Consider the following 144,179-nt stretch of genomic DNA (forward strand, 5'->3'; position numbering starts at 1 on the left):
GTAAATGTTTTGCTCATATTCAGAAAGAAAACAGACCAGGAAAGCTAGCTCAAAGAGGTTTGGAATGTAAACTGTTGGGATATGATACACAAACAAAAGGCTATCGTTTGTGGTCTCCATATCACAAAAGTGTAATTGTGAGCAGAGATGTAGTTTTTCATGAACAAATGCAGGAAACAAAACAGTATGTAAGTTTGCCTGTAGAACAGAAAGCTGTAGAAACAGAAGAAATTCCTGAACAATCTCAGCAAGAGAGGGAGGGGGAAGAAACTGTGGAGGAGGAAACTATGCCTGTAACTATGCCAAGACGATCAGAAAGGGAACGCAAAGCTCCAATTCGTTATTCAGATGAATACCAAAGCAAACAGGTTTCTCATAGAGCTTTACTAATAGCCTATGAACCTACTTCATTTGAGGAAATTCAGGAAATGGAACCTACAGAAGCTCAGGGCTGGCATGAAGCAATGTCAGAGGAAATCAGAGCAATGGAAAAAATGAAACGTGGGAGCTAGTACCTTTACCTGAAGGTCGTAAAGCCATTACCTGTAAATGGGTATTCAAAGTAAAACAAAATGAGGAAGGACAGGTGGAACGTTCAATGGTAAAACAAAAAGAGATCCTTTAAAGCTAGGTCTCAGATTGTAACACAATTTAAACAACATGCGCAAGAGGAGGACTGTTAAGTATATGAAAAGAAATACTTGCTTAGTCATTAAAATTGTGTGTGTATGGCTATCTCAGGGTTAAACAGAGAAAGTCTATCTGTGGGCAATTACCTTGAGATAGAGGCTGTTCTGGGAACCTTGCCAAGATTCTAAGTTAGCCTCATCACAGCTGTATGTAATGTAGATAAGAATTGTGTAGATCTGTATATAGTTTCTCACTTGTGTAAAATGGAACTGATCACTGCTCTCTGATCACTGCTCTCTGTGTATGCCTCAGTGTGCTGATCTGAACTGATCTGAATTGGACTGCACAGAAGCCTGAAGGAAATAAACCAGCTCTGCTGTGTAAGACCTGCGTGATGTGTGTTTGTTTCTGAGCACAAACAGAGTTCCAGAAGGAGAAAAGTTCTGGCAATAACCCAACAAAAATAGCATTTGCCTTTCTTGCAGCCATATTGCACTGTTGGCTCATATTCAGCTTGCAATCTACAACAATTCCAATATCCTTCTCGTTTGTAGTATTGCTGAGCCAAGTATCCCCCATCTTGTAACTGTGCATTTGGCTTCTATTTCCTAAATGTAGAATTTGGCATTTATCCCTATTAAATTTCATTCTGTTGTTTTCAGCCCAGCAGTCCAGCCTATCAAGATCACTTTGAAGTTTGTTTCTGTCTTCCAGAGTATTAGCTATCCCACCCAATTTTGTGTCATCTGCAAATTTGATCAGCGTTCCCTGCACCTCCTCATCCAAATCATTAATAAAAATGTTGAAGAGAACAGATAATGATCTGTGTAAGGCTGCCAGTTTACCTTGCTGTAAACCCCATTGACCATAGTGGGATTTACTTCACACTAAAACGCATACCTAGTTTGAAAAATTATTTGCAACCTGATGCTAAGCACATTTACTAGGAAGCAAGTCCCACTATATTAATTAGAACTTACTCCCAAATAAGTGTGCATAAGAGAATCATTGTCAGCCTCTAAACATTCTGCAGACTACTACAAATTGTCTCACTGCACAATCCTAACCATGGTTACCCAGAAAAAAAAGTCCCATAAAATTCAAGTGGGACATATTCCCTAGTAGAAACATTAGATTTCTAGCCTCTGCAGTATTAAGTACACATAAATACAGATGCTTGTACCACCCTGTGAAACTTGTATTTAACTCCCAATTCAACTTCTTGACTATAAGATGATATTGGATAATAACTCACTATTTTTTCAGCTGCAACTCCCCCTCCCCCCACCCCCCATGGAATAAAATTGGTGATCAACCTTGTAGAGTTGTTCAAGGAATGAAAAAGATAAGCATTACAAGATCTGTCACACAGTAATCTTTAGCTTGGTTTTAATTGTAATAATAATAATAATAATAATAATAATAATAATAATAATAATAATAATAATATAGCTTACTCCCACAAAATCAAGCTGCACTTTATCTTAGACAGCTGCTTTCCTGGCTATTTTCCTGTTTTTGATGTTGTTGTTGTTGTTCTCATGCCTTTCTTTTCTCATAATGTTGTTGTTGTTCTTTTTATTTGTACTAGCTTTTTTGTTTGCTTTCTGCTATATTTTGGTGTATGTTTTGTAGCGTTTGCTTCTTCCTTCCTTTAATTTTTATTTTACTCGTGGGATATTGGGCAGACAATAAACATAACATCCTAAATGTGTAGTGTGGGGAATGCTAAGAATTTTCAAAAGAACTTCAAACATGAGTGTGTTGATTTGATTCACCATTTCATGAACAATGTGGGGGCCCACTATTGCTTGTGACTGAGGTACAGTGACCTCTAGTGGTAGTGAGCATGTGAACACTATAGGGAAACCAACCACTATAAGTTTAAGCCCTAAATCCCTAAATTTTAGGGAGTTTCTACAGTCTGCCACCTGCAGCATTTGAATGATATTTCTACCACAAGATCTTTTTCTGTTAGAATAATATGATGTCCTATAGGCATGTAAAATATGAGTGGGAGGAGTCTTTTTCTTTTCTTTTTTGCAGGGAATAATTTTATTATTGGGTGTTTTCTAAAAATCAGACTAGATGCATACTCCCACTCAAGCGACAGGGGCAGCTAACTTTCAAAAACCTAAAACAAAATAAGACTAAATTAAAGACTGACAAAACAGTGAGGCACCACTGAGGTAGCCTTGGAGCTGTTTATCACTTTTAAATAAAACTAAAAGTTTAATAAGATGGTGCAGACATGCAGAGCAAAGTCCTGTTGTTCATCTATAATTGTGTTATGAAAAGTAACAACCAGTATGACCCTTGCACAACCCCATTTTGCACAGCAAATCACAAAATGCCTATCTGGAGGAAGTATGATATTTGACAGATACAAAATATTATGGTTGGAGGACTCTGAAAATGTGCAATACCCATAATAGAAGTACTACCCTGAGGAAAAATATGCAGATTGTATTCAACACTTTGAACCAAATGTGTTTTTACTGTGCCAAAAAAAAAAGTGATTGCACATAAAAACACATTACCAAACCATTTCCACTGCATGCTGCAATTAGCTCCAACAGAGTCAATTTGCAGGCTTTTAAAATTGTGTGTTTAAAATAAATTAAGGGTCTGCTAAGGAACACATTTTCTCTCCCCACCCCCTCCATATTTCTACACTACTGGAAGTACAAACATATAAAATGTGTGTTTCCTCTATTTAGGGTTTGCCCATTACCAAACTGTACATTCCTGTGACCATTTGGAACAATGAATATGTATTAATAATGAACTAGGAGGCAGAATCCATATTCCATTGCAAGCAGCTATGCATTAACTACTAGGAGGTTTTGCAAACAGGACATGTCTCCTTTTATTTTTCAAATCTTTTCACCATGGAGAGCACATTATAGTAGTCTAAATGAGAGATAATCACTGTGACTGGATCCACCTCCCTCAGGAAGGGGCACACTCAAAGTTGTCACACCAGCTGAAGATGGGCAAAAGCACTCTGGCCACAGCAGCCACGTGGCCTTCCAGAAGGAATGCTGGATCCAAGAACACCTCGCAAGCTGTGAACCTGGACCTTCAAAGGGAGTGCAATCCTATCTAGAAGTGTGTACTGCCAATCAAAGATTGGCTTGTCTACTGACCATCAGAGCCAAGCCTCGTTTTGTTTGAACTGGATTTCAATTTTTTCACTCACATCAAGTCCCTCACTGCACCTAAACAACAGTTCAGGACTTCCTCATCTTCCTTGGCATCAGTTGAAAAGGAGAGATAGAGCTGGGTATCATCAACATACTGATTAGACCCAGGCACAAAACACCAGATGACTTCCCCGAATGATTTCATGTTGTTGTTAAATAACTATAAGGGGCAATATAGAGCCCCGAGGAATCCTAAAAACCAACAGCCCCAAGGATGAACAATAGTTCCACCTCCTGGGAACTATTCAGCACCACCTTCTGGGAACATTGAACCCAATAGAGCAGGAACCACTGCAAAAAAAGTGCTCCCAAGTCAAATGTCCTAGAAGGATACCATAGAACACCACTGAAGCCCTATTCAGGTGTTTCCAAAAAAGGTTGAAATTAATTCACGAGAAGACAGAATACTCCAGCCCTGCTCCTCTCCCTCCTTGAGTTTGTCACCCTCCAGGGATCTCTCTCAACGTGATTAAGAATTCTGGTTTTCCAGGCTTTTCCAGTGGGGTCAGAGCAATCTGTCTCCTTTTGAATGCCTGAATTGCGAGGGCTAGAGAGTTCCAGCAGAACCTGCAGGGATGTATTCCATATGTCCAGTTCTTGGGTTGCGTAGGGTTGTCTTTCCTGCTGTTTTTACCCCTTCTATAAGTAAACAAACTGTGCATAAAGGAAATTTTGGGAAATACATGCAAGTTATTGTTGTGTTGCCATGTTCTAAAGGAACCTGTATCTTTAACAGCTGCATGGCAGCCAGAAATTCAATAGTTGCAGTTTTCCCATCAGTGCATCCATGCTATGCCGTTTTTAACAGCAAAGTGTCACTAAAGATTAGAGCAGTTATGATATCATTGGAATGCCAATGATATTATAACATTATAGTCAAATTTAGTCTGTGTGTAAATTATTGATGTCAGTCTAGCCTAATTTAGTTCAAGATTCTTCGGTTCTCTGCCAACAAAACCTTGGATGTAAATTAAGTGAAAAGACGCAATAAAAATGGTACTTTTCAAATCCCCTTGCAATAAAATCTAACTCAATAATGTTTCCTCAAATACAGGTCATATAGATTCTGAATGGTATTTTTAGGATTATTTACCTATATAACACTAGAGGGCACTGGTGCCCAGTGGGTCTGGTGCAGTGCAGGGGAGAGTCACTACAGGTGGAACAGTCTCTGGAACCCCCAGCAACCCATACTACAGAAAGGGGAAACTGAGGCACATGAACGCTAAGGTCTAGGAAACCACAGAGCCTCCAGGAATCCAGGACCAACAGGAGTCCAGTGCTGTGCTTGATTTGATTTGATTTATTACATTTATATACATACAGCCCCATAGCCGAAGCTCTCTGGGCAGTTTACAAAAAGCAACAAGGGCAGGCATTTGTTTGGAGCCAGGCAGGGGAGAGATACAGCGGTGGAGGTCACTGAGGGTGGTCAGTGCTTCCCCATCCCCCATCTTCTAGCAGTGCAACTGAATTTTACCCTTAAAAGATTTTGAAATCAAGATCACTTACAACATAATGAAAAGGAGAAACAGGATTTACTCCTGTTATTGGTAATATGGATCCTTTACATAGATAAAAGAGGAAATGTGACATGCCAAAAATGTCTATCACTTGGATGGTGTCCTTGCTTTTCTTTACTTTTTAAAGTTTAGGACAAAGTACAAGTCTGGGAACATGTCACAGGGGCTTCTCCAACAATTGAAGCCAAGCATATAGAAGCTAGGGAGCAAACAGAGTGGCCAGGGGCATGTTTGTGCCTACTTTAACAGACAGGGCCACAGCATTCCTTTGTTGCTGCTGTCAGGTTGTCTGTCTGTCTTGTATGCTTGCTTGCATGTGTTGCCTATTGGGAGATTTCAACCAGCAACTTACTGAGTGTGTTTGTTGCTGCTTTAACAGACAGAACAACAACCACACACACATATTTGGTGTGGTGCCCCCCTTCTATGGAATTCCCTGTCTCTGGATTTTGCTTTTAAAAATCTATTTTAAGGTGTTTTATTCTGGTTTTATTGTATTTTATCTTGTACACCGCTCCAAAATTTTGAATGGGGAACGGTATATAAATATTGTAAATAAATTATAAATAAATAAAATACTTATGGTTACTGCCTAGTTCTGTGCATTTGTTGTGTTGAGTCTAACAACATGACACACACTTCCTGCTCAACCTAGGTAGATCAGCTCTTTCCATGTTCCACACTGTGAGTGGGTGTTATCAACAGCAGTTGCTAATTGCTGGACACTGGCAGTTTTCAGGAATGTTGTTGACATGTCTGTCCTTTTGCTGCTATTTTATTTTATTTTCTGTTTCAGTGTGTCCCTCCCCTCCTTTCCTGGCCTGAGCACACATTGGATGCGGTGACCATTCTGTTGGCATAGTGGTGGCATATTTCTAGTCCTGGCATAATGTGAGTATAGGATTGCTCTACCTGGCTGCAATTCCATGCACACTTACAGTATGTGGGAGCAAGCCCCATCGAAAACAGAAGGGATGTTGGAGATATCCACAAGATGAATTTTGTGAACCGCCCAGAGAGCTTCGGCTATTGGACAGCATAAAAATGTAATAAATAAATAAACTAAATAAATAAATAATAAATTTCTACGAATCCAACTTGTGGATTCTGCAGTGGACCACCTTTCCCCGAGTGGCAGAGTTTCCATGGACTTGCAGACTGGGTTTTTTTTGTTTTTGTTTTTTCCTTTTTGAGGAAATTTGTGCAAATCTGATACCATCAATGAGTGGATGATGGAACGAAAGATACCTGACAATACACAAAGCACAGATGGAACAGATTTAACTAAATCTGTACATCCCTAAAATCACAGAATAGTAGAGTTGCAAGGGGCGTATAAGGCCATTGAGTTCAATGCAGGAATCCACCCTAAAGCATACATGACAGATGGTTGTCCAGCTGCCTCTAGTGTGGGAGAGCCCACGACCAACCTAGGTAACTGGTTCAATTGCCGTACTGCTCTAACAGTCAGGTAGTTTTTTCTGATGTCTAGCCGGAATCTGACTTCCTGTAACTTGAGCCCATTATTTTGTGTCCTGCATTCTGGGATGATCAAAAAGAGATCCTGGCCTTCCTCTGTGTGACAACCTTTAAAGTACTTGAAGAGTGCTATCATGTCTCCCCTCAGTCTTCTCTTCTCCAGGCTAAAGATGCCCAGCCTGTTTAGACAGTGAGACATTTACTTATGAGTGAATATGCATAGCATTGCAATGTAGTATACCAATTTAAGTTCATACTCTGAGTAATTTATACACTTAGATATTGAAAGGAGTTAAGGATGCCAGACTTTGCTAACCTGGTATCCTCCAGATGTTTGGGACTACAATGCCCATCAGCCCCAACTGGCATAGATAATAGTCAGGGATGATTGTAGTCATAGTCCAAAATGTCTAGAGAGCACCAGGTTGGGGAAGGCCATCCTATGCCCAACAGCAGTATGACAAGCAGAAATCCACAAGCAGGTGAAGCTTTTCCAGTCATTGTATCTACATGCTGCTAAACGCTTATCCTCCTTGTGTAGCTTCTTGTCACACTGCTGTTACAGGGAGAGGAACCTTGACGCCCATCCCCAGTTGGCAATCCTGTATGCTTGAATAGTACATAGTGAAAAAAAGATGAGCCTAAGCTTATGCATTAAAAGGGATGTTCTGAAGAAACTTTGCTATTAAAAACAAAACAAAAGGATGTGTAATAAATTTCCTCTTTTCAGCAGTCTTCCTTCCTCCCTCCTCCTCTGCTGCCTTTTATGCCTGCTGTATCTTTGCCCAGTTGCACACATGAATAATTCATCTGCACTCTTGCTTTAGAGTTCAGACACCCATTCAGTTCAGCTACTGTTTCAGACTTCAGACACAGGGCTATCTAAAATTAATCAAAAGGTCTGTTTTGTGAGTACACACCTATTGTTCGCCTCTATTGTTGAGGACAGGGGTGCACTGTCATGCCATCCTCTCATGTCTCTCAGATAGTGTGACAAACTCCATGTCCCCAACCACACCATTCTTCATCATGTCCCTGACTGGGAACATGTCCAGAGCTGCTCGGACATGGCCAGGCATCTATGGGTCCCCAAAGCTGCATTACTGCTCATCCAAGGCTGGCTCTCCCCGTTCATGACTCATCATCGCTTTACAAGGAATATGCACAAATCATGGGGAGGATGCATGATCAGGCCTCATGATTGGTCAGCTTGAATTTCCAGTTCCTCTCAGAGTCTTCCCTACCCACTAGAAATACTAAGAATCAAGGCTAAACTCTTCCACACTTCAGAATCCCAGACGGGCCTCTTCCCTCCCCTGCCTGTGTGCTGCTTTGATGAGTTATTGTTAGGATTTAGGTCCCTGCTGTGGTACAGCTAAGTAATCTTAAACCCTGGACTTCATGATCTTATGGTGACCTCCTTCAAAAACTAACTAACTACATTTCCAAACATAATGACTTTGAGTGGAAACCCAGGGTACCTACAAAAAACCATAGTATCTTTTCTTCTACAATGTGTTATTATGGAATGGTACTTACTTCCACAAATCACACATTTAAGAAGGAGGAGGAGGAGGAGGAGGAGGAGGAACTAAAAAGGTTAATATGAGCCTGATCCCATGTATGTATGTATACAATGGATTATAACTAGGGTTGCAGCTCCTTAAATAAATCTTAATCAATTAATCATATGAGTTTTAAGCAATTAATCTATTGATTAAATTTGTATATAGGTAAAAACAATATTTCTGTAGCAAGCACATTTGGGGGGAGGGGCGTGATGCACAGATGAGCAACATCCAAAATATGTCATCCTCTAAGAACATTATGAGAGAAAAGAAGGAAACGCATCTTGTAAGATTTCATTTTCCATCTCTAGTTTTTATAAGCACTTGTATTTATATATATTAATATGGAGCATGGATTTTTGAAATTTTTACATATGCTTACATTATGAAATCTTTCCTTGCATGATATATATTAAAACGTGAAACAATTTCTTTAGCAATCAATATCTCGAGTTCCACTCAGCCAATTTACTTTTTAAAAAAAAAAAAAAAATTAAAGCCTTTATCATGCAGATTTGGTGAAAAATACTGAAAATCACTTTTGGGGCTAATTTCATCAAAATAATTGTAAAAATATGTTTTTCTATTAAGTATAATTCCAAAACTCTGGGTCATAGCGATTTCTTTTTTACTATTATTATTTTGAAAAAGTTTTCAAAATGGAACTACTTCCTCATTTACTATACCAGTCTATCTTTAACAGTTTAAATACAAATTTAATAGGAAGTTGTGAAATGTCAAGTTCTGGTAAAACAGCTGATTAGTGAAGTTACTAAATCGTAAGTTACACACATGTGGTTGAAAAAAAATTCACAATGGGTACAGATAATTAAGAATAATCATTTTTTAAAAATGCTACCTTATTAATTGGGGGTCATCTTTTCTCATAGATTGTTTTTTAAGGACAGCATCTGCGGGGACATAGGATTTTTTAGTTTCCTACTCCAAGCTCAAAGACAATGTTCCAAGCTTGGAGCCTGAGCTGCATCTTGAGCCTCCAAACCCCCACATTTGCACTCCTTTGCATCATCCACATGTGAAGAAGCGCAAGTGTGGCGGTTCACAGGCGAGGAGGAACACCTCCTCACATCCCCATTTTGCTTTGTTTTTGTTTGCTTTGGAGGAGGTGTGGGCACCCCATGCCAGCACCTTCTGTCATCCCTCTTTGTTTCTTTTTAAAAACTTTGGGGGAGGGGCTTCTCCCTGTGCTGAAGAAGGGCAGCGGCTATTCAGCTTGCTGGCCCTCCCCCTCCCCACAGTCTGGCAACCAATCAGGGTTCGCCATCAGCTCAGACACACCTCAGAAGCAGCTCCGAAGCAAGGTGACAGATGGCAAATGTGAGTCTGCACCTTGCTGAAAGGAAAAAATCTGGGTGAGTAACCGACTTCTTTGAAAGCAGAGTTTCGGGGGTTTGTCCCTGGATGGCTTTGCAATGGCAGCTGTGTCATATAGATGACCTGCCGCCAATGCAGATCCACCCCGGGGGCAAACCTCTTGTCAAGATGTACCCCAGGAAATCATAGAATCATAGAATAGCAGAGTTGGAAGGGGCCTACAAGGCCATCGAGTCCAACCCCCTGCTCAATGCAGGAATCCACCCTAAAGCATCCCTGACAGATGGTTGTCCAGCTGCCTCTTGAATGCCTCTAGTGTGGGAGAGCCCACAACCTCCCTAGGTAGCTGATTCCACCGTCGCACTGCTCTAACAGTCAGGAAGTTTTTCCTGATGTCCAGCTGGAATCTGGCTTCCTTTAACTTGAGCCCGTTATTCCATGTCCTGCACTCTGGGAGGATCGAGAAGAGATCCTGGCTCTGTGTGACAACCTTTTAAGTATTTGAAGAGTGCTATCATGTCTCCCCTCAATCTTCTCTTCTCCAGGCTAAACATGCCCAGTTCTTTCAGTCTCTCTTCATAGGGCTTTGTTTCTAGACCTCTGATCATCCTGGTTGCCCTCTTCTGAACACGCTCCAGCTTGTCTGCGTCCTTCTTGAATTGTGGAGTATACTCTCCACAATTCAATACTTTCCCCTCCCCCTCCGCCTCGCAGCCAGCATGGAGAGAACTACGGCTGCCTCTCCCTCTCTCTGCTCTCATAAAACCAAGCACAGAGATCATGGAAAAAGGGGCGTTCCCAGGGTGGAGGGGAGGAGACAGCAGAGCCTGCTTTAGATAGCTTTCAATGTGATGCGCAGCCTCCCCACTCCCACCCCAAAGCTCCTCATATAGACTCCAGATCGAGCATCTAGCGACAACTGCACAGTGGATGGAGCCCGGAAGAGAGGATCCCCTCTATCCTCCGTCCGCTCTGCATTGGATACTCATATGTCCCCGGGTTGCGCCCTAAAACTCCTATGGGTTGCGCCCTAAAACTGATAAAACATTGCAGCCCTAATTTCAATCTTAATACTTATTACACTGCTCTCACACTGATGTCTACATGGGATTTATTCCCTGTAAAGTCTGTATAAGATTTCAGTCTTAAGGAGGTGGTACTGCATATTAAAGAGCAAGAGCCAGTTAGAGTTTTGAACTACCAGGGTAGATCTACACTACAGTATAACAGTATTGAAGTGAACTGCTAACTGTTGGGACACATTACATTTTCCATATTCCACTTTCATAGTGTTATTTCCTGCTTTTTATTCCACGTTATCCAAAATACTGCAACTAATGTCATTGTGTGTCCTATGAAGTATAAAATGCACAAGAGGGATCTAGCGTTACCATGATGGGATCATAATGATTTGACAGAAGGTGTAGTTCTGGCCTTAGTCTTACTTAGAGTAGAATCATCAAGTCCCCAAATCTGTATTTCTAGTTATAATAAATTATCTGTTTTACCAGAAATAATACAACAGCAATTAATAACATTTGTTTGGGAAAGGTCGATAATTCAGTGGTAGAGCACATGTTTGGAAGCAAAATAGGCCATCCTGTGGATGAAAAAAGAAATCTAAAGATGGGCAGGTGATATAAGACCAGCAATTAAGTTTGTAGTTGAGGGCAGTTGAAGAATTAGCATGCAGAGTTTGACTTTTTTCTACTGGTTAACTAATAGAAGGCAGCCTGCACAAAACCTGTGATTAGGGAACAAAATGTTCTAGTTAGAGGGCATTCGTTCAAGGCATGTTTGAAACCTGGGATCTCCAGTCACTGTTTTCTAAAACAGAGGTGGGGGTGCCAGGTTAAACCAAATAACCACAAGATCCCTTCCAACTCTCAGCCTATGTGAGGGAAATGTGGGACAAAGCACAGAGTATACATGCAGGAAGAACTTGGAAGTTGCCATTCAGGTCCATTTTTCTTTAGTACGGACTATTGCCTGGAAGGGTTTTATAATGTGGTTCCTGTGGGCGTTTTGTGGCTTATTGCATCGGGGTCCCTTGAAGTAATGCCGGACGACTGGAGGAGGGCTAACGTTGTCCCTATCTTCAAAAAGGGCAAAAAGGAGGAACCTGGGAACTACAGACCAGTCAGCCTGACATCCATCCCTGGGAAAATTCTGGAGCAGATTATAAAGAAGTCAATCTGTAAACACCTTGAAATCAATGCAGTGATCACTAGAAGCCAACATGGATTTGTCAGGAACAAATCCTGTCAGACTAATTTGATCTCATTTTTTGATAGGATAACCTCCCTTGTGGACTGTGGGAATGCTGTGGATGTCATATATCTTGACTTCAGCAAAGCTTTTGACAAAGTACCACATGACATTCTGATTAACAAACTAGCTAAAAGTGGGCTAGATGGAACAACTATTAGGTGGATCCACAGTTGGCTACAGAATCGGACTCAAAGAGTACTTATCAATGGAACCTTCTCAAACTGGGGAGAGGCAACGAGTGGGGTGCCGCAGGGCTCAGTCCTGGGCCCAGTGCTTTTCAACATTTTTATTAATGATTTGGACGAGGAGGTGCAGGGAACGCTGATCAAATTTGCAGATGACACCAAATTGGGTGGGATAGCTAATACCCTGGAAGACAGAAACAAACTTCAAAGTGATCTTGATAGGCTGGAGTGCTGGGCTGAAAACAACAGAATGAAATTTAATAGGGATAAATGCCAAGTTCTACATTTAGGGAATAGAAACCAAATGCACAGTTACAAGATGGGGGACACTTGGCTCAGCAATACTACAAATGAGAAAGATCTTGGAATTGTTGTAGATCACAAGCTGAATATGAGCCAACAGTGCGATATGGCTGCAAGAAAGGCAAATGCTATTTTGGGCTGCATTAATAGAAGTATAGCTTCCAAATCACGTGAGGTACTGGTTCCTCTCTATTCGGCCCTGGTTAGGCCTCATCTAGAGTATTGCGTCCAGTTCTGGGCTCCACAATTCAAGAAGGACGCAGACAAGCTGGAGCGTGTTCAGAAGAGGGCAACGAGGATGATCAGAGGTCTAGAAACAAAGCCCTATGAAGAGAGACTGAAAGAACTGGGCATGTTTAGCCTGGAGAAGAGAAGATTGAGGGGAGACATGATAGCACTCTTCAAATACTTAAAAGGTTGTCACACAGAGGAGGGCCAGGATCTCTTCTCGATTCTCCCAGAGTGCAGGACACGGAATAACGGGCTCAAGTTAAAGGAAGCCAGATTCCGGCTGGACATCAGGAAAAACTTCCTGACTGTTAGAGCAGTGCGACAGTGGAATCAGCTACCTAGGGAGGTTGTGGGCTCTCCCACACTAGAGGCCTTCAAGAGGCAGCTGGACAACCATCTGTCAGGGATGCTTTAGGGTGGATTCCTGCATTGAGCAGGGGGTTGGACTCGATGGCCTTGTAGGCCCCTTCCAACTCTGCTATTCTATGATTCTATGATTCTATGAATGTGTGACTGCAGAATTTGGTTGAGTTGGCTCACTTGGAAGCTGCTGTTCCTACCTGTTTTGAGCAATATGGACTACGGCCTGGAACAAGTATTGGAATGTGGTTTCCATGGTCATTTTGGAGCTTACTATATAGAAATCTGTGACTTTTGAGTTTGGTTGAGTTGGCTCATTTGGAAGTTGCTGTTCCGGGCCAGGTATCAGAAAACGTATCAGTTATCAGAAAATGTTTTCTGTGGACGTTTTGTGACTTGGAGTTATGTGTGACTGGTGAGTTCAGTTGATTTCACTCATTTGGAAATAGTTATTCTGGCTATTCCGTTCTGTTCTGGATGTGTTCTGGAGTCATGGGGTTAAAAATAATGTAATATTGCAAGGGTTTTAGTCCTAAAATATTGTTCTGAAGTGTTTGTAACACATGCCACTATTTTTGGCATAATAATAATAGGGTTGTTCCTAGCTGTTCCACTCGATTCCGGCTTTTATACTGTCCCTGTAAATACTGAGCTAAATGGACCCCTGGGATATTATCCAATGTTAGTCCTACACAGAGTAGATCCAATGAAATAAATCGGGATTAAGTTAGTCATGGCTCACACAAGTTCCAATGGGTCCACTCTACGTAGGAGTAGCGTTGGGTACGACCCACACGGTATAACATCCTAAGCTCAAGCATACCAAGGAACCAAGTTTTCAAACCTGGAGCGTTGAGCTCTTACGCTACATGCTTGCATGGGAGTAAATTCCACACTGAGCAGAGCGGGACTCGCTCCCAAGAAGACATGCCCACGCTTTTTCAGCGATGCGGCTGTGCCGGAGCTTGTGCTGTGAGTCCCAGACGTGCACGGGGCACGAGGAAAACGTGCTAGAGGGTTCTTTTTCAGTCCTCGGGAACCTGGTGGCGGCCGGGAGGCGTGCTTTTTTTGCCTTGTGCTCGCAGGTACCTCGGAACTCGGGCGGCTGTTCTTTTCCTTCGCCTCAAGGGGCGTCTTGCAGCGCGTCGACTGAAGCCCCTGAAGCGACAAGAGAAACTGAAAAGGGAACTCGCGGGCCTCCCTTTCCTCCCCAGCGTTTCCAGGGGCTACTGGAGGAGGGACCAGACGGGGCGGGGCTCTTGCCTTTTCGTTTAGTGGCAACTGGAGCCGCCCAGTCCTGAGATACAGAGAGACTCGTCTTGGCTGACGGAACCGCGGCGGTTTCCTTTTTGCCCGAGGGGAAGAAGACGGCGATGGCCTTCACGCGAAGCTCCCTCCTGAGCCTCGCCGCCTTTCTTTGGCTCTTTTTGCTACTGCGGGGCGGTAAGTAATGCGTCACGAAGTTGAGGGGAAGTTGTTCGAGCGGAGCCCCCTCGGTCAATCTTGGGGGGCGCGTGCGCAACTGGCTGCCTCCATCAACCATGGTGGGGAGAAAGAGACGCAAGAGGTGCTGGCTGGTTTCTCCTAGGAGCGGCTGAGTCATAAGCGGCGGAGAGCCTGAAAGTGGCCGGGTCAACATTTTCTGGATACATACAGCTAGCCCGGGTTGGGGGAGAGGGGAGATTGCAGAGACTCTGCGGTGTTCCGTGATAAGAGGCACGGGGTTGTTAGGGCGGCCAAGGAATCCTGAGGGTCTAACCTCGGAGGGGGAATCGTGGGAGCCCCTTGAAGGGCGAACAACAAAGGAGGCTTTCGGCACCTGAAAGAACTTTACGCATTAATTTGGGCGTCAGCTTTCGGGGACTTGGCAACTTGGAGGTGTTGGCGTTCTCGGGTGTCGCGACTTGTTCACGAGGGACCCGGAGACGCAGTGAGCGCTCAGCTGGGACCAGAGAATGTTTCTGGATGTTTTACTAAGGGGCGGGCTCTGTTTGTTTGGTCTTTGCTAAGGCCCTGGCCTCGGACTTGGATGGGGAAAGGGCTGGAAAACTCCCACGTTTTTTCCTCCAAGGCCTCGTGTGAACGATTCTCAAAAGTCACTGCTGTTACTGGCCTAATCAAAATTTCCTTCTTTGAGATGTGTGCGTAAGGAGAAGTGGTCAGCGGGCATTTTGACTGAATGTTTTAAAAGCCACATCCACTACATTTCAGACTGCCTGCCTCTCTGCCCCCCAGAGTCTCAGAAATGGATTTTGATGAGTCCAAGCGGCAGTAACATGACTCACCGGTGGGCTAGTAAACACATTGCAATTTCTGTCTTTTATTTGCCTCATTCTTCCTATCTCTCAATTGTTTCCTGGTAGTGCGTTTTTATTTCTACAGCCATAAAAATCCCGGATGCTTTCTTAGCTAAATATCTTGTAATTTGAAGCTGATGCCTAATTGGAAATATTTTTCTGGTGTGTAGCTGGATTCTAACAATTGGAATCCACCCCCACCCCACCTCAATGTGGCGTATAAATAATAATAATATAATAATATATTTATTTGTTACCTGCCTCTCACTCTGGATCGAGGCGGGGTACAACACTAATAAAAACACCATTAAATACATACAACTAATTCAAACGTTTCTATATATTAATTTATTAACATATATAATACTACCTTATTTGCCAAAAAGCCATCAAAATTTAAAACAATAAAACCTAAACACAATAAAAATGAGAACTTTCAAAAAAGTAAAACATTAAAACAGCTGCATAATGTAAAAGGCTAAATTAAAAATATGTATCTTCACACCCTTTCTAAAAGCCAAGAGAGTGTGGGTGAATCATTCTTAAGAGAGCACATTCAACAGTTTGAGAGCAACACAAGAAAGCCCTTTCACTTGTGCCCTACAAATTGACCTCTATGGGCAATAATATCCTGAAGAGGGCCTGTCCTGATGGTCTTAATAACTGGGCAGGTTCATAGCGAGATGGGCGGTCTTGTCCAAAAGCAGCCAAAGTGAGGCTAGGATGATTCCCAAAAGGCTTACTAAAAAAAGTGGTCATGAATAAGAAGTTGAAGTTATTTGACCAAGAGTTGCTTCAAACACCATAACATTCCTATAGCTGCTATAGTAGTAATATGTATGTAAGTATTAGGATTGGGCAACTTGTAGGCCTGCTTGTGTTGGTCTATAGCTCTACCCAGCACAGTCAATGGTGAGGATGATGGAAATTATATAAGAACATAAGTGCCATGCTGGATCAGACTAGATCAGATCTAGTCCAGCACTCTGTTCACACAGTGGCCAACCAGCCATCGGCCAGGGATGAACAAGCAGGACATGGTGCAACAGCACCCTCCCACCCATGTTCCCCAGAAACTGGTGCATGCAGGCTTACTGCCTTGAATACTGGAGATAGCACACAACCATCAGGGCTAGTAGCCATTGATAGCCTTTGCCTCCAGGAATTTATCCAACCCCCCTTTTAAAGCCATCCAAATTGGTGGCCATCACTACATCTTGTGGTAGTGAGTTCCATAAGTAAACTCTGCACTGTGTGAAGAAGTACTTTTATTTGTCTCAGATCTCCCACCAATCAGCTTCATAGGATGACCCAGGGTTCTAGTATTTTGAGGGAAGGAGAAAAATGTCTCCCTGTCCACATTCTCCATATCATGCATAATTTTGTACACCTCTATCATGTCTCCCCTTAGCCTCCTTATTTCCAAGCTAAACAAACCCAGTTGATGTAACCTTCCCTCATAGGGAAGATGGTCCAGCTCCTTAATCATTTTAGTTGCCCTTTTCTGCACTTTTTCCAGCTCTATAATATCCTTTTTTAGGCATGGTGACCAGAACTGTACACATTATTCTAAGTGTGGTCGCATCATAGATTTGTATAAGGCAGTATGATACTAGCTGTTTTGTTCTCAATTTCATTTCTTATAATGTCTAACATGGAGTTTGCCTTCTTTACAGTGGCCGCACACTGGGTGGACATTTTCGAGCTGTCCACCACAATCCCAAGATCTGTTTCTTGTTCGGTCACCGCCAGCTCAGATCCCATTAGGTTATACTTGAAGTTGGGTTTTTTTGCCCCAATGTGCATCACCTTACACTTGCTTACATTGAACCGCATCTGCTATTTGGTTGCCAACTCTCGCAGCTTGGAGAGATCTCTTTAGAGCTCTTCACAATCCCTTTGTGTTTTAACAACCTTAAATAATTTGGCAAACTTGGCCACTTCACTGCTCACTCCTAATTCCAGATCATTTATGAACAAGTTGAAAAGAATTGGTCCCAATACCGATCCCTGTGGGACCCCACTATTTACTTCCCTCTATCGGGAGAATTGACCATTTATTCATACTCTCTGCTTTCTGTTCTTTAACCAGTTACTCATAGAATCATAGAATAGCAGAGCTGGAAGGGGCCTACAAGGCCATCGAGTCCAACCCCCTGCTCAATGCAGGAATCCACCCTAAAGCATCCCTGACAGATGGTTGTCCAGCTGCCTCTTGAAGGCCTCTAGTGTGGGAGAGGCCACAACCTCACCAGGCAACTGATTCCATTGTCGTACTGCTCTAACAGTCAGGAAGTTTTTCCTGATGTCCAGCTGGCTTCCTGTAACTTGAGCCCGTTATTCCATGTCCTGCACTCTGGGAGGATCGAGAAGAGATCCTGGCCCTCCTCTGTGTGACAACCTTTTAAGTATTTGAAGAGTGCTATCATGTCTCCCCTCAATCTTCTCTTCTCCAGGTTAAACATGCCCAGTTCTTTCAGTCTCTTTTCATAGGGCTTTGTTTCCAGACCCCTGATCATCCTGGTTGCCCTCTGAACATGCTCCAGCTTGTCTGCAACCTTCTTGAATTGTGGAGCCCAGAACTGGACGCAATACTCTAGATGAGGCCTAACCAGGGCCGAATAGAGAGGAACCAGTACCTCACGTGATTTGGAAGCTATACTTCTATTAATGCAGCCCAAAATAGCATTTGCCTTTCTTGCAGCCATATCGCACTGTTGGCTCATATTCAGCTTGCGATCTACAACAATTCCAAGATCCTTCTTGTTTGTAGTATTGCTGAGCCAAGTATCCCCCATCTTGTAACTGTGCCTTTGGTTTCTATTTCCTAAATGTAGAACTTGGCATTTATCCCTATTAAATTTCATCATGTTGTTTTCAGCCCAGCACTCCAGCCTATCAAGATCACTTTGAAGTTTGTTTCTGTCTTCCAGGGTATTAGCTATCCCACCCAATTTGGTGTCATCTGCAAATTTGATAAGCGTTCCCTGCACCTCCTCATCCAAATCATTAATAAAAATGTTGAAAAGCACTGGGCCCAGGACTGAGCCCTGCGGTACCCCACTCGTTGCCTCTCCCCAGTTTGAGAAGGTTCCATTGATAAGTACTCTTTGAGTCCGATTCTGTAGCCAACTGTGAATCCACCTAATAGTTGTTCCATCTAGCCCACTTTTAGCTAGTTTGTTAATCAGAATGTCATGTGGTACTTTGTCAAAAGCTTTGCTGAAGTCAAGATATATGACATCCACAGCATTCCCACAGTCCACAAGGGAGATTACCCGATCAAAAAATGAGATCAAATTAGTCTGACAGGACTTGTTCCTGACAAATCCATGTTGGCTTCTAGTGATCACTGCATTGATTTCAAGGTGTTTACAGATTGACTTCTTTATAATCTGTAAATTATAAAATTTACTGATCCATAAGAGGATCTCTCCTCTTATTCCATGACTACTAAGTTTATTTAGGAAACTTTGGTGGGGGACTTTATCAAAAACCTTTTGGAAGTCCGAGTAAACAATGTCCATCGGATCACTCCTGTCTACATGTTTGTTGACTCTCTCAAAGAATTCTAGTAGATTAGTGAGACAGGACTTGCTTTTGCGGAAGCCATGTTGATTCTTCTTCAGCAGGACCTGCCCTTCTATATGCTTACTGATTTTGTCTTTAATAATGCTTTCAACCAATTTACCTGGAACAGATGTCAAGCTAAACAGCCTGTAATTGCCTGGATCCCCCCTGGATCCCTTTTTAAAAATTGGTTTACATTGGCCATCTTCCAGTCCTCTGGTACAGAGGCTGAGCTTAGGGACATGTTACATATTTTTGTGAGAACTCAAATATGTTACATATTTGAGTTCTATGGTCGTATTTGGGGCAGGATGGACTTAAGGCTACCTATGTGGTAGCCTTAAGTCTACCTATGGTGGAGTAAGTCCCATTGAACTCAGTGGAGTTTACTTTTGAGTAAGCATGTCTTGGACTGCTCTGTAAATAATACAGAAAGTCAAGAGAGAGTACATTCGCTTACCTTTTAAAAAAGTTTTAGACTGTTATTTCATTGAGTCTTTTCATGGAGTGTGGAGGTACATTTGCTTAACTATTTCATCACACTGATGTCTGTAAATAAATGTTCCTACAGCAATATACTCAACTCTAGGCGGTTTGAAATAGCACATTGACTCCAGTTGGGGAACTCCATCTACTAAATAAAAGAAAGAAGTTATAAGGAAGGAAGTGATCTTTTTAACAAACCAAACTGAGGCCTTTTAAAGTGTGTGTGGTGGAACATTCAGAATAAAGACCTGTGTTTCTCTGTTGTCATTGTCCATAACAGAAATACCCAAGTGGTTTGTCATTTCAAATTAAATGCTTGTTTCTTCCTGTGAAACATTTATTATAGCAACTTCCCATTATCCTAACCTACAGGGAGCAGGGGCATATTTCACTCCCATCCCCTGTGGCTCCGTTTAATGATAAAAGTACCTCCTGCAGCTCACCCTAGTGAGCACGTACTTAACAAACACAAATGCATTGGGTTTGGCCCTGAGACACACGGATCCCAGGCAGGTGCAAAGACTGCAGATTGAACTAACATTGTTAATTATGGTTGCTTTGTTAGTTTCCTTTACAGGGTTTCATTCTACTACAGTCTGAACAGCAGAACGTCTTGGAAAAGACTTTACTTCACTTTTGATGTCATACAAAATGCATGTCTTTGATTTTAAAATAAAAAGGGAATTTTTTTAAAAAAGAACACGAAAATTCAGAATAGTGTAAAGGAATCAGAGACCTTGTGAGCAGAACTTGGATCACAAGGTGCTGCCACTGCCACTGCCACAAGCGCAAGGGGAGGGTGCTGATTCCTCCTTCCCCTTGCAGCCACCTACACTCCTCAAAATGTTCTCTGGAGGATTGGGAGGCCCTCTGCAACAACATGGGAAGTGGTGTCAGAGGGTTGCAGGGGAAATGGGAATGAGTGAATATTGGCATTACCACCACCACCCTGAACAGGAGCCTCCACTGAATCGGACCTTACTGTTAACTTAAGAAGGTCTTCCATTAGTGGAATAGCAAATTTGGAACCAAGCCAAAGAGTTTTAAGTGTCATATCCTGCCTGCCCATCTGCTTCCCATAGTAGCACTGAGGAAGAACTCTGGTCAGGAAAAATGGCATGGGGAGGTTTAACTCCTTCTCCTAACACCACTGTTCCAATCCTAATTGGAGCTGTGCAGCTGCTTTTAAGATTATATATAAAATCAACAAGTCATGAGACTTGATCACGGTCATTTGCATCATGTTTGTTTTGGCCCTGACTGATGGCACCATCACCTTAGGAAATGCATCACTGACATTTATAGTGGCAGGGGAAAAAATAGTCAAGAGTTGTGTCACAAGTACTTTTTCTTTAGGGCAGTGTATAAGTGTTCTAAATATTAAATTAGGAGCTGCTGCTCTAATTGATAATCAAAGGCAAGAGGAGAAAGTAGTGAGCAGACAATATAAGAAAGAACAGAATTCAATATATTATGATAGCTGCCAGTCTGAAAAGAGGTATAACAGCCATTTTGAATATTTACTGTAACTGGATGTAGAGATAGCAGTACTTTTCTAACTGATTCTCTCCGTAAGATGGAGTCCATAGTGGGACAATGCTGGAGCGAATGGAACGGAAGCCCCTTAAAGCCTCCAGAGGAGACAATCCTGTAAAATACTCGACCCCTGGCAGCCCATTCCTCCACATACGATCCTGCATGGATTTCAGTACAGGCTCGCAAATACTATTTTTAAAAAGATTTTTCCCTCATCTACTCATTCCAAATATATACTATTTCTGGAAAGATGTAATTATGTAATTAGGCAGCAATCAAACCATTTTGTGTGCTTCCAGGATGAGAAAACATGCAAAAGGACAGATGCTTTACTGAGTTGTAGTGAATTCTCTCTTGGGAATGCTCAGAGTTCATACTCTAACATATGGTATGATAACTTGCTGATTTTTCTTTTTTCAGGTTTCTGTGAGGACTGCAAAATATTCAAAGATTCGGATGAATATTTATATTTGGGAAAACCTTGTCCAAAGGTCTGCTGTGGGTCCTGCAGTAGCCAGTATTGTTGCTCCAACTCATTAATAAGCGTTAACGAAAATTATGAACATATATGTATTTTGCAAGCAGTAGAAAGGTATGTTTGGAGAGGAATACCAGGTGGCCTGCTGTGACAATTTTGGCTAATTACCCTGCAGAAAAAAATGTTCACGTGTACCCTGACAATTAAAACTAAATGCAGCAATGTCTTTTGTTTTATAGCTTTTCATGTTGCCAAAAGAAAATTTAATCTTTAAATCAGGACATAAAAAAAACTATGCAGGATCAGACTAAAGACCTAACTAGTTCAGCGTTCACCCCGTTCAGACAACATGCTAAACCATGCTGCTTAACCACAAAATGGTTAATGGAATGCATTAACCGTTTTGTGATTAAGCAGCATCGTTTAGTGTGTTGTCTGAATGGGGCCATTCTGTTCCCACAGTGACCAACCAGGTGTCTATAGGAAACCCACAAGGCATGACTGTATTAATACTCTGCTGTTCTCTAGCAATTAGTTGTCAGAGGCATACTGCCTCTTATGCTGTAGGTAATATATAGGCATTGTGATTAGTGGCCATCAATAGCGGCCTCCTCCATTAATCTGACTAATCCCCTCTAATGGCACCCGTTGGTGGATGTCACTACCTCTTATGGAAGTGAATTCCATAGTTTAACTATGCGCTGTGTGAAGAAGTATTTACTTTTATCTGTCCTGAATCTCCCACCATTTAAGGAGACAAGCCTCTCCCTATCGGCTTTCTTTACACTATGCATAATTTTATACACCTCTATTATGTCCCCCCCTTACTCATCTTATTTCTAAGCTCAGAAGACCCAAATGTTTTAACCATTCCTCTCAGCTCCAGCCCCTTGATCCTTTCTGTGGAAATCAGCTCAAGCTGCAGTGACACAAAACAAGGTTAGATAACTGTAATGCATTCTACATGAGGCTGCCTTTGAAGAGTCAGAAACTTCAGTTGGACCAGAATGCAGCAGCTAGGCTGCTCATGAAAACATGGCTCTATTGATGACTCTGTTCGTATGATGCTAAGCCATGGTGGTTAAGTATTTTGAGCTAAACATTATGGCTTAGCATGTCATGTGAATATTGCTAACCATAGTAGCTACATAACCACGGTTTAAACATGTTCACTAACCTTTTGCTGCAAAAGGGTTAGCAGCCTACCCATGGTTTAGCGTGTTCCTTGAACAGGCCCAACATATTATGCCCATTTTAGAACATCTGAACTGACTACCAATAAGTTTTCTGATACAATTCAAGTGGTTATAACCACCTATAAAGCCCTAAATGGCTTGAGTCCAGCATACCTGAAGGGCCACTTCCTCCTATATCATTTTGCCCACCCTAAGATCTGACAGAGAGCCCTTCTCTGTGTCCCAATGTAGGTGGATACTAGGTTTGCTGGGGCACCTGAACAGGCCTTTTTTGTGACTGAAATTCTCTCCCTTGGGGAGTGTGCTTGCCCCCTCCCTCTTTACCTTCTACCAGAGGGCTAAGACAATTTTGTTCAGGCAGACTGTGTATTAGTCTTGGTATTTAAAGCTGACTGTTTTAATTTTATGCATTCTGTTTTTCTACAAATGTATTTTAAATTTTAATTATTAACTTACTGTTTTCATAAAGTGTTATTAGCTGCCTTGAACTCTACCTTATTTAGCGAAAAGGCAGGATACAAATTATTCTAATAATAAACAAACATATTACAGCTAAACTAGATTCCCTGGTAATAAATTTATCAGCTATGCAATATTCTGGTTCATGGCCATTCATGGAGAAGGGAACTGTGCAGCTAAGTGTGAACAAAATGGTGGACTAGATAGACCCTTGAGCTGATCTAGTAGGACTCTGCTTCTGTTCTTAAGCATGTGATACACAACTTATTGTGGCATTTTGGAATACTTGCGCATCAATAAAAACATAACAAGTACCATGCTGGATCAGACCAAGGGTCCATCTAGTCCAGCAGTCTGTTCACAGTGGCCAACCAGTCATCGGCCAGAGACCAACAAGCAGGACATGATGCAACAGCACCCTCCTACCCATGTTCCCCAGAAACTGGTGCACACAGGCTTACTGCCTCGAATACTGGAGATAGCGCACAACCATCAGGGCTGGTAGCCATTGATAGCCTTTGCCTCCAGGAATTTATCTAACCCCCTTTTAAAGCCATCCAAATTGGTGGCCATCACTACATCTTGCGGTAGTGAGTTCCATAATTTAACTCTGCGCTGTGTGAAGAAGTACTTCCTTTTATTTGTCCTGGATCTCCCACCAATCAGCTTCATGGAACGACCCAGGGTTCTAGTATTTTGAGAGGAGAAAAATGTCTCCCTATCCACATTCTCCATACCATGCATAATTTTGTACACCTCTATCATATTTTAGGAACATGTGGAAAAACTGAAAATAGGAAAAACTCATTAAATATTGGGGTGGGGGAGAAAGCTAAATTCAGTGATCTCTTGTTTTTATGTTTTCGTTTAGGAATAAAGTTTAGTTTATATAGGGTGCTTTGGCATATAAAACTGCATCCAAAACAAACAATTGCTTGGAGCTTAAGATGAGTGAATGGAAGTGTTTCCTTCTTCCTCCAGAAATCCTGTGTGCTCTCCTCACATTGTTCAGCAAGGTCCCCAGACCTTGCTGGACAATGGGGCTTTTGGAGTGGAAGGAGAAAATACAAAACCTTTTGCTGCCAAGAACCTTCTTCCATCGATTTACCTTAAGATCCAAGCCAATATTGTCCATTTGTTACAGAAAACTTAATTTGCTCTGTAGTAGTCTTATCCCAAGAGTTCTCAGCATCTGGTGCAAGATGCCAGAATTTAACACAGCCCAAGTAACCTTTTTGTACAACACAATTGTGTGAAGTTATGTAGGTGTTAGACATCTCTGGCATAAAATTGATCCTTACTTGCACCAGTGCTGGGGATTAATCCCTGTGCAAAGGAATGTATTGCCCACTTATGTTGGCAGTAGCCCTCTATTACCTAATCTTATGTTGTTGGCCAATAAGATCTGGCCATTTCACAAGTTTTCATTATGTTCCTAGTTTCTTTTCCATGTTTTAAGACTAGTTCAGTTTACCCTTGCTTAGTAGAGAGTGGCATTATTCTCTCACACGTGAATAAAATTGGAAGTACTATAGAGGCAGCTTATACAATGGAACAGAATATATTGCTTTGGCTAGAAAGATAGAGGACAACTTCAGACATGAAATGATTGCCTACCAATCTCAGGAAAGTTTAATCTTGTTTTTCCTTACTACAGCACATATCCATCTACCCTGGGAGAACCAATGAAGTTCAAATCAGACTTCGATGACTGGCCTTCTCCTGGACCCAGGTAAATAAATGGGTTTTTGTACACCCACTTAATTATACATGTCACATATCCTTACAAGAAAATCCTTTTTTCTTATCATATACTACATGTAAAAGCACTGCTTTGTGGTATATGTGAAAAGCAATGTTCAGAGGGTGAAAATTATTAGGGCAGCGCACCACTTGGCTCTGATCCTAATCCTGAGCCAAAGTGGGGTGATTCGGACTGAACTAGTATGAATCCATGTCAGACTTGGATTGGTCTGGATCGGCCTGAAGCAGGTCTGGATTGATCTGAAGTGCTTCAGGGTTTGTTGTTGTTTATTCGTTCAGTCGCTTCTGACTCTTCGTGGCTTCATGGACCAGCCCACACCAGGGCTTTCTGTCGGCTGTTGCCACCCCTAGCTCCCCCAAGGTCAAGTCTGTCACCTCCAGAATATCATCCATCCATCATGCCCTTGGTCAGCCCCTCTTCCTTTTGCCTTCCACTTTCCCAATTCAGATGATCTTCTCATGCCTGGGATTTACAGGATCCATCTTCTCATGCCTGGCAGCAGTCTGCTTCTCCATGACAGCTGCCATTTCTACTGAAATGAGGCTTTGTCTCATCATAGATCCATGCCGCACACAACAGCATTTTTCCCTCCAGAAAGTCCCGGGCACGAGCACAATTGGGGGGTGGGGGAGGAAACAGGTCACTGAGCCAGGTTTTGGCAGTAAGAGTGGCAGGATTAGGTTATAGCACTTGCGACATTTATCGGCCTTGTGCCCTGCTGATCAAGATTTGAATCCAAAGTGATTCAGATCTGGAGCAGGTTTGATCAGGCCTGATTCGGGCTGAGGTGGATTCAGACTGATCTGCCATCCCCAGATCAGTCTCCGAAACGGGCTGGGAGTTCCATTTACAGCCCTACAAATTATGGTATTTTGTTTATACTTTTAGTTGCAGGTAGCAGTCTTTTGACCACATTGTGAAATAATCTCTTTAAATACATGTGAATATTATGCTGGCAAAAATCGGTGGCCATGAGCTCTCAGCTTTATGACACGCCCATAATTTTGCAAATAGGACTTCAGTCACTTGGTATTTTTTTTCACCTAGATCATAGTCTTCTCTGCACAGGTGGAGAAAACCTTTTTCAGTCCAAGGGCAGAATTCCAATCTGGAAAAAGCCTCAGGGGCCACATTTTATTTACAACATTTGTAAACCACGCCACATCTGAAACAGTTTCCGGAGTGGTGAACGTAAGACATAAAAGGTAAAAAGAATTAAAACATCTGTGGGTAGGATCAAAGGCAGAGCGGGTTGGGCCAGAATGCTATTCTTACTGATTTTAAACCTACTCAGAAAAAGCAAGACAAGCATCTGCATGTCTGCTCAGACTTTAACAGGACTGAATCATTCAGCAGCATTTTTTCAAATACCGTCCCAAATACCAAGCCTCTGCATGTCTACTGAGAAGTAAGCATGGGCATGAGCAGAAGTAAGCAGGGCAAACCTCTGCAGAGGTAAGTGGCCAAGCCTCAGAAGTAAGCACGACTGAATCACATAGCAGCTTCCCCCCCAACCCCAGATCTCACCCCATTTCCCCAGCAGGAAAAGGTTCTCCTCTCATATCAGCAGCTGATCAGGAATAAGAACTTTTTCCTGCGGAGCACTGAAAAAAGCTCTCTTTCTCATTGCTCAGCAGAGGAAAGCTCTTCTCTCCAACCAGCTGCTGTTCAGAGATAAGTGCTTAGAAGCTGATGGAGAGGATAAGGAACCCCTCAGCTGTATGTGATCTGTGGGCCAGAGGTTCCTTGTGCCTGCTTCTCCAGATATTTTGTTGACTATGGGCTCATCTACACCAAGCAGATATTCCATTATGAAAGTGGTATATAAAAGGCAGGAGCCACACGACTGCTTTATAGTGGTATTGAAGTGCACTGACAATTGTTAGGGCCCCTTGACACATACCATATACCACTTTCATACCACTTTCATAGTATTATATCCTGCTTGGTGTAGATGTGTCATGGGCCCCAACAGATGTCAGTGCACTTAAGTACCACTATAAAGCAGTAGTGTAGCTCCTGCAGTGCACTTCAATATCACCGAAAAGCAGTAGTGTAGCTCCTGCCTTTTACATATCACTTTCATACCGCTTTCATAGTGGAATATCCTGCTTGGTGTAGATGAGCCCTATGATGACTGCTGCTTACTATCTATATTTTTATACTGAGGGTGAAGAAAGAGTTACAGTCCTCGAATCATTTTTAAAACTATTAATATTACATGTCGGTAAATGCACTTTTTACAAACCATAATTTTGCAGCTTGTCAGTTTATTTTCATGTTTGATCAGAAATCGACAGATGAATTGAAGAGCAAAAAAATGACAGACTTAGAAATGGCTTGTAACTCAGTCTTCCTTCCTAGCTTTCCATATTGGAAAGGCCCTTGAAGTGGGGGCATTTTCAAACAAGGTATTCTGAGATGGCACTACTCGGGGAGAACACTCGCATAATATTAGAACCCGGGGTCATCCCATGAAGCTGAATGATGGTAGATTCAGGACAGATAAAGGAAGTTCTTCTTCACCCAGTGCATATGGAATTCGCTATCAGATGTAGTGATGGCCACCAATTTGGATGGCTTTCAAGGGGGATTAGAGAAATGCATGGAGGATAATTATATTGTTGTCACTTAATGTCTGTGTATATATGAGTAATAACCAACATGGATCTAAGAGTGGGGTTTGGGCCCGTCACAGACTCTCAGCCCAACCCACCTCACAGGGTTGTTGTTGTGAGGATAAAATGGAGAGGAGGAGGAGAATTATGTATGCCGCCTTGGGTTCCTTAGAGGAAAAAAGGTGGGATATAAATGCAAAAATAAATAAAATAGGGGCTTTAACCAGAGGTGAGCTGCTCACATAGAATTATGCACTCTGCTCTTACTAAATGGGGAATATAGACCCCTTTAATGAAGAGGCTAACACAAACTCATTCAGAGTCTTAAAGCCATTATTTTTATTGATATTTGCTTGCAAAACCATATGTATGCACTTTCATTACAGAGGAGAAAATTGGATTGATTAGTTTTACTACGTCCTGGCACATGGGGCAATATTACCAGTTCTAATAAGGCTAACTAGAAAAAATAGATGCAAACAAAGATTGGAGAAATTATTGTTTACCAAATAAAGAAGTGAAGGTGGGGCTATGGAAATGACAGAGCAGAGGCTTAAAAGAAAGTCCAAGTGGCAGTGAAAATTGTGAGCTGTGGGAGTGGGCATTGATAGATTTAGGAGGAAAATAAAAGAGATGGGAGTAGGAGGAAGGGGAAACCCAAAGGACTTTACTTCCTGGTTGGTTCTCAATAATTCAAAAAATGCTATGGGCACAGATCACCCTCAGGTTTCTCATCTTGTTCTAAATTCAAAAATGGGGCAATAGCCTCACGCTAGCCAGGACATGTTGACAACTGGCTATACCACATTGTCAACAGACATCCAAAAAAAGATGTTTGGATGAACAGTGATGGGGTAACTGAACAGAGGTTAAACTATTATTAGGAATCCAGGAGCTGCCACAGTTTTGGTTAAAAACAGATCTGGATGGAGAACCTGACCAATGGGGCTCCTCCTTCGAGTTCCCACTCAGTTTCAGAAATTGCACATTTAACTCAACATCTATACTTTTTGGTAGATGCTTCCCAGTCTCTGTGCTTCCTGTGGGAACATTTCCACCTGTTAATTTAGAACTCATAACGCATGTGTGGGTCAGAGTCCCCTACAAGGCACTAAAATGGTAGGATGGAGCTAGCAAGTTGTGCTGTATTATGTATGGAACCTGTCTCTGGTCTTAATAGTTGTTTTACAAGGGGGTAAAGCTTCTTCTTTCTGGATATATGAGACAAACAGACCTATCTGGGGCAAATTAAGGAGGAAAGTGGGGTATTCTGGCCCTGAAAACAAGGGGTAGATGTCAGGGTAGAGCATAGAATCATAGAACAGTAGAGTTTGAAGGTATCTATAAGGCCATCAAGTCCAACCCCCTGCTCAATGCAGGAATCCACCTTAAAGCATCCCTGACAGATGGCTGCCCAGATGCATCTTGAAGGCATCTAGTGTGAGAGAGCCCACAACCTCCCTAGGTAATTGGTTCCATTGTCATACTGTTCTAACAGTCAGGAAGTTTTTCGTGATGTCCAGCTGGCTTCCTGAAATTTGAGCACATTATTCCATGTCCTGCACTCTGAGATGACCAAGAAGAAATCACATACTAAATTAATTGGATTATTTTTAGTGCTGAGACAGACCAACATGTGAGATGCTCAGCCGAAAAATAAAACTAAGCTGCTCAAACTCCAAGGCAGTTACATGGTTAAAACAAAGAGCTTGATTGCTCAGAGGCTTGAAGCAAAGCAAAGGGAACAGTAGTTTGGTTATGGGGAATGAACAGAAGGTTCAGGGAGGTTCTTGGCCCCTTTGCTATATTCAAAACAAAAGGTATCAAGTCTTCTCATGACTGAACTGTCTGAGAAATGGGGACACTTCAGAATTAGATGTTCTCTTTGCCTGGGCTTTTGACTAGCCAATTCTGTGTGTGCTTTGCAGTATTTCCCTCTCTGTTAACATGTGTTTCTCAAGTACCAGGGTTCAATAATCTGAATTGCTCCACTCACCAAGGTAAGAGGGGAACCAGGCTCTGGCAAGTAAGATGAGCCTGATAGTCCTCCTTAACTGAAGCTAAAGAGGAGAAGAAATAAATCTTACCCCATCCAAGCCCAAAATATCATCTGAAGCTGGGGATTTGCCTGTTACAAGCCTATGCCTCCTGTCTCCAGCTCAGAGCTGGAAGGAAGAGGCAGGAGTGCATTGGCTTACCTCTGCACCTGGTGGTCACTTGGACTTCATTAGCAAGCCTCTGCACTCTCTAGCTCTGGTCTGTTGGAGGACAGGGGGTTGTTTTCTGCACTCCCCCTCCCCATCTCCAACCTTAGAGCTTGGCACTGATTTCCCCCTGGCCTCATATTCTTTTTCAGAGATGTAGGCAAGGAGGGCAGTCCTAGCCACAACCAAATTTTGGCTGTCTAGGAAAGCTGGCCAGAATGTGTTGACTTCTGTTGAGCAAGCTTGCTTTCTAAATGTTTACCAAACTCTTCTGCAAAAATAGCCACCTGATCTGTGCAGGGCGGGTCTAGCTTCATTTCTGGGAGAAGATCTCAGTTTGCATGCTTTCTTCCATGTGTGCATCTTCAGTAGGCTGCTTGTCCAACTTGTCCTCCTGTGCCAAAGATCTTGGAAACTCATGTGACTTGGAAGAAGAAAGTATAGTTAGTTCAAGAGCCAAATGGAAACTTTCAATGGTTGCTTGAATTGTTATTGAGTACATGGTGAAATATAGCTTCGAGGCCCCTGTACCATAAAATCTGCACTCTGTTTCTAAATATGTGACACTTTTTCACATGTTGTCACTTATTTGATATTTAAAGGTACACTGCTAACAACCTAGGGCCAGCGTACACCAGTGTTTTTATCCTGGAATTGTAAGGTCTGCCTCATATGTGTGGTGGACAATGCATATCCTATCCCATTAGGTTGCTGCTATTTCTCTCCCAGTGCTCAATTTTTTTCCAAACTACTTCTATGACAACTTTTGGGGGTGATTGCTGTTTTCATACACTACCAATCATTTGTTTTTTGCTGTAGTGGTATTATAACTCTCACCGGTAGGAGTGGTTTTAAAGCTGTAAACACCTCTTTTGCAATATCCCCCTTCTCTTCCCCCCTCCACATTTTTATCCTCCTCCTTTCCTTCTTTCTATAGTTGCATGGATTTTGGTTGGATTTGCAGGCAAGAAATCCATATGTGGATTGTTTTTTGAAGATCTTTTTAACTGCCCTCCTACAGAGCTGCATGGCTGTGAATAACCACAGGAAAAACGCAACCTCAAAGAGTAGCATGACCTCTCCACCTTCTTCCCCCACCCGCATCTTTCTCCTCACCTTTCCTTGCGTGGACTTCGATGGGACATATGGACAAGAAAACCCTATTGTTGTTTTAAGGTTATACAGAGGCTTTTTTAAAAACCTGCATTCCTTCACAACTGTGAAGGTGTGCATGCTACTCTTGAAATATAAATCCATACAGTTAATTTCCTAAATAAAACACCCCTTTTCAGATAGCAAATTTGGACCACAAACCATCAACTGTGCCAGACTAGCTTCAGTCAGTTATGTGGGTTTTCCAGAATATTTTCTACTGCTCTACATCTATGGAGAGTTGCATTAGCACATTTGTTTGACTTACTTTTTTAGTCTTGTTTACTAATGTCATGTAATGTCATCTGAAAAGATTTCCCGGTAGCCAAAAATAGTTGAACTGAAAAATGTGATTAGGGAAGAAAAATTCAATAAAGCATACTTGGTGGAGGTTCAGTGTATTTGTTCTAACAATTTCAAAGCTTTCCTTAGAACTTATAACAGGAATTTCTGAAAGTACTTGAAAACATGAGAACTCAATTATATATATTTATTTACAGTAGATAGTATCTTGTCCTGCCCTTGTGATTTGGGGAAATGTAGTCATAAGGTCTTGGAAATTAAATTTAGGTTGCTAGTTAGGAAGATGAAATCCAGGGCCATCAAAGTGGCTTTCTCTGAAATACTACACCAGTTCCATGTGCAGGGCCAGCTAGACAGGTGAAGCTGAGGAATCTCAATGTGTGGATGAAAAGCTAGTACAGGGAGAAGGGGTTCAGATTTGTTTGGGGAACATTTTGGGACAGGCATTTTGGGATGAGTTCCACTTGAACCAAAATGGAACCAGACTGCTGCGACTTAACATAAAAAAGGTGACAGAGCAGCTTTTAAAATAAACCCTGGAGGAAAGCCAATAGAAGCTGAGAAGCATCCAGTTCAGTTAAATCATCCCAAATGAAAATGTTTTCTATTGCCAAAATGTAGAAGGAGAGAAAAGAAGCCATGAGTATGTGGTAGAACATCATACCCAATCAGAGGCCTCTAAGTGCTATAGCAAAAGATTCACATGCAAGAGACATCTGGGGAGGGATGCTGGATATAGGTGTTTCTCTGCAAATGCTAGCAGCCTCCAAGCCAAAATGGGAGAGTTGGAGTGCTTGGTTTTAAAGGAGAACCTAGATAAAGTGAGCATTACAGAAACCTGATGCAACAGAGAAAACTAGTAGGATACAGTCACCTCTGGATATAAGTATTACAGGAAGAACATGGAAAACTACTGAGGGAAATGTTTTTGTACATTAAAGAGGGCATAGTGTCAAGCAAACTAGAACATCTAAAGGTGGTAGACTCTTCCACAGAAGCACTGTGGGTGACAATACTGGGCTCCAAAACTAACTTAGTGCTAGGTATGTGCTATCACAGCTCAGATCAGAATGCTCAGGGTGACTTTGAGATGGAAAACAAAATCAGGGAGGCCTCCAAACAAGGAAGCGTTATAATAGTGGGTGACTTCAATTTTTCCGCATTGATTGGATAAAGACATGTTTCAGTAATGACAAGAAGTTAAATTTCTTGATGCCGTAAATGACTGTGAACTGGTGAAAAGGAAATTGAAAGGGGAAGTCAAGAGGGTTACTTCCCTTCAAGATACTTGGAGGGTAGTCAAAGCCACAATAACACAAGCTCAGTTAAAATGTACATCACAGATTAGGAAAGATAGCATCTAGTCCAAGAGATCACTGGCATGGTTAATTAGTAGTGTCAAGAGAGCTATTAAAGAAAAGAAGGCTTCCTTCAGAAAATGGAAGCCTTTCCCATGTGAGGAAAGCAAAGGTAGCACAAGTTTGCACAAAGGTGATGCAAACAAGCAATAAGAGATGCAAAAAAAGCATTTTGAAGAGCATATCACTATCAATACTGTGGCCAACAATAAAGAATTCTTTAAATATATCAGAAGCAGAAAACAAACTAGAGAGGCAGTTGGACCATTGGATGACAATGGAATTAAAGGAGTATTGATACTGACCAATAGGGATGACCACGTCATACTTGAGTTCTTGATTTTAAAGGAAGCAAAAGATGAGTGTTGCCACACGCGTTCTCTGGATTTCAGGAAAGCCGGTTTTAATAAACTCAGAACTATGATAAGTAAGGTCCCATAGCAAGTGACCCTAATGAGAAAAGGAGTCCATGATGGGTGGGAGTTTTTAAAAAGGGAAATTTAAAGGCACAAGTACAAACAATTCCAACTAGGAAAAAAGATAGAAGACAACAGAAGAAACAAATGTGGCTCCACAAAAAGCTTAGAGATGACCTGAAAACAAAAAAAAGGCACATATAGAAAGTGGAAGGAAGGCCAGGCTACAAAAGAAAAGTACAGGCATGTAGTACAGAAGTGCAAAAATGGCATCAGGAAGGCTAAAGCTGAGAATGAGCTGAGGCTAGCAAGGAATGCTAAAAGCAACAAAAGAGCTTTCTTCGGGTATGTGCATAGTAAAAGACAGAGGAAAGAAATGGTGGTTCAACTGCTTAATGAGGATGGCAAATTGATAACAGATGACAAAGAAAAGCCAAAGTGCTCAATTCGTACTTTGGCTCAGTCCTCTCCCAAAAGTGGGTCTATGACCCCCCTGGAAAAAGTGAACTATAAGTGGAAGAGAAGGATTGCAGTTTGAGATTGATAAACAAATGGCCAAGGAACACCTACTTTCTTTGAATGACTTCAAATCTCCAGGGCCTGATGAACTGCATCCTAGAGTAATAAAGGAGCTGGCAGAAGATAACTCAGAATCAGAGTTCGTGGTAAACAGCTAGTTGACCACTGTGTCAGCAGAGTACTGGACTAGATGGATCGTTGGTCTGATCCAGCATAGCTCTCCTTATGTAGCAGAACCCACCACCACTGCAACAGGAAGGTAGCGCCCCTGTTAAAATGGTCATTATGGGAGCGTATTCCGTCCTGAAAATGAGGGGTGTTTTTTCGCTAATTTTCCAGTTGCCTTAGGAAGGGTTAGGTTTCCGTTTTGGCAGTGGTGGCACATGGGCAACATTGAATACTACTCATATTTTAAATTTTAAGACAGGAAAACTTAAGGCACTGAAAGCTGTCAAAATACAAATTTTAGCATTCTTGAAGAGCTGTACATCCTAATCATAGTCTTTTTGGGGGTGGAGAAGTTAATTACAATGGTGATGTTTACACTTGACTAGTATTCTATCAATTTGTATTGCCCAATGTAATTTGTATTGTGTTGATTATGTTTGTTTCATAAAATTAAATTAACTCATTTTGAAAAGTGGGAAAAACTCCCCCCTCCCTCATCATTGGCTTCCAATGTAAATGAAACATATATGGACATTTCAATTAGTATGATTGTTGAAAGACTAGAGGAATATAAATGGTCAGATCAACTAGGAAGAAACTGAACTTCTCTGATCTCATTTTCTGTGGGAAAATACCATTTTTGGTTTTTAGCATGGTTGCATCCAGACAGGCCTGGGGTATAAACAATTATCATTCTTGGAGTTGCAACTACTCTTGTATTATCAGAAGTAGTGGTATTTGGTTGATGATGAAAACAACCATAATAAGCAAGAAAAGGTAACTACATGCTTGTAAGAATTTGTACTTTATGAGAAGATAAATACATCCCTGCTGGATCAGGCCAAAGCTCGGTCTAGTACATCATGCTGATTACTACAGTGGCCAACTAGATCAGATGGTTAAAGGTGCAATCCTATGCAGAAAAGTGCTACAATTTCCAACATTCCCCAGCCAGCATGGCTGGCTGGGGTATGCTGGGAGTTGTAGGACTCCCCCCCCCCCATGTAAACACAGATAGGATTGCACATTAAATACCTCAGTTGTAAGGATGCCATATAGGTAATGAAACATTACTGCTGCTATCTTATACACACACTTAGAGTAAATCTTACTGAACTCAGTGGGACTTGCTTTGGAGCAGACATACCTAGGATTGCATTGTTAAAAGAAAAAGCACTCTAAATGATCCCTTTGGGAGGTTTTGCTGCTTCCTTCCTTCCAAGAGGATCTGTTTTATAGCTGCATCACAATATTTTACATATAATGGTGTTAAATTATATTGCTATATTTGGAATGGTTCTATTTTCTGTTGTGTGCGATAAGTTAAAGCTAGTGGGCAGTTTACGAAGGGTCAGGAAATGTTTTTGCTTTGGATTCCTCTGTAGTTCAGCAGTGGTCTGTTCCTTTAAGAAGGGTTTTTAAGATTTGAACACTGTGGGTGTGACCAATGCTATGCTTTCCTGTTGATGTCACTGCAAACATAACCACACGCATAAGATGTTACACAATTAGCACATCTCCAGGATGCAGTAACTTTCGTTTCTCAGAGAGAATGATCAAAGAGAAGGACAGAACTGAAAAGATATAATTCTAAAGAAAATTTGGGTTAAAAGGCTGTGCTGGGAATAAAAATGAGGTAAGCTTTACTTGTTCTGTTTGCAGGCGAATTTTCTCTCATGTTATAAACTGTGAACATTGGGGATTTCCTACATAGCTTTAGATTACGAAGTTACAATGTATACAGTTCAGGTCTTTTTTAATTAAGGTTTAGCCAAATACAGAACTCCCTCAGATATATAAAAAAGCAAACAATTTCATCAGGCGTGAATAATAATTAACAAAGGAGAAGCTATTAAATCTGTATAATGTTTACTCTTATTCATTGGAAATGCAAGGCAAACACAATAGCTAAAGAGGACAGAACAATAAATCACCACTTAGCAACTTATTTTCCCTCAAAACTTCTATCTGAAATTATTTTTTATTGAAGCTTTTTACTGAAGCTCATAAACTGAAACAGGGAGGGGGGATTTTTATAACCTTCAAGTTGGAACTTGTGACTGAAATGGTACTCAGCTTTATTGTTTAGAGATAACTTTTGAACTGCATTTTATTTTTACTTCTATTACACTGAAACATTTTGAATGCAAAACTATTTAGTTGAGAGTAAATATAAATAGGGAGCAATGTTTACATCAAAGACAGTGTGTTGTTTTTCTTGTTACATGCTTATCTGCAATTAAAAAAATGAATAAATACGGACAGCACATTCCTAAAACAAATTAGTATTAGTATTGGGATTGCAGTGGATAATTGTGAATGCCTTGCCTGCAAGTCCTTACCTTTGGTGGGGGTGGGTGGGTGTTAATTAAAAATGTGCACCACATTTAGAAAGCAAGAGTTCTTTTATTAAGTAATAATGCATTGTGTTTTGTTTTTTATTTACATCAATACAACAAACACAACCATAATGACCAAAAGCAAACAAAAAGGCTGCTAGAGAGTGGAAGGATTGAGCATTCATAGATTTTGCTCCCTTAAAATTTCTGGGTTGTCATAAAGAAATATCTTTACATTCAGCAAGATATAAAGTTTAGCACTGATTTGTCAAATGTGTTGGTACTGTACTTGACAGTATGTAGTTTTTTGTCCTTTGCTGGATTGTTGAACTGCTGGACTATGGGAAATTCAGGACAGATAAAATGCAGTACTTCACACAGCACGTAGTTAAACAATGAAAATCACTTCTGCAAAAACTAGTGATGGCCACCAACTTGGCTAAAGTGGATTAGATGAATTCCTTATCATGGTTACTAGTCATTATGGCTTCCCATAGGCATATGGTTGATCACTGGGAGTAGAATACTAGACTAGATAGACCTTTATTTGATCCACCACAGCTGTTCTTATGTTCTTATGCTATGTTTCCAGGTAAGGAATCTTGTGTCCGGGCCATTCCTTCTCCTCCACATAAGCACCTTATACTTGGTATGGTTAACGAGGAGCTGAGCCATGGGGGATGGGAACTCACTGATTCTTCCCAGATGCCTCATATTTACCAGACCAGCTCTCAGGTGCTGGAAAGGATCATGTGCAGGCCAGTGAGGTCAACTGCATGGTGGGGTGGGTAGGTAGGAGACAGATCAGTGTATGCGCACTATGCATATGAAGATCTTCTGTGAGAGATGCAAGAACTGGACCACATTGAAGTAATTCCTGGCAAGTGAGCTGTGTTGTGTCCTGTAACTGGAAACACCCTCAGTAGCTGCTCCCAGTTATGAAACTTGCTATAACATAAATACTTACAGAATATTTTGTAATTGTTTCAATTGTTTTAAACTACACTAGGCCAGTTTAGAAATAGAATTGAAGCATAACTAGGCTACATAAAGAGTTAATGGCTCAACTGGCCCATAACTTATGGAAAGCTAATCAAAGCCTAAACAGTATATTTTTGTAAAACAAACCTAACTGTGCTTATTAAGACCCATTGATTTCTGTGCAGCTTCCAGGCAAGTGTGTTTAGGATTACAGCCAAACTCATACATGAGTTTGAGTTTTTAATGTACAAAGTCCCAAGTTCAAATGACTCTGCTAATCAAAGGGAATGTTAAATGCTTGAATATAATTGGGAGTTGTTGCACCAAAAAGCCACTTGGAAGATCCTCTGATTCTTCTGTGATTAGTAAGTTAAAAGCCTGGTGCAAAATAAACATAGCTAGCTTCATTTTCAGAGCAGTGGTGATCCTCATTCTTTTAAGGCTAAAGAATGAGGCAGAGTAGAATCATACATAAAACTTTAGGCCCATTATATTCTGAGCACTAATAGTAATTTTGAAGCATATCTCCTGATGGCAAGTAGATTACCTTTTAGTCTGGCCCTTCTTACCTTTCTTTCAGGGCTCTTTAAAATGTACAGTCAGACACAAAATGTTTGGTTCTACAAGATTTGTGCAGTTTAAGTCATCCGGAAGTTGTAATATGTTAGCTGATGTAAAAAGTAACAATTCTGTGAAAAGTAAAGCTAGTATTCTAGGTTCCTCTCTAACCCAAGACCTTCAGCAAGCTTTCCTATTTCCTTTCCCCCTGCCAAAATAGTACCCACAGACTCCACTGCTGTTCTGTACAAGGTGTATGCCATTGTTTCAAAGATGGAGGAAATCATTCTAGAGCATTGGACCCTTTTGCTGACATGTGAAGTTGTCTGTATCTTAAGAAGGGCCATGGGATGCCAGAAAATACCAAGGGTGCCCTTATTAGGACAAAATTACATGAAACGCTTGTGTCTGAAATATCACTACAGCACAGTAGGCAGTCTGATCCCCAGTGAAAAAAGCTTCCTTGAAGCTATTTAAATGATTGCCACTGGAGCTAACAAGTCAACTCTCAAAGGTGAAATGATTGAACCTCAAGAGTAGAGAAATCTATCTAGATTAATCATTATAATAGGTCAAGCTCATGTTGACATCAAAGGGAAGTCTGAAATATCAGTTCTTTCAAACTCTCTGTTTAGAGGGAAACATGCTCCGGTCAAAAGTCAGCTCTGCCCTAAACTCTACCCCCACCCTTCCCATTGCTCTTCTCCTTCTCAGTCACATAGCCCCTCCGACCAACAGAGCAGCTTATTCAGGCTATCTCGATAGACATACCAAAAGCTCCCAGAGACATGCTACTATCATATAAAGCTATATTGTGCTTCTCAAGATAAGAGAAGGATGTGCTGCCTTTAGGAAGAAAAGCTTTTCACTTTTGGTCCCAAGTGCTTGACTTCTCTAGTCCGATTACTTATGCTGAAAGAGAAAAATTAAATAAAAGGATTATAACTTCTTTAAGAGTTTGCTTTAGTTGTACCAGGATTTGTTGTCACCCATATAGTAAAGAAGTGTGTGACCTGAGGCCTGTAGGCCCATTTGTGCATCTGTTTTTTTGTCTGATTTCCCCCCGATGTGAAACTGGACAGGTTTCTACATTATGCACTATGTATGTGAATTACAACCATACACCACTGTGCAGCTCTAAACTTCCTTTTTAAAAAGCTCTACTTTTGTCATTGGCTGACCTAGTCATTTGCAGAGTTCTGCTTTACAGGCAGAACAAGTATTCTAATTTCAGTGGCAAACGTTTCTCCTATGGCTGTATTTTTAAACTTCCTGGACTTTCTTACTAATAAGAGTTATTACTTCATTTAGCCACGTAACAGCACTGTTGCTTAGATTTGGTTTCTTTGTGTGCTTGAGAGTCTAGTCAAGGTGCAGTGTTCAATCCAATAGCCAGTGTTGCTTTTAAGGCATTTGTAAGGATTTGTGTTTTGCTTTCATCATTAGTCTACATTTGATGCACTCTGAAGAAAGAGACAATTGTCAGGATACTATTGCAGGACAAAGAGGCAAACAAGATGGGTCTCATTCAGATAAAACCTGGTCAGCTTTAATAAAAATGGATTGGATTCAGGTTTGTCCTTCTGTGAATTGGGGCTCTTCAGTTTGTGGAGGGAACTGGGATGAAGTGAAAGCTACCCACTGGGGGAAGGTTGTGGGGTGGTAATTTCCCCTAATTCGTTCTTTCCCATGCAACCCCATGTTCCACAGGGTCCCCCAATCCTCTGGAGCCGATATGGGGAGGGGAGCATAGGAAGCTGCAGTGGAATGGGTGGGGGGGGGGTTAATAAAAATTGCCTCCCTTTCCTTTCTGCCTGTGGGAGCATTCACCTGTGGAGGAAGGCAGTGAATAGTGTTGTATTTTTCTAGCATCAGTTATATCCTGTTTTGGAGTATATGAGTCAGTTTTCTGGTTACATATTAAAATTACAGTTAGGCCTGCAGGAAACAATGGACTCGGGAACATTTATAGCAAATAATTTTAATTAGTGTGTTCTTGAGCAAGGTACATACACGTTCCATGTTGTTCAATTCATCTTGAAAGTAAAACTACATCTGTCTCCTGACAAAATCTAATTAGTTTTAAATCATTTACATCTCTATAAATTTGCATATGATAAGACAGGGGAGGGAGGAAGGGGAGTCACACTTTTTTAGATGGTACCAGTCTATGTTGCAGCAGATGCCATCCCAGAGGTGTTGCCTCCTGGGTGAGAGTGAAAGCGGAGTGCCTCTTCTAAAATGGTGCTTGTCATGTACAGTTGTTCTTGTTTTCGTCTTCAGTTGTTGAAAAAAAATATAAAAATTTTTTGCCTGTTTAATCTTAAAATGCCTTTTTAGTCAATCAAAATGTATTCAGTAAATTAAATCTAATTTAATTAAGTCTAATTAAAACACAGTTCAGAATTTTTTATTTCCTTTTAAAAAAACAAAAACAAAAATGTTACTCAATATATTTATACCACTTTTGATCTAAAGGATGCTCTAAGCAGCTTAAAACAGGAGTGGGCAGACTTCAGGCTTGTGGGATCTACTTTGTTTTTATCTACTAGCCAGAGCCTGATACAAAAGAAATTCACATAGAATTAAATAATTCTGAGCCCCTTTCCACACAAAAATACATTTCTGGTTGCCACAAATTTTATGGCAGGATAGGAACAATTTTATTCTTGCCATTGGTAAACTAGAAGTCAGAAATTCTTGTACATATATTCCAAATAACCACCAGAGATTTACCAATTGTTCCACCCTACACCTAGTTTACAGCATATTGTAAAATTCAATATGAAGTTAACTTGTCTTTTGGTGGTGGGACAGCTAAGAGAGAGGCAAAGATAACATGACGTTAAAACCTTTTCTCAGCCTTCTGATATTCTGCTGCTGCTGTCCTTAAATATCCCTTCTCCAGGGATATGTGTGGCTAGGCAGCACTAGGGGAGAGATTTAATGAAAGGAGTAGCCCAAGGGCAGGTTTCACACTTCAAAGCCTGAGGATCAGGTTGCTAAGTGCAATCTGATCCCCTTTCCCCAATTTGGCAGGTGTCAGTGTGTGGAAATTACACACTGACAGGTTGGGGAAATGGGACCAGATCTTACCTTTAGTACAGTTATCCTCAAGTTCTGTAGTGTGGAACCTACCCTTGGGGGTTCCCATCTTCCATGCCACCCCTCCCTTGAGTCTTCCCCAAGTGGTTTTAAGGGTGATGTAGGGTCCACCTCATTTTCAAAGTTCCTATTTGTAGTAAAGGAAAAGCTTTGAAAATGGGCTGGAACCTAGATCGCCCTTAAAATGGCTTTGGAGAGACTTGGGGAGGAGTGGAATAGAAGTAGGGACCCATCCCCCAAGGGTAAATCCCACACTTTACAGCGGTTCTCAACCTGTGGGTCGGGACCCCTTTGGGGGTCGAATGACCCTTTCACAGGGGTCGCCTAAGACCATCGGAAAACACATATTTCCGATGGTCTTAGGAAACTGTATTGACTGAACTATGTCATGTATCATCTTTTGTATTATTAAAGCTATTGTTATGTATTATTTTCATTAGCAAACCATCCCATGACAATGGATCGTGTAGAGAAGAACGAAAATAATTTTATGGTTGGGGGTTACCACAACATGAGGAACTGTGTTAAAGGGTCGCGGCATTAGGAAGGTTGAGAACCACTGGGCTAGAGTTTAAGGATAACTTTGCTAAAGGGCCAATCTGATCCCTTTCCCTGACCTGTCAAATGTTAAAGCCTGTCCAACTATTGTATATTTAACCCCTTCTTGCCAAACTGACCCCCCCCCCCAAAAAAATACAAGAACATTTGCACACACTCCTGGGGCAAAAAAACCCCAACCAGCCCCATTTTATGCAAATGTTGGGATGTAAAAGATGAAGGGAAAAAAGGCTTGGTCAAATGAGTGACAGCTCTCCAAAGTGCCACTTGGGTACCAGTAGACAGGCGAGATTGCATGGCAAGAGCAGCAGGGGGTTCTGCTCTCTTGCTAATGCCAGCATTAGCTCAATACCCAATGTCCACAACCTACGATTAGTTGACAGTTTCAGATGATACACCAACTTATCATGGGTATAATAACCCCTAAAACAAACCATGGATTGTTAGGCTGGCTTGTTGCCCATGCATAAGCTAGCCTGTGGGAATCAGTGTGGGTTCACCTGACACAACAATCCATCATGGCTTGTCATTCACAGTGGGTTGCTGTGTTGTGTGATACAGTCAGTAGGGCTGTTCATACATCATGCTAGCCCATGATGGGTGACTAGCTACACAGGGTGGGTTGTTCATCATGTCATCCCACTTCCCTCTCCCTCACCCACATACCAGGGGACCTGGTGGCATCTTGTCTGTCACCACATTCCCCTTTCTGGTTTCAATCACAGTCTTGATCACAATTGGAGCCCTTTAAAAAAATCCTGGCCAGATTTGGGGCACAAATGAGGCTTGCGGGGAAAGTGCCCATGTTCAAATTAGATGGGAGGATAATCCAACCCCCAAGCATGGACCCTTAGGCTGACAGAACCCATAGTGGGATGTTGGATTCTCCTGCCTCATCTGATTTTTGGCACGTGGGGCTTTAAATCTGTAGGATTGCCCTGGGCTTTAAAGTGCCCCATGTTATTCTATGCTAAGGAAGGGGTGATGGAGGGGGACTGGAAGGTCATGTGGGAGAACCCCTGAGGGGGCTTCCCTACTGAGACACAACCAGCAAATCCCCAGGTAAGTGGGTGATCTTAACCCTTTTTTCCCACACCCCATGGGGATGGTGGTGGTAGAAGGATTAAAATCACCCACTTTTATGTGGGCTTCCCAGCAATGCCATGATGAGGAGACCCCATTGGGGGGTCCCCCCACATCATGCCCCAGTCCCACCCACAATACCCCTCTTCCTTCCCATAAAGCGAGATGGTCATCCCTGGTTTGGGGAAAAAGATTGCTTTCACGGCTTTGCTTTTGACAACCCCTCTTTTTTTCTTTTTTGACTGCTTTCACAAGCAAAGCCAGGAGAGCAATCTTCACAGGGAAGGGCAAAAGTGCCCAGCTTGTGTGGAAGATGTGGAATAAGGTGTGTACACTCCCTCCACCATATCCCTCCCCTCCCTGTGCCGGCTGTCCAGTTTCATTTTTTATAATTTCTTCATGTCAGATTGCACATTTCTGTAATTGCACACAAGGGAAAGGCAAGACCCTTTTCTATCAAAAGCAACAGGAAGTGAGCATGCAAAATTCTACAGTGTGCACAAAATGTATGTATAGGAACTCCCACCCACAAGGCAAACACTAGTTTCAGAAGAGAGATTTCTTTCATTGTGTCTAGTAAGCTGGGGATGAGCGAAAGAGAACAGTGGGAGCTAATGAGTGCTAGGAAGGGCATTGAGGAGGGGGCAGGGAGAGCAAGAAGAACACCAGGGACGGAGGGAGTTAGTTGTGAGCAACCTGAGAGAGAAAGGGTTGGGGGGGAATTTTGGAAGAATTCTGAAAAAGAGTGTGTGTGATTTAGTGTCTGCTTGCAGTGAGGAAGAGAAGGGAGGGACATGCATGCATTTATGTATGCAGTTAGGCATGATGGATCCATGGTGTGTGTGGGTGTGAGAGAGAGTGCATCTGTGAATGGTGATCAAAGAGAGACAAACAGATAAGGAGGGAATGAGTTGGATGGGCAAAGGAGAGAGTGGGGGAGAAAAAGAATTTGCCTTCTGTGAAATAGGTTTCTGTTGGCACTGAAAACTTTGGGTTCAGAGGAATTTAGATGGGCTCAGACCCCATCTCTGCCTCATACTCTGTCTCCTTGTGGCCATATTGTGGTGGTGCTTAAGTCATGTTTTCAAATTGTCACAGGTGCCCACAAGCCCAAAAAGGTTGCCTAATCCTGCTTTAAAGTGTGGCTACCAGATCTGGATGTATTGCCAGCATCCATTTGAAACCATGTGAAGAAAGATCTGGTCAATTTTCTGCCCCACATCACTGCTGAGTAATCATGCTGTTGAATTTGACTCTTTGTATAATCATGGATCTAATTTTCGTGAAACACTTATTTATTGCATTCAAAGAATGGAACATTCAATAAGTTCAAGCTGTGTGTGGGTGTTTTTTCCCCAAACCTTGATCTGAGCTTGAGAGTCAGCCAGTATTGAAGCTGTCAGATGGCTCACAGCCATCTCAAGGATTTACTAGCTTTCTTTCATGAGTCATTTTTTGGTTTGTTTTCAGTTCAGAGAACTAAAGTGCTTTCAGTTGTATTGCCTCACTATACAGTGGAAATACAATAATTGCAAATGAACACTAGGTGCCAGGTGGACCTCTTGGGGGGACGGGGTGGTATTTCATAACTGGGGGTCTATTACTGAAAAGGCACTGCTCCATGTAGCCACTCATCATACCTCAGCATGTGAGGGCACTCAGAGCAAGACCTCTTTTTGATGATCTCGGGGCATTTTATGGCCTTAAAAACCTAACATTCAAATCTCTGTTTTCTCCTTTAGTGGGTCTATTATAGCAATTGGAGTATCTATTTTCATCCTGTTTATAGTGACCATCATTGTCTGCTTCACCTGCTCATGTTGTTGTCTGTATAAAGCCTGCCGGAGGGAACCACGACGTAAGTATTGTCTGTAGTTTACTTTTTCCTAGTAAAAAGATGAGTACTATTATCAAATGAGAAGGAAGAAGAAATCCTTCATGGCCAAGAAACTTTTTATAATACTTTTTTACAGCACTGTCCAGCATAATGTGCAATTCTGGGATGTATATGTAGGATAATTTACAGATCAGATTATAGGAAGATGAGTCTAATGTTTAAGAATTGTTAGGTAGTGGAGCAAACAGTGAAATGTCATTAGGAAATATTTCTTTTAAAAAAAAAAGAAGGTAGCAGAACTTTGAAGCAGAGAAATCACTTCAGAGCAGAGAAATTTGCCATGTGATGTTCTAAAGCATTTTCCAGTAAATAAAGTGTACATTATGGTGGCAAATAGTGGATTAGGAGGATCTAGACAGAATGAGGTGGTCGGTTATTTATCTTTTATTTTTATTATTGTTTTTATTGATGTGTTTAATGGTTTAATTATAATTTTATTGTTTTTTCAGTATTTTATTGTTAGCTACCTTGAACACAATTTTTAATAGAAAGGCAGGATTATAAATAAATAAAAGAAGAAAGGAAATTTAGCCTGCTCAATATGTTTAATACCTCAGTGGCACAAAAGAACAGTATTTAAGCGTCATCCTCTCAAAATGTTTTAAATTAAATACATCTATATAACTAATATTATATAGTTATAATATTATACTGTCAGATAAGTACAGGAATGCAACCTTAGTCTTTTGTGCTGCAGTTGTATTGGGAATGGTGATTTTTATTGTAGATAAATTTGAAGGTGACTAAATGAGTAGTAAACCATTACTTTCATATATCAGAGTCCAGGGCTATTCCCACTGGCATCAGTAGCAATACCTAAGATTTGAAAAGTAAAAATAAAAGTTGGAAGCGTAGCAAAACTGCACGTCGTTCTTCCGCATTTTAGCAATGCTAAGATCTTGTGTGAGGAGGTGAACTTCTTTGCTCCCCATCTCAGGCATGTAGTGGGGATAACTCTAAAATAAACTTGCTGCCAATTGAGTTGCACAACACAAATCAAGTGAGAGAATACTTTGTGAAAGAAGGTGCAAAGGACTGTTTGCAAAGGTAACATCCTTCATATATTGACTTGCCTACTCGGCTCTCTTCTCGTGCTTTACAGCTATTGTGACCACAACTACAGCCACTACTGTGGTACAGGTGCCGTATCCTCAGCAGCCTGGAGTCCCAGTCAGTTATCCTGCTGGAGCATACCAAGGGTATCATCCTGTACCTGTGCAGCCACAGCCTGGAATGCCAGCAGCCCCGTACCCAACACAGTATCCTCCACCTTACCCTGCACCTCCTGCAGCACCACCAGCTTACCATGAAACAATGGCAGGTAAGCAGAGTCCAGCTGTCTTGAAGGGAAAATTTCAAACCATTCTTTTTCTTACTGTAAATAGCTTAAAAACAAAAGGAAAACATGCTTGACAGTTATTTACCTATGCAATCTTTCCTGGCACTCACCATAGTTTCTCCCTTGGAAATATGTTCAGAGAAAAATAAAAGAGATTATTCAGGTTTGGTGTCTTAATTAGGGAGTTTTTCTATGAAGTTTAACCATAGATTGAGAAGGGTAGATGCTTTATTAAACTTTCCCATTGGTGTAATTGGACAGCTTTCATGAATGGACAGCTTCATGGCACACTTACCCTGTGTCTGTGACTTCTGTGTAGGAAACACTATTAGAAATTGTTAATATATTTTCCTTCTTTTTTATTATTATTATTATTATTATTATTTATTTATTTATTTATATAGCACCATCAATGTACATGGTGCTGTACAGAGTAAAACAGTAAATCGCAAGACCCTGCCGCATAGGCTTACATTCTAATAAAATCATAGTAAAGCAATAAGGAGGGGAAGAGAATGTAAACCGGCACTGGGTAGGGTAAACAGGCACAGGGTAGGGTAAAACTAACAGTGTAAAGTCCAAACAACATCAAGTTTTAAAAGCTTTAGGAAAAAGCTTCTCCTTAGCTGTTTGTTGTTTGTGCCAAGTGCCATTTCAATAAAGTTGTCATCACTAAAGTCTCCCTTCTGTACTCCCAACATTTCTAGACATGAAATCAGTGATGTTGCCCTACACTAGGCTTATTAATATTTAAGATCCGTAGTCCTCAGATGAATTTTATATAATCCTTGTGGTGTGCGATTGACTGCATAGTTAGACTGAATTGCTTGTTTTTCCTCCTAAACCTTCTCCTCATCTCTCATTCTCTCTTACTGTCAATGATGTTACACTTACTCCAGTCAAGGAAGCTCGTAGTCTTGGCTTTATATTTGATTCCTCGCTCTCCTTTATTCCTCATATTGAGGCAGTAGCTAAATCCTGTCGTTTTTTCCTGTATAATATTGCCAGGATTCGATCATTTTTGTCTGTCTCTTCTGCCAAGACTCTTGTTCATGCATTGGTTATTTCTCGGTTGGACTACTGCAACCTTCTTCTCACTGGCCTTCCTTCTTCTCACATCAGTTCATTGGTTTCTGTTCATCACTCTGCTGCTAAGATCATCTTCTTGGCTCGCCGCTCTGACCATGTAACTCCACTTCTGAAATCTCTTCATTGGCTTCCAATTCACTTCAGAATCCAATATAAACTTCTCCTGTTGACCTACAAAGCTTTTCACGGTCTAGCTCCTTCCTATCTCTCCTCTCTCATCTCACACTATTGCCCCACTCGTGCTCTTCGCTCCTCTGATGCCATGTTTCTCGCCTGCCCAAGGGTCTCTACTTCCCTTGCTCGGCTTCGTCCATTTTCTTCGGCTGCCCCTTATGCCTGGAACGCTCTTCCAGAACATTTGAGAACTACGAGTTCAACCACAGCTTTTAAAGCTCAGCTAAAAACTTTTCTTTTTCCTAAAGCTTTTAAAACTTGATTTTGTTCTGACTTTATACTGTTAGTTTTACCCTACCCAGTGCCTGTTTACCCTACCCTGTGCCTGTTTGCTTTCTCTTCCCCTCCTTATTGTTCTATTATGGTTTTATTAGAATGTAAGCCTATGCGGCAGGGTCTCGCTATTTATTGTTTTACTCTGTACAGCACCATGTACATTGATGGTGCTATATAAATAAATAAATAAATAATAATAATAATAATAATAATAATAATAATAATAATAGCTGGGATTCTATCCTCCATTGGGTGGACAGTTATCTGAGGCACTCGACTTCCATAAAAGGGATTTTAAATTACTACATTTCTTTTCGAAGCGTAATGTTATCTCAACCTAAGTGGTGGTATAGGATTCTAGTTAAAGCCCGCACTTCCAACTCTGCCTGTTTTTGCCTGTTGCACTAGTAATGACTTGTCAGCCTAGCAGGTGGGCTGGCATAGTGCAATACTGGGACAAGAGTGATGCTAGCCCATCACCAAGCTGATGGGTGTTTGGGCTGAGTTGCAGGGTGATTAAGGTTCAGTCCCAACCCCCACCTTACAGGCATATCAGGAATACAGTTGCACTGTGAGCAGCATGCCATATGGATACTAGGCTTTGGACTACCCTTAAAATTATATACACATAGAATACTTTCCCAGAGAAATTGTTTATACTCTTGCTACTGTCTTTTGAATCTTTTCTGTTAAGATACTCGATTCAGAGTGTGTATTGCAGCTCTTGAAGAAGGAATATTCAGTTTAATTCATTTTGAGATAAAGCCTTAAATAATGGGCTGCTTACAATCTAATTTGAAGATCTTGCCTATCAAGTGGGAAATGTTCTCTGAACTTATAAATACATATATTATCCGGGAGTTAATGGAGATCCTTAGAAACTTGCAAGACAGAACATTATCAGATACGTCCAGGACAAAACGTTATGTATTTAAAATGTTTGTTCTTGTTTTACAGCCGGTGCTGGAGCTCCTGCAATTCAGCCACCTTATAATCCAGCATATATGGATCCCCCAAAGCCTTCATATTAAATGGACTGACTGCTGTGTGTCTATGCAGAAACCTCTTCAAACTGAACCTGTTTTGATGTGTACATTCTTAAAATAGTTCTATGATACATTGTGGGTGGGGAGTTGCGGGGGATGGACCTGAACACAATGAGGTTTTTTTGTTTTTTGTTTTTTGGAAGAAGAAAAAATCAGGTAGCACAAGAAAAGCGGATCCTACGTGGATTTGTTTTCTTATATCTCAAGCAAATAAAATGATTGAAAGTTCTAAAAAAGAAAAAAGATGTAAAGGCAAGAAATATGTAGAGTGGAAATCATTGATACTTTATACAACATTGTGAGGTGTAGGAGAAGCGAGAGGCTGTGATGAGACATACAATAAGCATCTCCTGCCGTAACTTAGCCAGTAATTATAAGTGTTTAGAAACCAAGAGGTATACTTCAATAAAACTGTCAGAAAGTGAGGTGTGTCTTAAGGGAAATAATCTTAGAATGCTGTTCGGTCTTTAGCAAGAAATAGTGTAAGTTATCTCTGTATCTGTCCATTGTGAGCAGCCACATCGTTATTCGCTTCACTGTAATCTTTTCCAATTTTAATTTCCGTCATGGGCATACACAGTGTACCAAAGGCAGAGCACTTCAGCTGCCACTGCATGAGAGCTGTTCAATGAGATCATTAATAACCCAAACAACAGAGGCCGGCAACAAACTGTTACAGTGTATTGAATACTTTTAGTAGAAGAGTGAGATATAAGTCATGGTCGTCATTATATTCTCATGTCCAAATTAGGGGTATTCCTGTTCAAGGTGCCAGCCAGCTAGCCATGTCCTCTTCCAGGACGGTATAAGATTTAAGGAACTCAAGCAAGCAGTTCACTGCTCCAAACCAAAGTTAACATTCCATGAGTACTGAGTATGCTCAGTGGGGGTTTTGTAGGCTTGCTCCCTTAAGGACTTTTCTTTTAAGGTTTTATCGTTTTACTTCTGCAAACTTTGGGATTCTGTTAAACGTAATGATATCTCCCTCTTGTTTCTCACCAGCTCTGATTTGTCTACAATCTTGTCAGCACTCACCATCCGAGTTTGCTGTTATAAGGAGTTATTTGATCTTGCAATGACAATGCTGTACAATGTCTGGCTTTTTTCTGCCATTTGAGAATAATCCATTTTTATTTTTATTTTTTGTCTGAAAAGTATTTGCTCAATCCTTTCTTTCCTATTGGCTTGGATCTTGGAGCAAGTAAGCACAACAGATAGTTGGAATATTGTCCTTGAATATATATTTAAAATCCACTTACTGTTCTGTAATTTAATACTAAGTGGAAAAAGTTGAAGTGGAAGAGGTCCCCCCCCCCATTTAAGTGTTCCAATACAAAAACTTAAAAATAATCTCTCTGTGTTAAATGAGCATTATATTCTTGTATTCAAAACCATAATTTGGAATTTTGGCTGATTGAAAAATAGAAGAATAAAACTTGCCTCATGCAATTAAGGAAATTGATTACAGTGCTTGTGGGAGAACATTTTATTCATATATACAGTTTAGTGACCACTGTTACAGAATTGGTTACAGAAGCGCTTTTAGCACTGTAAACTGTATATGCCCCCCCCCCAAATATTCCTTGATGTATAAATTGGGACTTCAAAAGCAAACTGGAAACTGTACATGCATTGGAAATTATTGCTGTCTGGTGAAACACTTTGAAAACATCTGGTTTAAAATGGTTGAGATGTACCATTCTGTTACCTCTCTGTGTGCTGCATCATCTTAATTTTAAACAGTTTTAACAGTGCAGTCCTATATATGACTTCTCAGAAGTAAGTCATATTGAGTTCATTGGGGCTTACTCCCAGGTAAGTGTGTGTAAGACATTGTATCTTAAAAAGAGTAATAGCAGTTCATTTTCAACTCTTGACATCACACGTTATAGATGTCCATGTCTGACTGTGTTTGTCCTTTTATACGTCTCAATATTATTTCACAAAAATCTTAGCCATCATCTGTATTTAAAATACAGCATTTAGGGAATATCATTACCTGAGGAAATCTAGTGTTGTCCTCTTCATTTCTAATATTAATACGCACAGTCTCCTAAATTGTATTTAGGATGCACAAAGTAAGGCAGGAAAAGTATGCTGAACAAAAACCTTACACTAAAACACATTATTTCAGGAATATATTAGGTGTGAACAAAAAAAGAGAGATTGAACTAAAGAATAATAGGTATCCGTCATATGTGGCACAAATAATTACGTCATAGTGCTAGTCCAACGTGAGGATTTATTTCATTTATTAAATTCCTATACCTCCCCATAGCTGATGTTCTCTGGGCGGTTCACAAAAATTAAAAGCCATTAGAATACATTACACAAGTACAAAAAAAAGCATTTGCATAAAAACATAGACAACACACAGAGAGACAACATATATCTAAAAAAATGATATTTTAAACAATCAGCCTAAGACAGTCCAAGATGTAATTAAAATTCATTATATGCTGCCAAACACCTGGGAGAAGAGGGCAGTTTTTACCGGGCATCAAAAAGATGGTAGTTTTGCCTCCAGGCAGGCCTCATCTGGGAGATCATTCCATAATTGGGAGGCACCACCGAGAAAGCCCTCTCTATTGTTGCCGCCCTCTGAGCCTCCCCTGGACAAGGCACCTGGAGAAGAACCTTGGGTGCTGAGCATAGTGTACAGGTTGGTTCATGCCAGGAGAGGCACTTCATCAGGTATTGTGGTCCTGAGCCATATACAAAGGGTTTACAAATTCAGTACTGTAGTTCGAGTACCAGGAACATCACAAACCACTATCAGGTTTTTTTTTATATGAAAGAAAACCATGCAAAGAAGGCAACTGGTCTATTTTTGGACCTGTACTTTTTCATAGCAGATTGTTTCTATGTAGTTACAAGATTGTAGGGTTTTTTATATATATATATGAGTAAGCAATTCTTTCAGAAAAGTTACTGTAACCTTCGTGCCTTCTTAAGAGTTGTTATTTCTCTTGCATTTTCCAACTCACGAAGTTACTTGTATAATGGATAAGGCTGCAATCCACACTTACCTGAGAACTTAGTGGAGATTACTTCTAAGTAGATGTGTTTAGGATTGTACTGTAATGCTTTTCATGTAGGCATAGACCTCTCTGTCTTCATAAAGATGCTGTACTACATCTTAATTTATGATACACATTTTACTAATGTTTCTGATCATTATTAGTATGAAATACATTTCCCTCACACTCAGTTTTATTATGAATGGGAAAACAACCCATGACAGATGTGATATTTCTTTTGGACATAGAAAAGGGTTGGTTTGTTGGTAGATTTCCATGTGTTATTTCAAGCTTGTCTTTTTTTCTCTTAATGTATAGGTAGAAATCAAACTGCTAGGAAAGTTTCCCCCTGCCTTCTTCATGAAAGGCATATTTCAGCCAGTCTTGGATTGTGCCAACGCCCTGTGCATATTTCCATATAAAGTTACTGCTTCTCATCTACTTTCAGCATTATGCCATGGCTCTCAGACTATAGTTGGTATCTTTAAAGCTTGTCTGCTTACTTTATCCCCAGTACTAGGCAGAGGGGTTTTATTATTTATGATTGCGCCTATTAAGAGTATACATCATAAGTAATTCCAAATTTCATTGTGACCCATGAAACCCCAGTTCATATAGTCATATGATTTTATGTTGACATGACATTAATATACAATAAGAACATAATTTGTCTGACAGTATTTGCTTATGTATAGAAAGTATTTCTTTGTTGGTAAGCCTGCTGTAACACTCAAGTACTGTTGAAATAAATAGCACTTGTGTGTTAGGATATAGAGGAAGGATTCTAGCCAATGAGAGATTTTTAATGTGTGTGGTATATATGTCAATTTCATTACTACTTTTTTTTACTGAAGAAGAAAGGAAATAGAATGTAAGCTTTAAATTGTAAATTTTCTGTATTTACTTTTGTATTGTGAACTTTGAAAGTGCCTTTTTCAGACTTTTCTAACTGCATTCATATAGTCAGTGTGCTATATCAATGTACCATGCAATTTTTGTTGATATTCTGTGTTTGGTTTTTAATCCTGCTTTGTATGTTGTTGTTCATAGTAAACAAGACACATTCAAAAGTATTGACATGTTTTTAGCTCTTTGTAATAAAACATCCTGTTCAACATGAACCCTCATTTTACATCAACAATTGAGCTATGCAAAAATTAGAGGGGTATTCACATTCCTGTATACAAAAGACAGTGGTTCTGACCCAAAGAAAGTCCCACTTAAGAAAGTTAACTGACCTGAAGAATATGCCTAGAATGGCGTTGGAGAGAGAGAGAGAATTTCCCAGGTGCCTGAACAAAATGTTTATTCTGCCCAACACATTTCAAGATAGAAGATGCATTTCAACATGCTTTCTGATATAAATAAATAATAATAATAAAAAAAACCGAGGAAAGAAACTTCTTCCAAAACATGTTATTCAGAACAAGACATTTCATTCGGGCACCTGAGAAATGCTGTTCTGTTTTGTTATATATTAGTATCATCTCTTGCTGTTTTTTTTTAAATGTTAAAAACAGACACAAAAAGATCCTTCTGGAAGGCTCTGCTTCCTTCCTTTCCAAATAATCTATTTATAGCTGCCTCACAATACTTTGGATGCAATTATGTTACGTTATATGGCTCTTCAGAATGGTTCTGTTTTCATGCAAACAGAGGTTGTGCAGAACTGGCTAAAGCTATTGGCAGATTAGGATTGCTCAGGGAATGACTTTTTGCTTTGCATGTGCCTTGGATTTCACTGGTTTAGAGTGGAAGAACAATGCTCTGTACCTTAAGGTGCACCTTGAATGCAGTGGGTGTCGCCAAAGAAGCCTGCTTTGAAATGAAAGGACAGAATTGAAAAGAGAATTTTAGAAAGAGTTTGGGTTAAATGTCTTTGCTGGGGGGGGGAAGCATCATCACATAGGGGTAAACCATGTTTCCTTACCGTCGCTTCTCTGCCCGTGCTGCTGTCCCTCATTACTTCCTATTTTGAAAGAGGAAGCAAACAATGTGCATATGGGCCATTTTGATTGCACTGCTGCTTCTGCACCTGGTAGGAGATAGTGGCAAGTTCCGTCTCAAAAATAATTTTGATTTACCGGGGTCTTTTGTTGTTGTTGTTGTTGTTGCGTGAAGATGGCTAGAAGGGCTGGGAGGCATACAGGACGCAGATGATGCCATGAAAAGGACCCGTGAAATAGAGCCCAATAACAATTTAGTTTCCTGGTCTTAAAATCTCTTTGCCCAATGCTGGGCCTCAAGGCGGCCTTACAAAGTTTAAAATATACATGGGGGGAGGGGGGAAACAAAACCATAAACATTTAAAATACACAACAAAATTATAAGACAATAACATAGATGGCGGGCCAGATTATTCTCCAAAGGCCTGCTTGAACAAAAAAGTTTTAGCCTGCTTCTGAAAGCCCATCAAGGGAGCCAGCCTAGCTTCCCCGGGAAGAGAGTTCCAGAGCACCGGAGCAGCCACCGAGAAGGCGCTCTCCCATGTTCCCACCAAACGTGCCTGTGAAGAAGGTGGGACTGAAAGAAGGGCTTCTCCAGAAGATCTCAAAGCACGGGCAGGCTCATAAGGGAGAATACGTTCTTTCAAATAACCTGGACTCGAACCATATAGGGCTAGTATCCACATGGAGCTCCTCCATTGTAATACTGCCATACACCAGAGAAACCCAAAATGCAACAATGTTGGAACCTCCAAACTATGTCCTTAGTAAGGAAACTTCTGCCCAGGCCAGTCTCTGTACACAATTTATTTCTGCATAAAGTGTCTGAAGAAAACCTGAACTGGTGGGGTAGGAAGAATGGGAACCTACAAGCTCTTACAAGATGCTTTGTGTTCACCAGATCCCAGATGCTGGAAAAGATCATGAGTGAGCCAGTCAAGGCAGTTTACAATATATCATAGAATTCAATAACAAAACTGTCAACTTGTCTCTTGCTAATGGGGCAGCTGAGGTAATGTGATAAAGCCTCTCTCTGCTGTTGCTACTGCCGTTCTCCTTAGGGGAAATATTCCTTCTCCAGGAAGTGCGTAATCAGGCAGTAACAGATTAAACAATCTACAAGTCATAAATATGACATAAGATTATTTAACAAACTGGAGTATTCCATAGATGCATCTCTCTCTCTCTCTCTCTCTCTCTTTCTTTTGTGAACCGCCCAGAGAGCTTCGGCTATTGGGCAGTATAAAAATGTAATAAATAAATAATAAATAAATAAATGAATCTCGCTCTCTCATGACTTAATATGGTCTAACTCCCAGAAATAGATTAGTAAAGTGCCTTTTCCACACAGGAGTGTTAACTATATCATGTAACAGACTCATTATGGAAAACTATTAACAAGTGCCATAAGCACTTTTCCCCACAGTCCTGCTTAAACCTATCAGTCAGAACCCCATAGCTCCTTCCCCTAATTCATAACTAGGAAACTCAGAATCACTGATGCAATATAGTCAAAGCTACAAAACAAATATGTGCAAAAATAAATGTTTAACAGGAGTTGTCCACTGTGGCCCAGTTTGTGACTGCTCTACGCCCCTGGCATAGAGCAGGAGTGTCGTATCTCTTTCAGTCTGAGGGCCGAATTCAATTTCAGAGAAATCTCCAGGGGGGCACATGCCAGTGGTAGGAGGGGCTGAAAGAAAAAGGGGTGGGGCCAAATACCAGCATGCTTTAAGATAAAAGGCCTTACTGTCCATAGAGACAGTAAGGCCTTGGGAGAATTAGGGTGATGATGTGTGAATCACCAAAAGAGAAAATGTATCACCAAAAAATAATACAAAAGAGGGTATTCCTGTAGGCAGAGATGAGGGGAGAGCAGGGCCATCCCACCATCCCTGCTAAAAAACACACCAAACTTTTCCTCTTCCCTCCCTATTCCTTTTTCCTTGTGTGTCATGGTGTGGTTTGTTGTTGTTTTTTACATTGTAAGCCTGTCAGCAGAGGACTGTCTTGTTCAATTCATTATACTGTAAACTACTCTGAGAGCCTTTTTGCTGAGGAGCAGCATAAAAATACTTCAATAAAGAAAAGAGGACATATCTGCAAATAATTATAATTTAAATAGAAATATAGTACATCTGACTGTAGTGTGTTAGACTATGTGACCAGGTGTCCTGTGTGTCGTGCTCAGTCTGCTGTCCAGATGCTGTTGCTGGGCAGCTCCAAGGCCCAGCTCTGCCTTCTGATGTTTCTTTCTCTTTAAACTGGACTTAGATTAGACAACCCTTCAAGTAGAAGGACACCTTCAAAATGGAGGACTGTCCTCTGACAGCCCTTCAAAAGAGGATACATGGCCACCATTTCTGGCAAATAGCACTCAGAGAAATTGACACATCCCAGTAAATGGGTCAGAGGCATTACTAAACTATTTTATTGAAATTAGCTGTCCATTTCTGTCATATGCAAACAAGGGGGATAGACATTTCAAGCTACCAGCGACCCAGGAGTCATTTTGGAGTGATGTGCTCTCTTAGATGTTTCTGTGTGGATAAGGGAGGGGAGGTGTTGATGTACTTTAAATGAGCAAAGCTTAATTTATTGAGAACAAACCTAAGTCTAGAAATGACACACCGTACCCTTTTGCTGTGTTTGTTACACTTCGTTTATTTATTTATAATGTTTAAGTCACCTTTAAGGATAGAACCCTTAACTTTCCACCATATTTTACCTGGGTCCTCATACTCTCTTATGTTTTATAGCTGTTGTAACCATAATTACAGCGAGTACTGACACATGTGCCATTTCCTTGGGAGCCTGGGATACCATCAGATTACCGGGCAGGAATACATCAAGGATATGATTCCCTGCCAATGCAACTGTATCCTGGAATGTGGGTAGCGCTCCACCCAGTACGATAAGATATTTAATTCCCTCTAGTATCTTTTCTCGTGAAGTTTCTGCTGCTTCACAAATGCCATTGTACTCTGATTCCTTATACCTCTTACATATTTTTATTGTTACATTTTATATTCTACCTTTCTACATTTGTATGCAGCATGGCTTATAAAAACAAAACAACAATCACAACAGACCCATAGCCAGACAAAAAGTTCTGAGGGAGGGAGGCTGCCAAAAAAAGTAGGGGGGGGCAGTTCATGTAGTCTGCAAGCCTTTAAAAGTCAAAATTGTAAACAGTGTTTTAATTATTTGTAAAAAGAAAATTTTAAAAATGGGGGGGGCAGAGAAAATTTAGGGGGTGAGCAGGCCTCCTCTTGCCTCCCCCACTACAGTCCCAAATCACAACTCTTAAAATACCATTAGAACAAAAATATACAACATAGCTAAAACCAGACAAACCAAATGTTTTAAAATGAGGGTTGATATAGGAAAACAGAAACATGACTTTGCAACTCTGACTTGCTATGTAAAAAATCCAATGTATAATCTAAGAATATTCAGGACTTCTGAACGCAATCCATGTGATTATTAGTAACCCAAGGGAAAAAAGCAACATATTTTTAATTTCATCGGGCATGTCAGAAGAACTATTGTTGGGTGGGCTGGACTCAATACCTGCTGGTTCAACCTCAACAGGAAAGAGTGAGCAACTTGTTGCTACCCTTCGCCGTGGCTGCCTCTGTAAGTAACTAGGATGTACTGGTTGAATGTTCTCAGGTGTTCTGGAAAAGGAAGTATAACTCTCTGTTTCCTTGTACATGGCCTTCATGGTATTAAAAGGCCTTGCATTTGAATCCATCCAGCACAGAAGTTCTCTGGCACGTTGCTGAAAGATGCTTATTAGTGTAATGACATCTTCTTCTGCACTGTGACTGTTCAGAGGATATACTTTATAGAATTTAAAATATAAGTCACGAAGGCCGTATTTTTTCTTGCTGCCAAATGGGTTAGGTTGATAAATAAACTGGTGAAGCTGGTTGTTCTCATTGTCCAGAGCTTTCATGGCTTTAATAGTATCCGCGCAATAGATTTCATCAAGGGCTGGAAAACCTAATGTATCCAGTTCAGCTTTCAGTAGAGGAAAATCGTAACTACAGCCGTTGTGTGCTACCAAACAGATTGGTGGGTGCTGCCGATTGAAAAAAGCCGTAATCATGTGCAAAACATGTATGTTAAAGCTTTGCTTCTTGTTCCTATCAAACACTTCATTAGTCAATCCTGTAATGGAACTTGCTATTGGGGTGAATGGCTTGTCTGGATTAACACAGACACAGAGCTTATCTACTAAACGAGGGAAAAGAGGAACTGGTTTAGGAAAAGATTGGCTGAATTGAGGATTCTCTAACGCATGTCGAGTCACAGCAAACAGGCAGACTTCTGCGATTTTAGGTCGTGAGGGCGGTAAACCTGTTGCTTCAAGATCCATAAAAACAAATGTCTCAATTGGTCTGGGGGGAGGCTCAGCGGCATACATTTTGAGGCCTAAGGGAAAGTACACAAAAATTAAAGAAAGACACAGGATTGACAATGCAATAGATAGGCCTTATCACATTTCATTTCCATGTTTACTCCTTATTTCAATCAAAATAGGTTCTCAAAATGGCAAAAATCTTTAAAAAAAGCACAAACTTATGTCAACTTTAAATTGGTTTATAGGTAGCACTAAGAAATACGAAAACTATCATTTTTGGCAAATTGATATGTTTTCCCTAGCATTTTCACAGTGCATGTAGCCAAGCAACAAAAACAAAGCCTTGTGGTGGTACTTTCAATATTTAACACATTGCCAGATACTTCGGTACTTTAAAATATCACACAGAAACAGGGCAAGCTGACTCAGAAATAGTTTACATGTTAACTATGGGCTGTGGAGCCTTTGCCTTTCTTGCAGCCATATCGCACCGTTGTCTCATATTCAGCTTGCGATCTACAACAATTTCAAGATCCTTCTCGTTTGTAGTATTGCTGAGCCAAGAATCCCCCATCCTTTAACTGTGCATTTGGTTTCTATTTCCTAAATGTAGAACTTGGCATTTATCCCTATTAAATTTCATTCTGTTGTTTTCAGCCCAGCACTCCAGCCTATCAAGATCACGTTGAAGTTTGTTTCTGTCTTCCAGGGTATTAGCTATCCCACCCAATTTTGTGTCATCTGCAAATTTGATCAGCGTTGCCTGCACCTCCTCGTCCAAATCATTAATAAAAATGTTGAAGAGCACTGGGCCCAGGACTGAGCCCTGTGGTACCCCACTCGTTGCCTCTCTCCAGTTTGAGAAGGTTCCATTGATAAGTACTCTTTGAGTCCAATTCTGTAGCCAACTGTGAATCCACCTAATAGTTGTTCCATCTAGCCCACTTTTAGCTAGTTTGTTAATCAGAATATCATGGGGCACTTTGTCAAAAGCTTTGCTGAAGTCAAGATATATGACGTCCACAGCATTCCCACAGTCCACAAGGGAGGTTACCCGTTCAGAAAATGAGATCAAATTAGTCTGACAGGATTCGTTCCTGACAAATCCATGTTGGCTTCTAGTAATCACTGTATTGATTTCAAGGTGTTTACAGATTGACTTCTTTATAATCTGCTCCAGAATTTTCCCAGGGATGGATGTCAGACTGACTGGTCTGTAGTTCCCAGGTTCCTCCTTTTTGCCCTTTTTGAAGATAGGGACGTTAGCCCTCCTCCAGTCATCTGGCACCTCACCCGTCTTCCATGATTTTGCAAAGATAATAGACAGTTCTGATCTGCCCCTCACCCAGCAGCCTGATGGATTGAGAGGAAGAGGGGGAGGGAGAAGGGGTGGTCCTGCCCACTTTGGTCCTACCCACCATCAGCATCTGGGCCTGAGGAAGTGCAGCCTTTGACAGAAAAAGTTTCCTTACCCCTGTGCTACACAGCAGAAAGGAAAGAAATGTAATGACTGACAGCACACTCCTATGCATGTCTACTCTGAAGTAAGTCCCTTTGACTTCAATGGGGCTCCTCTCAGGTAAGTGAGTATCTGGATTTTAGCTTGAAGGCTGCTGTTTTCTTATGTAATGGAGAAAAGAACCATGTACATCTCTCTTCCAAGAGCTAATGGAGCAGAAATCTTTTTGAAGGGCTGCCTGTCTCCACATGAACTCTTGCCCGGATCCAGCCATGCTGGATCAGACCAAGAGTTAATCTAGTCCAGCATTCTGTTCACACAATGACCAAACAGCTGTCGACCAGGGACCCACAAGTAGGACATGAGTGCAACAGCACCCTCCCACCCATGTACCTCAGCAACTGGTGTACATAGACATAATGCCTCTGATACTGTAGGTAGCACATAGGCATCAGGACTAGTATCAAAGTAAAGGTGCATAGTAACCCCCCAAAGGCCAGACAAGTTATTTTGGAAAGTATCACAAGCATCTCTCCCCATTCCCTGGCACTAAAAATAAAGTCACAAATAAGATAACTGTTTGCAGCTCTTTCATAGCACCCATAATCCGCTGCCTGAGTGCTGCTACAATGGCTGGGTCATTACATCCTCTGATGGGATGGCTTCATAGAAAGGCACTGCCCACAGTGTAACAATATGAAGGGACTACTGGGTTCATCCTAAATAGGTTGTGCTTCCTAAGGGGAACCAAAAAGTAGTTAATGGCCACACCCACTGCTGGCTTGGGGAGAGAGAGGCCTGAGAGCTCTGTAGAAAAGCCTTTGTTTAAACAAACCTCTTGTTTATAGAGCAGAGTGTCTGATTCTATAAGGCGCAATCCACCAACTTTGAAACACACAGGGCCCAGGACAAGTATGCCTAAACGTGACTTTTGTCATCCCAGTCCCACCATGGGTAGGCAGGGCTTTACCGCACCGATATAGAGGTCTACGGCAGAGGTGGGCAACTTATGCACCTTCGTATTTGCTGTTTCGCCTACAAATCTCATCAGCCCTAGCCGGGACAGCCAATGGTGAGGAACCTTGGGAATCGTAAGCCGAAGCAGCTGGAGGGCCACCAATGCCAAGCTCTGAGCTACAGGCTTATCTTCTTTTTCCCATTAAACCCCCCTCGCTTTCCTCAAACCCAACGACGAGTTTTGGTCTTGACGCGCGCGAGAAGTTTGCATTATCCCACCCACAATGATAAAGAGTATCTCGGCAGCCGGGCAACCAAAGGGAGGGACCGAGGGAGGAGGCCCTAGAGCCGAACCGAAGAGGCGCCGGCCTTTCCCAAGCTCCTCCCCATCGACTGCAACGCGCCCGCCTCCTTCGCTGCGTGTCGGGGCGCTCACTTGAGCAGCCAAGGACAAGCCCGGGCGGGTTCGTCAGCCCGTCTGTCGCCGGTCGAGGCGAAGGTGGCTGCCGGTGGCGGCCCTCCCTAGCAACGAGCTGCTCCGAAATGGGCAGTGTAAGGCGAGCTGTTGCGGGAGGTGGAAGCGCATTCCGCCTTCTCCTCCTCGCATTGACATCAAGGAGGGAAATGTCCTGGCGGCAGAGTCTGTCGTACCTTTCATTCACCCACCTTTTCCTTTGAATTCAAGAACAGCGGCGAGACCGTGCGCTTCCGTCGCTTGCAAGCATTCGGCTCCTGCCTTTTAGGATACTTACTGGAGCAAAATGATGAATTGCAGAGTGCAGCTTTCCAGAGGAAGTTTCTCTTCTGTCCAGCGTTTGAAAGCGACCCGAGTTCCGTATGAAATCGGAAACGAAGTTCCGCCCCTGCTTCACCTCATTTCATGGGCGGTATGGGAGGTTGGCTAACTTGGAGCCCAGCTCTTCTGAGCTGCTCCAATTGCCATCATTGATTGCAGAACTGTTTATGGGTAAGATTTAAAACAAGACCATTTTTTTCTGGAAACTCCATCGACTCATAACTGCAGGCAGCATCTCATTTTTACCAACAGTATTATTTATAAGCTGCATGTGTCCAGGCAGAATCCAGTATGGTGTGTAAAAAATCATGTTGTTTCAGCTGGTGTGTGTGTATACACACACACCCCAATACCTTTCACTAAGCTGGCCTCTTGAAGTACAAGCTTTCGAGTTACATAGAAATCTACAAGTGGAAGGCAGCTGGGTAGTGTTCAACTTCACTGCAAATAAAGTTGATGGAAAATAAAAACTAAAAATTGTATCCACATAACTAATCAGACATGCACACAATATATAATTGTAGAACTAGCCCAAACTATAAAAAGAAACCACCCTCAAACAAGGGAATATTTCTTTCTTTGCCAATTCTTAGGGAACATGTTTTTTCATACATGAAACTAGCGTAGGATATAGGAAAGACACAAGATAGGTTTAATTGGGATGTATAATATGTAATCTACACTGCCCTTACATTTACATGACATAAAAAAGCAAAGACTGCTGTGTTCATCTATGGGGGGGAAATCCAACACCCAGATATAGGCACTATTATTTGGCCCAATCAAAACTTCCACCAAAATATGCAAGCTTTCAAGTTCTCCAGAACTCTTCATCAAGCTAAGATGGTACAAAACATAAAGGGTGGAGAAACAGAAAACTTGGCCTTTCCAAAAATTTGAGTTATACCATGTGAGTTTTATTTGTCGTCCCCATCTGCTTTTTGGTAGAAGTATCAAACCTGGTAGGAAATGTGCTAGGAAATGGAGGTAATTCAATTAAGAATTCACTGAACTCTTATTTTCCCAGCTTGTTGAAGACTTGTTGTTGCAATCTAGACACGTCACCTTTCTTGCAACAGCAATCTGCTAAAATTAAGCATTTTTGGCCCACAGATTTCATAGAAAGAAAAAGCATATATATGTAGATATTTCTCTGTATCAGCCTTCCCCAACCTGGCACCCTCCAGATGTTTTGGACTAGAACTCCCATCAGCCCAAGCTAGGAAGGCCCATTGTCATGAATGATGGGAGGTGCACTCCAAAACATCCAGAGGGCACCACAGTGGGAACAGCTCTGTACTGAAGCCATGAGTTATGTGCTCATATCTGGCTGTAGCATACTTCTGTTTAGGCGCTCTCAAGTTTTAGAACTATTGCTGGGGAAATTAGAAGTAACACAGACACCACGACAGCAAAACAAGCGCCTCTTAGTTACAAAGTTATAATCCTGTAAAATGGGTTTTGCAAGCAAAATATTTTAAACACCAATAAAATTGACTTCAGGACAAGAAACTTACACATAGCTGTAATTAAAATACAGATGTAAGATCCTGTTTACCCCTAGACAATTCTTACATGAAATGCCTTGCTGGTCCTTCAATGCTGATCAAAAACAATATAGGTTCGATCTTGAAACATTATACATTTAACAAGAAAATGTGTGTGTGTGTGTGTGTGTGTCTAAAAAAAGGCAGAAATCTGAGTAAAGAGGTTTGTAGGAAGGAGGTTCAGGCATGTTGGGGCATAGTACTTCTAGCAAAATGGTGTATGCATTAAGAGGCATAAGGTGGATTACTGCAAAACCAAGATGCAACTTTCCATTTCTGGAGAGAGGCATAGTAACTAAGTCACTGGAGAGGAATGAGCAGCAGCAGTTTTTAAACATGAGAATGTCACTTATAAAACTGAACTCCACTCTCTCAGCTATTGCTTTTAAAATAGCAGCTTCCAATAAAGGCACATAGAGGGGGAGGCATCAATGTTAAGACCAAAAAGCCTTGTGCTGTGCACAGACTCCCTCACAAGCTTCCCTGGCAAGGCTCCAAAGATTCATAAAATACAGGTTACCATGGCTGAAGAAAATGCTCCATGGAATCGAGATCATATCGACTCAACTGATGTGACCTCTTTCTTGCTAACAGACCTCTTATCTGTCACACCTTTTTACTGCCGAAATAGTTTACAGAGAAAATTATGGGACAAAATCCAGTATTACATGAACAGACTTCAGTTCATGCAAGAGGAGCTTCTCTTCCCCTCCCCCCTCAACCCTTTGGGACATATTTAGGGAACATAAAAGGGGGCTGCATGTGGAGGGAAAAATTGCAGCGTCTGTTCCCTGGACTCAATATCACCACTGGATACAATCCATTATGGCAAGTTTTCATTTCATCCCACTTTTGGAAAACATTACTTGTTTCATTTTTACAGCTGAGATCCCACCTCCGCCACTACAATATCTGATGCATAAAAGACCAAGTCTCACGCAAAATCGAAATCACCATGCTAAAATTAAAAAGGAATTGTCACCTCCCAAAAATGGCAGGCAGAACAACACAGGGAAGTAAGTTGTACCTGAAACCAGTTGCTTCAGCCTCAGATTCATGAGTTGTTACTTTCATAAAATACAACATTCTGCAAGACTGTTGTGGCTACTAGCCCTGATGGTTGTGTGCTATCTCCAGTATTCGAGGCAGTCCTGCTTTGTTGTTCCCTGGGTCGGCCGCTGGTCAGCTGATGTGAACAGAATGCTGGACTAGATGGACCCTTGGTCTGATCCAGCATGGCTCTTCTTATGTTCTTATGTCCGGGTACGTGAATCTTCCATGTGGCATAAGATCTCTAGTCTCTTCTTAAAGTAGTTCTAAACATGAAACACCCTCAGGGCCCTCTATTGCCTTTTTGTACATACATTAACAGCACAATCTTACACTTGTCTACTCAGGAGTAAGTTCCAGTGACTTCAATGGGACTTACTCCCAGTTACACCATGAAATTAATCATATTTCTCAAACAAAAATATTCTTCTGAAAATGGGTCAGTAAATTAAGTATCTAGAACAACTTTGTTCTTAAAAAAAACAGTCTTGATCTCTATTAAATCATTAAAACATTATAAATGTGCAAAAATATCAAGTTAAACAAGTTCCCACAATATTTAGTAATCTAATGAGAGTAAGATTCCAGATACTGTGCAAAGTGGTCCTTCACAAAATTATGGAAACAATGATTTTTGGATATTATTTTTAATACCACATTCTTCAGATAGCAGTGTTTTATTATCCTACATTAGGCTGGAAATTTATTCAGTAAAATAGTAAAAAACCAACCAATATACTGCTTCCACTGTGATCATTTCTGGACAATTTCATATTTTAAATGGTAAACTTAAAAAATGGCATTTCATTAAATTTGAAAATTAGCCTTTTCTGGAAAGTAAATAGATATATTATTGAGCCAAAATTAGCTGCATTCCATTTCCTGATCATCAACTTCTGGCTCCAAAGGATACAGTTCATCCAATGCAAGTTCTGAAATAGAGTACATACCTTTTGTGAGTGCAAGACATTTTGAGGAAATAACACATTTATTCAAAATGATTTTAACATGGACAATCTAGAGTCAAAGCCCTGTTTATCTATGAAACCCACTAAGTGGTGTTTGAAAATTTACTTTACTTTATAGGGAGACTGTGATAATGTAAAACTTTGTATGCTAAAAAGTGCTCTGGAAATGGTAATATTCAAAAATACATTTTATAAATAAGAAGCAGCATGCCCCATTGACTGAGTAACATCACTTTATTTAGGCACTTAAAAAATAAACATTGATTTTTAGCTATAAGTTCTCTGTCTCCAAGTTCTCTATCTTAACATCTAATATAGAAGCAAGAAAAACCTCAAAACTTCCTAACGGACTGCACCGAAGAGCTGTTCTAAGGCAGCAGCAGATAAGAAAGTTTGTAGCTCAACAGTAGATTATATGCTTTGCATGCAAAAGATCCCGGATTCAATCCCCAACACCTCCAGGTAGGACTGGGAGAAAATCCTGTCCAAAAACCTGGACACCTGCTGCCAGTTAGTGGACAGTATTAAGCTACATAGCCCAACGGTCTGACTTGGCATAAAACAACTTGCTGTGTTTATAATCCAGTGTTACATACAATCCATGCCCAACAAGACTCTATGGAGGGGGGGGAGGCACCTTTGTCAGCCGCAATGAAATTGGATGGAAACATTTCCTTGCAAGTAGACCCAACTCTGCACCGCTCACTAGGAACACTATTGGTATTGACAAGCCATGGCAAAGGGCATACATAGCTCACAAAGCCATCAGACTGGACTGCTGATTTAGGTAGGATTCTCTCACCACCAGCTATTTGAAAAAGAAAGCCCCGTGGGTTTTTTAAAATTACCATAGGACTAGGGCTTTTTTTAAGCTGCTACTGTGCCAGTGAAGAAAATAACAAGAAGGCAGTCTGTGCTCATTTAGGGAGAATTTAGAGGGAAAGCCCTAGCCCAGAAGCTTGCTTTGCAGTGGGCGAGTTGGACCAATGCTCTGAAAGCAGCTTCATACGCTCATCTATATAAGGCTATGAACTAGTAAAGTGGAATATAAAAATACCATAAAACATGGTCAAGATGTGTCAAACAATACAGCTGCGAATTGCAGAGGCAGTACTAGTACAGTACCTAGCAGACCGTGCATCTTGCTTGTACAGATCCTGCGTATTCTTATCTTTCTATCCTATTACTGCAGGAATGGAAAACGGCAGCACAATGTGTAGCGTGGTATTTAAACCATGGCATTATGATTCCAAGACACTAGCAAGGAAGGTAAATCCCCATTTTTGAGTGCAGGGTAGATCAGCATGAAACTAACAGAAAGGAAATGTACAATGATCAGTACTGAACTCAGTGAATATAAAGCTGGCAGGGTTAAAGCTGCAAGTTCATGCACGTTTAACTTGGGAGTAAGTCCCACTGAATTCAGTACTCAGATGTACTCCTGAGCAAACATATGACTGAGTTGCAAGTTACTTTCATGGTATCAATATTCTCTGAGAAACACACATTCCATGCAAGCAGCCTCACCTTCACAGGCTTTCAGATTTTGAACTTTTCTGAGGATTGCTCTGACCCCAGGCATGACATGATCATATTGATGAAGCACTTCCAGGCAATGTTCATGAAAGAGCTTGTCCTTTTGAGACAGACTGTGCAAGAGCAAAACACCGTCCCGTAAGAACTGAACAACTTGCTTTCCGTGCACCTCAAACAGGTTTCCTTCTACCTTTCTGACTGTCAGCCATTGCCTATGCAACATTATAATAAGAGCCTTCACCACCTGCAGAAGAAAAACATAATGCAATTCTCACACATATTGGAGGGGTTGACTTTTTCACTACTGTCATCTTGTAAAGGGTAGTGTTACAATACAGAAAATTAAAATTCTTATTAGAAGAAGGAATATTAAAGATATCACATGGTATAGTAGGAAAGTGTTCCTTGATAGTAAGGTTACACTGATAATGCATTATGGATGTATTAATTTTTCAGCTTTAATATTTTTAAAGCATTTGCTATGGTTCTAATTATGCATAATTAGGATCTTACCAACTTAGGGAGCAATCCCATGTCCCCTAGATAGTGTCTGGGGGGACACAGGATTTTTCAGATTTCTGGCTCTGACCTCAGAGACAGGGCTCTGAACTGGGAGCCAGGAAATTGCACCCCCCCCCTTCACCCTCCCAGCCAGGGCAGAGTGAACCGTGGCAACTGCCTCTCCATGTTCATAAAACTGAGCGCAGAGAGGGTAGAAAGGGGGGTCCCCGGGGGTGGGGAGGGGAGGAGAGCACAGAAACCGCTTTAGAAAATTTCCTATGCAACACGTGGCCTCTCCCCTCCCACTCTGAAGCTCCCCAGGTAGACACTCAAAATCAAGCGTCTAGCAACGACAGCAGGGCGGACATGGCACCGAGGAGAGGATCCCTTCTGTCCCCTATGCACCTTGCACTAGGTACTAATAAGTCCCTGAGTTTGGGGGACGATGAGTAAAACAGGATTGTGCCCTAAAGCACAAGGATCCTTTATTTTAGTGGCTTACCTCAGAGTTGCACTGGCAATCCGTTCCAACAAGTGAAACAGAGAGGTTACAACACTGCACACACTTGGTAAGGAAGCGAACAGTCTAAGATAAAACAGAAGACAGAAGATGTGGCATGTGGCAAGAAACAAAGCAAAACAAACAACACACACAAAAAACACCCTTAAAATGTCCCTAAAACTTGAAAATAAGACTTCAATCCTATGCATTTTTACCTGAAAGAAATCCATAATGAATACAGTAGGGCTTCCTTCTAAGTGAGTGACATGATTTGCAAGACACAGCAGTTTAAATAACCCACAATGAGGCACAGTGCATGATAGGAGTGTGGGGCCGTCGTTTTGAATATGCAACATTGCACCATGTCATGCGTATCCAGCCACCATGTTAAACAACCCTCGCACAACCTTTGATTAATTGAATAACCACAATGGCTGGGTTCTCACAACATAGTGCAACCCCCAATAGCCCCAATCAAAGGTTGCATATTCAAAAAGGCGGCCACACACAGCCAGCACGCACCGCAGCCCATTGCAGGTAAAATAACCCACAATGGTCCAGCCATGTCATGCAAAGCGAGCACAGGATCAGGCTTCAAATTCAATCTGAACGCACCCATACAAGAACAGTTAAATGATACTTCAACAGCTGTATTTGAATATACATGCTTTATTCCAGCAAAGTACACACAGCCAAGGCTGTATGATTGTACTGTTTAAAAAAGTGACAAACAGCTAAAATCCTGCCATGAGGTACAGTTCATATGGGGAGATGCTGGTTTATGTCAGAAATGATGATACTGATATGGACTATTTCTCAATACGGTTTTTAAAATATTTTAAGACTGAATTTTTGTAATATGAATAAGGGAAGGAAATACTTGATTGTTTAGCTTCTAATTCAACAGGAAGCACTACAAATTCCAAACTCTTACTTTAAACTCTCTCTCTCTCTCTCTCTCTCTCTCTCTCTCTCTCTCTCTCTCTCTCTCTCTCACACACACACACACACACACACACACCCCTACCTCTTGTTCCAACTGCAGCCAAAGCATCTCAGAAGCTGATTTATCTGGTCGTGACGTGATATACATATACAGTGCCAAGAGGAGGCAGGTTTCTATAAAAAGAATTATATAAAGCATTTCAGTGTTATCAATTACTAATGTTATTGCAATGCCCTAAAAACCACAACAGTTACTTTGAACAGTGCCCTTCATTGCTTCCCTGGGCACTTTATACAAACTCTTAAATAGCAAAGCCACATTTAGAATCCACTTCGAAAGGGCCTTCTAAAAAGGGACAAACAGGAAGAGAAGGGGAACAAAAATAATAACCCCAGAACACCAAGAGGGAACCCCCTAAAACAAACTTGAAATACTATTTCAGGTGGTGATCTCACATTGCCTACTTCATTTGGCTGATCTCTATTTGACTGTCCCTGCTCTTCTGCTTCTCACTACCTCACAGAAGAAATTGAGGACAGATGAGAAGTTGGACTGTGCCAGTAAATACATGGCACAAAGGTGACAGTTCACATAGCTCTCTCATGCTGAGGGGAGTAAGGTTATCACCTCAGCATTGCTGACTTCCATATTTTGTTTCTCTGCCAGGGAGACAGAGAGGAAGAGAGGTCAGCCAGTCCTCCTGAACTTACATGCTTCCTGACTTGGCAACATGGTAGAGTGCTCTGTTAACAGGAACTTGGGGCTGCCATCTCAGGAAAAAACTGAGATTGCAGTACACCTGTTATAAAACTGACTGATCCTCTTTAAAGAGTTCAAGGGAAAATAGAAAGTAGAACACAAAATGTGCCACGCTGGATTAGATGAAAGTCCTATCTTGTCCTGCGTTTTTCTCACACAATGGCCAACCAGCTGCATCTGGGAAGCCCCCAAATAGGAAATGAATGCAATAACACCTTCCCACCTGTGTTCCCAGTAACTGGTATACACAGACATACTGGTGTACACATCACCTCCTTCATACCAAAGGTAGCATATAATCATCATGACTAGCCAGCCATTGATAGCCTTATCCTCCATGAATTTGCCCAATCCCCTTTTAAAGTCACCCAAGTTGGTGGCCATCACAATATCTTGTGGTGGTGAATTCCATAGTTTAACTGTTGCACTGTGTGAAGAAGTACATCTGTCCTGTATCAGCTTCATGGGATGAGGCCAGGTTCTACCATTATGAGAAAGGGAGAAAACTTTTCCTTATCCACTTCCTTCACACCATGCAGTTTTGTTCACTTCTATCATGTCTTCCCTTAAGCAGTCCCAAACGTTGTAACCTCTCCTCGTTTGGAAGTTGCCCCAGCCCCTTGATCATTTTGGCTGCCCTTTTGTGCATCTCACTGTTGGTGCACAAATTTACATGCCTGGGTGTAACGGCACTTGCTTCCTTGTTAACAGGTTTAAGATGCTGTGATTGTTATTTTAATATTGTATTGGTTTTATATGCTCTTTTAACTAATTCTATGTATTATATTGTGTTTGGTGTTGTTCCCCACCTCGATCCAGAGGGAGAGGCAGGTAATTAATAAATAAAATTATTATTATTATTATTATTATTGCGAGAGCCATTGTGCAAAACCCAGGCACACATGCACAACTAGCAATACTGTTTCTAACATTCTTTTGAATTTACTTAAAAGGCTACCTTACTTGAGACCCTAAAAAGTTAATAGATGGCAAAAGATTTGAAAGTAAATTTCAATACTGCAGAAGTCTCAAGACAGGTAATGTCATTTCTCAGGTTGAAAACTTAAAACAAAAATCTTTTTTTAAAAGTACCTGATTAGCTTGCATATTCACTCTAGTCTTATTCATTCAATGTTTTGCAAGAGCAGTAATACTGTGAAGGATGTTATCTTTCTCACCTGAACACGAACAAAATAGAGCAGACAGTTCCTTACACTCAGCAAGTAAAGTTAACAGCCTAACAGTCAGGTGGACAGCGAACAAGGGAGCTTCAGAAGATATGCAGCGGAGCAGGGTCTGTGCTTGGCCGTTCAACAAGAGCTGAAAGCTTTTCAGAAAAATAAAAGAAATTACAATAAAGACAATGATTTTTGCAAGCAGTTCGCTGTTATGGAGTGTTCACAGTAATTGTGCAGAGCGATCTTATGCACGTTTACTCAGCAGAAAATCCTGTTGTTTAACAAAGCCCACTCCCTTAGAAGCGTAACCTTCCTTTCCCAACAAATACATGAGTCCTATTAAGAATTTGAATAGGTGAAATTCATAATAGTATAGAAATTGCTTAGATGCCTACATTTTCCTTTTGTAAGTTGCATTTGCATGCAGGTGTCACACATGTGCAGAATGGCTTTGTACATCCAATAGAATTTTAGGATGCTTTTAACAGTGTATGCTGTGTTTTTAATCAGTATTTTATGTATTTTATGATTGCTGTTGTTCCCCGTCTCGATCCAATCGGAGAGGTGGGTAAGAAATAAATTATTATTATTATTATAAGGCTTGAAATATGTTCACTGGACAATAATGTGGGGAAAGAAGCCATCGTGGCTTCATTTCCCTGTCCCGTGCATGCTGCCCATCAGACCGCCACTTCCCTAATTACCCATGACATGGTGTGGGTTAGCATGTTATTGGAACTCAGCAAGGTGTACGACAGGGGTGGCTCCCAAACCACCCCACAACCCATGGATTGTTGCAGGAGTTGTGGGGTGGTTTAGAAGCCACCGCCACCCTGCCGGGTTCGGACAACACGCTAACCTGTGTTGCATCATGGGTAATTAGTGGCCATTTCCATTCATAACCATTCTTTTCCCTCGTGATCATCCAAATGCAGCTATAGTTGCCATTTCCTTCTATAATTCCCATGTATTTCAGTAAGGATTGTATGCCTCACCTCCAATTCTTTGTGGCTGCAATTGCTTAACCAAACTAACACGGGGTGCAATCCCATGCATGTGTAGATAGAAAAAAATCCTACAATTCTGAGCATGCCCCAAGCAGCCATGGTTCCCCCCCCACACACACAATTCTAATAGTGCATAGGATTGCATCCTTAGCTTTTCTATCGCTAGAGAGGCTCATAATGCTTAGAATGCGGAGTGGAACTGGTGTCATCCTAACCAGGGTAACCATGATGAGTGTGAATCTTAAGTTCAGAACCAGAGGGAAGCAGTTATTTGAAAATAAAAGTTGTGGCATTATATTCAAACTGTATTTTACCTTATTAATAAATCAACCGTTGACCTTTCAGCTAATTTCACCAAAACTCTGAGGCACTGATTCATGATGCCATGTCTTTGGCACCCAGCTGCTGTAGCACATGAAGCCAAGAGCTGCAGCAGGTTTTTAAACAAAGGATGTTGGGATGGCTCAGCATGGGCAACATCAGCTTCTGGCTTGAGCCCCTGAAGATTGTTTCTACCTGGCTTATTGCAAATAACAGTCTTGTCTTTCTCCAGAATTCCTGTACCTCCCAAACCACAACATCGTTTCATATTAAAGGAGAGTAGTGTACAAATAACTTCCCAGCTATAAAACACCAAGTAATGAAGAATGCCCAAAGACACGAGTGCAAACTCTTCCAGGGTAGATAAAAAATCATCTACACTTGATGCTGTACTTGAGGAAGTTCTGGAAGAACAAGCAGATGGGTTTCCAGAAGAAGCGTTCCCAGTCTTCATCATTAATAGGAGGGCTTGGTGGTATGCGGCAATGTGATGTTCCAGGAGAGGAAGAAGGTGAACCGCCCCAGGAATTCTGTAGCGTTTAGGGTGGGATATTCCCTCCCTGCTTTCTTCTGAGCTTTCCTCTAGCGAACCTTCATCCACAGCAATCAAATTCAATCCAGTAAGGGCAAGTTTTTGAGCCACTCTCAACGAAGCCTCTTCTTCTTGAGTGCTTGCAATTCTGTCGCTGAAGCTTCCTGTAGATCCCCTAGATAAACAAGAGCAGGAAATCAGTACTGTGTGCATGACATCATGCATGTGCTTTGAAACTCTAAACACCCACTATTCTTCACATAAATGGTTTCAAAGAGAATCTGATTTCAACAACACATCACCTTCAGAGAGCTTCAGCTATTGGGGAGTATAAAAATGTAATAAATAAAAATAAATAAACCTATCACTGTTGTCAAGACCTGCAAAGCCCTTTAGCAAGGTTGATCTGGCTTATTTTAATGTAATGTTTCCCCTAGTGCAGATGTTGTCTCAGTTTGTCTTAACAGGCATCTGGTTGGCTAGTCTGGGAAGCAAGATGCTGGACCAGGTAGGCCTGTGATCTATCCAGCAGGGCCCCTCTTATATTTTTATGACAGATTGTGTGAGAAAAGGTGTATTTAAATGGTAAAACAGGCTACAATCCTGTGCCCAAATGACTGGCTGGGGAGCTTTAGGATTTGGTATAAGTCCATCTGTACCCCCTAGATCTTGGGGATATGCTACTGCTTACAATTTCAATGGCCTGGTTCAGACAACACGCTAAACTATGCTGCTTAACCACAAAATGGTTAACAGAATGCATTGACCTTAATGCATTCCATTAACCATTTTGTGGTTAAGCAGCATGGTTTAGCGTGTTGTCTGAACCAGGCCAACGTCACAATAATGTCAGAGATGTGTAATGTTATACCAGTGAATGGTGACTGCCAGTGGAGATGCCAAAAATGAGGGAAGTGTGTCAGGGAAGGAACAAGCTTAATCCAAATCCTAAATTCTTTCCAAACTTGCTCCTGGCTGAAATTGCATCAGCAGAAGAGGTGATGCAGGTTCGAACACTCCTACTGAACTCACTGGAGATTGGAGAGAGATATGCAAATTCAGTCTCTAGCCTATTAGTTTTAATTTACATATCTTCTCTATATCAGTTTTAATTTGCATACCTGCTCTATATCAGATGCTAAATTACAGTGAATACTCATGCCATACTCAACAAACAGCTATCCTCAACTATAGAAAAAGTAATGTCAGATCTTAAAAACGTTTTGATTCATGGATTCAAATTAAGGATTGAAACCTAATTATTCTAGTTCTCATTTGAAAATGTGTTAGAAACAATTTCCCAATTCATCTCTAGTAATAGTTTAGAAATGTTTATTTTATTTTTAAATTGTCATGAATGGGCTGGATCCAAAGTGGTGTTTCTAACAGAAACAGTTCCATCAGAAGAACTGGAATGGGGAGATTTATCTTGTCTCTGCCTGCTACTCCCCCCATGTGCCCTCAAAACCCAACTGCCCAGATTCTGGGGCAGTTTGGAGAGCGGCAGGGAGGAGGAGAAAGTCCTGTTGCCGTAGTGGAATTCTCCTAGCAGTGTTGGATCTAAGCCAAAATGCATTTCATCATCTTTCCATCAATTAGGTACTCAGCCACCTGAGTTCGCTCTCTGTTTGGAAGTGAAACTGAGCCACCTAAAAATAAGGGGGTGATTTCTACATGCACAGCAGACTCCCTAGGTACGCAGAAGTTTGTAAACTGAAACAAAATCCTCAGCATGGCCTGGGAAGCATTTGTGAGGTCCCAGAACTTACAGTCCATAGGTGGCACTTGAGCCTGGTTGAGGGTGGGGGTCTCAAGGAACAAAAAGTCGGGAAAACTCTGTGAGTCTACCAGTTAAGTATATGGTTGGGAGCAGTTAGAACATGGAATATTTGTCAGTTAAGGGGGGGGGGAGAAGAAAAGGGCAGGCAGGGAGAGAAGGAAATGAGCTACTTAAGTCACTAACAGCTTGTAGCGAGTATCCTAGAGGGAGGATTAGATGCCTCTGGTAGGGAAAGGGAGTGTGCTATGAGGTAAAAAAAAACAAACCACCCTGCATTATACAGGGATGTTGCAAGAAAAGAATGCCCAACCTGCAACTAAAGTACTATGAAATGCTCAGGTTCCAGGCTGGAGGTCCTCTAGCTCTATATAGCACTAGATCAAACTCCTCTTCCCTCAACTGTCACCTTCAGCAGCCATTTCAGCAGGCTCTAACAGCGGGAGATGAGGGAACTCAGGGCCATTCTACCAGCCCTGCTGAAAGGCTGCGTACCTCCTTTCTCTTCCCTCTCCATCTTTTTTTACCTCGTGTATCAAATCTTTTCAGATCGTAAGCCTGCGGCCAGGGATCTCATTTTATTAATTGAAGGTCAGCTGCTCCAGGAGGCATTTTGGCTAAAACCATCTAAATAACTTGATAAATAAAAGAAATAAATATAAAACAGGAAAGGAAAGCTGGGGAGGTAGATAACAAAGTGTCCTTTCCATTTTCTACCTTTCTGAAACACCAAATTTGAATTCAGCTCTCAATCTAAAAGAGGTTGCCCACTCCTGTCTTAGGGGTGAGGATAAGCTGCAACATTTCATTGCAGATCCCACTTGCGTCTTTTCATGCCAACTGTGGAGGATACCAGCAGTTTTGAACAGAACGTTATTGCATGCTTTTGCAAAGGGGCCAGGTTATAAATGAAAACAGCTGTATTTCCTCAGTAAATGTTTTTAGCATTACTTATTGGTTAAAACATACATATTGAAAGAACTAGATTGCATGACAGGGCCAGGCCGAGCTTCAACCTTACTGCTAAGAAGATAGCAGAGTCCTAGCGATGATCCTGGAACAATAGGCTGTTTCATCAGTGCATTTATCAAAATGGAACCTGCAACAATATATAAAACCAGCGTTCATGATACACACTGCCGTAGGAGAAATAGGTGACAGAAAAAGAAAACCCACAGCATTAACATCTCCTATTATTCCATGACACAAAACAAGGAAGGAGAAAAGTAAATCTTAGATATATACATACAGATGCAAGTACACATCCTGACACACACATCCTTGGGCATCTACTTGACGTGGAAAGAGAATAAAACCCAACATTTTTCACTACACTTGAAAGGCAGTTTGCTGTGACTATCAAAACTGGCATTTCGTGAGCATAGATGCATTATTGCTTTGGCCTAAATTCCATGTTAGGAAGGAAAGGAACCTCTCGTGCAAAGCACTTGAGTCATTGCTGACTCCTAGAGGGACACCTGCTTTCGCTGACATTTTCTTGGCAGACTTTGTAGCGGGGTGGTTTGCCATTGCCTTCCCCAGTCGCAGTAACCTTTCCCCCAGCTAGCTGGGTACTCATTTTACCGATCCCGGAAGGATGGGAAGTACATTCCATGTTAAAGCAAACTATATTGTCATTTTGACTTAATATTTCTGTAAGGACAAGAGAGGCACCTTAAAATTGATGCCATTTAGGCCAGTTAACAGAGCCCCACATTCAGAATCAGATTAACTCATTCAAAATATTTATTTTTTAATTTCTAGTTAAATCTGTTAAAAATGAGCGTTTCGTCAGGAACCATAATTGACATGTTATTCATAACACTGCTTTGGCTAATAATTTTATTTGTTGCTTAGCATTACTGCAATTTGCTCATTTAGATATAGTAAAACATTACAAAGTACTCTGCTTGCTTTGACTGAGGACTCAAGGGATTTTGGAAGTGGATGGTGTTCTGGGAGATAGAACCTAGAAGGAAACCAAAGTGCCTCTTATAGAGTCTCCACCTCTCACATAATTGCGATAATATTTTAGGGTTCCTATGAACTTGGGTGAGCAAAAGCTAGTAGATAGGTAAGGATTTGCAATTGTTTAACAATAGCAATAGCAAATGAAACCTCCCTCCCAAAATCTACTGCAAAAATTAAAAAAGCTTAGGGTAACCAGGAGTGGATTTTTGCGTAGAAGGACTGTGCACTCTGTTCAGTTTTGATACTTGAAACAAATTCCAAGGCTCAGAATTCAATGGAATTCTAGTAAAAAAAGCAAAATAGGCTGATGTGACAACAAAATAGCTCCCTGTGACAACTCAATCAAGTGAGGCTGTGCAGGTCCTGGACTCAGTAATGGGCTGGATGAGGGCCAATAAACTTAAACTAAATCCTGGCAAGACAGAAGCCCTGTGGGTGAGTGGTTACCAAGTCCAGGAAATAGGCTCATTGCCTGTTCAGGATGGGGTTGCACTCCTTCTGAAAGATCAGGTTCGTAGTTTGGGGGTAGTCTTAGATCCATCTCTGTCGCTGGAGGCTCAAGTGGCCACGGCGGCTCAGAGTGCCTTTTACCAGCTTTGGATGGTTCACCAGCTATAGCCTCTCCTGTACAGGGATAGCTTGGCCACGGTGGTACAGGCACTGGTAACCTCAAGATTGGATTACTGCAATGCGCTCTATGTGGGGCTGCCCTTAAAGCTGCTCCAGAAGCTGGAGCTAGTGCAGAATGCTGCAGCTCAGCTGTTGTCCGGAACTGCCCCTTTCCCTGCTTTGCTGAGACAACTGCACTGGCTTCCTATTGCTACCAGGCCAGGTTTAAGGTTCTTGTATTAGTGTACAAAGCCCTAAACAACTTGGGACCAGGATACCTGAGAGAGCGCCTTCTCCCCTACCAACATTGAGGTCATCCGAGGGCATGCTCCTGATGGTTCCACATAGACCCATCCTCTGATTGGAGTCCACCAGGGGAAGAGCCTTCAGCGTGGTAGCCTCCCTCCTATGGAATTCCTTGCCTCTAGAGGTCAGGCAGGCGCCACCTTTGTATTCCTTTCGGCGCCTCCTGAAAACATTGTTGTTCCAGGAAGCCTTCCCTTGATGACCAGCCATGGTTCATTTTGCATTTTGCTTTTTAAAAAATCTATTTTAATGTGTTTTTGTTTTATCTTGGACACCACTCCGAAATTTTGAATGGAGAGCGGTATATAAATATTGTAAATAAGTAAATAAAATAAAAATAGATCCCACAGGTCTGAAGTGAGCTCACCCCTGCTCTAGGAAACACACCTTATGTTTCTAATGTAAATTCCAATCCTAATCCTAATAAATTAATGCAATTATAGGATTTCTTAGTTGGAGTTACCTTGTTTTTGAGCACAGACATAACTCGTTTCTTGCTTCACAGGCTCAATTTCAAGGTCAGGCATCTTACTGTCTGGAAAGAAAGCTTTGTAGTAATCCATGCAGCAATATTAAATTTTCTTTTGGCTTTTAGCCCTATCTAGAGTGCCTTGCATCAGGAGACAGTAGCTCTATTGCTGACATTCAGGTTTCGTGCTTCGACTTAACTCTATCAGAGATGCTAACATTTAAACGTTTAAAATATGTCTTCCTACATTAGAAAATTACTAGCAACACTTGTATTTTCTCTGCAGCCTAGTTGTAGATAATGAACTGTATTCACATAGGTTATTCAAAGCCAGCATAAATTGAGTACATAAGTGCAAGGGGATACCATTTTAGAAACTGGACGTGGCTTAGATTTGAACCTGGATCAGGGTTGGATTTTAACCTGGATCCAGATTCTAACATGGTACACAATCTTACTCTTGATGGCTTCAAATAACTTAGCTACATAAATACATAGTTGAAATCCAAGAACCACTGGGGACTGAATGGTACAGTTATCAAGTTTCTGTTACTGTGATTTTAATAGCAGTTTGGTTTGCAGATATTTATCTTATTTATTTAAAATATTTTATACTGCCTTTGAAGGCAAAGCCTCCTTAAAACAGTTTGCAAGATAAAATTTTAAAACAATAAAATATTAAATACAACTAACCAAAGCAGTAGCATAAACATTTAGAACAGCATCAGTAAAACCTCTAATTTATAAAACAGAGATGGGTATTCATTCATTTATAAAACAGACAGGAACATCCAAGTCTTCAAGACCCATTTAGAACCAGTCAGGGAGGGAGACACACACACATTCCATGGTAAGGTATTCAAGAAGAATGGGGCAACCACAAAAAAGACCCTCTCACTTGTTCCTGCCATCTAACAGCTCTTGCTGGTGGGCATGTGAGCAAGGCCTGTGGCTGAGCTTAGGACCCAGGCAGGATCATACAGGTGCAGATGGTCCTTTAAATAAACTGGTCCCAAACTGTTTAGGACTTTAAAGGTGAACACCAGCTATTTAAATGGGGCACAGAAATGCACTGGCAACCAGTGCATCTGTTGCAGAAATCAGTGTTATATGTTCTTATTGCATACCATTTACACCACCCCCTTCATACAACCAGGTTTGAGTTATACACACCAAGTTGGCACATTCTTCTTACATTAGGTGACGGACTGCCATCGCCTTTCCATTGGCTGACCTGGAGTTCACCAATGGCATTTTAAAGCACAAGCGGACTGCAGTTAAACCATCTGAGCTAGCAATACTGGAAGATGGGCTGGAAGTAGAGAAGGGAGCACAAGTGTCCCTCCACTTGATATCTCCATCTCCCATCACATTAGAACATGATCATACTTACCTCCATGTTGGGAAAAACGTCACCTGTTTATTTCAGCAGCCCAAGCTGCTGTCAAAAAGCCCAAGAGAAGACCAGGCCAGGTCTTTTAATGGCCAACTCTCAATGTAATTGAATGGGTGGACTTGGACAAGTTATGCCAGAGAAACAGTGTCCTCCCGTGCAGAATTATTGAGCAGAATAGGAGCCAGGGGCCCAATGGGAAGTAGACCACACTATGCCAAATTCCAAATTAAGTCAAGCAGCCTTTCAGTTCCTGTTTATAATTTTATTCTGCCTAAAACCATCCCTAAAAGTTATAAAACATGACATCCATTAATTACAGAGTTTTAGATTATGAAGCCACAATACAGTACGGAGCAAACCGATATTCTGTAGAGTCGCAGTATAGAAATATAATGTGATATCCATAAGGTAGAAGAGAACATTTGCAGAACATTTAATAATGTTTAACTGGTGTAATATGGAGGAAAGTGAGATTCTTGTGCAGTACCAGCACAAAGAACATAGTCCCTGCAACGACTGGGATGTCTGTCTCAGTAGCTCAGAATCTCAGCTCCCAACTAGGATGAAAACCACATTTTCAGCAAAAGTACATACGGGCAATCTTAGCTTTAGAAAATGGCCCTGTTCAGAAGACACCTTAAGCCATGGCTTTAACCATGGTGGTTAAGCCACAAAGTCAGGTCGTGTTCAGAAGACACCTTAAACTACAGTTTTAACCACAGTGAATAAGACTTTTGCTTTATTCACCATAGTTAAAGCCATGGTTTAAGGTGTCTTCTGAATGGGGCCAATGTATAACTGCTTTGTACAGTGAATTGATAGAGATGCTCAAAAGCTTGTTCGTTTCTTTCACTGAACCACATTCTACAAGACTTACAAGATGGTTGCTCAAAATTGCCTGTGTGTAGATAGAAGGCTGTGATGTGGCAACGCCATTTATCATTTACAGAAGTCACAATGAAAAGGCCGCGTTGAGGTTTTGAGGATGAATAGAGAAAGATTGCAATGAAGTTTTCATACAATGCTCAATTCCTACATATATTTTCTTGGAAGTAATTTTAATTGCTTTTAATTCAAGAAGGTATATATTTAATCAGCATTATGATCTAAAATCCATAAGAATTTTAATGGGGTTGATCCATTAAAAGTTTAATGGGTTTAATCAAGTGTTACTGTCAGAGTTTGGGGGGTACCTTGGCAAGCTGCCAGCTGTGTAAACATGGTCCCTGCCATAGTTGCGGCTGCCCCATGTATTCCCCCCCCCCCAAAATACAACGCATCAGATATTCTAGTTCCGGTATGTTTTTTCTGGTGGTAGCGTGGGTTTTTAAAATTCATAATGCACCGTAACTGGAGCTTACAGTGTATTGCATTTCAGGAAAATAAAGAGGCAGCTGCAGCCAAATGGACCAGAGTGAGGTGGGTTAGGTAGCACTGGGTCTCCTGTGAAGGTCAGCAGAGGCACAGGGCCCAGCATTTGCCCAACCATGCCACATGGTGGTGCCAGGACAGCCTACCGCGTCCATCCTATAGAACCTGCATGAGATCCCAATCATACAAACTCCAGAAAGATTTGTGCTTGCCCAAGTGAGCCACCTGTACGTCATCACTGCAAGACATACAAAGGTCAAATATAATTAACCAAAAAATGCACTTACCCTTATTAACCCAAGGAGCTTGGATGTGGAAATGTGTTTTGGAGCAGGATGCTTTAGGTGATATTTCAGAGCCAAAAGAATCTGTTGTGGGATAACTTTTTTTTTCATTCTGAGTACATCCTTCAACTTTTACAATGCTAGGAGGACTCTTCTTTGGACTAAACAATTAAATAAATTGTTTGAATTAACTGCATAGAAATATTTCACTTTGAAAATAATTAATAGTTTACGCCACAAAAATATTTTACAGTCAAATGATTTTGGTGGACTATAACTCCAACTGAATGAGCTTAAATTGTAAGCTTAGAGGATCATATGACAGAATAAGTGGAAGTGGACTACAATACATATTAGTTCATCCTCCAATTATATGAGTAGTAAGCTGGGAAATTCAAACGCTAGTCATTAAGAAGATTTTGCAAATTAGAAGCAATCTTCTATGAAGCATTATGCTGTCTGTTCAGCAATTCTGTCTGCACTAGAGTTTGCAGAAGGAAACAGTACTGTAAATAATTATATACAGCTATAAAAAGGATAGATGCTCACATTCTTGGGTGACCTAACTGCCTGAAAAACACTAGACCTGTACATGCTAACTGATTTGCTCTTCTAACTTTATACCTGGCATATGAAACTGAAGGAGTACTTTATACCTGGTATATGAAACTGAAGGAATAGCAGGTTTTATTCTTTCACAGCTCAAAAGTTTCGTTCTCAGCTCATTCATTTCAGCATCCCTGAACTGTAGCTCAGACTGCAGTGACTGTAACTGAAAAAATACACTGTTTGATATTAATAACTCAATGAAATACAAAAACGTTAAATTACCCAACATTATAAGAGAACAAATTTATACTTATTTACTTGATTTTACTGCTCATATTGTTCTCATGTTTTCCTACTAGTTACACCCAAATCTGTTCGCTAACAGATTATGGTTCCACCAGCCAAACAAAAAATGGTCAGATACTTGCATGTTATGCTGCTTTGAGAAAGCAAATGTATAATACAGTGGACCACCAGTACACTCCAGCAAATATAATACAGATAGAAGAGACATTAAAAAACAAAAACTCTTTAGCAGCATATTTAGCTGAGAGAAAAACAACAAGAGTTCAGAAACAGAGTTTGAAAAGCAATGATCTTACTGGGGGATCTGTAAATTATTAATTCCAACTGGGAAATTCTGAGTGCTTGTTTAACAGTTGAATACTAAAACTTTCTTGGTGAGAACCTGTGTGCTTGGGAGAAGAAAATGTGCCATCAACTGTGCTAATGAGACTGACATTGCAAGTGCTTGGCACTAGCATCACAAGCAGGAATCACACAGCAGATTTCTACATTTGGAATTATTATTACTTCTTCAGTTGTGTGTGATGAAGTGTAGGTTAAATGAAGTGTACTTTTTTCCTTTCTTTTTAAGAAGTTGCTTTTATATAAACATACAAACAGTTAAAGGAACAGAGAGAGAAAAGAACATAAAACAAACAATTAGGAAGAATTTTCAGTTGATATCTGACAAGTAACACTGAATTAATTCCTTAACTCAGAAATGAAAAAGAAGTGGGAGAAGGAAAAATATTATCTCTGAACTTTCATCTTTTCAACATATGGCTAAAGCCCAAAGGAAAAAGAGGTAGATCAAAAGGAAGTGATAAAACAAAGGACATTTAAATCCTTAAGGTTTTGAAGCCGATTTTATTTTCATTTATTAAATAGTACCTTTCTGGAGAATTCCTTTTCTTTTTCACTTAAAATTTGAGCTTTCTCCTTTTCCAATAACATGTATGTTTTTTGCTGTTCCTCCATAGCGGATTTCATCTGCTGCATTGAAGCCCGTAGAATTTTGATTTCTCCATTTTTAATGAGGATTTCATCCTGTTTTTCCTTCAGCTGCAAATTTACAACATAATTCAAGCATAAGAAAAAGAGTTTTGCAGGATTTTTTTTTTGCATGTCCCTCACAGCAATCCCATTAATACTACTGTTAGCCTGCAATCCTAACAGTAAATCTCATTTAATTCAATGGGGCTTACTTCTGAGTAGACATATATAGGGTTATACTGTTAAGAACATGAGAAGAGGCCTACTTAGTCCAGCATTCTGCTCCTGCAATGGCCACAGGACACCCACAAGCAAGCAATGAAACGATAGTACCATCCTGCCCATGTTTCTGCAGAACTGGTATTAGAAGGCAAGTTGCCACTATGCATATAGCCACCATGATTAGTAGCCATTGATAGCTCTATTTTCCATGGATTTGTCTAAACTTTAAAAATGGGCACTGAGAAGCTCAGTCATAATGGCTTGTACACACATAGTTTGTTGGGATCACCTTAGTACCTTGCCTCATGTAATATATCTCTTTTTCTGGGAAAGACTGCATGAGCATGGGATCCGTGGCACCCAGGATTAAAAGAATCCTAATCGTAGCATGTTAAACTACCCACCTTTATGAGAATGGAAGTTCATGACCTGTATTTCCTCTAGCTTAGTAGTGTGAAAGGAGCAGCTGTTCTGCAGTATGCAAAACATGGGAACTCAAAAATAAGTGCAAATGCAGCCAAGCACTGCACACTCTTGAGTTCAGAGGATGTGCAAGAGCATAACATTCTGCTGAAAGTTTGAAAGGCGAGAAAGTGATCTGAGAAGGGGGAAAGAGAAGAAGCTATGGGCATCTCAAATTCTAGAGAAGAGAATGAGGAAGAGAACCCACAAGAGGTGACAGAAAAAGAGCAAATGCAGACAGAGTTTTCAGAAACGAAACTGCGGTGGGTGGCAGGTGGCATGAAGATGCTTAAGCCTTCCCCTACTTGTTTTTCTCCAGCAATCCTCTCCCTCAAGTCAAGTGGGGGAGAGGGTGCATCAAGTGGGGGAAAGTGTGTGTATGCATGCTGTTTCACCCTTGCGCTTAGCAGCAGAGAAGTGATGGCCAGGTTTCTTAGACTGGTGTTTGTTGTCAATCAAACACTTTGGCTTTCAGACCTACACCTCAATCCTATCCACACATCCTTCCAAGAAAGTCCCACTAATTTCAATTAAGGATTCTCTGACGTCATGAGATCCGATCCATTTGTATTCAGCATGGTTTTCTGCATTGTTTCTGACAAGGCACGGAGTGTCCATTATTTTTTGGTTCAAGTCAAGTAGTTTTACCACATCACTGTTACTAACCCATTGCCTACCCTCCAAAGCCAGATTAATACATTTTTGTGAACTAGTACAGATGACCAGCACATTGCTGAAGTCACTCTGCCCTCACCCTGACAAAGTCAGCCACCTACCATCTATCTTTACTGATTTCATACAACATACACAAATAGTACAACTATTTTAAGTATTAGAATAGGTTTTTCCCACTTGTAGAGGCATTTTTCCAGGAGAATTAAGTCTTAGGTCAAGAACTTCACCACTGACGCATGCCAAAGGTACAGCTGCATTTAAGTTCAACAACTCCTTCAAAAAATCAAGAACAAACCTTTGTCTTAGCTTCATCATATTGTGATTGAAGTGTTTCAAGTTTAAATTTGTCTTTAGATGGGGTTTCTTCTGTGCTATTTCCTGTTGACAGAAAGAAACTTGTGAAATGTGATGAATGCTTTTGTTAACTAAGAGTACATATTAACAACCCATCCCTATAAAGACATGCATGCAAAAGAATTGACACAGGCTTGGTGTACATGCATAGGCAGGCACTTCAGTGCTCCAGGCCAATACCAGAACAGGAGGCCCATGTGCACGTCTCATACTTCCATCTAGATCCTCCTCTCCTCCCATGCAAGTTCCTTGAACTCAGACCCAATGCGCTGAAACACATTCCTGCAAAGTAGAAGGTGGTGGTGGAGAGAACAGGACCCTGCTCAGCCCTCTGCCAATTTATACACAAGGGTTGCACGTCGCAACAAGCCACCCTAGAACAGACAATGGGTTATGCAAGGGTTGTTTAAATCTCCCACAACATGGCTACCTATGTTCACAGTCACAATGAGCCATGGCAACCACTGGCCAGGACTTGTATATTCAAAATGGCAGCTGGCAGTCACTGCAGCACCACAAAGGTTAATTATTGTGACGTGCTAACTGGCCCAGTATCTAAGAATACTGCACATTCCAAACCAAGACACAAAGAACACTTAATTTTCCTGCCATTAGAAAAGTTTAAAAGTCTTTAATGCAGAAGAATCAATTTCAAAGAAGTAATTAACTATAACTATTTGCACTCTTTCAATACAAACCTTAAACGATGCTGTCTGAAAGCAATACTCTATAGCTGCATGCATTTATGTCTCACTGGTTTTAGTGCAACTTAAGTGTGTGCAACTGAGTCAAGGACTGCAACCTAATTTTCTACAAACAGCAACAGCTGGGGCTTGCCTGCATCATGTTGCAGCTTCCGAGGCATCCCAAGTGTCTTGGAAGTCCAGCACAGCAGCAGAAGTGATCCCTCTCCAGGTTTTTGAGGGTCCTTGGGCAAGACACCCTCAACGGGCCCCTTCCCTCAGGGAATCTCCCTTCTCTCTGCCATTGTCACCAGCTGCTGCTATTGCTCCTCATCCTCTTTCTCATCATTGCTACCTCTGGCTTTCTGGACAAGCAGAGAGCCTGTAAGCAAGTAGGCAGTGGCACCTAATGGTCCTCCTTCTTACCACTTCTATTGTCTGGGAAAGAGCAAAAAGCAATGAAGTAAGCAGGTTGAAATGTGAAGGGAAGTAGTAACTCCAGGTGTTTCTTGTGAGTGGGCCACTGCTGCGGTGTGGGCCCACAGCAAGAGCCCCTGCCCCTCCTGCATGTACACCACACCTGGAAGAGTGAAGCTCATCCCTGTCGTGTAGTGCTCCTGAGGTTTCATGAGGGAGAGTTTCACGAGACAGAGGACAAGGACAAAGACAAGACCCAACCCCTTCAAGATATTTTGCCCTACAACTCCCATCATTTCTCACCAATGGCTATACTGGCTAGGGCTGATAGAAGTTGTAGGCCAGAACATCTGAAGGATAAACAAGAACAAGAGATAAGTGAGAAACATGAAATATTTATTCTGCCCAACTAATTTCAGGGGTATAATTCCTTCTTTGGGAGCTTTTACCTGTCTCACCACAAATATATAGCGATGAACCCTTCTGTTCCATCATCTGCTGAAATTAACTAGTACTGGATGTGTGTGCAACCTCAGTAAAATTTTAACCATATTATTCCAACATGGGGAGGGTGGGGGAAGAGAAGGGGAAATAGAATACCTAAACTACTTTACCAAAAGATAAAAGCAGATTTGTTCCAGTTTCAGTATACTTATGTATGAAGATCTAACCCACTGCCTCCTATCGATCCACATTACAACCTGCCTTTAGACTGCACGTACCAAATTGGCCTATGGATTTTGTCTCAGCTGTGTGGGCAATATTCCATCGCTTACTATGATCAGGTGCTCCGAAGGTGCTGTTTGGGGCAGAAGATAGCTCTGTATTTTGCCCAGTTCTCAATGCATTTGTTTTTAAGGTAACGTTTTGTGTCAATGCCTGGGAAGCAATAATATCTATCTCCTCCAAATCATCTGCTGTAAAATCACTGTCCTCAAAAGGATCTTCCATTTCTTTACATTCATTTGCAGCAAGGCTTTTGTAACGCTTGTTTGGTGGGAAGCCATCTCCGTGGTTTCCAACATTACTTCGGCTTGTGGTTTTCTGGAGAAATGAAGATGAAGCAGTAACTTTTGCCTGATCCACATCGTATAAGATGGAGCTGTTTCTCTTTTTATTCCCAAAGAAATTGTTCACTGACATTCTGTGTTAGCAATTACCCTGGCAAATAAAAAAAATAATACATAAAATCGTTTAAAGTTGAAGCACCATGTTCTTCTAAAGTGCCAAAATCCAAAGGGCATGAGAAATCAGCAACAACAGCCACCATTCAAATTAGCTTGTAATATATCAGCTTCTGTCTCACTCATCAGGCTTCTTTCCTAGAGTAGGCCTCTTACAGCCAAATTACTAGGAAATAAATCCCATGGACCTAACTCATAGCTAAATGCAAACAGGATTGGAGCCTTAGGGGTGTAACAAATGTTAGTCTAAAGTCCAATTCATTTTAATGGGTCTACTCTAAGTAGGATTAACATTTGATATAACTTTTAGTTAGAGTTGTAGGTCCAATGATTTACTCAGTTCACAAACACACAGCTACATGGAATTATGGAACTTAAACAAAATTGGCATCACTGCTAACATTTTAAACAAGTTTTAATTCTAACAACAACTAATATGTGGATAAGGCCAACTACTGATTTTACCAATCTCATACTTCATGAGGTGATTATTTTAAAATTCCTTGAATTTGGAAAGAACGTAAACAGGCACTTCATTCAATCACAAAGCTATCAATGGCTACTAGCCCTGATGGTTGTGTGCTGTTTCCAGTATTCGAGGCAGAAGCCTGTGTGCATCAGTTGCTGGGGAACATGGGTTGGAGGGTGCTGTTGCACCATGTCCTGCTTTGTTGATCCCTGGTCGACAGCTGGTTGGCCACTGTGTGAACAGAGTGCTGGACTAGATGGACCCTTGGTCTGATCCAGCATGGCACTTCATATGTTCTTAACTGAAAGTCATTCTCAGCTTTCATTTTAGAATATTTAGCCTTCTGTAATGCAGAGAAAAGCTTGGGGACTGAATTGAGATTTTAGCTTCTGAAAACAATAATCCCTCAGATGGTGAACTAGTCTGGAACCCATCAGTTTGTATTAGAAGGGCCCTTTATGTGGGCTGCGAACAGAGTGGGGGAGAAACACTAACATGTGGGCACCTTATAACCCAGCCTTCTCCAACGTGGTGCCCTCTAGATGTTTTTGGATTACAAATCCCAGCATTCCTAACCATTGTTCATTTCTGGCTGGGGATTATTGGAGTTGAAGTTCAACACTTGTAGAGTACAGACTGGGGAAAGCTGTACTACTGGTATAGATTTTTATGCCACTACTACAACAACAACCTATTTAATCAGGTGCCATGCTATACAACAGATAGTGGACACTCATTGCAATGTTTCACATGCACAAATAATGCATGGGTTTTGCACCTATCAATCCAGTTCTTTTAATTTCAGGGGAAGGACACAGTATGCATATATTACATTTAAGTTTCATCTTACCTTAATTTTTAGGTCACCACACATTCCCACCTACATGCATATTTGCCAACTCTTTGGCCCACTCATGTATCTGATAATGTAGCAGGCTTTTACCCACAAAAGCTTAAAATCACAATAAACTAGCTAGCAGAACAACAAACCACTCTTTTTGCTACAACACATGCATTCTGCTGCCCTTTTGCAATCTCTCATTACACAAGTGTGTTGTATAATTTTAACAACAAAGAATCTCATAGCACTTTTAAGAGTAACACAGCAGGGCATAAGCCGCCTTTCCCCACCTGGAACTCTCCAGATGTGTTGGATTATAACTCCTAGCATCCCTCGCTGGGAGTGGCAGTTCATCACATCTGGAGGGCACGAGGATTGGGGAAGGCGAGCATAAGCTTTCGTGGACTCTGCATCTGATGAAGTGGACAGTGCTTTAACTTCCTCAGCAACGTTACCTGTGCCTCCTGCACCGTGGAAAAGAAGGAAAGCCAGGCGGAACCTCCTCTCCGGAACGAGAGGAGGAGAGGTTATTGTCACGTCTCCTGATCCAGGGCTGCTGCTACTGCTTCAGCCTGGCAAACCACCCTCACTTGCTAACAGGCCTCCTGTCGCCAGCGCTTCTGCAATGTCAATGGCGACCTGCCAGGAGAGCAGACTAGCCGAGCACCCCAGAGAGCCGCAAAGGAGCTAAGCGGCTCCCGAGCATAGCGCCCGCGACTGCTTCCCCCCCAGACAGCGCGCGGAATAGAGGTCCCCGCCCTAAACCTACCAACCAATCGGTGGCCGCCTTTCTACCAATGACGGTAACGTCCGGTTAGCTCTATGGAGAAAGAACGTAACGCTCTATAAGAAGGTAAGTGTAGGGTGTAAGGCCTTCAGTAATTGGCCGATAGGGTTATTTTCCTACCGCTGTAGTTGTGTGCGCGCGTTGTAGATTAGCCAGATGCTCTGCGAGGCAAAAAGACCACAGTTCTGTTGTTTCCAGACAGGATATCCTGGATATTTTTGACGCCATGGCTCTCTTTGGTTAGAGTGGTAAAAATGACAATTGGCCATAAGAGCCAATGTAGAAATGCAGGCCTTTATCATTCCCACCTTCCAGAATGAGAGCAAGGACAGATGTTCGTGTTCTTTGTAACTCAGGGCCTCTGTACGAAAAATGTGATTTATTTGTTTTATTACCCTGCAAACACTTCCTCCCCAGGGTGGGTGGGGAAGAAATACAATCCGATAGCAATTCGTGTGTTTATTCGTAGTATTCATATCCCACATTTAAACTTGAGACAATTTCCAATTAAAATAAAATAAAATAATAAAAGTAACTTACATATTGCAAAAATCTACAATAAAAAGAAAAAGATTAATAAAATAGAAAATCCTTGCAGCACTCATAAAGCATCAACATTACTGTCCTGAAAATTATTATTCCTTCCCTCCCCCTCAAGGAGTTAGGGAGATAAGGCTAAGGTAGGAGAGAACAACAGAGAGTCTTGTGGCCCCTTGAGGCTAACAAATTTATTTTGGCATAAACTTTGAACTGTTGTCCACTTCATTAGATGCATGCAGTATCATGGAGAGATTCAAGCGGGTTTTTTTTTCATACATATGCACCAGGATGAGGGACTGTAAACAGAAATTCATTGCAGAGAGTACTGACGACATTATTAACTGGTCATTTACAGTGCAGCTGTTGCTGATAAATATCCTGGTATTAGGTGAGTTAATTAACATCTGCAATGTGATAAAAATCTAATCCTGATTCAAGCCTCTTGCAATAGAATTAAACCTGTTGCATTGATGAATGCAAAGTATGGGTTCTTCCACTGAATTATGGGTTTTCCGTTGCTCTGCTCTCCCATCTCTATAGTAGGCTACTCTTACAAGAATGCAGACTCTCAAGTACAGTCTTTGCAGCCCATATGTATTTTTGGTCAAAAGTAAGTCCTGCTATCTTCAAATGTGCCAAACTCACAGATTTAACTGGATTGCAGTCATTAGGTACCCTCTGTCACATATTATTCAACAAATCACTATTGGGTGACCCCACTTTTCCCTGCACAAAGCAGAGTAAAGTGGGGATCACTCCACATTAGTGTTGTGAATATGATAGTCATTCATTCTTGTTTCATGGTACATTATAAAAACAAACACACATTTATTGTGGCATCTCTTGAAGTGTTATCCTTAGTTAGCAGATACATGGGCACACCCAGTAAAGACAAAGAAAAAAAACTGTAAACTGAAGCTGAAGGTTTTAAAATGCAAGGGCTTTGTGATATTTCTGTGCAGAACAGAGTAACCCATTCACAGCACTGGTGACAATGCTGTGTTTGTAGTTATGCTGTGCTAATTTAACCCATTACAACAGCACTCATAGGTGATAATACCATACTATGCTAATTTAGTAGGCCAGAAACAACCTTTAAACATTGAAGCAGTCACATGGAAGCAGTATAGAAGTAATCAGACTGAGGAGTGGCTTTCCTTCACCACTGAACAATAACATCAAGCTCCACATCTGGGGTTTTGGGTAAAACTTAGAAACCAGAAAACACTCAGTTCCAAGCAGGCTTGATCTCAAAGGCTTCTTTTACAAATCAACCCATAACTATAAAAATGAAACTTTTGTTTTTTGTTGACAAGATTTGGTCGGCAAAAGGGGAGAAATGTTAACTGTGTGGTTCACACCTGAAGATATACACATGACTAGGGTCAGGAAGTATGGGGTCTCTGCGCTTTATGCCTACTAGCAAATGTGAGTGTTCCAAGACAGCTGACTGGGCCCTAGCTTTGCAGCAGGCTGCAGTGGCCTTTTGAGTCTGACACAGGCAAGCAGTGGACAATTGGGGCAGAGGCAAGAGACAGGCTGAGTTTGGACGACATGCTAATCAACGGGGGCGGGGGGCGGGGGAGAATGGGTAACAGGAATAGAATGGGAAACAACTGTTGATTAGCATGTTGTCTGAATGCAACCACACAGGCAATGCAAAGCAGTCTGCACTACTACTCAGTGCTACAACTTGTTCAGACCGAGGAACCAAGCATGGAGCAACAGTTATATAGGAGGTTATCTTATCTGGCTAAGCTGATGACTCCAGCTAGGATCAGGGTGGTACTGCAACACAAGAAAGTCAGGCTGATGATTCCTTCTTTCTTGATGGAGCAGGGAGCCCTGCTGGTATTTGATGCAGTGTTTGCCATAGGTTGAAATGCAGTACTGAAATAAATCATTTCCATGATTCTACAGCTAGAATTCCAGATTTTATTAGCATATCAGGCCTTCCAGAACTTGACAAAGCCTCGAAGGACATTTAGATGTGAAATCCTCCAAGCTCAATGAAGCCATTATAAAATGGTGGGGTTAGTATGTTGATCTAATCATATTCAGCTGTGATTATCTGAGCAGTTTTAATTCACAAAGGTTGAAAAGACCACATGTGATTTCTGTGTATCCACCAACACTTCTCCCTCCCATCCCCTGCTGCAGCCCCTTTGCCCTATGAAAAACTGCTCCTGAGAAGCAGGGAACCTTCAGGGAGGGGGGCAAATAGGTAGGAATCAACAACCCATCCCCATGCATGAGCAGAAGTGCATTCCAGTCACACATGGGCTACTTTGGATCCAAGGGATTGTTGCTTCAACTACAGTAAGAAATGTTGGAGACACAATGGGAAGAATCCAACGGGGCATTTACACCCCTGCCAATTCCCTTCCGCCCCACATCGATTCCCTTCTGCAAGCGGAAAGTCCTATCAATTCTGTTGTGCAAGCAGGAGCAAACACACAGGTGAGATTTAGTGTTTCATAGCGGAAACACTCGTTTTTGGAAGGCAGCAGGTTGTCAAACTCCAGTGACCCACCTCCTTTCAGAAATGAGTGTTTCCGCTTGTTTTGGGTTGCCCAGAACCACTACAGCATAGTTGTGCAACCAGTGGGGGCCGCTTCACAACGCAATTGGTGAGGCAAAGGAGAATTGGCTGGAGCATAAGTGCCCATTGAGCTGAGGGTGGTACCAGATCTTTGCATGGGCAGATGGTAAAGTATCTGTTTAATTCCAGCCGACACACATCAGTGTCTTTAATCTGAAGTACCATGACATCATCCAAAGTACATCATGAGTCATCATAGTTTCGATTATGAAGTTCTTGAATCATCCAAATGAATTAGAGGTATGGCCATATTCTCAGACTTCTCACTGTCAAAATCAAAACTTGTGGATGTGGTAATAATCTCATCCCTTCAGTTGTCTGCTTTCATGTGCTGGTGAAAATGTCAGTTGTGTCTTTCAAATTGTATTATAACTGACACAACAGCCCAGTCTATTTAGAACATCAATAATTGTTCTACTTCCATTCATGCTATTTATAGCTATCTTGAGTTGAAAATGCTTTGCAGACTTCCCTCTTCCATTAGTAAAAGAATATAATTACCAAGGGAAAATTATTTCATCTTCCTTTTTGTAACCTGAGAGAGTTCTGGATAGAAATGAGATCATTTTTAACCCTGTACCTTATGAAGTAAGCAAGATGCCCTTTTACATGAAGTGTGTATTGTCTTGTTCAGCAATATCATCTTACAATAATGTATTATTTAATGTATTATTTTTAGACACATTTTCACTCCACATAGTATTTGTCTCAGCCATATACCATGTCATGTAAACAGAGGGGTGACTTTGAGGGTGTCTAGTTTGGGAAGCTCCATTAAAATTGCGCCAAGTTTTTAATGGAGCACATTTCTACACAAAATGGTTGTTTCAATTATGTACATTATGACACACACCAAAGATTCTTTGGGAGACTTCTGCTGGCTTAATAATGACAAGTCTCACATTTCTTGCATATACCAGTAAAAGCCCATGTTATTCAATGGTTAGAAAATAAGTCCATTAACAGATCTTCAGAGAAGGCTCTTCTCTGAGTTCTTTGTCAGGGAAGCTCATTGTGTAGGAACTAGGCAGAGGGCCTTCTCCGTGGTGGCACTCTCTCTGGAATACCCTCTCCATTAGAGCTTGACTGGTGCTTATTACGCTGATGCCATTTCAATGTGATTACTAGGCTAGATGTATACATGTGGCACAAGTGAGAGCTGTAAGTGGGTGACTAATGAAGGCTCTGTGAGACAATTATGTAAAATATCAACTCCCCAAGCCTTAAATGTTACTGCTACTGTTCCAAATGCTGCTTTTCAAATCTCCCAAGATGAACATAGGAGAGAATAATCCCATCCCCCACAGAAATGGCCAGGTAGTGCCAGATGTTTTGGCCCCTTGGGGGCAGGCAGACAGGTATCCTGGGACACTGGATAGCTCCTGGGTCTTCCCACTGACAGGGATGATGGATAAAGGTGGGGCGAGGGCAAGGAGGATGTAAAATGTCCTCTCCAGTTCAAACTGCTAGGACATGTTGGGACAATGGGACATATTACTGAGTAGATGGGCCAAGGCGTCCTGCAGTAAGGCAGTTGTTATGTTCTTAAGACATATAGGACCCTGGCTTGAATTTAAAAAAATAGGGCAAGGAGGCAGATTGCTAGAAAACATTTATTTAAAAGGTAGTTCTGTATAGAAATCTACTGTCTTTTTGAGTTAGATTCCAATCCCAAAGAACAGAGAACGTCAGGATCGTCAGAGCCACAGATTTGAAACTCAGCCTGATCATATTCCTTCCCATTCTTAGGGCACAATCCTATGCATGTTTAGACAGAAAAAAACTCCACAATTCCCAAGGAATCCCAGAATTTTGGGAATTGAAGGACTCCCCCCACCCATCTAAACATGTTTAGGATTGTGTCCTTAGTCTCTTAGCAATTCATGAGCTTTTACCTTCATAAACAGCCTTGTATTTTCCCCCCTGTGCTAATCTGTTATGAAATGCCACAGTCTTCTGTGAGAGTGCTAACATTCCTCATGCAATGTTAGAATAAATACCTCACTTGAGTGCTATGCAACTGCAATTTATACTAGCACTAGATGTATTTGTGCATCAGTCTGTGAATCAGACTTGGAATAAAACAAGATATACATCAGGTTAAATAAAGTTGGTACATTTGATAAAGTTATATGTACAAGCCTGTTTCCCTACAGCAATAGTAACATAATGATTTACTGAATGCACAAACCAAAGGACACTGCAAAACAAGAAGTCATGTTGCCCATATGAAAAGTTCCAAAATCCATATAGTGTAATGTCTTTATTAGGCCAACTCAAAGACCACAAAAATGTGTAAGTTTCCTAGGAGCTCCATCAGACAAGCGTTTTATTGTACGCTTGTTACTGGGCACTCACAGATGTTCATGGGCCCCTCTCAGGACATCATCTGCCTCCAGGGCCCCTCCCACCCCTTCTAGCCTTCTTCGCACAACAAAAAAACACCCCAGTAAGTCCGAACATGCCGCTATCTCCTCCTGTGTGCAGGAAAAGCAGCGAGATCAAAACAGCCCACTGAATGGGCCAGGTGCATGTTGTTTACTTCCTCTTTTCTCTCCCTTGAGATTGAGGAAGTAATGAGGGCCAAATGCCCGGCCCTAGAATTGATGATAGCGAAATGCAATTCTCCCCCCACCCCCAGTGATGATGCTCTAGATCTCCAGATCTAAATAATATCTTTATTAGGTCAACTCAAAGATAACCAAAATATTGTGCTATCTGAGTTTGCGTAATAAAGGTATTATACCATACGGATTTTCAAAAAATTCTAAATATCCTTTGTACATCTCCTAAGCGTTAGAAGTGCTTCATGTACTTATGTCAGCAATCCTTAGAACAACTCTGTCGGCCTGTGTTACATTATTTCAATATTAAAGACGGTGCGCTGGGTCTGAGAAAGATCGGCTTGCCTATAGCCTCACGGCGAAAGTTCAGTCAAAGGCTTAATATAGACGAGGAAAAGATCTTTTTCGAAAATAACCCCTATTAGCCTCCTCCTGGGCATACAAAAACAAATGAATGGCCTGATGACGATAAAGATAATGCACTAATAAATATCTTTTGAACCCTACTGTGACGCCTCCTGCTCCCTGTGCCTAGATTAATATCATTATCCATTTCGCCCTCCGCGCCCCTGGCTCTCCACAGCCGCCTATGCTCCCTGCCCCACGTCCTCTCCTGCGCGCTTCCGATAAACACCACACCAAGCACGTCCACAACAAGCTTCTATCTGATCTCTCTATCGGTGAGAAGGAGGAGGCGTCGGCGGCGTCACGCCTCTCTCTCCGTCCCTCCCTCGCACCCATGTCTTTAGCCGCCAGACTGTACCCACTGAATTCTCCGACATCACGGACCTCATAGACTCAAGCGCCAAGAGGAAGCCCCTCCCTCCTCTCTCTGGCTCTGTCCGCTCGCCCCTCCCGCAGCTGAGTCAACAGCGCCTCCATGCTGACGCACAGAACGGATGAACGGTTCGCCCTTCCTCGCCCCCTCTCCGTCGTCTGCCTTCCTCCCATTGGTAGGAACCCAGGCCCCGCCCTCTCGCTAACTTTCCTTGCGGGGGGGGAGGGGAAAGTATAAGAGAGAGGAGGAGAGAAGAAAAAAGACCCATCAACCGACTCCTTCCAACACTTCCTTCTGCCGCCGGCCAATCACGGAGCGGGGTGTCATTTCTTGGCCAATCTGGAAGGGAGATTTGGCGTCCGCGAGACGGAACGCCCGGTTTCTGTGATGCAGCGGCTCGGGGGCGGCGTCATTGGCTGTTGCTGGCCCCGCCCCGCCTCCCTGAGTGTGGTGGGGGATGGGGGGGAAGGCCGCCTCTTGTCTGTGTCTCTCGATCTGTTTACTCCTCGCGCTCGGTCCCCAGCGGTGGCTGCGGCAGCGCTGAGTGGGTGGCAGCAGCGGCAGCAGCAGCTGGGCCGGCGGCGCAGATCGGCACTCCGCGCCAGTTCCCCGCAACACCATCCCGCCTTCGCTCTTTCCAACGTAGCCCCGCTGCGGGACTAAGGCAGAGCAAGAGAAAAGAGTTCATTAGTTAGTGGGTTCGTTGGGGAGGGCCATGAAAACGGAGATCTCCACGGCTGCGGGCTTCATCACCCGCCTCCTCCGGACGCCCGGCGGCATCGGCGACGAGGAGCTGCGCTGCTTCAGCGAGTCCCTCCAGGAGGCGCTACGAGGTGAGGCGGCTCGGGGAAGGGGCGGCAGGAGGCGCCCCCACGCGGGCTCCCACGCTCCCCCCTCTGCCCCACCGTCTGATCGGAGGTGGGGGGACATGGAGGGGGAGTCCTGCGAGGATCTCAGCCGCCCTCGCCCCATCGCGCGGGGGAGTCGATGCCGCCGCCGCCGCCGCCTGCCACAAAGAGGAAGCCCGACACGGCGCGGCCGAAGCAGCTGCCGCCGCCTCTGCCACCGTCTCTGCTGGGTCCCTCATAAGTTCCCCCAACTCCTTCTGCCCCAGGTCCCGCCGTCTCTCGTGCTCGTTCCCTAACCTCGCTCCTAACGCTCTCAGGTCCGTCACTTTTCCCTTCTCTTCTTCCCCCCGCTCCCCCACCCCAACTACTCCAACCCCTCAGGCGACTGAGGAGATTAAACTCTTCCCCAATTTGAGCCCCTCAGAACGGGCCGTGGGGGGGGGGGATTAACGACAGGCGCGCGCGCACTCGGTGGGGGAGCGGAAGGGCAGCCTCTTCGCCTCAGCACTCCCCGTTTGTCATCAGTGAATGATACTGTTTTTCCAGTCATACTATGGCTAAACGGGCTTCTCTCCGTCCTCCTCCCCCGCCCCTTCTCGGGCTCCTTGTCGGTTGTTTTTTTTTTAACTCTCCTTTGCAGCCCTTCGTGTTTTGAGTCGTTGGACAGATGGACAGGCGGCAGAAACACAAGGGGCTGATGCCTGCCTGAGTGCCTATTATGCAGGCTGTAACTCTTCTCCCTTTTCTCCCCTTTGTTCCTGTTTACAGACCATTATAAGCACCACTGGTTCCCCCTGATGCCCTCCAAAGGCTCGGGATACCGCTGCATTCGGATCAATCACAAGATGGACCCCTTGATAGGAAAGGCAGCAGTCATGATCGGACTAAGCCACGAGAGACTCTTCCAGCTTCTGCCCAGCGAATTAACTCTTTGGGTCGACCCCTTTGAGGTGTCCTATCGGATCGGGGAAGATGGGTCTATCTGTGCCCTCTATGAAGGCCCTCAGCCAGCAGTGAAGAATGCCAAAGCTCTTGAGAGCAGGAGCAGCTGTAAAGAGGAGTGGAGAATTGGCAGAGCCAGCCCTTCCAAGAACTACAACATGATGACAGTTTCCAGTTAAAAAAAAAAAAACACATTCGCTGTACAATGATGTATGTATGTAGCCCACTTTGATAATGAAGTTAGATGATGTAATTGATATGTTGATTTTCACCCCATAGTCATTAAAGTTGTAGTAGTACTGCCAAATTCTTTGTTTTGTGGCCAAGGGCTAATGTATAAAAACAGTTCTTTAACTGTCTACTTTTTTCTGGATTGTATACTGTAAATGAAATTGTACAGTCAAGACGATTGTTTTACAGATTTATATTTTGGAAAAAAATCCTTGGCTATTTGTAATAAAAATGAAATTAAATTAACTCTTTTTTTAAAAGTGGCTTTTAGTTCACAATAACTCCCCCCATCTATTTATTGAGCAATAATTTCGGGGTGGGTAGAGGGAGGCAGACGGGTGAGAGGGCGAGAATTAAACACTGACCAACTGGAATTTTTAAACCTCGCTAGTGACTTTGCTGCATGGGGTATTTCAGGATCATAAACACAGCTGCATAGAACAAATATGATTTGTCTAAAGTAAATATACCAAGCCAGGTTTCTATTTCCAAACATCTGTCAAATATGGAATCAAACTTCTTGGAAATAAAATTGTAGAAATTTATTCAGTACTTCATTCTCCCTTGTTCTGTAAAACACGTTTTTTAATATGGCTTTACACTGATGAATATTGGATAAAAATAGTTAAAATTGAACACATAACATTTTATATGGTCTGCCAGAGTAAAGGGATAATTTAAGACTTCAGAATATAATTGTTAAAGCTTTCCTACAATCAGATGGACTAGACAAGTTTTATCCTGATCCAAGATGACTTTTCTTGGATGTTACGTTCCATTAATTTTAGTGGGAATTATTTTCATGTAAAGTGGTTGGGACTAGGGTGCAAATTTAATGTTATATTAACATACTAGTTCACATTTTAAAAAATATTTGAATCTTAACCCTGTTAATCCCAGTTTTTCTATTTTATTTTTGCTATTTAAAATATTTACCACTGGGCATTAAAACCCACTCAAAATGAAGTTGTTTCTTTTAAACTATTAAGTCTTTAGGATCCAAAGAGCTACTGTTCATGCACCCAAGGCCTTGGCCATGACAGGTGAAATTCTGTATTTAGTGAAAAAGATAATTGCCTGTTTAGCTGTTCACCAACAAACATTGCTTAATGTCACATTAACATGGTAAAAGGTAGTTAAGGGGCAAGTCTGGGCAAATTCAAACTGCTACTTCCAACTTGGATGAAAAGGGGGTGGGATTACAGATGTTTTAAAATTAATTTAATAAAATGTAATGTCTACGTTCTAAAAAAATTCTAATAGCTATTTTTTGGAAGTTAGGCTTTTAAATATACAATAGATGTAGTCTACTTTTAAATGATAGTGGGTGTGGGTTTTTTTGGTAAGGGATCAGTTTGATTATTGCTTCTGTTAGTTGATATGGTCCAAATACTGTAGAATATATCTAAACTCCCAGTGAGTTCAATGGAGTTTATTGCCTATAGGAATTCACTGGATTGCAGCAATATTATGTATAGTTGCTTTGTTAGAAACATTCCACTAACATTGTTGAGATATATTTCTAAGGAGATGCATTAAGCTGTTAGCCTCATTATCTTTTATATTTGTTAGCAAGTACATTGATTTGGCAATAACCACGGTAAGTACTCATGTCAATTTTCATAATAGAAATTTGTATTTTGGGTAAGAAAAAGGCAGCAGGACTTCTGATTTTAAGATGCAAACATAAAATTACTGCCTAAAGACTATTTTGAAAACAATTTCTGGTGAGAGCCACAAAGTAACAATCATAAGGTTGGGTAGAAAAACTCTACCACGTAGACATTTTTTAAACAGCACTACAAAGCAAAATGTTATCTCTTTTCTACTATTTATGCTATGTTTGACTGTTAATGCAGAAAATAGGGAAAACAAATTGAATCTAGATTATAGGATCCAGGCAATATTTGTGTTTGCATTATAGAGCAAGCATAAATTGAATTAAGTCTCAAGAGTTCACAGTTTTCTGGCTTTTATACACCCAAACAGAGGATTTTCAAAAGGAACACTGAAGCACTGTTATTTTGTAGATAAAGCAGGTGGGTGAAGATGAAACGGAATTATTGTAGGCATTGTATGTTCTCCGCTTGTTAAAGCAAATATTGCTCCCTTTTCTTTTTGATGAATATACCTATGTTGGTCTAAAACTATTTGGATTTTTAAGGAACGCACATTAGCTGAATTATTTAAATATTTCACATTTAAGATATTTCTAATATAAATCGTTACAGTAATGATAAAATTTGGTTGAAGGCCTTAAATTGGGGTACTGCTATCCCAATAATAGGCATGTAGAACAGCCTTTTAAATAAACCCCCAAACATTACTGGCCTACTTAAGAGGGAGTAGCTGTCTGCGGAGGAAGAGACCCACCTTTTCTATGGCCAGCATTTAAATGCAGGCTACAAGGCAACTTTTAAAACTAGCCCGTTATCAAGTGGGCTGGTGGAAAATTGGATGGATTTCTCTGTCCCCCTTCCACTAGTCTACTTGGTTTTTGTGCTGGCTGTGGAGAAGGGATGGAGTGGTTTGTCCCTCTGCCAGCACACTTGCCTGCATTTAATTTCTAATCACGTATGGTAACTAGATGAGTTGTAAATACAAGACTGGTGTATATATATTCCCACAATATTCATGTAGAGGATTTCTACTTTGCTGGTAATACCCATTTCTTAGAAGCCCTGTTGATTTTATAAGAACATAAAATACTACAATCAGTCTTGACTGATTTCTAAAGTATAATTTATGGAACCAAGCAAATCATGATTCACACCAACATGGAATTTCACATATTATTTGACCATCTAAGATAATGCTTATGCTTGAGAAGCGAAGAAGTGATGTTTCCATAAGTAGAAGATAAAACATATGCTAATGTTATTTTGTATGTAATTTATAACAACAACAAACACTTTCAAAAAGCAGGGACGTTATGAGATAGAGATTAAAATACTAAATTAAGTCAACTGAAATTTATTTAAAATGTACAAGGATGATTCACTAGGACAGATTTGGTACAATAAAATATTTCTTTAACATTCAATCTACTTGTGTGTTCTTAATATACAAAAGGTTAATTATAAAAATAATAATTGTGAAAGTGGTGGTAATACAGAATAAAACTACAGTTATTTAATCTGTATGATCTGTAGCGTAAAATCTACATCCAAAACCAGACACTGCTTTCATTTGAACAGACTCATTGAAAAAGTATGGGAGAAAGGAATAAAATCCAAATGTAAAAAGGGAGATCAAACATTAAGCATCAAGGGTGTGGGTGGGAGGGAATGATCCTATGTTGAAGCAAAATATTGAAAAAGAAGTGTGAAAAAAGCTGGAGACGTTTTGCATATAATGGGGGACCTGCTACAATGTAAATCCCAATATTTTTCAGTACTATCCATCATATGCCCTTCGAATCTAAAGGGCGCCTCTGATTTTTAACATTTCAGTTTGATATTATTGTTTGCTTCTATTGCATTGATGTTAAAAAGGGTATGGAAGTTTCACAGTATAATTAAATGCTATGAACCTTCAGCTGAACAGCTCTGCAGCAATTGAGAATGGTTGACTTGATATGACTAAGGATTGCTCAGTAAATTGCTAGATAAGGCTTTCAAGAAGAGAAAGCAGGAAGGGTGGGAGAACAGACTTTCAATGGAAAGTATGAAGTGTCCTTTTTCTGCACTAACATGTTGATGTATTTAAACGTAATCTCTGGGTAGATCCTAATAAAGTTGCAAACAAGCAACATGTTTACAGAAACCTCAATCGCAACCAGTACTTCACCATTCTAAAAATGAGTTTGAGGGCTCTAAATATACATGCAGATAAGAACCTAAGAAAGAACCCCTGCTAGTGGAACAGACCAAAGGCATATCTAGTCCAGCATCTTGTTACCCGCAGTGGCCAAACCACACCCTTGGGAAGGCCACAAGCAGGACCTGAGGATAATAGCCCTTTCCAACACTGGTTTCCCAGCACTTGGTAGATTTGCAAAGACTATTAAAATAATTTTAAACTAAGAAACAGGGTAATATATGTTTAGTCATCAGAATGGCCACGATCCCTAGATCCATTGTTCCTAATTTTCTTTTCCACCCCACATCTCACACGCAAATGAGTATATCTCACTGTAGACCTCTTGAAGTCTCATGCTGTCCTATCTGGCTGATGTGCACCTTGTTTCCCATTATACTAGAATTATTTGCTTCCCCTGTTTAATGCTGGACATTTCACTTGGTGTCTTTTCTCACTACAGACATCTTACTAAATTATTTCCATACCACTCCTATGCATTGTTTACTCAGAAGAATATTTCACTGACCAAGTTCACATGATCAAAACAAGCCACCATGGCATAAACAAGTCACGGCATGTGTGGGAGTAATTTGCATAATCAACGCCAAACCATGACTTATCAAGTTATCTGAAACCAGGCAAAATGGCATGTTGGAGGTTTAAACTACCCTTAAGTGATGTATGGGCTGTTGTAGGGTTATCTGAGGGCTGTTTAACCCTTCAAGAAGCCATGCTGACTGGGTTCGGATAACATGATAAGCTGTCGGCAGGTGGTGATTATGCAAATAGCACCTAGCACACACTGGCATGAGCTGAGGCTCACAACAAGCAATGGTGGCTTGTTTTGATCATGTGAACAGGCCCACTGACTCAGTGAGATTAGCTAATCAGGTAAGTGTGCACAGGACTGTAGCTTTAGTTAATTTCTTCTAGCAAAAGCTAAATCTGGCAACCTCAGTCTTATCTCAACATTGACTCCTTTTCTGGCACACTGCATGGAATCAATGTTTTTGTAGGTATATGGTTACATGGTGAAATTGTGCAAATTCAGGGAGGGAAACTAAATAGCCCTGGAACAGCAAGAAGCAAAAGTGAAATTAAATTGAATGCAACAAGAGTACTACTACTGTATGTAGGGTGACCATATGAAAAGGAGGACAGGGCTCCTGTATCTTTTAACAGTTATGTAGAAAAGGGAATTTCAGCAGATGTCATTTGTATGCATGCAACACCTGGTGACATTCCCTCTTCATCACAACAGTTAAAGGTGCAGGTGCCCTGCCTTTTAGGCAGGGCTCCTGCAGCTTTAACTGTTGTGATGGAGAGGGGATTTCACCAGGTGCTGCATGCATACAAATGACACCTGCTGAAATTCTCTTTTCAATACAACAGCTAAAGATACAGGAGACCTGTCCTCCTTTTCACATGGTCACCCTAACTGTACAATTATTTTTCTTTGTGAGATAAGTGTGTAATTGTTGCAAGTGATTTTTCTTCTTCAATAATTCAAGTTAAGGTTTTTATTACTGGGGCACTGCATTTTCCAAACAACAAAAGCTTGTTATCTGGACAATTAAATTCTTGCTTCTCTTATCCCACTGTTTAGTGCAATTTTAACTGTTTAGTATGGTAGGCGATATGTGGTTACATTATTGGCTTGGATATCTTATGTAATTATGAGCAACTCTGCCTCCCTATTAGTCACATTTGTTTACCAAAACAGTAGCAGAAATTGTGACAGACCAGAATCTTTCAACATAAGGCTGTTTCTGGGATTTGAATAGGCAGAACTAAGAATGGAATTCTCTGGAGGATTTAGAACCAGCCCTGAGTTTAGGAGAGGTGGTTGTGAAGTACTAAAAAATGTTACAAAGAGTGTTTCTAGATGGAAGACTCCTAGCACTGCCAATCAAAAAGCATCCTGGTGCTATTCTGCCTTTTCCTCCGTAATGGATTTTTTGTTTAAAAGAAAAACATAAGAAAATATGGGAGGGTTACATGTGGAAGACACTCACACATAGGTTAAATTCTTTGAATGAGGCACAATGATTGCAGGGTAAAAGCCTCACCTAGAAGCACCCAAGTTTCCAGAAATGCAAGCAGTGTGAATACTGGCTGTGAACCTGTTAAGAAAGATAACCTAATAATGGGATTTTGATCACTTATGAGAATTTTAATGCTAGGTAGGGAAGTGAAGACTTTCATAAAGCTTGTGCTCTGTGACCACTTTGAGAACTTACTTGGTGAAAAAGCAACTATACTAATACCAAAACCCAATTCTCCAACTGTCATTCCTTATGTAGCCAAAACAACATCTACACAGAAAAGGGAGGTATCAGCATGGTTTGGGGAACTCCCAAGGTTTGCAGAAGTACAAAAAAAAAAAAAAAAAACTTGGGAAAAAAAAGACCCAGTGAGAACTGGGGGAATGTTATGGAATAGCTGGAAACCTGAACAGCAGTAGCACTTCATGCTGCAGCATTTTGTTGCCGCTTCCACTTGATGTCTATTACTGCTCCAACTTGTTCTCCTTGTTTCCATTGTGGTTTAACAGCAGAGAAAGCAGGAGTCCCCATGAGCACATTCGGAACTTTAAAAAGGTGTCATGGCTGCGACCACAAAATGGCTACTCTGAAGTTGTGGGTAGTCACAAAATCCCTGCCTTGGGGCATGAGGCCAGTCACAATTTTTTAAAAAATACACAGAGAAAAAAATAGGGACACAGAAAACAGAAAAAGGATACACACAGCGAGAAAGAATGTATACACACACACACACACACACACACACACACGGAGGGAGGGAGGGAGAGAGGAAGGGAGAAAGGAAAAAACAAACACAGAGAGCATTTCCTCCCTATGCAAATGACTGGAGTGATTTAGAGACTTGCATAGGGAGAAAAAATGAACAAAACACTCTCTGGGCCCCCTTCTGCGAGAGTCTACGTTCTCACAAGCTGCTATTGCTTCTCATCCTATCTCTTATTGCCACTGCTTGCTTGCTTGACAGGCAGACAGCCAGTAAACAAATAGAAAGTGGCATCTACAGCTCCTCCTCAGCACCACTGTTGTCTGAGCCAGAGCAAGAGGCAGGTGGAAAAACAGGCTGCAATGGGGAAGAGGAGCAAAATCCAGGGGTCTCTTTTTAGTGGGTCCCTGTTGGGGTGTAGGGCCCTTCGCAGGTGCCCAACCATGCTCACCTTTGATGCCAGCACTGATGCCAGTATTAATATATCTCTTTGAAGTAAGAATTACAACCTCAAATAAATCCTTTTAGATTCAATGCACGTGTGTGTGGTTAGTGGTGTGATTGCAAAAGTGCCATCTTGCAAACATTTCGGTCAAGCAGTTTCCCATATGACAGCAGTGATTTCAACCATGGCGACACAACCCTTTTCTTTTGTGTTTAAACTCTGTGTAAAAATAGCGGATTGCTAAATCTGCATTCACAGTTTCTTCACACATACAGGTTCATCCCATATAAAGCTGTTATTTTGCAATTCACTGCCGTGCAGCTGACCACACAATGAAGTGGGCCAGAAAGGCAAGGCAATGTAGCTTATACACAAAGGTAAAACTTGAATATTGGACAAAATGGACTGGATTCTATGCAGTCTCACTCATCATTTCAATCCAATCTGCATACGTTAGAGGTCTAAGCAGCTGAAGGCCTTAATTCTATATAATACAGTGGTCAAAAAGACATAATTGACATACAAAGAGGCAGGAAGTTTTTCCTCATACAGTTGAATACTATTGACAACTACAGAGGGTGGACAACTTGTGCCCTCCAGATATTGCAGCCTACAACTCCCAGCAGCCCTAGGCAGCATAGTCAACAGTGAGGGATGATGGGAACTGTAACCCATCAACACTCCAGAATTAAATTCTATGGTATAAGGTAAACCATCCCTAATCTAAGACAAAGTTGCAATGGAGGTAACCCTGCCCTTTATAACATATATTGCTGTCACCTGAAACAGAGTTAGGGCCCAACTAGATGTGATGTTAAACACATCATTAGAAACCATGTCTGATGTCAACATTAGTAGCTGGTGTGTGGTGTGTGTGTGTGAATTTAATCAGGACCACAGCATGCAGTTAGGGGAGGCTTAACCTCTCCCTAACAAAACCTACCTTCTTACACTTCAGACACGGTGGGAACCTTCCCTCCACCCATCTCCTGCCTGTCATAATGACAAGCATTTCATTAGTAGGAGTTTAGAAGAAGAAGCCAGTCATTCCCAGGAGACAGTAAAGTTGTGATTCCGTTTTAAATATCTTTTTTACAATTATGCCCATGAGACACAAAAATAACAAAGTGATCAATACAGCTCTCAGGACTAGCTTTAAAAAAAAAGTCTCTCATGATGTCAAATGTCATGTGGGACAGCTGCTGTACACCTAATCTGCACAGTGTCACGGCAATACATCGTAAACCTCCCCAATCACTCCTATAACAGTTCAAATGGGTGGTTAGAGTGTGTGTTTATGTGTGTGGGGGGGTTAGTTTTCACATTTTTATCAGTTGCTTTTCCCAGTCCCTCACAACCTCCCTCCAAAGTTTTATGGATAAGCAGTCAAGGAAGGAAATGCTGCTTTGCACAGAGTGCTACCTGAGTTTCCAAATTCATCCCATCAAATAGAGCCTGCTGTGCTTGAAATCTTGCTGTTTATTTTGGGTTTTTCACAAGGAATTACTAATTATGGGTTTTCATCTGAAAGCCCCTTGGCCCCCACTCATTATAATAATTATACCCCCTTTTTCACACCTTTGAGTGGAAGACAAAAACAACATCACAAATGATCATCTACTGCCACCAAAAGCTGGGGCTTGTGAACTACCTTGCATGTATTATCTCTGAAAGATATGGGGCACTCAGAGATGTTTTCTCTTTGCATCATCACCCCATATTTACCCACGAAATCTAAACTTTGCCATGTCAGCAGCACCCTCATCACATGCCATCGCTGACATTTCCTCGGAAACAAAAAACGTCACCAAATCATGGAGAAACACAGAGAGCTGAAGTCAGCAACTTGAACGTGAAGTCCTGAGAATGGTGAGTAGGGAGGTTGCTCTCACCATCTGAAGCTCATCATACAACAGCTGGGTTTGTGACAATGAACAGCGGTGAGGACAGCAACCGGCAGAGGTCCTAATTGGGTGATGTTGATGTTCAAGAACCAAGAAAGTGTCTTTAAGTGGGGTGGGTGGCAGCTCAAGGCTTTCCAATATTAAAAATTAAATGACAAGGCATTCCAAACTGCACTGAAAAGCAGTTAACGGATATTATTGAATGGCAGGACAACAGGGCTTGTCCCTTGGAATCTTAGCCTCAACACTGTCTCCCTCTCCATACATGCCCTGCTTGGCTCTTCCCTCCATCAGAGCTTTGCTCCCAAGCCACAGCCAGTCAGATGATGCAGTCAGTTTCTGGATGCTAGAAAATGGGTGTCACCGCGATCTCTTCCTTATCAATCACCCTTGACTACACCAGTACTCTTATTTGCCTGATCATCCCCAAGGGGGAGGGCTCAACACTTCCCCTGCCAATCTTAGGGCAAGATGTAGCCTGCTACACCCACAGCCCCCCTTCCAGGCTCTCTCATGATATGCAAGATTCTAGGGGAAATACAAAGAAAGTACTTTTAAGACTCCAGAAATACAGTGTAAGGATGGTATCATATAGCACAATGCACAGTGCATCTGCATTCAGTCAGTCAGTGTACCATTAATTCACACTCACGAGATACGCTTCTGAGTAGCATTGTTCCAGAGATACCAGTATTGATTCTGTTTTCTGGAATATTCACAGTAGTCCCCAACCTTTTGGATCAGTGGGCACATTTGGAATTTTGAGAGAGTGTCATGGGCACTATCACAAAATGTCTGCCATGTGGGAGTGTCTAGCCCATTTATAAAACCGTTGCCATGATGGGCATAGCCAGTCACAAAACAGTCATTTTCCTAGATACCAAACTGGTGAGACTGGGAGGAAAACGGGGGTGGGGGGTGGGGGAACGGGACAATGACGATAACTTGCCCAAGAACCTAAATCCAAAGCAGAGATGGGGGTCTGAGCTCCAAAACACAAAATCATCCTTTGAACCCAAATAAAGAAGGCACTGGAGGGCAGCACTTTGCTTTGCATCATGCCAGCCTCCCAGATGATGATGATGATAATAATAATATAAAAAATAAGAAATAAAATAAATATAATGAGGGGCACGGAGCCTAGCTGGCACCATGAGAGGTGTATATCAGCACACTGATGCCCACAGGTACCACATTGGAGACCCCAGGATTATACTACCAAGAGAGAAAAAGAAGATAACATAAACCCAACAACTGCCAGATAACAAGCTGGCCTCTCCCCACCCTCCACCACTGTACATGAGCTTTGGTACCACTATATGCAAATACATAAGGATATCATTGACTGACATACTCATTGCCAGGGTTTGTCCAAGTTAATTTCTGAGCAAAATGAAAGGGGCTAATGAGATGCATCACTGATCTGCTCTAAGCCCGATGAAAACATTTTTTTAACAAGCTGAATTAGGCAGCAGGATGCCTACTGCCAGGTTATATGAAAAGAGCTCCTTCAAGACCACTTCATGCTCAGGTTCCACTTCCCAGGCCCCACAGAGAGCACTGAACAACCTTGGTATCATAATAAATGCGTAGCCTGCAAGGATGTAATCTAGAGCATTGTAACAGACACTCACAGGGGAAATTAGTGGTGGTCTTTGTGTATATGCAGTAGTCTTTGCCTGGTGCATTTTGCCTAAGAGCATCACTTGATTGCTGTCCGGTTGGGGCCTATTTTGCTTTTGTTTTAGACCAGCTTTCCCCAACCTGGTGCCATCCAGATATGTCAGACTACATTATACCTAGCCAGCATGCCCATTTACATGTTTTCAAGCTAGATTTTTAATAGATAGAGGTAAACAAATTTCAAAACGTGAGCCACTATTTTGGTGTTAGAACCCCTCTCCCCAAACAGTAGCAGTAGCTTAGGAGCAACTGAAAGACTCAGAGTAGTAAGCTAGCATTTAAGTTCCACAGAGCTCCTCTTCAGGATAGATGTTAATATTCAAAAGGAGAATAGCAATTGTCTTTTTGTCCCAGTGTATACCTTGGTGGAAACTGAGACGTTTTGCACTTGGCATAAACTAAGTTAATTCGACTGCCAAAAACTTCTTGAATCAACAAGACTTTTCAGAAGGCTAGCTGTGTCAGTCTGCTGTGGCTGCTGTGAAAACATTTTTTTTTTACTACATGTGTTAATCTGCTCGTTGTTTCAAGGATGCCTGAGTTGTCACTGAGCAACTGTTTTGCGAATTGCCACTGCTAATAAGGTAATTATCACTGTCTGTACTTTCTGCATTTCAGCTCCTTCTCACTTCACTGTTTACAATACCCACCCACCCCCACTGCTCCAGAAAATACTTCATTCATCTGAGCAAGTGGACTTTAGTGCTGAAAACCTTATGTCATAATTAATTTGCTAGTCTTGTCTTAAGACTGACATTTACTGCCATGCCTGTTACTAGCATCTTTGTTTTCTCTTCTCCCTGCTCCCAGCCTGAAGAAAAGTTAGATGACACCCAAAAATGATTGTTTGCGACTTTGTGCCTCTAGTGCTGTGTATCCTGGAAGTTGATGTATTTGCTTGTGGTTAAGCATGAGATTTGTAGCATTTAGGGATGGAAATACTTGTTCCATATGTGTTTCTGCTGCACATCAGTATTTAAATACATTTGTACTGAAATGCATGCCCCGTAGGCAGGATGGTTTGATACGAACGGGCATTACAGGAAACATTGTGGGAATATACAGTAGGTATCGTGAGGACACAGTGTGAAAAGCACATTGAAACTCTAGAGACAAATGTGCACATCAGGTTCAAGAAAACCATTGTGGGTTTTGATAAGTCTGGCAGAATTTTCAGAGTAATATTTGGGTTTCTCCCACCTTCTAGATTTGCTGTGAATTTGTGGATTTCACCAGCAGCACTAAACATGTTTTATTTTAAAGCTTGCCTTAGCATTGTAACACAAAGCCTTTTTTCAGATTGGTGGCCTCCTGCTTTTCCTCTGGTGTATTTGTCTTTAATTCAGCTGCATCTGTTCCTGAGCTGATGAAATATTACTGAAAACAGCAGTGAGCACAAGTCCTTACCACAGATGCTGTGTTGAACGATTGTTCTATTGAGCAGAACGACCCATTTTGTCCATTGCTAGACTAACTATTTTGAATATGTCTGCGTTGAACTAGCTGTGCACTTCATACACACACACACCTGTGACCGACATTAAAGTCCTTAAATAATTAAGTCCTTTATTTATTTATTTACAAGTTTTGGGGCAGGATATTCCATGTTCAATCCATGTTCAATCCTGCCCATTCCTGCCCATGTATCGTGGTGGTGGTTACGATGCTGCAGGTTTGGGAGGGGGGATCAGGAGTGAAAGCTGCGACGTGTAGATGGCCCCCTGGTGCAGAATGGCACAGGCCCCATGATCTAGCCATTAAGAAACCATTTAATACTTTGTACAAATAATATAAAACCGAACCTTTAAAAAATGTTAAGCAAAATATTATTTTCAGTTTGATCACGTGGCTTTCTTGAAAGAAAACAGCAACAATAGTAGGCATGTTATATGTCTGTATTCCTATCTGGGGAATAATCCCTATTGAAGAGACATGAAAGATTTCAGTCTATGCAGCAAAATTAAAGCAGTTTTAATCAGCGAGAAAAGAAAACACAGCAATAAACAGCAAAAAAGAAAACCCAGTAATAAACAGCCAAAGGGAATTATGTCACAGCAAGGGGTCTTAGTGTTTAGCAATTACTGGTCTGCTTTGTGCATTATTCTTGATTGCCAACTCACAGAAATCTTTTTTGTCAATAGCATTTTGAAAGAAGGTGGTAAATCAAAAAGCAATCAAATTACCAACATGCAGGTTTATTGGGAGAAGCTGGTCACTGCCACCTCTGTATAACAAATTAAAGGGATGAAGTTTTGATTTCTTAGAAACTGACAATAACTACTATTGAAATGGCTCTCTATGAACAGCAATTATTTGGATCATCTGTGGTGTGTCACTGGAATAAAATAATGCACTTCATTCTGCCAAGGAACCTTTTGGGAGAAAAATCTCTTAAAGCAAGTAAATATTTTAATTCTATGTATTTATTTATTTACACTGGGGTTTTTTTTTAAACCCACCTGCAGGAAAATTAAGAACTGTATTGATCCTAACCTTATTATTATTATTATTATTATTATTATTATTATTATTATTATTTCTTTTCTAGAACAAGAATTAATTTCCTTTTCTCTGGGGTAATTTTTTTAGGATCATGTTCAAACAATTCAAAAAGTGTAGCTGGGGATGGGGAGATGGAAACAATCAAAATGTTTGAAAGATCAAACATCATTTTGGGACATTAAGGCAAAAGTGCAAATGATCTATTGATTTCCTTTCTTTCATTGTTGCCTTCACATATTAGGTTTTCATATAACATAAACAATGGAGTCACGTGACAATTTCCAGAAGGGTAGCTGTATTAGTCTGTTGCTCCCAAAACAACAAAGAGTCTTGTGGCTCTTAAATACTAATAACAAATTTATTGTGGCATAAGATTTCGTGGTCCAGAATCCACTTCAGCAGGTGCCTGAAATATTCTCATAATTTGAGAGAGATTCACAGACATGATGGGGGGATGAAGACACTGAGGTAAGAGAGAGATGAAATTAAAAAGGTACCAACGATGACATTAAAGCTTAACAGAGACTATTCAAAAAGCAGTCTTGATGATAACACAAATATCCTGGCATTACTAAACTAATTAATACATACAATGTGATAATGGTTTTAACATTTTATTATATTTTTTGATTATGGGTTTTATGTTCTGACATTTTTGTAAACGACCTTGGTTGTTTTCAGAAAGATAGTATAGAAATACAACACACACAAAATCCAAACCTGTTATTAGTATATTATGAGACAGCTATCAAAACATAAAACAAAACAAAAGGTGCGTTCAGACAAAATGTTAGCCAACCCTGCCCTCAAAGACCACTCCATGGATAACTATTTGCATGTCGCACTTGGGCAACATGCAGATAAATCCTCTGTTGAGTAGGCTATAATGGAAGGGTTGGCTATTGCTCTTCCCCCTCCCCCCCCAAAAATGGTGGTGATGGCTCCCTCTTCCATGATCAGGGCACCACCATTCCGTGGGGAGGGGTGGAGGGGGAAAAGAAGATCCGCCACCTCCTTCTTGCTGCATTATTTTATTCCAGTGACACATCACAGATGATCCAAATAATTCCTCTTCATAGAGAGCCATTTCAATAATAGTTATTGTCAGTTTCTAAGAAATCAAAACTTCATCCCTTTAATTTGTTATACAGAGGTGGCAGGGGCACTTATGGCACCTGCAGGACGTGTCCCTTGGCGGCTGCCACAGCCAGAACAAGGGGACAGGGAATGAGATCGCACCACATCCTTGGGTCTCCCCTGCTTCCTTTTAGCTGCAGCGGTATCCACTGCAGTCAGAAGGAGGTGGGAGAACCCCTGCCGGGGATGGGATGCACGCACCGCAGAGGGATACCAGCTTGGTCTGGGGCTGGCATCCCTCCACGGCACATGCATCCCCATTTAATTTGACACTGAGGGTGGAGAGCTGGTACTGACAATTCTCTTCGGCCTTGACATCAGCGTGTCCTTGCCCATTTGTTTTAACACTGAGGGCAGAGACAGCTGTTGCTGACAGCTCTCTTCAGCCTTACAGTTAAGACAAATGGGGGATGCACGCACCGCGGAGGGATGGCAGTCCTAGACCAGGGATGATATTGCTCCGCAGTGCGTGCATACCCAGTAGTTTTGGGGCTGAGGGCAGGGAGAGGTACGCTGTTAACGCTCCCCATGCTCAGCTGCAAAACAAATAGGGATGCATGTGCTGCACATGGACACCATACCTGGTCCGGAGAAGATATCCCTGCGCAATGTGGGCACACCCATTTGTTCTGAGCACTCTCTGGCCTCGGCTTTGAAACTAATGGGCCTGTCCCAGGAAGCACGTAGGGGCGCGCGGATTGCGGCGCCCCACCAAGGTACAGCACGACTGGTGGCTCCCCGAGCACTTCTCAGGCTGGGATTATTTCCCCTGCCTATCACACTAAAGAGAATAGGGAAGACCCACAGATCAGTTAGATATGAGCTCACTAATAGTCCTAATGAATATGCAGTGGAAGTGAAGAATAGATTTAAAGGACTAGATTTAGTAGATAGGGTCCCGGAAGAATTATGGACAGAGGTTTGCAACATTGTCCAAGACGTGGCAACAAAAAACGTCCCAAAGAAAAAGAAAACCAAGAAGGCAAGGTGGCTGTCTGCTGAGACACTGGAAGTAGCCCAAGAAAGAAGGAAAGCAAAAGGCAGCAGTGATAGGGAGAGATATGCCCAATTAAATGCAAAATTCCAGAGGTTAGCCAGAAGAGATAAGGAATTATTTTTAAACAAGCAATGTGCGGAAGTGGAAGAAGACAATAGAATAGGAAGGACAAGAGACCTCTTCCAGAAAATTAGAAACATCGGAGGTAAATTCCAGGCAAAAATGGGTATGATCAAAAACAAAGATGGCAAGGACCTAACAGAAACAGAAGAGATCAAGAAAAGGTGGCAAGAATATACGGAAGATCTGTATAGGAAGGATAATAATATCGGGGATAGCTCAGACGGTGTGGTCAGAGAGCCAGACATCCTGAAGAGTGAGGTCGAATGGGCCTTAAGAAGCATTGCTAATAACAAGGCAGCAGGAGACGACGGTATTCCAGCTGAACTGTTTAAAATATTGCAAGATGATGCTGTCAAGGTGATGCATGCCATATGCCAGCAAATTTGGAAAACACAAGAATGGCCATCAGACTGGAAAAAATCAATTTATATCCCCATACCAAAAAAGGGAAACACTAAAGAATGTTCAAACTATCGGACAGTGGCACTTATTTCACATGCCAGGAAGGTAATGCTCAAGATCCTGCAAGGTAGACTCCAGCAATTCATGGAACGAGAATTGCCAGATGTACAAGCTGGGTTTAGAAAAGGCAGAGGAACTAGAGACCAAATTGCCAATATCCGCTGGATAATGGAGAAAGCCAGGGAGTTCCAGAAAAACATCTATTTCTGTTTTATTGACTATTCTAAAGCCTTTTACAGTGTGGATCATAACAAACTGTGGCAAGTTCTTGGTGGTATGTGGATACCAAATCATCTTGTCTGCCTCCTGAGGAATCTGTATAACGAACAAGTAGCAACGGTAAGAACAGACCACGGAACAACGGACTGGTTTAAGATTGGGAAAGGAGTACGGCAGGGTTGTATACTCTCACCTTACCTATTCAACTTGTATGCAGAACACATCATGCGATGTGCTGGGCTTGACGAATCCAAGGATGGAGTTAAAATCGCAGGAAGAAACATTAACAATCTCAGATATGCAGATGACACCACTTTGATGGCTGAAAGCGAGGAGGAGCTGAGGAGCCTTATGACAAAGGTGAAAGAAGAAAGTGCAAAAGCTGGGTTGCAGTTAAACCTCAAAAAAACCAAGATTATGGCAACCAGCTTGATTGATAACTGGCAGATAGAGGGAGAAAACGTGGAGCCAGTGACAGACTTTGTATTTCTGGGCGTAAAGATTACTGCAGACGCTGACTGCAGCCAGGAAATCAGAAGACGTTTACTTCTTGGGAGGAGAGCAATGACAAATCTTGATAAAATAGTTAAGAGCAGAGACACCACACTGACAACAAAGGTCCGCATAGTTAAAGCAATGGCATTCCCCGTAGTAACTTAGGGCTGCGAGAGCTGGACTATAAGGAAAGCTGAGCGAAGGAAGGTAGATGCTTTTGAACTGTGGTGTTGGAGGAAAATTCTGAGAGTGCCGTGGACTGCAAGAAGATCAAACCAGTCCATACTCCAGGAAATAAAGCCAGACTGCTCACTTGAGGGAATGGTATTAAAGGCAAAACTGAAGTACTTTGGCCACATAATGAGAAGACAGGATACCCTGGAGAAGAGGCTGACGCTAGGGAAAGTGGAAGGCAAAAGGAAGAGGGGCCGACCAAGGGCAAGATGGATGGATGATATTCTGGAGGTGACAGACTTGAGCTAGGGGTGGCAACGGCCGACAGAAAGCTCTGGCGTGGGCTGGTCCATGAAATCACGAAGAGTCGGAAATGACTGAACGAATAAACAACAAAATAGAGCCCTACTGGGTAAGAGTGGCAGGGGGTTCTGCTACTCTTGCCTTGCAACTCTGTAGGCAGGGAAAATAATCCACGGAGCCCAACAGACAACACAATAATCAATGGTTGCGCAGATAATAAATTCTGCACAGTGTTGATTAATTCAGTTAGTTATTTCATTGAAATAACCAACTGTGGGGTGGTTTTTGCCCCACAGACAACACAATAGTCAACGGTGAACTATTTAGTTTACCACGGACTATTTAATCTACCGTTGACTATTGTGTTACCCAAACCCAGTCAAAGTAATATGTCTTCTGGTATACTGCTTTTCTTTAATACAAAACATTCAGTGGCCCTGATGCAGCTAAAGTTAGTCATAATTAACTCTGCAATCCTATGATCCAGATGCAATGGCTGCTGCTGTGCCAGGATTTACGTCAGCGCAATGCAGCGCAAGTGGGATCCTATGCCTCCTCAATAGCAATATCAAAAGCACAATAGCATTACAAATAGAAAGAGAGCTAGGGCAGCTACTGGTGAATTACTAAAAAAAGAGAACCTGAACCACCCAACAAGAGAACAAAAGAGGACTCTTACTTGCATAACATTTGCATGTGCTAATTTATATTTATAAAGGCAAATTTATAAATAATTTAAATAGAAATACGCCATAGATCACCAGAGTGTAGAAATCTGTGGCCAGGTGTCCTGTGTGCCTTGCTGCCCAGGTGCTGTGGATGGGCATTCAGGTTCCTACTTTCCCTTCTGAGGGTTCTTTGCCTTTAAGACAAGCTGCAACCTTGATCCCAACAGGGCCCCTGTGCCTTTGAAAGCTGCATGATGGACAGAAGGGCAATGGGGGTAACTTTAATCCTCATTGCATCTCCATGCAAGGTGAAGCAAGATCTGTTTAAAGTTCTGCCTGCCACGCATTTGTTGAAAAGTATGGGAGCACAGAGAGGAAAAAGGCAAGGAGCCAGTCGTTTCTATGTGGAATTGCAATTTTCCCCTCTAAGGCAATGTTAGGCAATTTGTGTCCCTCCAGATGTTTTGGCCTACAACTCCCATCAGCCCTAGCCATCATTGCCAATGTGCTAGCAGATGTAGTAGAAGAGATCTGATGTAGCTATGCTGCCTTTCCTCCTCTCGTTCTCAAACATGACTTCATATGAAAAAGGAGGTGCCTTATACTCAGTCAGACCATTAGTCCATCTAACTCAGTATTGCCTACACCAGGATGGGCAGAACATTACGTGGGAAGAATTGGAACACTGATGTATAAAAAGACCTTAAGAGCATAAGAAGAGCCCTGCTGGATCAGCCCAGCACTCTGTTCATACAGCGGCCAACCAGCTCTCGATCAGAAACCCACGAACAGGACATGGGTGCAAGAGCCTGCTCCCGCACATGTTCCCCAGCTACTGGTGTATATAGGCTTACTGCCTCTGATACTGGAAGTAGAGTTCAAAGGCTTATGAGCATCAAGTGTGAAAGTCATACTATTGCACCCTTAAACTGCCAAGAACACTGTTGTAACATTTGGAGAAGTGTGAAAACCAGTGGATAGTTAAGTTCTTATCTGCACACGAGTCCAGAAGGTGTGGATCAAATCACTTCAGATGCAACCCTTTGTGTCTTTAGATGGAGAAAAAAGTCCTAAAACTCCCAGTATCCCTCAGCCAGCCAGCTGGGTAATGCTGGGAGCTGTAGGATTTTTTCTATGGCTGGGGAATGCTGGAAGTTGAAGGACTTTTCCCCCTGTCTAAACATGGATAGGACTGTGCCCCTAGTCATAAAGGAATCCATAAAGATCTAATTCCTTAAGCATCACTACTTTAAACCATGAAGGATGGACATTCATTCATTCATTTTCTATCCTGCCCAATAGCTGAAGTTCTCTGCCATCTTAAAATTTAATTATCAGAATATTCAGAAATAACATCATTAAATTCAAACACATTCAGATCTTTATAGCAAATACCAATAAATTCACTAGGGGATTGTTAAGCTGCAAAGGTGAAACAGAAACATTTTACAGGTTTAGTAAAAGGTCTATAAACTTGGGGTCTGACAGGCCTCCCTTGGGAATGAATTCTACCAGCCTCAAGGCCACTATTGAAAATATGCCTTGCTGCCTGTGTTTCTAGCTCCTTTCAGAAAGATGGTAGTATCAGTAAGGTGACTACAGCTGATTTTAAAGGCACTGAGGCTCAAGTGGAAAGAAGCACATATGTAGGACCGGAAGTCATAATGAACTTTATTTCTAATCAATATAATTTACAGTGCAAATATTAAATTAGCAAATATGGACAGCACCATAATTTTGCAGTGTAAAAGCAAATAAATCCCAAACAATAACGTCTTATTTTCATCTTCCTTTTGGCTCATGTCTTTTTAGATGGGGGCTGTCTTGTTTTCATTCATTTGTAAGGTGTTATAGGAGCTGAAGAGGAGGAGAGAGCTGCTTTAAATAAATAAATGTATATGTTATACAAAATCTGAGTAACTAAGAACATAAGAAGGGCCCTGATGGATCAGACCAAAAGCCTATCTAGCCAAGCACTCATGTTCAGCCCACAAGCAGAACATGAATGCAATAGCAACCTCTTTCTCATGATCCCCAGCAAATGGTATTCAGAGGCTTACTGCCCCTAAGACTGGAGGTAATATATAGCTATCATGACTAGAAGCTATGATTATTTATTTATTTATTTACAATATTTATATACCGCTCTCCATTCAAAATTTCGGAGTGGTTCACAACATAAAATGAAATAAAAACAGAATAAAACACTTTTAAATAGATTTTAAAAGAAGCAAAATGTACAGTGAACCATGGCTGGTCATTAAGGAAAGTCTTCCTGGAATAATGATGTTTTCAGGAGGCGCCGAAAGGAATACAAAGTTGGCACCTGCCAGACCTCTAGAGTCAGGGAATTCCATAGGAGGGGGGCTACCATGCTGAAGGCGTGGCAGGATGGGTCTATGTGGAAGCAATACATAGCCACCATGACATGTTGCTTGCACAATATTGTACACCATTAAGTCTGTTGCATGCACAAAAATACTAAGGTTGTGGGATACAAAATGTTTTTAAATAAATAAATAAAAATTAGTGCAGAATATTAAAAATCCAGATTTTTATTATTTCATGTTTTCAAATGACAGAACCTGTTTGTTTGAAATTCCATATCTTAGCTTTAATAATATTGATGTTCCATCTAAAAAAATAGTCTAAATATCACCATAACCCAGGTCACTTCAGAACTTTGATTCAGTTTTATTGTCTTTAAAACATGCTTTAAATCAGTGGTTCCCAAAGTGGGCGGTACTGCCCCCTTGGGGGCGGTGGGATTGCATAGGGGGCATTAAGAGGCAAGGGGGCATCAGGGAGGCAAAGGGGCGGCAGGGGGGCACTCGGGGTGGTCTTTTGCATACCAGGAGTTTTGAAGGAAATTTCTGAACACTCTCCTGAGCTATGGAGAGTAGTTCAGAAGCTCCTGGTTGCATTTCCAACATCATATTTGGTGGAATGTGGTTTTAGTGTGGTCTGCCTACTTCTCTCCAAGCAAAGAAATCGGCTCCAGATTACTAAATGTGGTGATTTTAGACTCATGTTAAGTGACTTTAAACCAGACATTAGGAAACTGGTATAACTTCATCAAGCCCATCCATCCCATTAAGAATTTACAGAATAGTGAGGTACGCTACCCTAGTTATTAAATGTGATATCTAATATTCTTGCTAAATGACTATCAGACTTTGAAAAGATGATATCACTGGATCAAATTCCTCAGTTATGTTTAATTGAATAAACTAAAAAAATGTAATTGGATTTTGAATAAATATTCAATTAATTGTTACTGTTTTGAATTTTATTGTTATTATCTTCCTTAGTGGGTCGTTGAGAACTGCTATTCTGAATAATGATTTTTATAGTGTAGGGTAGGGGGCACTGGGCATGAGTTTGTGGAACCAAGGGGGCGGTTACCTGAAAAAGTTTGGGAACCATTGCTTTAAATTAATGACTGTGAAGAGAAATGTTATGATAGACATAATAATTTCAGCCACTAGGTGGTGGTATTTTATGCTATGTCTGGGTAAAGCATCAAAATGAATTTATTTATTTAAAACATTTGTATCCCACCCTATATCGCTAGGATCTAAGGGTGGCATACAGATAAAATCATACAATATAAACAATAACAGCTAACACAGCTAAAAACAAATTAATCCATTAATCAAGTTAAAACCAGTTTATAATTTAAAAGCAGTAAAAACAATTAAAACAGTTCCATTCAGAGAATATTATCTGCACATGTTTTATCAATGGTTTGTAGCTGTATTACTGACACCTCTTTCATGCCTACCTTCACATCCCATTGAATCCAGCTCTACTCCTGGATTTTAGATTTATTATATTTTTAATCTGTCCAATAACTAATGGTCTCTGACTAAAATACTATACAAAGTTAAAAATATAAAATGCAATACAGATATTTTAAAAGAATACAGTACAAAACAAAACAACAAACAGCACAGGACTTTATAAAATAGCCATAAATATGAGACCATAAATAGGTCTCTAAAATGCCTGGGGGGATAGAAAGGTCTTTGCCAGGCACTGAAAGGTTTATGAGGTAGAATTCACATCTGTTTTTCAAAAGTGAAAAAAAATAAAAAGTACCATGATGTTTAAGTAAAGAGAGTTAACTCATTCAGTTCTCCCAATTTATCAGTTTGCTGTTCATGTTAATTGGCTAGAGGCCTAATCATACTTCCTTGGGAGTAGGTCACAAGTAATCAGTTGGATTTACTTCCACATAAACTTGGAAAGTTTTGGCTGTTTGTGGCATATTTTCTGCAATGTGCCAAACAGCATTTGGCAGATTGAACTAATTTGCAGACATGGTTCTAATTTGTCAATACACTTGGTAAACAAAGAGCCACCTGTAAATATAAAATCTCTCCTATTTCACTGTTGCCACTACTTAAGCATGTTTCACTTGAGACTTGTTACATACAGTTGCCTTAGCAAAATAAAGAGTCCTTCAGCAGGAGATACAACTCTGGTTCACTGTACAGCTTAGCATTATGCATGACTAGCAGAGCCAGTCTTAGGATAAATAGCACCCCAGGCAAGGGGTGCCTTCAGTGCCCCCAGCCCGGTCACTTTTGCAGGGCTACCCAGAAGGTTTATGGGCCCTGGTGTAGGTGTGATGTTGGCATCCCCTCAGCTCAGCTTGGCATCCCTCTCAGCTCTGTATCCCGGCTGACCGCCTAGCCTGCCCACCCCTAAGGCCAGCACTGAGGACTAGATGCCCCCAGATGTTTGACCTTTTTAATGCCGATAGATATTAAATTGGTATATGCCATTACTATATGCTACTCTTCTCTACTAGCAAAGTGTAACATGACACCACCACATTTTGAACTTCTCTGTCTCTAGCCACAACTACTTAAATTTAATGGATGCTATAAGAAATTACAATTAAGGATGCAGATCATGACACTTTGATCATTTCAAAATGCTGCAGAGTGCATATTGTATGCTGTCTCTGTTATTTCAATGTTCTGTCTTGTGTAATGCATACCAGCATCTTTTTTACTTAGAGCTCCATCAGACGAGCGTTTTATTGCACACCTGTTACTGGGCACTCACAGATTTTCGCAGGTCCCTCTCATGACATCATCTGCCTCCCACACACTTCCCACCCCTTCTAGCCTTCTCCACACCACAAAAAAACACCCCAGTAAGTCCGACTTATTTTTTGAGACAGAAGTTGCTGCTATCTCCTACTGTGTGCAGGAGAAGCAGCGATATCAAAATAGCTCACTGAATGGGCCATGTACACGTTGTTTACCTCCTCCTTGAAAAGAGGAAGTAATGAGGGACAATCACGTGGATGGAAAAGCGATGGTAAGCAAACACATTTTTTCTTATCTGATGGAGCTCTTAAAAAGATAGTAACAGCAGTATACACATACAAATCCCATTCCAGAACCCACTAAGTGATCAAAGGTTATTGTGTTCCCCATGTTAAAAATAAACAACTAAACCAATAAAATCTCTGCATATAGAAAACCAGTTTTCATGTCAAGGAGAAAGCTGGGTAGAATAGAAACCTTCTCTCCCTTACTCTGTACAGCACCATGTACATTGATGGTGCTATATAAATAAATAATAATAATAATAATAATAATAATAATAATACTGGTTTTCTATGGGCATCAAGATACTTTATATGGGTAATATTTAATAATGTAATCCCCTAATAGCACTTTGGAATTGGCATAGTCCCAAGATGACGGTGCTGCATTTCTTTCTGAACATGAAATTGCCTCCAGATTGGCAAGAAAGAGATGGAGGGAGTGGTCAACATGTACGAACTGGATAAGGGAAAGTAATGTGGCAGAGGTTCAGGAAGATGGGCTTGTCTGAAGCATGAGAAACAAAAAGTGCAATAAGGAATGAGAGGGAGTAAGTCATTAGAGGAATGAAGAACTTTAAATATACAGTAGTACAAGTTTAATATTGACGAGGAGAGGGATAGAGAGCCAAGGCCAAGGAATGTGTGTGGTGTAATGATAACAAGCAGGTAAAAATTCAAAATGACTTTTGCAGATGTACTGCAGTAAGGAAGGCCAGAAAGAAGGACGTTACTTTAACAAACAAGAGATCACCAGAGCCTGGGCAAGCATTTAGCATAGACACAACGAGCCAATGGCTACTCTAGGAGATGTTAGCAAATGATATAACATGATCCAGTAATTATTTCAATGTGGGGAAATAAGGAAAGTAGAAGTTAATTAATGGCCTTAAAGTACCAGGGAAGGATATGAGTCAAGGATGTCTCACTGATTTTAACACTATTCATACTTACTGAGTTTGGACAACACAATAACCAACAGTGGGTTAAATAGTCAACAGTGGATTATTGTGTCATCTGTTGGGACTTTTTCACACCACGGTTGGTTAATCGGCTGAAATAACCAATGCAAATAACCAATGCTATGCAGAGATGATTATTTGAACAACCGTTGGTTATTGTGTCATGTGTCTTGGTTATTTTCTGCGACTACAGACTCCTCTGGCAAGAGTGGGAGGACTGAGGGGCGGGGGAGAGCGTCAATCAAGCACACTGTTGACTATAGTCAACTTGTTGCTGGCCTTAATCCACACCACAGTTGATTACAATCATGTCGTGTGGGGGGTGCCCCCTCAATAATCAACCATGGAGTTGACTATTAACTTACCATTGACTATTATCCAAATATGGCCACTATGACTGGAATGTATGCTAGTGCTCTATATTAGTCTGGTAGTACTGGAAGTATATTGGAATTGGAGGGTATATATGATTACTAAAGCAGGTGTGTAAGCCACCAATGAGACATGTAGGTGGGGGATGCTGAAAACCTCCCCAGACCCACTTTCTGCCACAATTAATCTCCTGAAGTCCTCCCCTCTAGCCCCAGCCAGGCTCCAATACCAGAGATGAACCTGGCTGAAAAAGTGACTGGGAAGTGGGCAGAAAGCCTGCAAAGACAAAAGCAGCAAGAGGAGGCAGCATTCAACTGTACCTCCACCTCCATCTCTAGTTGTGATTGGGGAGGACCCATGTTTAAAGATGTGGATTTGCTGCCACCACATGCAGCTTGGGCTTCAGCCAGAGTGTCAACGAGGGAGGAACGGTACAGTTGTTTGGCAAGGGAGGGAGTTGAGGTAAACAGGAGAATCACAATGGGTAAGGTCAGTGTAGTCTTTCCTTTTCTTCTAGAAATGCTCAGCAGGGCATGTTGACTTTCTCTGTTGAAAATGTCATCTCATTGGAGTTTTTAAACACTGCATTCTTTCTTGCCCTAAATGTGGGGTGGAGAGGAGAACCAAGGAACCAATGGTATTCATCCTAGAGTTCTTAAAGAACTCAAATGTGAAATTGCTGATCTTCCAACAAAAATATGTAACATGTCCCTATACTAGAAGACTGGGGAATGGCCAACATAATACCAATTTTAAAAAAGGGATCCAGGAGAGATCCGTGAAATTATATGCCAGGTAGCTTAACATCTCTTCCAGGTAAATTGGTTGAAAGCGTTATTAAAGATAAAATTAGTAAGCATACAAAAGGACAAGCCCTGTCGAAAAAGAATTAACATGGCTTCCGCAAAGGTAAATCATGTCTCACTAACCTTTCAATACACATGTGGAAAAGGGTGATCTCAAGGGCACTGTTTACTTGGACTTTCAAAAGACCTTTGATAAAGGCCCTCACCAAAGACTTCTGAGCAATCTTAGAAATCACGGAATAAGAGGAGAGGTCTTCTTATGGATCAGTAACTGGTTAAAGAACAGAAAGCAGAGTGTAGGCATAAATGGTAAGTTCTCCCAATAGAGGATGTAAACAGTGGGGTTCCATAGGGATCTGTATTAGAACCAATGGTTTCAACTTGTTCATAAATGATCTGGAATTAGCAGTGAGGTGGCCATGTTTGCTGATGAAACCAAATAATTTAGGGTGGTTAAAACAAATAAGGAACGTGAAGAGCTACAGAAGGATCTCTCCAAGCTGGGAGAATGGGCATCAAAATGGCAAACATGGTTCAATGTAAGCAAGTATAAAGTAATGCATGTTCGGACAAAACAAATCACCCAACTTCATGTATATGAGATGGGATCTAAGCTAGCAATGACTGACCAAGAAAGAGATCTTGGGGTTGTGGTGGACAGTTCGATGAAAATGTCAACCCAGTGTGCGGCTACTATGAAAAATGCAAATTTCATGTTAGGCATAATTACAAAAGGAATCAAAAATAAAACTGCGAAGATAATGCAAATCAATGATGAGACAACACTTGGAATACTATGTACAATTCTGGTCACTGCACCTAAAAAGGGATTTTGTAGAACTGGAAAAAGTGCAGAAAAGGGCAACTAAAATGATCAAGGGGCTGGAGCAACACCCCTATGAGGAAAGTTTATAACATCTTGGACTGTTTAGCTTAGAGAAAAGGTGATTCAGAGGAGACATGAGAGAGATACACAAAATTAAGCATGGTGTGGAAAAAGTGGATAGGGAGGCATTCTCATAATACTAGAAGCTGGAGTCATCCCATGAAATTGATTTGTGAGAGTTTTAGGATAGATAAAAGTACTTCATCACACAGCACATAGCTGAACTATGGAATTCACAACCGCAAGATGTAGTGATGGCCACTGATTTGGATCACTTTAAAAGGAGATTGGAGAAATTCAAAGAGGATAAAGCTATCAATTGCTACTAGACATGATAGCTACATGTTACCTCCAGTATCAGCTGCAGTATGTTTCTGTACACTAGTTGCTGGGGAACACGTGTAGGGGGAGATGCCATAGTATTCATATCTTGCTTGTGTATTTCCCACAGGCAGCTCGTTGGCTATTGTGTGGACAGAATGCTGGATTAGATGGACCTTGGTCTGATCCAACATGACTCTTATATTCTTAACGTCTTTTTATATGTCAATGTTCTAATTCTTTCCACATAAAGAACCTAAGAAACCAACAAGGTAAAGTAACATATCACTGTTGCTAAGCATTTTATCATCCTTTATTTCAAGGACAAGGACATTGCAATTATCAAATTGATCAGAAAAACTCCATAGCCATATTCTACAGTGCCTCTGGGAACTGAACAATGCATTTTGTAGACTTGTGCTATGTGTTGCAAACTTTGAATTTGCCTGAGGTACTTTATTGTTGTAGTTAAGTGCTCATGAAATTCTTTCAAACACGTAGATTGGAGACTCAATAATATCTTGTTCCCCAATTACTGGTTATCTGTACGGAAGATTCCTGTTTATCAGAGAGGATTCTTTAACTATCTTAAGGCTTACAAGTAATAATACCTAAGGAAGCTAAGGTCCTTGGATTGGATTATTGACCCTGGGAATGTACTTAATGTTTACTCTCCTTTGTGCAACTTAGGGTATATACCTCTGCAAGTAATATTGTGATGTGACTGTTAGCCTTCACTACAGAAACCACACAGATAAAAGGATTTAGAACAGACTGTCTAATTTAATGCCAAAGGTATACAAAACTTACTGTGCATCTTGCTCAAACCCCAAAGTTCAAGTATCGTTCTTTCTTTTTAAGAGTCATTCTCATTCAGAGCAACAGTGTGTAAGATTTAGGACTACCGTATCTCTGTTCTTCTGCCATGCCCCGTCAACTGCTAGACCACCATTTTACATATTGTCAAAAGCAGATTAAATTAGGAGAGCACATGTGATGTGTGTAATTCATACAGACTCCAGATCTCTGCCCTGCCAGTACAAGAGATAGCAGAGTATGTGTAATGTATTTCTAGTAATAAGAGGAAGGGCTTCTGTCAGGTTTGTTGCTCTTATGCAAAAGCAAGTAAATACATAGTTAGAACAGATGTGTGTGTTCTTGTTTCTTTATTTTGCTGCCTTTTAGGGAAAACACTCCGCAGCAGATTTACCCTGCATCTCTGTTTTGGTTACCTAATCTGGATTCAATCTGGATTCCGTCCTTTGTAGTCCACTGAAACAGCCCTTACCAAGATCACCAATGATCTTCTCACTGCCAAGTCTAAGGGCCATTATTCCGTTCTTATTCTCCTTGATCTAACTGCGGCCTTTGACACGTTTGATCACGATCTTCTCTTAGATTCCCTCCACGACCTTGGACTCTGTGGCTCTGTCTATAACTGGTTCGCCTCCTATCTAGAGGGTCGCTCTTTCAGCGTGTCGGCTAACGGCAGCTCGTCCTCCTCTTTTCCCCTTTCAGTAGGAGTTCCGCAAGGCTCGGTGCTTGGCCCGTTGCTGTTTTCTTTATACATGCTGCCCTTGGATAAGCTTATTCAATCTCATGGCCTCCAATATCACCCGTATGCTGATGATACACAATTATATCTCTCATCTCCGGAACTTTCTCCTGATGTCCACGATCGTATCTCGGCATGTCTTTCAGATATCTCAGCCTGGCTGCTTCATCGTCATTTGAAACTTAATATGGCAAAAACTGAACTGCTTGTTTTTCCTCCTAAACCTTCTCCTCACCTCTCATTCTCTCTTACTGTCAACGATGTCATGCTTACTCCGGTCAAGGAAGCTCGTAGTCTTGGCTTTATATTTGATTCTTCGCTCTCCTTTATTCCTCATATCGAGGCAGTAGCTAAATCCTGTCGTTTCTTCCTGTATAATATTGCCAGAATTCAACCATTTTTGTCTGTCTCTTCTGCCAAGACTCTCGTTCACGCACTGGTTATCTCTCGGTTGGACTACTGCAACCTTCTTCTCTCTGGCCTTCCCTCGTCTCACATCAGTCCGCTGGTCTCTGTCCATCACTCTGCGTCTAAGATCATCTTCTTGGCCCGCCGCTCTGACCATGTCACTCCACTTCTGAAATCTCTTCATTGGCTTCCAATTCACTCCAGAATCCAATATAAACTTCTCCTGCTGACCTTCAAAGCTTTTCACGGTCTAGCTCCTGCCTATCTCTCCTCTCTCATCTCACACTATTGCCCCGCTCGTGCTCTCCGCTCCTCTGATGCCATGCTTCTCGCCTGCCCAAGGACCTCCACTTCCCTTACTCGGCTTCGTCCTTTTTCTTCTGCTGCCCCTTACGCCTGGAATGCTCTTCCAGAACACTTGAGAACTACCAACTCAATCACAGCTTTTAAAACTCAGCTAAAAACTTTTCTTTTCCCTATAGCTTTTAAATATTGAGTTTGTTCTGACTCTATACTGTTAGCTTCACCCTACCCGATGCCTGTTTACACTTCCCTGTGCCTGTTTGCATTCTCTTTCCCTCCTTACTGTTTACTACAACTTTATTAGATTATAAGCCTATGCGGCAGGGTCTTGCTATTTACTGTGTAATCTGTACAGCACCATGTACATTGATGATGCTATATAAATAAATAAATAAATAAATAATAATAATAATCAGAGCTCCCACTGAAAGCTTCATCACACCAGTGCTATGCTGTGCAATCACTGCAAATTGTATACGAAGGACTCTGAAGTTTTCTACCTTATAATGTGCTTTTACTGTGAAGCACTCCGATCTGCCCTGCTGTGAATCCGCTGCTTCCCTAAAAGAAGCCGCGAAAATAGGAAGGAACGACTCTTCTTACTCCCCCACAATCCCAAGGCTAATTTTAACATACTTACTTGTCCTTCTCCGAGCGGCCACTGGGGGTGCAGAAGGATGATTTTTAAACTTCAAATTAAACAAATGCTTACATTTGAGTAAGTTTGAAAGATAAAGACATCAAAATCAGCACAGTAATAGATATTAAGGAGAGGTTTCAGCATACCAAATTTGATTCAGTTGATTTTCTATGATTTTTTTACATTTCCCCCCCTTAAATCCTTTTCCTGGTAAGCAAAGGATCTTAGGAACAACAACGACCCGCTTAACGTGATGGGGAGAATTCAAGGGAAACAGGTACGTGGGATGAGGCTATGAACCTTTACTTGCAATTCCCCAGCCAGCTGTAAACATGTATACGATTGTGCCTTTAGGCTGAAAACTTATGCATGTTTAGACAGTATAGCTGGTTGGGTAATGCTGGGAGTTGTAGGCCTTTTTTCTGTCTAAACATGCATAGGATTGCACCTTTAATTCATATTAACCATTTCCTGTGTCTTCGATCTTTATTACTCAAGAAATCTCATATCTAAAGACACTTCACTACAATGCAATCTGAACAGTGAATTCCTTAACCTTTTGGAGTTCCTTTTCAGCCTGAATTGCAAAGTGGCACATTACATCAGTTGACTGCAGGTTTTATTACAACATTCTGAAATATAACCCAAACATCCAGCATGCATTGGAAACAATCAGCTCTTTTAAAAATAGAAACATATACCTGTTAATGTGATGCCCCAAACATCCAAATTTGGTTTGTGACACAAACACTATTCACTGAATTAAATTTTGCCCCCTCTCCTAAAAAAAAGGAAGTAAAAAAAATACATAGGCTACTTTTAAACAATTTTTAAAAAACCAATTAAATACATATGTTTCTGGCTTGCACCTCTCTTGCTAATTTTTCTTTAAAATTCCACCTGCTTTTTTGCTTATGCTGTTTCCTCAGATTTAATTTTTAAATCACTAGTAATATTTAAATCATGAATTTAAGAGAGGGGGAAGCAGGGCTGCTGAAGAACCTCCCCCTGCCCCTTCCTTAAGTCTCCTTTTCCTACAACTGTCACCACCAGCAGCCTTTCCAGCAGGCTGTAATGAGGGGGATGAGAATTGGAACAGGTCCATTTGCCACCCTTGCTGAAAGGCTTAATTCTCCCCGCACCCTTCCTTTCCCGTTCCCTTTTCCTTGTGCGCCATGACAGGGGTTGCCTTGTGTTACTGGTTATATGATGTACACCGCTCCAGGAACCTTTTTGATTGACAGAAATGCTTCAAATAAATCGATAAACAAACTAACTTATGGCTGTAAAATTCAAACCACTTCCTTATGAGTTGCCTCATCAAGGTATATTGGAATCCAACCAACTCAGAGTTACGCGTCTTTGTAAACTTGTAAAGCATCACACAATTTTGTTAGTTCTCATGCCAAGCAGGGGGTACTGTTGTGGTCATGGAGCATATGGTTCCAGGTGTTATACAATATGAAGACATGAAACACAATCCTAGACATACCTACTCTATATAAATAAATAATAATAATAATAATAATAATAATAATAATAATAATAATCATATAGGATTGTCAGCTTGAAGTCCCTAGAACAGTATTCCCTACCCTGGTGCCCTTCAGATGTTTTGGACAACTGCCAGCATTCCTGTCCATTGCCTGGGGCTGATGAGAGTCAAAATGCAAAAATATTTGGAGGGCACCAGGTTGGGGAAAGACTGCTCTGGGGACTTTAAGAGCTATATCATACCAGTGTTATACTGTGCAATCACTGTGAATTGCATGCAAAGGACTCCGAAGTTTTCCAGTTTATAATCTGCTTTTACTGTGAAGTACTCCCATGCATCCTGCTTTAATTGTGGTATAAAAGCAAAAGACTCACCGTATTTTGATACTAGTTTTCGAGCGTATCATCCAAGTGGCCACTGGGGTGCAGGAGCAGGATTTGAAAAAAAATTAAACAAAAGCTTACATCTGTGTAAGTTTTAAAGATAAAGACATCAATAATAGATATTAAGGAGAGCTTTAAGCATACCAAATTTGAATTGGATTGGGCCATCCATTGATTTTTTATGATTTTTTTTTACATTTCCCCCCTTAAACCCACTTCCTGGTATACAAAGGATCTTGCTGCCCGGTAGCAACAACAACAATGCCGACAGCTTAGCGCTGTAGGGATAATTCGAGGGAAACAGGTACGTGGGATGAAGCTATAAGGCTGCAATCCTATATGAGTAGACATGTATAAGATTGCTGTTCATGTCTTCATATCATGTAATTGTTGGGAAAGGCTGCCCCAGAGTATGGCGGATATCACATAATTTAGTGATGCAATCATTTCACTTTTATAAGGTATACAATGGACAGTATCCAAATCTGCCCGCATGCCAGTAGTACCCATTGCTTATGCATCGGGGAGCTAGTAGCTCAAAAAGCAACCCAAAATGAGTGGAAACACAAGTTCCTATAATGGGGCAGGACAGCGGAGCTTGCAGAAGTTCCGCTAATCTGTCCCAATTCAGAAACAAAACTTTCTGCTTGTTTCTAGGGTTGCTTTTTGAACCGCCAGCGTTCTATTAGGTCCCGCTTGTACAACAGATATAGCAGGAAGGTAGTGGCAGTATTGGATACCGTGCCCATAGTTTATATTAAAGTTCTCTTTTTCTTTTAGTCATAATGTAAATCCACTCAACCCCTATTAAAATGGTGATAAACGCTGCAAGTGTGCTGTGTTGGTGGATGATCCTTCTTGACTGATAGTGCAATTCTATACATATTCAGAAATAAGACCAACTGAGTTCAATTAGACTTCCTAGGAAAAGGTGTGTATAGGATAGTAACCCATTGGACATATTCACATTCACAGAGCCACTGTTTTTAATACAACCTCTTATGAATAATTTTAATAAAACACACATAAAAACCAAAGATAGTTGTTGTAGTCCATGAAAAAGAGATCCAAAAGCCACAGTTGGACAATACTTTTTTTTAGAACTAACCAAAATGCTACAAAAGGGTGTGCAAGTTTTTGAGTTTTGCAGAACCCTTCATCAGGGTAGATGGCACAAAGCGCAGGGGAGAGGGGAGAGACAAAAATGCTACAAAGATTAGGCAGCTGTTGTGGCGATGAAGTCTGCAGCATAGACTTGGTTTTGCTTCAATTGACTTTACCCACTGCACCACCTAAAATTAATCTCCAGCTTTGTTAACATAAAGATGTTTTTCTTTACTTCTGCTCTCAAATCAGAGTTACAGTCATCTTTTATATTTCAAGAAATAGAAATCAGCCGTTGCTTTTTGTCCCACAATTTATTTATTTAATGTATTTCCTTGCCACCTTTCGGGATAGAAGCCATTCCAATGCATTTGCTAGTTATAACCTGAAACCTATAGCACCTAGCAGTCACCAATCCATTCAAGGCGCAATCCTATGCATTTTTAGACAGAGAAAATGCTGGGTGTAGGATGCTGGGAGTTATAGGACTTTTTTCTGTTTGAACATGCATAGATTGCACCATCAGTCTACAATCACTATCTTGAGATTGGGTCTTAAACCTCAGACTTCATGTCCACAACTTCTTACCTAATCTATCTTTGTTCTTTTTTGTTTTCCCTCCCTGCCATCCTGGTCTTTGTACTATCTAGGATGATGAAGAATTCTGGAGAACTCAAAAGCTTACACAACCTTTTCTGAAATTTTTGTTTGGTCCGAATAAAAGTATTGCCCAACTGTGGGTTTTTAATAAAGCAGTCAGTCTTTAAATAAAACTCTCATTTGACAAACATTTTAGGACATAATATATCCCACAGTAGTCTCATATGCTTGCGAACTGCACATAAGATAATTTACCAAATCAATAACCAAATCAGGCTGCTTCAGATTTAAAAGCATGACATCAGATATGAACTGTTCTGAACTGTTTCAACACTACATACTTTTTTATTCCAGGAAATGAGTCAACGCAATACACTGATGTGCAGTATTAGGAAAAGGGCAATAATTAAACTGCATGTTACCTCAGTATAAAACACTTTAAACTTCCTTCTGGAAAACTTTAGTAATATTTTAGTCCAAGGTCCATGCTTGAACAGGTTTAGCTGCATAACTATGTAGATAAAATATACTGCTGAAGAATCTGGCAGAAAAATCTCAACATTGACAGCCTAATTATAGCCTAATAATTTCAATTAAGGGTTTGAATGAAAAAGCTTTGATTATTGCATATGAAGGGTTCTCTTCACACGGTAGGCTTTGAACCAGTTTCCTAAATACTTTGCCCAATTAAAATGTTGCTTAAATGAACAAAAACGAACAGTGCAGCAGATATTAATTGTAGCGAGTCATTAATGGTATACTTTTTTTTAATAGCTCCACAGATTTCTCCAATAGCCAACAGGAAAATTATTTATTTGATCGACTGTAGTAGTAATAATAACAATATCTAATGAGTGGATTTCTTTACCCTTCCCCATAATCTTGGGTATATCTATCAATGTTGCTATCATCTATATTTTTTGGTTTACATGACAAAAATGGCTACCTCCGTCATTTTTTCACTCTTTAAAATCACAAGATCACAGCACTTGGTGTTGTGGGTTTTTACATTTCAAAAACAACCAAAAACCTATTTGTTTTCAGACACACTTATTTGCAAACATACTTGTTTTCAAACTAGGGCAAAAGTTTAATTGTAGTTCCTGCTTGTGTTCTGAGCACATTTGTTTGGATTTTAATCCATATACCCAACAGACTACATCCTCCATTGTTTACCTTGTATCCAGTATATTTATGTTACAGGGCTGTAACTGAAGAGCATAAGCCCAAGGGCAGGAACTGCCTTGTATTTCAATGATCTGTAAGCCACTCTGGGAGCCTTTTGGCTGAAAAGCAGGGTAAAAAAAATGCTTATAAGAACAACAAAAATAGTCAGTGATGTAGCATATGCTTTGCTTGAAGTCTCAGGTCCAGTTCTTGGCATTTACATTCAGCTGAAGAATCTATGGTCTAAGAAATGAGGTGGCAGAATAGGAACATAGGAAGGGGGTCAGCCCACTAGTCCATCTAGCTCAATATTCTCTACATACACTGACTGGCAGCAGATATTTTAGGAAAGAAATCTTTCCTAGCTCTACCAGATGTCAGAGATTGAAGCTGAGACCTTCTGCATGTGAAGTAGGTGTTCTGCTATTGCTACTAGACTTTCCTTAAATGGACTGTACTAGTTCAGACTGCAGGTGGAGAAATCATATTTTAGAATATTCTCTCATGGGAAAAAATCTCCCTGCAAAAAGAAAATTAGCAGAGCGCAGAGTTGGCTAGAATATTTAAGCTGCTTCTATACCACTTGAGATTCCATGATTCTCAAACTGCATACAATATAAAAACAAATATTAAAAAGGTCTAAAACAGTAAACACCTTATTGAAAGTCTTCATTAACACCTAGAAGAGAGTCTTTCTCCAGAAGTGCTAGTGTTTAAAAAGAAATTTTACACAGAACAGACAAAAATGGTCCTTGCAGTCTGAACTGTACAGTCCACCGTATTATCTCAGTATTCCAGAACTTCGTACTGCAATAAAGTTAATGTATTACAGTGTAGCCTGTGCATGTCGATTCAAAACTCAATGAGACTTTCTCCTAAGTAAGTGTGTACAGGATAGCACACTCATGTCTACCGCTGCTAAGCTTATTCAGGGTCCGATGGAATATCTTAGGAATCTAGATCATAGGGTACGAATAAGAACATGTCACCTTTATGACAGTTAATTAAGGGGCATTCATGTCGTCGTGTAAGCGAACACGGCTTGCTTTTCCTCTTCCTTATTGCGCTCGCCTAACAGCTTCTCCGTGCCTCTTGCGCATGCTCAGCGAGGTTTTCGCACATCCACTGTTGCGAAACACTTTCTTCCCCATCCCTTTCCTGCCAAGAATAAAGATGGCGTTGGCTATAAGCCTGCATAGGCAAACCCTCATGGCAAAAGAAAAAATGGCGGGTTGAAGCCTTTGCCCACACTAAAGATGGTTAACTAAGGAAGTCCCGCCCCGATGTCATGTATTATTTTCCTGGGTTGGTGGCCTCCGCTTGCCCCATGCCGGAAGGTGGAACTTCCTGTCCCGACCCGGGCGAAAGGGTAGTGTGTGTCGGGAAACTACCAAGTGGTTGACTCCTGAACGTCTGTGCGAGAGCCAGAAACGCTGCGCTCGTTGCCTTTGGGGCTTCTGGGAGGGCTCTGCGCGCGCAGGAAGACGGTGGAAACAGCGGCCGTCGCTGAGGCGAAGAAGAAGGAGAAAGAGAGCAGGAACAGTCCGCAAACCCGAAGGAAGGGGCCGTTGGCTCTGGGATGGAAGCGGAGAAGATGGATGAGAATGAATGGCGATACCACGGGGAAGGCAACAAAAGCCTCGTCGTCTCCCACAGACAGGTAACGGGGATGCGGCGGGAGCCTCGCGCGCCGCGGCTCTTCCGCTCTCTTCCTCCCCCCCCCCCTCCGCAAGCCCGGAGTTAAAGCTAATTCGAGCCGGTGGGCTTGAGTTGGAAGAGGCGAGCGAGGGAGGAGGGGGAATTCCTCCTCTCCCCTTTTCCCTTCCGAACTCCAGGCAACCCACGCTGAGGAAAGTCTTCCCTCTCCCAGCCGCGTCCTCTTGGCTCTGAGGTGATAGAGCAGGAAGACGGGGAGGGGAGGGGAGGGGAAGCGGCCCGCGGAGCGCCATCCCTCTCTCCTTCACCTGGGCTTGGGTGGCAAAGTGGTCCAAGCAGCCCTTTTCGTTTGCCGCCGTCGCAGCGCTCAAATAACACGGGCAACGTCTAAAAACTCGTATAATTTGTTTATTTATTTTATAGAAACATACCACTTTTCATAAAAAACAGCAACTTGGGTGTTGAAAGATAAGTTTTAAATGCAAAATCGCAGCTAAAAGAAAAAGTAAGCCGTAGAGAGAACAAACTGATAAACCGTCGGTAGACTAGACCTTCGTTTTTCAGAAAAGAAAAGAAGCCTTGAAACCCTTCTGATGTACAGAGAATCACACGCTGTGTGCATGATGCAGATTAAAAGCATACGCCTCTACCGAAACGGGTACCACGCCTGTTTTGTTCTTGGAGTCATCATTTTATCAAAGTACACAGCCCTTAATAACAATGTGTTTTAAAATTTGTGTGTATTAAGTTACGACAGCCTTCCCCAATCTGGTGCCCTTTAGATGTTTTGGATTTCAACTGATTTCAGTCTCAGCCAGCAGAGCCAATGGTCAGGGATGTTGGGAGTTGTAATCCAAAACGTCTGGAGGGCACCATGTTGGGGAAGGCTGAGTTAGGGTAATTGAAGCTGGGTGACTTTCCATGTACTGTTTAAAAGCTGAAAAGAAGTGGGGGTGGGAAAAGGAAGAGTGTTAAAAGCAAGTCATTTTAAAGCTGACTGTACAGAGTCTGAGTCATGGTTTTAGAGCAGATATATTTGACACGTTTGGCAAAATAAGTAGGAAGGGGGGGTAAAATGTCCTAGAAGGAAAAGTGTCACTGCATAATGACAGGACGAAAAATTCCAAAATGGTGTGTTCCAATATTTATTCAAGAGCCCTGATTGTTTGAGCTAAATTTCTTCCTTATACGTATCTACAGGGAAGGTTTTTTTTTTTTTAGTTTTGTTATTTATCAAATGATAGATCTGCTGCCTGGGTAGGTATATCCTAATGAGACTATTTGCGTAGTTTGAGATTTTTCATCATGGTGCTGCTTCATCTATTGGTACCATCCTCCTCCCATGAGATCTAATGTAGTGTAGAAGGTGGAGTGCTGGACTTATACTAGGGAGACCTGAATCTGAACCCCCATTCAACCACAAAGCTTGGTATATGATTGGTTGTCATTGTCTCTCAGCCTAGTTTATATCAAGCTGCCTTGAATGCCATTTTCTTGGTAGAAAGGTAGGGTACAAATAAATAAATACATCTCACAAGATTATGAGGATAAAATGGCATATATGCCACCTAGAGTGTCTTGGAGGGAGGGTGGGAGAATTGTCAATAATATGGTATTTCACTGTATTTACCCCATGGTTCTAGGACATGACCTACCACCAAGTCCACCCAAACTGCTAAGATTGTATCTCATCAGAGATTCTCTACAAGGAATTATTTTAACTACAGATATTCACCATTCCATCCTTCAATACTCTTAATAGTTTGCATGCGTTTTTAGACATTTTGCCCAATTTCTGGTGAAAGAGAGGAAACCCTGTAGCTTTCCATATTCACATTTATTTTACAAACCAGATTTTGTGGAAAGCTTAAGTCCTAGAATCCTGGCCAGGGTGTGTGTATGCCTGTTTGGCCTCATTAGGCATCTCTTTTCCTACATTGGCTTATTCCTGTCAACTGTTGCACACACAGTCTGATCCTGTGCATGTTTATGCCCAAGTAGTTCTGAGTAAAATTCACATGTAAGTTTTTCTTACACAAGTACTTGTGTTGGATGAAATAGCATATGTCATCATTTGTGAATGGTCACAGAAGTGTGTGTCAATCCTATTACATGCATTCTGAACTCCTTATTTGTTGGCTTCCCAGTGAGTGTATCAAGACTATGCAAAGTACATTAAGTAGTCTTTCAAAAGTTTCAGGTTACTTGCTTTTTCTGACACATGAAGGTAACATTAGCAACCTTCAGAAGCAACTATACAACCTATTATGGCACTGCAAAAAAGATGGGAAGCGTCATTAACATTGTACCCCAAGATGGGGCCCTTGACTGGATTTAGTTTATTCTCTCTATCCTCTTTCACCCTTCTTTTTCCAAATAAGATAAGACACTTTATTTAAGGAGAACCTTCTGTATAGAATGCACAGGTCTCTGTTGAACTAGGAAATGTTTAGAGCATAAGCAATGAGTCTCTAGGTTTATTATCTCTCATTATTTGATACAATGATTATGTTCTACTGCTGCTGATAGTTGAATGATGCTATTGCTGATTCAATAGTAGGTATACTTACATACCTGTTAAAGAATCAGAAAGACTGTTTGTGTAGGAAATAGATCTCAAAAAGTTAGGTACATTGCATGTCATCTTGCATAAGCATTTCCCCTTCGTTTTGGTTTTAGAGCTAATTATTATTAGCATTGCATTTAATGACATTTCATTTATAGTTGGCAAGAAATCAAAGTTTGCAACCATGAAGGAAGTTTGCGAACTGTTTTGGGCTAGCTATGGTTAGAGTTAGCTTTGGTGCAGATGTAATGTTAACTATAGTTAGTTCCAAAACAAAGGGAGGGGGTTTCCTGCATGAGAGGGGGAAGACATCTACATCAGGGGTTCTATAAAGATATCATTTTAAGGAGAAGAGCAGTATAAGGTGTTAAGATCCATGGAACCTACCTTTTATTTTTAAAAGTGTTCCTTCTCCATTTCTGTGTGTTGAAATTATAATGCTATACTCACTGACAAAGCAAGTTGGTCACCTTGTCCCAATTTATTTTTAAGTTTTGCTAGGCATCTGTTGTGAGGGAGGGAGATAATGCAAAATAATGCCATAGCATGGTTTATAAAGTCAGGCCATAGTTTGTTGTGATGTCTGAATGAACACCATCTTATAAATCATATTTAAGGGGACCATAGTTACAAACCATAGTTTAAGCAAATAGCTGGGACATCATATCTGCTGCTATTGAAGGAATGTGGGGGTACTGATCTTCATTGGAGGGGGTAGAAAAAAAGGGGGGAGTGTGTGAAGAACTGTGCCTTCACATGGTATGTCCTAAATGCCCCTTGCTGATCCTGTTCTTCTCTTTATAGCAGAGCTTGAAAACACACACTGAAGAGTTCAGAGCAGGTTTTGCTGCTTTTCTTGCTTGTGCTGAAAATTATCTGTAATCATCCAAGCATCACCATATATAATCTGTGGAGTTAGTTTAAGGACAGTGCTTGATATTCAGCATAGACTTGCACTCCTCTCTTTTCCCAGCATCAGCATAATTACTAGGATATGAGATTCAAAGTTGAAGCTAATTACTACAGTATGCTACTTGTAACTCTGCCCATGATGCCAGATCTGATACAGAAATACAGCATCTGATACAGAAATACAGTTTGTTTTCTTATTTCTTGTTATCCAAAATTTTGGCTACAAGGTTGAGAAGGTACCACTGCATGGCACTTCATCTTAGACAAGCATATCTTCAGACATAACACAATATGTGTGTCCCTGTGTCACTCAGGCTAAATTGGATACCAGTGTGTCCTAAAATCTTGCATACATTATGTCATTTGGAGTAAGAAGGCAGTCAACAATGTTGCTGATTGGTGCATAGCAGCTGGGCCATACAGTCCCCTGACCCCAGCTATGCCTGGTCTACCGGCTAATTCCTTGTCACTGTCTATTGTTCATTAGATAGGCTGCCTGCTTAACTTTCACAGAAACTACTTTGAAGCTTCCGTCAGTAACTGTTTACAAAAATGTTATAGCACAGTTACTTCCACAACATGGTTAATATAGGCACAATGAACAATTGGTATTTATTTCTGGCTAGTGAACTTGTGATAAAGCACAAGTAGCTCAGTGTTGACCAACAAATCTGTCTTTCCTGACATGCTTGCCTGTCAAAAGAATGAGACTTGCAGAGGCATTGTTCTATTCCAGTTTAGAATAATGATTTTCTGGAGCTGTTGTTTTTCACTAGAGGAACTGTTCTATCTGCCTTTTGGAACTCTACAGAAAAAACAGTCTAAAATGGATCTCATATAATGAAACCTTCCTCTCAATTCAACATTGAATTACATATTTTCTAATTACCATATTAAAGCTATGATAGCTGTGGTTTTCTGACAGAATTTCTGAGAGATAAAACAATGACCTGGTTTGCATGTTCCCAACAATGTGCAATTGAACTATGGTTTGTTGGAAATGCAGCGGGGGTGAGTGTGTGTACTGGTTCCTGTGTGCCTGCCCACATCCACACAGTAAACAGCTTAGGCATCGTTTGTCCTTTGGTTTTTTATGTGACTTCCAAACCTAGAACTCTAGGTTGTTGGGGGATGAACAACCCAGTGAAAGTGGGCGGGTACGCAGAAACCAACATACACACTTGCTCCTGCTGCATTTCCAACAATATTGTTGTTGCTGTTGTGTGAACCATGTTAATCTTTTAGATCCTCAAAGAAGAAGAGAACTTTTGGTAATAATATGTGTACTTTCTCCTATTAATGCTGCAATAAATACAAACTGAAACACTAGTAACTGCAATTGTTTGGGTATATAATGAATCCTCAATGTAGTATTTGCTCTGCTTTGGTCAGATAGATTGCTTACTATTTGACATTTAATTAGCTACTTCTAGATCATTGTTTGTATGGTTTAGTTGTAGGAAGTAGTATCAATTGAGACGTGCACTCCCAGCATCAAATTAGCCTGCACAAAAGGCAGTTAATTCAAACACAAGACAACAGTACTCACAGCTTTGATAGTTAAGATAAAATATGGGTTATGAGTAACACAGTAAAAATTTTGAACTAGACTTGACCTCAGACATGGCTTTTGAAAAGCCTCTCTTTTAGTTATAAGAAACATCAAGATTTAAAGATTAATCCTATAATAGACACTGCTGTGACCTCAGGAGGGGACTCTTGAGTTCTCCTCCCCGTCCCCTTGCAGCTGCTGTGGAAAGAATTGCATTGGCTGCTTCCTGAGATCACAAATGTGGCTTTGGAGGGAGGGAAAAGGGGCCATTCGGGTGAGTAAGCAAGGGAGAAGAGGGGCCAGAATATGAGAAATCCTATGGCCTCTCCAACCCTGGCCCAGGTCCGGCAGCATGCCTTCTCTAGGTGGACTCAAGGCTCAAAGGCCCATCTATACAGAAAAAAAGTTTAAAAGGAGAATAATCATCTCCATTGCTCCCTGCACCATTGGATACGTGGAAGCCTCCGAGATTGGATGCTTCTTTCTAAGGGGAGCACAATCCATAAGACTGCATTTTCATTTAATTTTAATTTGGTTATTGAAGTAGTTTATATACTTTTGATCTTGCACTATTCAGCGTAAATAGTGAACATTAAGAAAAATAGTTTAAATACCCTAAATCTTCTGAAATGTCTGAAGATTGCCATTTAGTTTTAATCTTTTAGTCTTAGATTATTATTTTTTTACTCTTGGTTTGGCTTCTAATCTGGCAGACTCAGTGCCATTATTAGGCACATGGAACTATAATGCAAACAAAGTGAGGAAATCTTTGCTTCCTGTAGCTTTCAAAGAAGTATTGCATATACACAGGCGGTAAACTAGAAGTATAAAAGACAGGGGGCAGGTAAACTTCTAATCTCAGCCTTCAAAATACTTTAAGAACAGCTATGAATTGATTCCAAGAATAGTTGTAAGCTGTAGGGGTTTTTTGTTGTTGTTATGGAAGGTTGTGTTTACCACCTCTTCAAGTGAAAAACTAGAAAAGAAAAAGGAAAGATGTACACACAGGCTGCATTGCTCTCTAAAGCAATGGCGGGGAGCCTGCAACCTAATGGCCACATGGGGCCCAGGGCTAAATTTTATGCACTCCAAGGCGTTGGCCAGTGGTACCAGGTTCTCCCATTCAACCAGTGGTTATGAGAAAAGGTTGGGGAGCGTGGATCCTGACAGGTGGTTACCCCTTCCACAGAGGGCTCCCAAGGCCATGGTGGGCAGAAACTGCTTGGCCTGGTGTTGCTTTCTCACTCTCCTTTTATGTCACTTGCTTGCTGGATTCCCTCACAGATCTGCCTGCAACAAGTGGCACTTCAGCCAACCAGTAAAATGGAAAACAGCTCTGCTCAGTCAGTCGGAGAGCAAGGCTGAAAATTCTTTCTGACTTGGACTGATTGACAAGCAGGTTCATTCAGGAAGCAGAGTCACCTGGCAACAAGGGGGTAAACAGGGAGGGAAACATGGATGCCAGCAGTGGGATAAAAGGAGTGACTGCCCCCTTATGGCTCTGCCCACCATTGTGGTTGCCACGGATGACTTTCCACTGGCCTTTATAGAAAGAAAATGTTTTCCAGTCAGTGAATTTGTAATACATTCATGATCATTAGTTCCACTTTGGGGGGGAAAAGTATATCTGGACTAAGTTTTGGAAAATAATACAGGTTACATGTATGTATATTTTTCAGGGCTTCCTGCCAACAAGTAAGGGTTAGGCTTTCAGCATTTTATTTATTTAAAAATATCTGTCCTGTCTTTTCTCAAATTTGAAGGTGGCTAAAAACCATGATATTAAAAAAGAAAGAATAAAAGCACAATAAACCATAACTAACGTTAAAACCAGCCTCAATTACAATAAAAGCAGTCTGGAGCAAAGTTATAAAACTTTGTTTTTAAAGCTGTAGTGATTTAGGTATTGCTTGTTTTGGTCTGTATGATAAATACTTGCAGGTGGTGTCTCATCTTTCTGACTTGATTCTAGATTTATGAAGTCCACCCTGTTTTTCATTACTGAAAGCAGGTGGGATGCTGAGTTAAGTAGACTTAATCCTAATTGGCAGCTTGAATAGAGAACACACAGAATAACCAGGAAATATTTTTTCCTCCCAAACAGAAAGGTGGTTTATTTCCAACACGTTATTTTACTGCGATAGTTGATACAACTTAAGTTGCTGAAATAACAAAACTGTTCTATTCATTGCATTTTTTTTTCAATTTCAGCGTTGTGTGGTACTACGTTTCTTGAAGTTTCCTCCAAACCGAAATAAGGTGAGACAGTATGACTTCTTTCCTTTTTCTCTTTTGTGTAAAGAGGGATCCTGTTTATTTCACACCTCCCACCAAGGAAAGAGAAATAAGCCTAATTAGTTTGCATTAATTTTTATTTGGCTTTCTATAAGCTGAAGGAGGCTTCCAACATGAAAAACAACATAAAATCAATGTGAGTATTTTAGTAAGTAGGGCAAGTCTCTGCATGTAAAGGCTCAGAAGGAAGCAGGAGTTGAAATCGCTCAGCAGCACTTTTTAATAGCATTTCTACTCAAAAGGAAACATTAGCATTGTGTCTACTCACAATTAAGCAACCAGTGTATGTCTACTCAGAAGTAAGCAGGACAAGGGTCAGAAGGAAGCAGTACTGAATTCTCAGCAACTTACTTTCTTGGCCTACCCCCTCTGCCCCACAGGGAAAACTCTTATCTCTGATCAGCTGCTGATTTGAGATAAGAGCTTTTCCTTGTGGGGTAGGGGTATGGGGCCAGGGGAAGAAGCTGCTGTGCTGGGTGGGTAAACTCCATAGCCTTATCAATACCACTGGCTGGAGGTTTCCCATTCCTTCTATACATGCTTACCTGGGAATAAGATTAATTGAACTTCATGTGACTTCTGAGTAGGGCTGCATAGGTTTGTGCTGTAGGTTTGTTTAGATTTGGCTCATGGAAAGAGGAAGCTTGCTCTTACATGTCGCTTGTCTGGCAGCAGGTTCTTTAAGAGTACGAAGTTTTCTCTTATTTTTGTCCCTACAGAGTAATTCGGGGAAGCATTTCAATTTGTGATTATATCTTAGTTGGTTGATAGTACTAACTAGTCAAGGCTTACTGTCCTAGGAATAAGAAATGTGGTGGCAACTTTAGGGAAGGCTTATTAAAAACTAGCAGATTAAAATTATTATAGTATGCCTTTAAGATTTAATAAAGAAATTCCACCTGTGGAAGCAAGCCTTTTATAAGTTCGTGTTTTGCAGAAAATGTGATAGCATGATGTTGTATCCAGAGAGAGAGAGACAAAGTAAGAAAATATAAATCCTTTATTTAAGAATCCCCATTGCAAGGCTAGCAGCACTAGCATTATGCCTGACTAAGCCTCCTAGTTACTATTCCCAATTTCCTCTTCACCTGGATATAATCCCAGCTCTCTTAAAGATACAGTGCCTATACAATCACCACACATGATCAATAGAATACATGTGATGATATGCTTACATGTTACAGATCATGTGATGGCTCCTCCCATGATGGTACTTCAACATGATACACACTCTAAGCCTGTCACAGCAGATGTAAATAGTAACAATGGTTTCTTAAACAGTTGTAAGAATGATTTTTGATTTGCAAACTCTTCTTCTGTCAAGTATTGAGTATTGTCGGTAGATGGTACTAATTTGTTAAATGTCTAGTAATAGCACTAATATGGGCCATTGAATTTTCCTGGAACCCTTGGCTTTTTTATCAAGATTATTATGTTAATAAATTCTATAATATATGAGAAAAAGGTTCCCTTATTTAGTAAATGTGATTATTAAGTGGCATTACCTGATGTCTACATAGTACTAGTGTATAGCAAAGGATGGTAATAAAAAAACAACACCTGTATTTGGGACATTTTGAGTGTGAGCGAGGTAAGATTCTGTACCACATGTATTTCCTAGTACTCATTGAATGAATGTCAGGTTTATTTGGGCAGAGCCATAGTCTGACGTTCAGAGAGGACTTCTCTTCCTTAAATACTTAACTGAATTATTTAGAAGTAATTATTGGTTGCCTGTTTGTTATGCTTGTGAACTAGCATAGAAGTCTGGCAATGTGGAGGTAATACTGGCCTGCCTTACACGTTTGTAATGATCAGCGATATAATATGTGCAAAGCACTTAGAATATTATTACTGATGTACATCTACTGTTTTTCTTGCATGCTGGTATTTCTAAGACAATCTGTAATCAGTAGAAAATGGGCTGCAGTTAAAACATTGCTTCAGTTTGAATGCTTTGTTTATTATTGCTTTGTTTATGCAGGCCATTTCCTACTTCAGTTTCTTTTAAGTAATGTACAAAGTCATGTTTGTTTGCTCTTTCAGTCCAGGTGCACCTATGCACAAAAGAAAAGACGTGTGTAGAATAATGGTGCAGGATGTCCAGGCTAAGTTACTACATAGATTGGAGCATAAAACTCTAATGTTTTGTTATGCACAATATATGTTATTTGCTGTTTAATTTTTCAGCAATATTGCAACCAATTGTTGTGAAGTGAGGGGAGGATCGTGTTTTTGTGCTGACCTCAAATCCTGAAGTGGCTCAACAAATTGGGAGTTGTTGTCTCATGCGAACCCACTGAGAATGGTTCACACAAGGATTATCTGATTAACAGTCAAGACAGTGGGGTAAAAGGACGAATTCAATATAAAAGAAATTATAGCAAGATTGAACTATGCAATAAGCTATATAACATATACGTCAGTATAGATATATACATATCAGAGTAATAGTTACAGAAAACAAGTTCATGAATTGGCAATAAATTGCTGAATGAGAGAAAAATTTACAGGACCCCAGATTTTACACCTGTTTCGCTGCAGCTTCCTCAGAACCTCACTATAGTTACTACAAAACATAACATTTATTATTATTATTATTTATTTATATAGCACCATCAATGTACATGTTGCTGTACAGATAACACAGTAAATAGCATTTAAAGAGGTTTTGGGATAGAGGAACAATTTAAGAATTGCCTTACCTTTCTCCCACGGCCCAAGCTTATTACTGGTGGTGAGTTTTGGTCGTTTAGCTGGACTTTAAATTACCTCTTATCTTTCAAATTCCATATGTGTAACCTCTGTTTGGGGATTCATTTCCATTTGTATCTGTGGGAGTTGGGTATAGGCAAATCAGGACTCGAAGGGCTTTTGAGAGAGAAAGAGAAGGAAAGAGCACAGGAAGAGGATGGCGGGGTCAGGGAGAGAAAAGAGGCTTGTGACAATTTGTCTCTAGCAGCGGCTGAGTCACTAGTCCTTGCTCTAAGTCACTGTGGCAAAAGGGAGAGGTCTGGCTTGGGTTACTTCGATTCACCACTCTCACAGCATCTAGCTTCTCACTTTTTTCCTCCACAAAATGGGTGTTGACCCACAGGTGCAACAAAGGCATTTATTCCTGACCATTTGTTTGTCAGCCAACTCCTCTAGAGGAGTTGGCTGACTGTAATGGGCACAGGGCTGAAGAGGACACAAGGAGGACTAGAGAGAGGAAGCCTGGCTGCAATTTTTCCTGCTAGCCGATCAGGACAAGGCTGCACTGAAGTGGTTGGGCTTCCTATGAACTCTCACACAAGTGCAAAGGAGTAGGAAAGCTGGGTATAGGCTTGGAGGCTACACTTTGAAGGGGAAGGACTTCCAGAAGATAGGACAGAACTGAAAGATTCCTGTCCAGGTATCTTGTAGGTTTGTTCCTGAAGATGGAGCTGGGTAGTGGAGAAGTTCTGCGGCTACTGTTAAAGGGCAGCCTTGGAAAATGCCAGGACCATGTCACTGTTTCAGCAAAAGTGAGGACTTAGGCAGCCAGAACCAGGTGTTTTAGGGGAAAAGTATTGATGAGACGCTATGGCAGAACCCTTGGTTCCATGGCTTAATTTCAGGAAGGGAGCAGCCAGGACACTGGGCTTGTCATGCACGAAGAGAGTGGGGTGCCAAACTTTTGGGAAACTGAGAATGCATCCAAGTTTGCCATGAACTAGAAACATATGGTGCCTGGATCTTGGTATTTCATCAGTGAAGTGAGGTTCTGAGAGCCAGTGGGGCCAGCAGAGATCACCAAAAACACTGAGGACTGGAAGTCCAGGGTTCTTATAGTGTTTTAAGATTAAGCCAAATGAAAGAGACAAATACTCTGGCCAGGGTGAATATCGTCATAGACAAAAGGGGGATAGACAGTGCTGGCTAGAGTGGCAATAGTGACAATAAGGCAAATTCCTCTGTCCAATCTAAGGGCTAAATCCAATCATGGCAGCTTCCTGTAGTGCTGCACCCAGCAGTGAGAATTAAGGGCACATTCTCATCCAGCAGTGATAATGAAGAGACTGCTGACTATCCTGTTGGGGTGGAAAGAAAAGTTTCTGAGCATGGAGATGTAGCTGGTGCAGTGAGAACTCTGGCAGTTATGATGGGGAAGGGGGGAGTAGTGTAGTTTTTGGGCTCCGAGGTCAGAGTTCTGGTTTTCACCTTGGATCCCAGAAGCTGAGCAATCCTATTGCTGAATTTTTGTCCTAAGTTCCTGACCAGATGCTAATGACAAGATTGCTTGCTTTGGCCTCTTCATCTACGCCAGATGGAGACACAAGTCCTTGTTTCTGCTGAGGGTACTAAGCTGCATTTCTTAAAGAGGCAGTAGACAATATCAACTACTGGGATGAAGTGCCTTTGTTTTTCCAGTCACTGGACCTGATCAGGCATTCATTTCTGAGTAAAGTATGTGGGAGGGTTTCATGCAAGCTTTGTGTTTGTTCTACTGTTTTCTTGATAGAACCTGTGTTTGTTTATGGCATCTGGTCTGGTATATTACCAGGCTTATCTATGCCCACAATTTCTCAAACTATCTCTTTCCAGATGGAAAGGAGTGGACAGACAGTTGATTCTAGGTACAGATAAACATGCTATTGTACCACACCAGATGTTGTCCCCTTAGAAGTAGTCAAGGGTGCACAAAAACATGAGACTGATTTTCTTCTCATACCGTTTTCAGGAATGGACATCTGATCAGCCCCCCAAATAAGCCTTTTTTAGTTGTTAATTGCTACTTGACTCTTCCCCCACCACATACATTTGCTATTATTGTAAGCTGTCCTGGAAGTTCTAAAGAAGGGCTGGAGATCAAATTTTAGAAATATAACATGAAACAATAACTCTTGTAAATGTGACTTCACCTGATGTCTAAAGAATTCAGAGTGCATGGTGTTGGGACACAAAGGTCGTTAAAAATGAAAGCAGAAATAGTTCTTCCTGGTGGGACATGCGTACAATGTTGGATACTGAAAATGCATGTATCCAAAATACACGGCTAAAGAACCATTTTGTTTTAGCAGTTTAACTATTTGGTTTGTAGAACAGGACACATGTATGTACACACACATTACTGTTTCCATAGATTTGCGAATGGCTTACGAAGAC

At 41.2% G+C, this 144,179-nt stretch overlaps 5 protein-coding genes across 8 annotated transcripts in view; 3 read left to right on the top strand and 2 right to left on the bottom strand.

Annotated features, from left to right (window-relative positions):
* The first annotated feature begins 14,355 nt into the window (after positions 1-14,355).
* Positions 14,356-52,154, top strand: SHISA5 (shisa family member 5). The gene is made up of 6 exons (XM_063121181.1): positions 14,356-14,534; positions 21,401-21,572; positions 24,771-24,845; positions 43,983-44,098; positions 45,240-45,458; positions 47,973-52,154. Exons 1-6 carry the CDS (start codon positions 14,465-14,467, stop codon positions 48,044-48,046), a joined length of 726 nt encoding a protein of 241 aa, XP_062977251.1. The 5' UTR covers positions 14,356-14,464; the 3' UTR covers positions 48,047-52,154.
* A 3,607-nt stretch (positions 52,155-55,761) lies between these two features.
* On the bottom strand, positions 55,762-60,629 carry TREX1 (three prime repair exonuclease 1). Of its 2 annotated transcripts, none has more exons than XM_063123379.1 (2): positions 60,565-60,629; positions 55,762-57,467 (listed from the first exon to the last, which is right to left on the bottom strand). In XM_063123379.1, the coding sequence occupies exon 2, from the start codon at positions 57,457-57,459 to the stop codon at positions 56,473-56,475; it is 987 nt and encodes a 328-aa protein (XP_062979449.1). In that variant the 5' UTR covers positions 57,460-57,467; positions 60,565-60,629; the 3' UTR covers positions 55,762-56,472. The 2 variants fall into 2 exon arrangements, with proteins under 2 accessions (XP_062979449.1, XP_062979450.1); XM_063123380.1 differs by lacking the exon at positions 60,565-60,629 and adding an exon at positions 60,479-60,547.
* A 3,365-nt stretch (positions 60,630-63,994) lies between these two features.
* On the bottom strand, positions 63,995-94,075 carry ATRIP (ATR interacting protein). 3 transcript variants are annotated; one of them, XM_063121186.1, is made up of 14 exons: positions 94,055-94,075; positions 85,001-85,439; positions 83,120-83,202; positions 81,364-81,534; positions 80,295-80,410; positions 79,642-79,799; positions 76,582-76,653; positions 74,202-74,331; positions 70,917-71,630; positions 69,596-69,744; positions 67,740-67,831; positions 66,713-66,796; positions 65,701-65,953; positions 63,995-64,137 (listed from the first exon to the last, which is right to left on the bottom strand). In XM_063121186.1, the coding sequence occupies exons 2-14, from the start codon at positions 85,419-85,421 to the stop codon at positions 64,070-64,072; spliced, it is 2,511 nt and encodes an 836-aa protein (XP_062977256.1). In that variant the 5' UTR covers positions 85,422-85,439; positions 94,055-94,075; the 3' UTR covers positions 63,995-64,069. The 3 variants fall into 3 exon arrangements, with proteins under 3 accessions (XP_062977256.1, XP_062977257.1, XP_062977255.1); XM_063121187.1 differs by lacking the exon at positions 94,055-94,075 and adding an exon at positions 87,228-87,440 and having other exon boundaries at positions 85,055-85,439; XM_063121185.1 differs by lacking the exon at positions 94,055-94,075 and adding an exon at positions 87,228-87,440.
* Positions 94,076-94,529: 454 nt separating this feature from the next.
* On the top strand, positions 94,530-96,310 carry LOC134395162 (protein BTG1-like). The gene is made up of 2 exons (XM_063121208.1): positions 94,530-94,876; positions 95,660-96,310. Exons 1-2 carry the CDS (start codon positions 94,759-94,761, stop codon positions 96,010-96,012), a joined length of 471 nt encoding a protein of 156 aa, XP_062977278.1. The 5' UTR covers positions 94,530-94,758; the 3' UTR covers positions 96,013-96,310.
* Positions 96,311-131,443: 35,133 nt separating this feature from the next.
* The window catches only part of IPPK (inositol-pentakisphosphate 2-kinase), a 39,995-nt gene continuing 27,259 nt past the window's right edge, over positions 131,444-144,179 (top strand). Inside the window, exons 1-2 of the mRNA XM_063121189.1 lie at positions 131,444-131,731; positions 138,969-139,016. Of these exons, the coding sequence (XP_062977259.1) occupies positions 131,651-131,731; positions 138,969-139,016 (129 nt within the window). The 5' untranslated portion in view covers positions 131,444-131,650. The remainder of the gene's footprint in view (positions 131,732-138,968; positions 139,017-144,179) is intronic.

Source organism: Elgaria multicarinata, chromosome 3, assembly GCF_023053635.1.
Source record: "Elgaria multicarinata webbii isolate HBS135686 ecotype San Diego chromosome 3, rElgMul1.1.pri, whole genome shotgun sequence".
NCBI classification, from domain to species: Eukaryota; Metazoa; Chordata; class Lepidosauria; order Squamata; family Anguidae; genus Elgaria; species Elgaria multicarinata.

Excerpts from the sequence above, each read along its gene's own strand:
- ATRIP (XM_063121186.1), bottom strand. The coding sequence starts at position 85,421 with ATGTCAGTGAACAATTTCTTTGGGAATAAAAAGAGAAACAGCTCCATC. Across the intron at positions 74,332-76,581 it reads TGTCTGTGCTCAAAAACAAG|GTTCCATTTTGATAAATGCA; the intron begins GTAACTCCAACT and ends ATATTGTTGCAG. Across the intron at positions 69,745-70,916 it reads ACGGTTGATTTATTAATAAG|CTTTCAGCTCTTGTTGAACG; the intron begins GTAAAATACAGT and ends TTTTCTGAAAAG.
- TREX1 (XM_063123379.1), bottom strand. The coding sequence starts at position 57,459 with ATGTATGCCGCTGAGCCTCCCCCCAGACCAATTGAGACATTTGTTTTT.
- LOC134395162 (XM_063121208.1), top strand. The coding sequence starts at position 94,759 with ATGAAAACGGAGATCTCCACGGCTGCGGGCTTCATCACCCGCCTCCTC. Across the intron at positions 94,877-95,659 it reads CCTCCAGGAGGCGCTACGAG|ACCATTATAAGCACCACTGG; the intron begins GTGAGGCGGCTC and ends TCCTGTTTACAG.
- SHISA5 (XM_063121181.1), top strand. The coding sequence starts at position 14,465 with ATGGCCTTCACGCGAAGCTCCCTCCTGAGCCTCGCCGCCTTTCTTTGG. Across the intron at positions 24,846-43,982 it reads TGGCCTTCTCCTGGACCCAG|TGGGTCTATTATAGCAATTG; the intron begins GTAAATAAATGG and ends TTTCTCCTTTAG. Across the intron at positions 44,099-45,239 it reads CTGCCGGAGGGAACCACGAC|CTATTGTGACCACAACTACA; the intron begins GTAAGTATTGTC and ends CGTGCTTTACAG.